The sequence below is a fragment of the Elephas maximus genome, chromosome 17, assembly GCF_024166365.1.
Source record: "Elephas maximus indicus isolate mEleMax1 chromosome 17, mEleMax1 primary haplotype, whole genome shotgun sequence".
Classification (NCBI taxonomy): Eukaryota; Metazoa; Chordata; class Mammalia; order Proboscidea; family Elephantidae; genus Elephas; species Elephas maximus.
Window position 1 is genome coordinate 66,263,226 of NC_064835.1, and position 144,179 is coordinate 66,407,404.

A 144,179-nucleotide genomic window follows, 5' to 3' on the forward strand; every position below is an offset into this window, starting at 1 on the left:
AAAACTTCCTGTCCTCAGCCACAGCAAATGAGGGATCCAGGTGCTTTGGTAGAACCTAGCTTTCTTCGATGTTGCTAAGAATTCACTATTTGGTGGGTTCAATATATAGCCTGTCCAGAGAGTTGGATCTTTGACTCACACATCTTAGAGGGGCTCAGCATGGTGCCACCACCTTCTGAAGAAAGTAGAAGAGCTAGGCCATGTTGCCAAAGTAGAACCATCCAAAAGATCCTTTTTCATAAGACAGGCAGGCTGAATGCCATCAGTTAACTCCCGAGGCACCATTAAAACCTTTCTAAAATGTTTGGTGATTTTTAGAATAAGAAGTCAACTGGTCACAGAAGAACTAGATGGTGCCTGGCTACAACTGATGACTGCAGGAACACAGCAGAGAACCCCTGAGGGAGCAGGAGAGCAGTGGGATGCAGACCCCAAATTCTCATAAGACCAGACTTAATGGTCTGAGACTGGAAGGACCCCGGTGGTCATGGCCCCCAGACCTTCTGTTGCCCCAGGACAGGAACCATTCCCGAAGCCAACTCTTCAGACATGGATTGGACTGGACAATGGGTTGGAGAGGGATGCTGGTGAGGAGTGAACTTCTTGGATCAGGTGGACACTTGAGACTATGTTGGCATCTCCTTCCTGGAGGGGAGATGAGAGGGTGGAGGGGGTTAGAAGCTGGCTAAAAGGACACGAAAAGAGAGAGTGGAGGGAGACAGCAGACTGTCTCATTATGGGGGAGAGTAATTGGGAGTGTGTAGCAAGGTGTATATGGGTTTTTGTGTGAGAGACTGACTTGATTTGTAAACTTTCACTTAAAGCACAGTAAGAATTATTTAAAGAAAAAAAAAAAAAGAAGTCACTGGCCAAGGAGAAAGACATTCTTTTCGTTCCTTTATGAGTCTACAGGAGTGCTCTCCTGGGGGAGCATGAACACAGGACTGTAAGGCAGGCAGGTTAGCAGCAGACACTGGGCTCAGCAAATGGGACAAGATGAGGAACTGAGCTCCAAAGTCAGAGTCCCGATAGACAGGCAGCTCCATAAGAGCAAGGATGTTTGTACGTTTTGTTTATTGCTGTGTCTTCAGCTCTAACACAGAGCCTGGCCCAGAGCAGGCGCCCAATCCATAGTTGCTAAATGAATGAATAGATGTCAATTAGCCAAAGGAATTAATATGTAGAACCAAAATTCTAAACCCATTTCCTTTCCTTCTCTCGGCGAATTGTGCAATACTCAGGTCTTTCATCATAAGGCCTTCTCCCTCCCCCAACACGCACACACCACACCGTAGGCTCCCAGCCTGAGGCCACACCCAGCCTCACGGAGCCCTTCCCTTTCCTGAAAATCTGCACGTTTCACTGGGTGTTCTCTTTTCCTGCAACGTTCCTTCCCCAGTAAACATTTACTCTTTCTCCTTGGCCCAGCTCAAACGCCACCCCCTCTATGATTTCTCATGGCACTTCCCCATGTGGCTTTATTCCACAATTGACTATACTGTGTTAAATTGTGTGTATGTGTGTACGTATCTCTATCTTTCCCATCAGACTATGGGCTGCTCGAAGGATGGGCACATCCTCTGGTCCCTGCAGTCTCAGCACAGTGCTTGCCTCGTGGGAAGCGTCTGTTTTAAGGAGGGAGCTAGCCCCAGAGCTGTGAATGAGCACGTGAAATGGGCCTGTGTGGTGACAAGGCTCTGGTGAGGATGGTACTCATGCTGACCAACAAATGGGCTCAACGTTCTATGTCATAGACTCCAAGGGCTGGAAACCTTTGGCCAGTGGCTTTTCCATGAAATGGAAAAAGAAACTCAATGAATTCAGCTCTGTATAAGTAAAGCCCATGACAGGTTAAACTAGGGGTACAAAGCCTCAGGAAAACAAAATTTCTTTCATAATGAAATAATTTATTATTTGTTAACGGTTGAACAATACAGAAGTTTACATATACACAGCAAAGGTTCTCGAAAACATGTCATTGCTAAAAATGCATCTGCTAACTGTAGCAAAAAGCACCATTCTCTATGGTCTTGACTCAGGATTTACAATGGCGGAGTATTTACATAAAGAAATAAACATCTGGAAACCGAACTTCATACCCTCTCATCTGCTGCTCCCATTTAGGCTGTGTTCACCATTAGGAAGCTGCCCCCCACTCCCCTAAATGGACGGTTGACAGTCATGTTCAAAAAGCACCAATTCTAGGGACATGGGGTAAAGGCAAGTTTGGTTCTTGGGAAAAAGCTAAAAGAAAGAACCCTCCCAGCCCCCAGTCAAATAAAAAAACCAAAATAAAAAGTCTGGATGTATCTTAGAATTGGGTGCCTTCCTAATTCTCATTTTATGATTTTCAGAAGACAAAGATCCTCGATTTCTTCAGCCATCCAACAATGTAATCTAGCAGTGCTGGTCAATTATTTCTTCTCTGGGAAGAATACAGTATAAGAAAATCACCCATGTCATAAATATTGATAATGAAAGAACCACGAAAAACCGCATTATTGTACCTTCCCTGGTATCTTTGAAAACAAAACATCCTATGGTCTACAGAGATCCGATCACACAGAATGAGAAAAAATTACCTCATCTAAAAGCGTCTCTGGGTCGCCTTCTCCCAGGAAGGATTTTTAAATCAGGAGTAGCCAGCTACCTAAACATGCTGCATAGTTAGACGCGGAAAAATAATAGACTGGCATGCAGGAAATTGCCTCTTAGCCTTTTACCACCTGGTGTTCAACACACAGGGAAGGTAAAGAGGGAAGACAAAGAAACTTGTGGAAATAAGCATAGAAAAGACTCAGATTCAGGGGAATAAATAGATTATAAAGCACAACGCAAGTAGAATTTTTACCAATACAGTATGGCATAAAAACCTAAATGTGTGTATATAGGAGAGGCAAGAAGGAAAAAAGCCCTGAGATACTGCTACATGGTTATGATGAGCATGGTAATTCTCCTTAGTTTATGGGGCCCAGGATTTGCTCTTGGCCACTTCAGAGATGGGAAGAGAGGCCCATTGGAAACCCAGGTCTGGACCCTTGGTTTCATTTGAAAAAAGTGAAGGTTAAAGGAAAATGCCCACCTTAAAAAACAACACAGCAATACTTGTGTGCTCAATTGCAGGATCAGGGCCTATGTAATGCTCAATTCTGAATTGACGGTGAAATGATTTTGGTTTTGGATTAGCGGAGAAAATCTGAGTTCTGCTCAAAAATCGCATGCTCTTTGAATTACTGAACTAGCACCAGATCTGTGCCTAGAGACAGGAGCCAGCAGTAGCTATTAGCACCTTGAAGAATCAAGATCTCTGCTTAGCAAAAGAAAACCAAAATAAGAATATCCTGGGCGCTAGCCCGGCGTTCAAAGCCAACACGGGATGGAAGGCTCTGTCTTCTGGGATGTGAAGAGAAGCAGCTCACATATATACCTTCTCATGACATGAAATTAAATTGGACTATGGATTCTATTTTCCCATTTGCATTGCAATGGTTTCAATAGGAGTGCCGTTCAGATTTCTTTTTAGTTATTTTAAAATCAACTTTCACAAAAAAATATGCACGTGCCTACATTTATACACATCTACATTTACGTACAATTGTCAAAGTCTTAAAGGCTGGGGTTTGTATCTTTGCCCATCCCCATCCCCTCCCCCCAGTAACCCTCATAGAAAGGTTTTTCATTTTGTTAAAAAACAAAACTGTATAGCTCTTAACAGTCAAGGCTGGTGCATCAGTGAATGAGAGGGGACAGCTTGGCAAATCCGGGCTGCTGAGCTGCCACTAAGGAAAGGGGATTAGCTGCCTTGGGCTGAGTCTGCTGGTCCTGAAGGTTACAGTTTTGGTTAGAGAAGCCTGCCTTGAATGCTGATGTGGGCTACCTCAAGCTTTGAAAGCAACTGTCTAACCCTGGTGTCAGTTTATCACAAGTGTATTAAAAATATAGAGATCTCTTATGTCCCACATTTATATGCAATCAAATTGAAAAGGATCAGACAAACAGTGCAGAGGTCAAATAATTACTGTTTTATATTGGGACAGTACATTTCATATTTCAACCAAAAGACAAAAATGCAGTTTAACTCAAAGGCACAACAATTAAAACACAGAAAATAATGGCATATCTCAGATGCCTTATTTCTAAATTAAACAAACAGGTACACAAATTTTGTTCCCTTCCCTCCCCTGATGCAAGCCCACACGCTTTTCCCAAAGTCTTGAGTTCTCGATACCGTACGGCATCCATGCCCATGGACTTGTGAGGCGCTTGAATGTAGCAATTAAACAAAATGCTTGAGAGGTCTGGCGAATGGCATTCGAAAGGGACCTCAAAGTGCAGGTATGTCTTTTTTCAAACATGTTACAGGCTGAGCTGGCTCTTTGAACACTATCACTCTGCTTAAATTCAGGAAGCAGGCTTCAAAAATGCAAAAGGCATACAAGTTGTATTTCAGTGCAAATCTTCAGCTGGTAATTGGAAAAGATTCCAGCAATAAAAAAAAAAAATCCTTTTTTTCTCACCTGCCCCTCCCCCCACCCACCCAAAGCTGAAATGAAAACAGAAGAATACAGATGACTTCGGAATCAGTTAGGAATCCACGACTTCCAATTAAAAAATTTTAAAACGTATTGAAGAATCATTAAAAAAAAAAAAAGTAACCTGGTTTTGTTTAGATTGCTCCTCATCTACAGAAGGAGCTTGAACTTTCGCTTTAGAGGCCTAGGAGGTCGAGGCGCTGGGTGAGGTGCAAGGCTGTGATGTGTGCGGACCAGCAGGGGAGCACACGGAGGCTGCCCACTACCGAGTCAGCTGTCGAGCCCTTAGACTGCGGTAAGTCTGTGGATTTCAGGAATGTTCCAATCGCTTTGTGACACACGCTGTTTCAGTGTCGCAGATTTTACAAATGGTCCAAATTCAGTGAAAAAGATTAGCCAGAGGCTGAAAACATCAAGACCTCAAAAGTACGAATGCAAAAATAGTTAAGGGGGGATGAAACAATTTTGTAGATACCTACATACAAAGTTTCTAGAACGTCTATAAAAGCACAAAGTCGTAAGAATTTATTTTCCATTACATTAGTTTATATAAAATGAATAAATAGTATTTATAGATTTCACGTGTCTTATGTACATATACATGTGCTCTGTTTTAGCTTAAATAAAAATGCTACAAAGTGGGAGACCACTGAAGGGAGAAATCATAACCAAAAGAAAAATCAGCCTGTTAAACTATGAACCCAAAAGCCTCCATGAAGAAGTTTCTGGGTATGTCCAAAAATGATCAACAAGGAGAGGATTCTAGTAACACTGTACCATCCTCCCCTGTTCACTGCAACACAGAGAGTAAAAATGTGGACTGTTCCTTTCACCCATGAGGGACACTAGCTCAGCTAGTGCCTAAGCTCAGTTATTGCTGCAAGTTAAACAGGAAAGACATTAGAATTGGACCGAATGTCACTCATTTGGGGGCGGGGAAAAGAGGCATAATCACTTTGCGTTAAGTGGAAAATGGAGATCTCATTTATCTCTGAGGTAGGAAAAAAAAAAAAAAGTTCCAGAGACAAGTAGCATCAACAAACTTTGAGGGGAAAATGTGTCTTGGGATAGCAGTCCACAGCAAGGTGCCAAGAACATTGTACAAAAATAGATTGTACCGTTTTGTTTGCGAGAATGAACAATATTAGAACTCGTATAAGCTGTGCAACCCTAAAGACATGCTATCAAGATGTCCACCCGAAGTGAGAAATACTGCTCCCCTCCACGCACAGGTTGGGGAATGAGCCGGGGCTGTGTGTGAAGGGTCTGTTTTCTGGAGGTATTCCTGGCTCCTCACTGGGGTCAGGGCCACGGTTAAGTGCTCTTCAATGCTGCTTTCAAAGCTGACTTTGGAGTTCTGAGATCAGGATCTCAACTTTAAAAGTTTGTTTCCTTCAAGTTTCCTAAACACAAGACACACTCGGACATTTTTGCTAGGCAAGTCACACAGTAAGCCAGAAAACTTTAAGAAAGGTCTGGTGGACTAGATGAGGGCAGGAAAGAAGAGGGGAAATGGTTGAGATGTGACGGTTGGTTATTCGGTCTAAGAACTCTTGGGTGCTTCAAATTGATTGGAATGTACAGTCTCTCAGAGACGAATTTTTACGGAGAGAAGGTGAAGCTAGTGGATGCATTCAGAAACCCACAATCCTAAGCACTTCCTTCAGACCTTTTACGAAGCAGGTTTTGGTAAAGGTGGTACACTGAAACTGATGTGCAAGGGGATTGTGGGAAGGTCCAATACACTACCTAATAAGATCCGACAGGGAGAACCATCAAGGAGGCAGCCACAGCAACCACCATCTCTTATAGACCGAGACACGTCTTGTGATCGTCCTGGAGCTTTATTCTCTTGATGCTGGAGCTGGAGTAGCCCTCATCACTGCCCAGGCTCTGCATGCTGCCCCGCTCATCAGAATCACTCACGCTGCTGCTGCTCCAGTCCAGGTCCCCGGTGAGATAGTCTGTGCTTTCAACGTCAACATCGATTTCTTCTGTGGGGAGGACAAGAAAGAGAGAAATTGGTGAAGGCCTTCTTAGGCTGCTTCCAGCTCCAGCTGGCCAGAAGACGAAGGCTGAAACTCAAGCCAACACAAATGGAACTCCTCTTTGGATGCTATTACCCTGAGCATAGGGTAATGTCACATGCAAGCAAAATTTTGCTGAAGATCATTCAAAAACGGCTGCAGCAGTACATCAACAGGGAACTGCCAGAAATTCAGGCTGGTTTCAGAAGAGGACGTGGAACCAGGGATATCACTGCTGATGTCAGATGGATCCTGGCTGAAAGCAGAGAATACCAGAAGGATGTTTACCTGTCTTTTATTGACTATGCAAAGGCATTCGACTGTGTGGGCCATAACAAACTATGGATAACACTGCGAAGAATGGGAATTCCAGAACACTTAATTGTGCTCATGAGGAACCTTTACAGAGATCAAGAGGCAGTTATTCGGACAGAACAAGGGGATACTGATTGGTTTAAAGTCAGGAAAGGTGTGTGTCAGGATTGTGTTCTTTCACCATACCTATTCAACCTGTATGCTTGAACAAATAATATGAGAAGCTGGACTACATGAAGAAGAATGGGGCATCAGAATTGGAGGAAGACTCATTAACAACCTGCATTATGCAGATGACACAACCTTGCTTGCTGAAAGTGAAAAGGACTTGAAGCACTTACTAATGAAGATCAAAGACCACAGCCTTCAGTATGGATTGCACCTCAACATAAAGAAAACAAAAATCCTCACAACTGGACCAATGAGCAACATCATGATAAACAGAGAAAAGATTGAAGTTGTCAAGGATTTCATTTTACTTGGATCCACAATCAACAGCCATGGAAGCAGCAGTCAAGAAATCAAAAGATGTGTTGCACTGGGTAAATCTGCTGCAAAGGACCTCTTCAAAGTGTTGAAGAACAAAGACGTCACCTTGAAGACTAAGGTGAGCCTGACCCAAGCCATGGTATTTTCAGTCACATCATATGCACGTGAAAGCTGGACAATGAATAAGGAAGACTGAAGAAGAACTGACGCCTTTGAATTGTGGCGTTCGCGAAGAACATTGAATATACCATGGACTGCCAAAAGAACGAACAAATCTGTCTTAGAAGAAGTACAAACAGAATGCTCCTCAGAAGCAAGAATGGTAAGACTACGTTTCACATACTTTGGACATGTTGTCAGGAGGGATCAGTCCCTGGAAAAGGACATCATACTTGGCAAAGTACAGGGTCAGCGGAAAAGAAGAAGACCCTCAACAAGGTGGATTGTTGACACAGTGGCTGCAACAATAAGCTCAAGCATAACAATGATTGTAAGGATGGCTCAGGACTGGGCACTGTTTCTTCTGTTGTCATAGGATCACTATGAGTCAGAACCGACTCGACAGCACCTAACAACAACAACAACAACCCTGAGCACAGGAAAGAGGGACTCATTCCTGGATATCCCACTACTCAAATTTTCTAAATCACAAGCAATTTCTTGTTTCCTTGTATGGTCTGCCTCCTGTGAGAAGCTGTGGCAGGTGGGAGAGGGAGGAGCCAAGGGAAGGAGGCTGGTGCAGGATGCAGGCAGAGGTCTTACCCCTGTCGGAGTCTGAGCGCTCTGAGGAGACCGTGGAGCCGATGCTGTCCATCCGTATCCTCTCAATGCCCAGCTTCTCCAGCTGCCTTTTCAGGTGCCGCTGCTCTCGCTGAAGCTGGTCTATTTGGTGAATGGCTTTTCTGTCACAATCTTCAAGTTTCTGCAAGTCAAAGAGGTAGTTGTTGGAGCCCACAGATGGACTTATAAATCAGCAATACCCCTGTATCTTCCTCTCTAGCAAGGAACTATGCCAGCTTTCCTCAGGAGCCATGGGGTGTGTCACTCACCGAGCTCCTGTCAGAGACAGGAGGTTTGCTGGCCAGTGAGCCTTGGTTTCATCTAGCTTCTTCAGCATCAAACACTGTGGGTACTTGTTTCATCACAGGACCCTGGGGGTGTGCTCTGACACTCTGGTGTTCTGGGACCCCCTCAGTTTTGATACCAAAGAGACTGCAGGCAGGAGTCCAGACCTGGCCCCCCTTGTCTGCAGTGATACCCTCAGAACCTAATCACTGAATAAGAAACCTGCATGTGATGGGAGCTTAAGAAAGACACTTCCATTTAAAATGACTTTCGTTCAAGTACATCAGCACTTTTTGGTGTCATGCCAAATCTCAATTAACTTCTGTTTGTTAGCAGGAAATAATAGTTCCTTTTCAAGTTGTGATTCCAAATTGTCCAACATAAGAGCTTAGAAAGCACATTTTCACAGAGCACATGTTTTTACAAATCTGTCCCCTGCTTCTCATATTCTTCAGATAATTAAGAAGATTGTTTAATTGTGGTTGTTTTGCTTTACACAGAGGTTCTTTTTCCCCAGAATTATCATGTATGTCGGCTACTAACCATAATTAAACCGGTATTTGTCCTGCCAAGATATGACTATGTAAACATTCTACACAGTGGCTTTGGTTGCAGCTCTCAGGACTTTGAATATACTTACTCTTTGCTACTCAAGCGACCCATTTGAGGCCCAAGTCTGTGCCAGACACCCTGTGAGGTACTGAGGATAAAAGATGTGCACAAAGACCCAGGCCCTTCCCTGACAGTGTCTACAGTCTAATGATGGAGACAACCAGTCACCAAACCATGTTCAGATTTCAACTGTGATAAGTGCTGAGAGGGAGATAGCCAATGTTAGGACCATCTGTTGCTGGAAGAAGGTGACCTAGTCAGGAAGGCAGGGAAAGCTTCCCTGAGCTAGTGCTACTTGCACAGAGATCTGGAGGATGAGTAGATGTTAACTAGGTGAAGAAGAGAGGGAAAAGCACACCAAGCCAAGGGAGCAATATGTACAAAGCCCGGTGTTAAGAGAGAATGTGACAAATGCAAGTGACTGGACGAAGGGCAGGAGCAGAGAAAGCAAGGGGAGCATCTGGTGCGTGATGACACTGTGGAGGTAGCTGAGGGCCAGGCCAGGCAGAGCCTTGGGCAGGCCTGGTCACAGAGCTTGTCCTGAGCCACAGAAGGGTATTAAGTAGGAGGACATGTTGATTTGAGCTTTGAAAGGATTGTTCTAGGGAAGCATGGAAAGAATATTGGAAGGGGGCCAGAGGGATACAGGGTGATCTCTCAGGAGTGCTGTGTAGATGGTAATGGGGTAAAGATGGAAGTAGGCAGTTTGTGAAATACTTAGGTCTTGGAGATGGCTTAGATACAGAGGGCGAAAGACCAGGAGCGGTCACAGGTGACTCCTGAGATTCTGGCTGTACAACTGGATGGGCAGTTGGATGGGACCATTTAACTCCTGGTGCTTGCAGGTGAGCAAGAATCAGTGGGGTTTTGGACATGCTGATTTTGAGGTGCCTGTGATTCATCTGTGAGTCCTGGTGGCACAGTGGTTAAGGGCTTAGCTGCTAACCAAAAGGCTGGCAGTGGGAATCCACCAGCCGCTCCTTGGAAACCCTATGGGGCAGTTCTACTCTGTCCTGTAGGGTCACTATGAGTCAGAACTGACTTGACGGCAATGGGTCAATGGGTGATTTGTCTAAAAGGCAGGTTGGAGGAGCTCAGAGGAGAGGTCTGTCCTGGAGACGTGCATTTGCTGTCCTTCCTAACAACAGACAAACCCTTCCTGGACAGGTAAAGATAGAAAGGCATCCCAAGGATGCACTTACCTTTATGTGCAATTTGGCTTTTGTTAATAAACTCAATGTAGTGTGTCGATTTGATTCCGGTCCAAGCGGTACCAGCCCCTTCAACTTCTCTAGGCACAAGCGAAGGTGGGCCCGTCTACAAAAAACAAAATCAGTAGCATTTGAGAATTTCACAGCGGGCTGGAAGGCAGCCCAGGAAGAACAAGTTCTAAGAGACTATGAAGTTGCTCAAGTCCAGTGATGGCAAGTGCCACCAAAGACCTCTTGCCAAATAAACATCTTTCGAAACCGACAACTCTGGTATAAGCCAATGAGAAGTGAAATCCAAGGTTTTATAATGTTAAGTCTAATCATAATACAGGTGTCTAACACAGGAACTAATATCTGCCATTACCGGCACATTTATTAGGTTACCTCCAGGTTTCTGGGTTATGATGTGACCCATAGAACATCCAAATTCAGAAAATAATGACCTGCCAGGGTGAGAATGCTTTTAACACATACTTCTCTTTCCCCATCCAGAACCACTAAATCACTGTAACTATTATCATTGTTGTATATAGTATCTGAACATGGGAATCACATATGTGTATGGTTATTTGTTACAGCATTAGCTAAAATAGCAAAGATTGAAACAACCAAATGACTATTGGTAGGGAATGGTTAAATAAATTATGGTACATCCATACCATGGAGTGCTATGCAGCTATCAAAAATATCAAAAAAGAAATGTAGACCTGCTCTATGTACAGTTAGGAAAGGTCTCCCAGACATATTGTTAAGAGAAGAAAGCAAAATAGCAAACTGTGTGCACATCATGCTATTGTGTGCATAAACATGTAGGGGAAATAAGAATCTCTATGCATGTTTTCCTGTATGTGCATACGGAAACTCTGGAATGGTACATAACAAACTAATAACAGTGGTTGGGTAGGGAGAAGGCAGGAATCAGTCCAGGACAAAAAAAAAAAAAAAAAAAGGAAGCATTTTTACTGAATAATTTTTTATACTTTTTGGTTTTTCAACCATGTAAACCTACTACTATTCAAAAAGTTAAATACTTAAAAAAAAAAAAGGAAAAAGTATGTCACTGGCATTGCTATACTAACAAGCACACTGAACAGCCGGGGGTAACTGCATCTTGGTCTCGGAGACCAGCGGAACATTGAGATGGAACAGAGGGAGGGGGGAAAGGCTCGGTGAGGGGAGCCACTTGACTTACTGAAGAGGGAGCCTTTAGTGACAAACTTGACCAGAGCACAAGATTCCTTAAATTTTTAGAAATGGATTAACACTTCATTGAAACTTTGGTTTGGGCTTTACTCTACGTAACTTTAAGCTAGAACCTAATCCTAGAAGATTCCATGAATATGAGAAATGGCCAAGATTCAGAGTTTTTGCTTAAGCCGACTATCTCCTTAAAGCCCTCTTAGGTCATTCCAGTCCGTAGTGATTTCTTCATCTTCTTTTTTTTTTTTTTTTTCTTAAAAGTATTTGTAAGGATTTTATTCCTTTTATTAATGGAATTTTTAAAAATTACACTTTAGATGAAGGTTTACAGAACAAACTAACTTCTCATTAAACAGTACACATATTGTTTTATGACACTGGTTAACAACCCCATGACATGTCAACACTCTCCCTTCTTGACCTTGGGTTCCCTATTACCAGCTTTCCTGTCCCCTCCTGCCTTCTTGTCCTCGCCCCTGGGCTGGTGTGTCCCTTTAGTCTTGTTTTGTTTTATGGGCCTGTCTGACCTTTGGCTGAAGGGTGAACCTCGGGAGTGACTTCATTACTGAGCTAAAAGGCCATACTCTCTGGGTTTCTCTAGTCTGTGTCAGGCCAGTAAGTATGGTCATTTTTTGAGTTAGAATTTTGTTCTACATTTTTCTCCAGCTCTGTCCGGGACCCTCTATTGTGATCCCTGTCAGAGCAGTCAGTGGTGGTAGCTGGGCACCATCTAGTTATACTGGACTCAGTCTGGTGGAGACTGTGGTAGTTGTGGTTCACTAGTCTTTTAAAGGACTCATCTTTCCCTTGTGTTTTTAGTTTTATTTATTCTCCCTTGCTCCTAAAGGGGTGAGACCAGTGGAGTATCTTAGTTGGCTGCTCACAGGCTTTTAAGACCCCAGACGCTACTCACCAAAGTAGAATGTAGAACATTTTCTTTAAAAACTATTTTATGCCAATTGAGCTAGATGTTCCCTAAGACCATGGTCCCCACAGCCCTCAGCCCAGCAATTCCTTCCCTCAGGGAGTTTGGATGTGTCTATGGAGCTTCCATGACCTTGCCCTGTTCAAGTTGTGCTGCCTTCCCCAGTATTGTGTACTGTCTTACCCTTCACCAAAGTCACCACTTATCTATTGTCTATTTAGTGTTTTTCCATCCCCACCCCACCCCTCCCTCGTAACCATCAAAGATTGTTTCCTTTTGTGTGTAAATCTTTTCAGGAGTTTTTACAGTAATGGTCTCACACGATAGTTGTCCTTTTGTGACTGACTTATTTCACTCAGCATAATGCTCTCCAGATTCATCCATTTTATGAGATGTTTCGCAGATTCATCCTTGCTCTTTATCATTGCATAATACTCCATTGTGTGTATGTACCATAGTTTATTTATCCATTCATCTGTTGACTGGCATCTAGGTTGTTTCCATCTTTTTGCTATTGTGAACAATGCTGCAGTGAGCATGGGTGTGCATGTCTATTCGTGTGACAGTTCTTATTTCTCTAGGATATATTCCTAGGAGTGGGATTCCTGGATCATACGGTATTTCTATTTCTAGTTTTCTAAGGAAGTGCCATATCATTTTCTAAAATGGTTGTACCATTTTGTATTCCCACCAGCAGTGCATAAGAGTTCCAATCTCCCCACAGCCTCTTCAACATTTGTTATTTTCATTTGTGCTGGTTAATGCCAGCGTGAGATGGTATCTCAACATGGTGGTTTTGATTTGTATTTCTCGAATGGCTAGTGATCTTAAGCACTTCCTCATTGTCTCTTAGCTGCTTGAATGTCTTCTTTGGTGAAGTGGCTATTCATTTCCTTTGCCCATTTTTTAATTGGATTGCTTGTTTGTTTTTTGTTGTAGAGGTGTTAGATTTTCCTGTAGATTTTAGAGATTAGACCTTTGTCAGATTTGTAATAGCCAAAATTTTTTTCCCAGTCCGTAGGTTCTCTTTTTACTCTTTTAGCGAAGTCTTTTGATGAGAGTAAGTGTTTAATTTTTAGAAGACCCCAGTTATCTAGCTTATCTTCTGGAGTTTGTGTGTTGTTAGTTATGGGTTGTATCCTGTTAACGCTGTGTATTAGGGCCTCTAGTATTAATCCTATTTTTTCTTCTATGATCTTTATAGTTCTTGGTTTTATGTTGAGGTCTTTGATCCATTTTGAATTAGATTTTCTGTATGGTGTGAGGTATGGGTCCTGTTTCAACTTTTTGCAGACAGATATTCAGTTTTACCAGCACTGTACGTTAAAAAGACTATCTTTTCCTCATTTGATGGACTTTGGGCCCTTGTTGGAGATCAGGCGACTGTAGGTGGATGGGTTTACATCTGGGTTCTCAATTCTGTTTGACTGATCAACGTATCTGTCGTACTAGTACCAGGCTGTTTTGACTATTGTAGCTGTGTAGTAGGTTCTGAGGTCAGGTGGTACAAGTCCTACTTTATTCTTCTTCTTCAATAGTGCTTTACTTATCCAGGGCCTCTTCCCTTTCCATATAAAGTTAAGGAATGATTCCCCCATTTTCTGAGTACCGATTTGTTTATACCATTCATTGGGATGGAATACTATACTGCTTGAATTGTTTGGTATTTGTTACCTATTCATTGCAAACTCCTCAGAAAGCTGGGGCTGCAGCTTAATCATTACTGTGTTCTCAGTGCTTTGCACATACAAATGCTTAATAAATATTTGCTGAATGGATTATGTCATCTATTCAATTAGACTTTAAGTTCGTAGAGGACAGAGTCCATCTCTATTACATCTTAGCATCTTTAGCAGGGTCTTGGGGTTTTCAACGAATGTTTACTACCCACACACAACTACCTGGAGTGGAACTTCCCTGAGCCAAGGAGGCTACCCTGCAGCTGAACTGTGGACAACTGCAATGCCTTAAAGCTTAGTGTGCCCTTTTTTCCTTTTAAGAATTTTAATGTCTTAGCAAAAGTTGGAAAAGCAGACCAAAAGAAGAAAGCTGCTTAGAAAGCTATAGGAGAGGCTCCCCCAGGCAGGTCTAATAAATTGATGCATTAGACATCCTTCTGAGCCCCCTTCCTTGCTTGGCTCATGAATGAATTATCCTACACTTTTCAAGGGCCCTCTAAGCCTTGACAAGCTGGAAGAGTATAGCATTCATTTCTGAGCTAGGAAGGTTTAATGGTACAAATGCCTTACTCTTTTAAAAGACTGCTACTTGCTCTGAAAACTTGTCCACAAGCAAAAACTCACAATAGAAGTTTGCTCCTCCCACTACAGCATGGAAAAAACAAAACAAAACACAACCTGTGTGTAAAATGTGCTTGCTTATCTTGGATAATAACCTTCTTCAAAAAGAACCATGAAAATAGACTGTGTTATCAGAAACACCATGAGGAAATACAACTAGTCACTTATACAGCTCTCTAACTTATTTCTCACTATGGAGTTTATAGAATAATTTTCAAATTAGGAAAAAATTTCAAAAAATTTAAATTAGATTTAAACATGTTCGGCCTGCTTGCTATTTGCAAAGACTGCATGATTCAGAACAGTGTCAAATTAGGCCTTTTCTGAAGTGGGTTTATATACAGATATGAGAATGTAAATTTTTTAGGAAGTTTGTCTACTGATAAAGGTGTAATAATAAAGTCATCTTTCTATGCATCGTCATTTCTTGTTTCACAAGGAGTCCAGTCCAGAAAGCACAACTTTCATTACCCAAATGTGGGTTTCCAAAGAGCACTTCCAGTTGTGAAACTAGAAACAGACCATCTGACCAATTCAAAGTGAGGGAAATAACATGTCCATTCCCGGTTCTGCCTTTGGTGTGCCTGTCTGGCCTTCCCCAGGGCTTCGCTGCTCCAGCCTGCTGGCTGCCCTGCCCACCTGACACCCTTCCCTCCTGCAGATACATCCCCATGCATGTGCCTGGGCCAACCACAACAGAGGGATGAAGTGTATTAAACAGGTTCAATTCCACCATACAGTAGTGAAATTCAATCTCTGAACCAGATAAAGAGGCAAACAGGTTCCTCTGTAACATCTGTAATAGCTTCCACCAAGGATCCACAATCCTGAGATGGATACACACACCACACCACCCCCCAACCTCACCCCCTCACCCCCCACTATGGGATCTGGATCCTTTACCTAGCCCTGAGCACCCATGTTGCTCCCAGATCTGAAACAGAACAAGCACTTCCTTTGCTCTCCTCCTCAGTCCTGACTATTAGCCTGCTAAGGACTCCGGTCCTTTAGAAGGGGCCTAGAGTCCCATTTTGAGCCAGCCCAAACTTCCTCTGGGGAACTAGCAGGGATTTTGCCACATTAGGCCAAGTTTCCTCAGCAGGAAGCCACCTGATAGCTCAGTCTGATGCCTGCTTGGATCTCCTCCCACCACATCTTCTTCACAGTCTTTCCTCTGTTACCAAGAGCTGCCTTCCAGTCCCCTACACACAGCAGAAAAGGGTTGTGCCAAGTCCTGGCTCCCTCCTGCCTCTGACTGCCTCTTCCTTTTGTACTGATCCCTGGATGAGCAAAAAGTTAAGTGCTCAGCCACTAGATGAAAGGCTGGTGGTTCAAACCCACCTAGAGGCACCTAGGAAGACAGTCCTGGTGATCTGCTTTGGAAAGATCACAGCCTTAAAAACCCTGTGGAACAGTTCTATTCTGCACACATGGGGTTGCCATGAGTCGGAATCAACAGCAAGCAGATAATTATATACTGTTTTGGACTTACGTCTTGAACTTTGACAAACTTCACTTGCTGACTCTTTCAGAAAGATTACTTTAATTATACTGAATAGACTGATATACTTTTGGTCTTGAGTAGCATAAAGAAACCAATCTTTGATCAAGCTATAATCAGTAAAGCTCAGAATCAATTGTGGCCTATACATAAACCAAAAACCCGTTGCCATTGAGTCGATTCCAACTCATAGCAACCCTATAGGGCAGAGTAGAACTGCCCCACAGGGTTTACAAACAGTGGCTGGTGGATTTGGACTGATGACTCTGGTGACTCTCGCCACCAGAGCTCCTGCCTATACACAGTGATAACCGATTCAGATACAACTATAGCCTTCCTTCAATAAGTTTTTTTAAGTATCCCAAAATTTATTTTTCATTTTCTTTTATGGTCTGAATCTCTCACTCGCCATACCACAAAATACTAGTGTAGTGATTAAGAGGAAAGGTTTGGAATCCTGGCTTTGCCACTTGCTCCCGTGTGACCTCAGGCAAACTACTTAACTGCGTGCAGCACCAGTTTCATCAGGAGAGTGCGGAGGACAAAGCCCATCTGGGCAGGCTGGTGTGAGCGTCAACAGAAACAACGCATGGGAGCCCCTGGCCCAGGCTCTGAGAGACACAGAGTGCTCCATGTATGGGAGCAATCAATTCTTTCAATCTAGCTTCCTCTGCAAAGGGATAATTACCGTGAGCAAACACAGATAATTATAGCACTGTAATACTCCTTTTAAAATCGATAGGCAACTTAAAAGTATCTCACTAGGCAAATAGAGGCTCTCGGGTAAAATCCAGTTTTCTAACCTCTTCTATAAAGAAAACAGACATCTTTTGACATTAAAAGAGTTGATGCAAAATTGAATCCATTTTCCATGGAAACACAGACCTTGTTCATGCTAACGGTCCTATTTTTCACATTTCAAGAAATTAGCAAGCATTTTACAAAGCTAATGTGTGCAAAAGAACAAATTCCTTGGTGGCCACCCGCATCATGTAGAAGGAGAAGGAGAGGTCGAGGGAATTCCAAGGTAGGAATTCCAAGGTGCCTCACTTCCACCTGCTCCAGAGGCAAGTGTTCTGTAGTGTGCCCGGGCCTCTCTTACATCTCTCCCGTGATGGCCAAAGGAAAATAAAACAGGAACAGAATCATACATTGACCTTGGAAATCCAAATACATCTCTGGATCCAGAGAACTTAAAATATCTCAAGTACAATAGCAAGAAACAGTATCATATATTTAGAGAAAGATCTATGGAAAGAAACTATAGAACTTTACAGAAAGACATAAGAAAACCTGGATAAATGGAAAGAAATAACACATTTCTGTACATGAACCCTCAAAGTAAAAAAATGAGTCCCCAAGACTGTCTATAAATTTAATATATTTCAAAAAAAAAAACCTGTCAATAATATTCTTTTTAATGTTGGAAAATTGGTCTAAAATTCACTTAGAAGAATAAATGTGTGAGGCACTACCAAAATTTTTGAAAAAGAAGAATAATGAAGAAGCACGTATTGTAACAGACATTACATTGTATTATAAAGCTTTAATCATTAAAAACGGTGTAGTACTAGTACAGGAAAACAGAAATATCAGGTAAACAGAATTAAAATCCCCAGAAACAAACCTCAGAATAGATAAAAATTTAGCATATAACAAAAGATAACACTGCAAACCCTTGGGGAAAGAATGGATTATTCTGAAAATGGCAGGGGAGTGGGGAGGTTAACGTCAAAATGAAGTCCAAATTGATTAAAGATTTAAATATAAAATACATTTAGATACCACATAGTTCTGTTGTTACTTTTGCTTAGTTCTTGGCAAACATGAATTATGGAAAACTAAACATCCAGGTGAAGGAAGTCATTAAGGAAGACAGCTCTGGGCTGTTTGAGGCATTATCCCCTACCAAGCTTTGGCACTGGCAGAAGGCACCTGGGTCAACCACAATGCCCTTGAACAACTCTGAATGAAGCTCTTATTTCTGCCTCCAGACTCAAGCTCCCTTAATTCTATCCGTGCTCACTCCCAGGCTGACGGAGTTGTAAAGTGGGGAACAGGTGTGATAGAAGAATGAGATTACAAGTAGACCATGCTACCTGCTGCAAGTAGCTTCTAAATTTACTAATTTACTAAATTTACAACCTTGAGTTCTTCCTGACTTGGATGCAGTTAAGACCAGGAGGGATTATCACACCAGGCATGCACGTGTGTGTGTGTGCGTGCGTGCGTGCATATGTGTGTTTTGAGGAAGGCTCCGTTATTGGAGGTTACTTTTCTTTATTGAAGGTGTAGCTGAAGTTACTTTTTCCTTCAGACTTTCAAAGTAAAGTGTATGACCCAAAACTTACAAGGCAAGGACACCCTGCAGGCAGAATGTACAGGATGGCAGCTAGTAAAGAGGGCAGCTATGTAATTAGGTTCATAGGTGGAAATCTTGAAACGTTTCATTCATTTCGTCCACTAGCACTTCTCAAAGGATTACTAAGCACTGCTATTTTCCTAGGTGCTGGGGATATAAAGTTGGGTAAGATTGAGTCTTTGAGGTGCTTAAAAATCAGTAGGAGTGATCAAATGTGTAAACAATGTATTGCAGAATGATTTTTCTGAGCCATCTTCCAACCATGACAAACATCAGCTCCTGCCTCAAGTTCTAGAACGGGCTCCCCTTTGCCCTCCACCAGACATGTTCTTCCTTTTCCCTCATCCACAAACATCTTTCACTTGACTTTTCCACAAAGCTTGTCAAGTTTTCATGCCTACCATAATTTTTTTTTCTTTTCCAAATAGATCACATTCATGTATTCATTCATTCACTCACTGACGACTGCCTATGTATCGAAGTAACTGTTTTATTTCTTTCATTACTAAAAAATGGAAGGAACCAATTCTTCCATTTTTTGTTAACCCACTGGGGCCTAGAAATAATAATGCACCTGTAGATACTGGTTTAAAAGTAGAATCTGATATCTTTGGTAATTTGTGTCCCTCCACTTTGAGGAAAACTCTACTTGAAGGACATGATTCACTAGACCTCACTGAGTACTAGTTTTTCATTAAAATCGGGCCTCAGATTATTAACCAAAGGTTGGGAGGAGGGAGTCACATAAAGAGTAGTCTATTCAACTCTGAGGCTTTAATCTTATCTCCTACCTTTGTACACAGACTTAGCCAATTAAGTAGCCTAAAAACTCCTATAAGATAACGGGACAATGAAAGAAGTATATAATAAAAATAATTTCAGATATAGGTATGTATGAGGTTTGTAAAAGGGGTATTTAATACACAGTAAAAAAAAAAAAAAAACCCAAATCTTATTAAGGGTCTAAAATTATTCCCTAAAAACGTTTATGGGTTGCAAAAGATCCTAGCCTTCTCCAGATTCGGGGTTGAGAACAAAGCTTTACTGGGTTAAACAAAAAAGTCCAGGTGAATACAGCAAGTCATGCTTTGAGAAAAATGAGTACTCTCTTCCTTTTTCTACAAAGATCCCTTTATATTCAATTGCCAAATGGATCATTATTACCAACTTAATTGGATCCCTGAAAGGTTTTGAAGATTTCTCATAATTGTGCTCTTAATCTTTGTAGAAAATACAAAGGTAGTAATATATACTATCTGTGGGATGATAAAAAAAGAAGATACGTCATTCAAATAATGAATGCATACGTAGCAATTCATGGTGGCTACATTTTGAAGGTATAAGATCTCTTCTTATTAAAAGTAAGAAATACATATGGATGCCTTATTAATGTTTTCTTTCCAGAGCCTATACACATATTTATATGTGTATTTTATATATAATGTAGGTAAGTGTATACATACGTACATATATCATAATTAGTACTTGCTGAATTATCTCACCGCTTAACTATTAATGTCTATGACAAAAAGTCAGAGTACCACCAGTGCTCCAAGTACGGGAGTGGAAACCAGCTGAATAACTAGCACATGCCTCTTCTCCAGGTTCTTCCAAGGGCAGATGCCATTTATCCAAGAGATTCAGTGCAGGAGAGATCCTAGTGGTACAAATCTGACATAGACCAAATCTGCACGCTGATCTCTACATCCCTCCTTCGTAATAACCAGACCATGCTCTTAGCCCTATGTGGCAACAAAGCAACGTGGATTCCTCTTACGAAATCCTAGAGTGAAATATGAATGTGGTCAAGGGAGTTCAGTAGCAGTAAGAGTGGTGCAATGCATATCACAACTCAGACATAATGCAAAAGTCAGGCCCCCACACCTGTTCCAATACAAGGAGCTTGGCCATTCAAATAAACCACAACTCAAGAGAAGCAACTATAAGGATCTGCAAACAATTAGAATATTCTGGAAGAGACCTGACTGGAATGGTTTCTCATGCCAGGTCAGATGCCACTGAAACACTGTTAGACTAAGTGAAAATAACCGCTTAGGTTAGCCTGCTGAGTCCTCCCCACAGAGCATACAAAAAATCTTTTATCATACGGTCAGAAGACTCTGGTAGAGGTAACCTCCCTAGGCCAGCTGCCTAATTCCAGCAAAGCCTGCATATGTACCATTCCAGAAAAATGGGTGTCTCTTATTAAAGGAGATGCCAGAGCCTTCTTTTGAAACAAAGTCCATTCTAGCACCTGACTCCTGACCAATCGGCTGAGCTTATGTGCACTTAGTCGCTCACTCTCCACTTGCTGAAGGGCTTACTGAAAGGCAGCTAAACCAGAGGAATTCCCAGCTAAGAGAAAAAACAACAGAATTATCATCAATAAAGGACATGCGACAGTAACAAAATTCAAATATTTCCTATATTCCAACCATAATTAGTAACTACAGTGGGAAGGAAACCACTAGCGATTAAAATAATATAAAAACCCAGAAATACCTTTTACAGGAAAAGTGCAAGATTGACATGGAAACACTACGAAGCCTGGTCAGAAACAGGAAAGAGATCTGAATAAATGAAGACACATAACAAATCCTGGATGGAAAGGTCTGATATGTAAACATAAACCTTTTCCGATCTATATATTAGAATTAAGCAGTTTTTCAGAAATCCCAAAAGAACTTGAGGGTGAGGCATTTACGAATGGATTATAAAATTCATATGGAAAAATAAATTGGTGAAAAACCTAAGGACATAGTAAAATTAAAAAAGAAGAATGAAAGGAAGGGGAAAGATTTGCTTTACCAGGTCCTGAAGTGCATGATGAAACTTCCAACGATTAAAACAATGTATACTTGCATAGAAGCCCTGGTGGCAGAGTGGTTAAGCACTTGGCTGCTAACTGAAAGGTCAGCAGTTCGAACCCACCAGCTGCTCCAAGGGAGAAAGATGTGGCAGTCTGCTTTCGTAAAGATTATGGCACTGGAAACCCTATGCGGCAGTTCTACTCTGTGCTATACGGTCATTATGAGTTGGAATTGACTAGATGGCAATGGATTTGTTTTGTTTTCTGGTTTATACTGGCACGGGAAGAGCAGACAGATCAATGGACTGGAAGAACAAATCCAGAAACAGACTTAGCCATAAACAAGAAGTATAGGATAAAGGCAACAAATTCAATCAGCGAGAGAAGATTGACTTCATAAAGATAAACGATAAACTTGAAAATTACCTGATAGACAAAGAAACAACATCTTTCATGTGTATCCTTTATATTACAGAGTCTTTTCAAAATAAAGTAAGAAAAAGAGAAACTCCTCAGTAGACAACTGGGCAAAGGTTGTTTAACAGACAATTCACATACACGTATACAAACTGTCAATAAAGATAGGAAAATTGTTCAGCTGTGCTAGTAATAAAAAATGCAAATAAAATAAGTTGCTTTTTTTTACTTATCAAATTCATAAAGGTCTTAAATTATACTATCAATTTATGAAGGTATAAAGGAGAATACTGCCTACGACCTGCCTGGTGGGCAATTCAGCAATCAACATAAAAAAACCCCACAAAAACGTGTATACCATTAATTCCACAGCTACAAACTTATCCTAAGGAAATAATCATGATGTTGGACAAGAGTTTATCTACAAAGTGGTTTAAGGAAGCACTGCTTATCTTAGCAAAACACTGGAAAGAACCTAACGTAGGGGATTAGTTAAATGAGCTATGATACATCCACATGATATAATACTGATCATTCACTAAAAAGAATGCTGGAGAAGGTGATTTAATGGCGTTGGCAAACGTTCATGACATAGATCCTAAAGAAGCAAGCTACAAATGATTTACTACATGATCTCATGGTGGTAAAAAAAAGTATGCGCAAGAGACTATATGGATATAGAATAAATGTTATTAGTCGTTGCCTCTGCAAGGTCTATTATAGGTGATTTTTATATTTTTTGTTCTTTTCTGAACTTTCAATTTTTCTACACTCAAGTGTATTTTTTATATTTAAAGTTATTTTCCAAAAACAACTGGGAAGATATATATCAGCGTTCCATTGGTTTTCTCTGGTTGCAGGAATTAGGAATTTTTTTTTTAGGCATGACTTTCTGTATTTTTCAAAATTTTCTACAAGATCAGTTTAAAAGCAAGAAAAAGAAAAATCAGACACTCGCCAAGTATGTTTCTCCTTTAGGAGGCTAGACCAACAAAATTAGTTAAAATTCAGAGAAGCACATGCCAAGTGCCAACTGAGAGACCACTCAGAGTGATATTAAACTGAGCTCCTCCTAGGCATGGGCTTGGTCTTTCTCTCTGTATTCCCAGCACCTAGTGCCTGGCATCTTAGGTGCTCAACAAATAAACTTCTCTAAATGGAAAACACCACCACCACCATCACTGACTCCTACCACTACTATCCTAGAAGTCTTTTCTTTCATCTTCCACCAATGCCAAGATAATTAAAAGTGGTAGTGTTGAATTTAATAGACTCATAGTGGACTCCCGATAAACTAGAGTAACACCAACTCTACTGTTTAAAAAAGCGAAACCAAATGTAAGCAATTCTGCAATATGAAAGAGAAAAAAAAACTTCCCATTGTTTAGATTTCCTAAATTGCCTCTTTGTTTTTTAAAGTGAGCCATGACAGTGTGTGTGTGTATGATGTTTTAAGGTAAAAATGGCTAGAGTGTATCAGCATTTAGCAAAACAGTATTCTTTTATAGGATTCAGCTACCAAAAACAGGGAGACTATAAGTGCAGCTGTTCACCTGACCCTCCAGCCCTAAGATTCTTAAGCATCCACACTAATGAGGGAGAAGAGCCCATAACTTTAGCCTCCTCCTCCTCTGAATTGCAGCAACCAATACTTGGATAAATTAAGTAAATTGAGTTCCTAATTCCTTCTCTTCTGTTTTGTACACTCAAGACTAGAGAAAGAATTATCAAGCCCTGAGAAGACCAAATTCCAAAAAAGAAAGAACAATAAGGAAACTAGATAAACCAGCCTCTCAACAAGTAAATGTTGACTTATCTGTGGAAGCCGGATGAATTAAAGAAGCTTGTTCAGAGGTGGTTTCCAATTCAGTTTTCTAGAGTCTTTGCTCCCATAGCATCCTGTATATAGCTCAATCTTCGCACTTAGCATATTAGCTGAAACGGTCTCTACATCTTTCTCATGAGACAAACTACACATTTCTATAGGACAGAAGCTGTGCTTACTTAAGAACCCAGTATTGAACTCATTAAATACCCCACCTCCTAGCACAAGTTCTTGGAACACAGCACGCAGAAAATAAACACCCCTAAACTGCTAAAATAAACTACAGAATTGGCATTCTGTGGCATTCCTGCAGAGGTGAAAGGCACACAGCTGTAGTAAGACTGAGAGCCTTTACCTGAAGGGATGAAATTTTAGTAATAGTAAAAATAAATGCCTAAGTAAATGATTAGAGGGGAGAAGGAGAACCAGAAGGCTTTTCAGTAGAGAAAGGCCCTGTTTACCCAGTTCACCTCAGAGGCAAGAAGATGGGGGGGAACCTAAACATAAGAAAGAGAAGTCACATCTGCCTACCCTTTCTACCTTAAGAAGAGATACATTTGAGTTTCTAGTTCATGATATATAAATTCCTGCAGCACAAAGGAGGCTCCAGCTCAAAACACAGTCACCCACAACATGGAGCAACTAAAAGGAAAGAAGGAAGGATGAGGAGAAGCACATGTACCCAGAGGTACACTCACCATCAAACACACGCACACACGCGTGCGCACACACACACACACACACGCACACGCACCCCACAGTGGAGAGAGCTAAATGTTCACCCTGTTTCACAATCTTCCTGCCTGATAAGAGTCTGGTCTGCGCTTTTACTGAAGAAACATAAACATTTAGATCCTGACTTTCAGAGTCGGACTATCTTTTCAAAATGAGTTTGCAAGAAACAACCACATGTATTTACAGAGCCATCATTACACATCATCGTCTTGTTCATGCAGGGCCCCGAGAAGCCACTCACTGCGGATGGTAAACTGGTATTTCAAACAGATGGGAGCACAGAGACCAGAATGAGCTTTGTTCATTGGTCCTAAGCCCTGGCTGCACGTGAGAATCACCTGGGGAGCTTTAAAAAAATTCGACTGCACAGGCTCAATCCAAGCCAATGAAATCAGAACAGCTGGGGGTGAGGTCTGGGTATTGTTTGTTTGTTTGTTTTTTATAGCTCCACAGAGAATTGCCATTAATTTTGTTCACTGTGGTTAAAAGCAAATTATGTTCTTTTATTGAAGTCTTCATCTACTAGAGATTGAAACAAAAGTATTTACAGATAAAATATCTGGAATTTGCTTTAAAAAATTTATATTTGTGTGGAAAGGAACGGTTTCAATTATACATGATTGGCAAAATGCTGGTAATTGTCGTAGTTGGGTGACAGAGACATAGGAGTTGACTATGTTATTCTCTCCATTTTTGTATGTTTGAACATTTCTATAATAAAAAAATTATTTTATAAAATCAGCAGAAATATTTGTTCTCTTCCCCCTCCAATATTTAATATATGTATGTGTGTGTGTGTGTGTGTATATATCTATAGCATTTAACGTAAAACATCTTAAGAAATATACCAAGATGAAGGCTCTGCAAGTGACTCTAATATACAACCAGTGCTGAGAACCACTAGACTGCATCATTGAAGGAGAAGCAGCTTGAGTTGGAAAACAGATTTAAATAAGCAGCAAGAGGCAACCCAGGTGAGGAAGAGCCAACTCAGGCTTGCAGCAAGATCCAAGCCAGTGAAGGTGGTGGGCCTCCTCCAGTTGGTCACCGTTTCCCGTTTCTGTCATACGTGCATTTGCTTGAATTCTGAGAACCTTCATTTACAAGTGAACTACAATCACACACACATATCTGTATCTATTTATATATCCAGGTCTATGTCTACGTGTTTGTGTGTATATATATATACACACACACACACACACATATACATATCTCTGTGTGTGTATGATTTAAGAGAACATTACCAATTATATTCAGTAGCATGTAATTTTTTTAAAAAATACTATTTTTGGAAACACTACCTATGATCGAAAATACTTTAGCCTGTGGAACAGACATATAGAAAAGCATTCCTCAGGAGGAGTGGGCTGGGGGATGACGGTTGAGGGTGTGGTCTTTGGAACTATGTGATTTGTGGACAGTGCCGCTTAGAGGGTTCTCTTAAATCAGGGGCTACTAATGGGAAGAGGAGCAACTTAACGAATAGAGGATGCATCAAAATTCCCCCCCATTCCACTGCCAAAATCTCCAACTCACCTATTCTTCTCCATTTCATTGTGAGTTGATCTGAAAGGCAACAATAAGAAAAAGTTATTCTTGTCTTAAAGGACTACTTCAACATCAACATGGTTATTTTAACTTCTTACTTTCCAAAGTTGGTATGAGAGAAGACAGGGAAAGGGAGACAAATTCACGGGGCTCTACTAAAGAAATCAGTCCATTTGGGAAGTTAGATAAATATAAATATCTAAAGTGGTATTCAAGGAGAATAACAAACTAAGAGGCATGCAGTCCCTAGAGGAAAAGGAATCCATTTTAAGACAGGAAATAAAAGGGGGTCTATTTATACAAAGAGAAAAACAGCTGCACTATGTGATGTGATTTTAGGTTACGTAACACCACAAAGCTGAGGGTAGAATAGTGGAGGTGGCACCCCTACTCTAGCTCTGCACTGTTTTCTAAAAAACCCAAAAACCCAAACCCGCTGCCGTCGAGTCGATTCCGACTCAGTATAGTATACCACAATTTTATGCTAAGTTGTTTAACTACAGGATACAGTTTAAAAGGGGTAAAATAACCTCTACCCCAATCTTTCTACTCCCTAAAGTAACTATTCTTCTCATGTACAATCTCCTGAAAGATGCTACTAGTGAGTAGGTACCAAATGACTTTAGAAAGGGGTTTCTAAAACTCAGCTCCACATAAAGACTAGTTGAAGCTGCAGTGAGGTTGAAATTTGAAGTCCAAGCTTAGTCACTGACGAATAATGTGGAAGGAATCAAACTCTTTATCATCCTGCCTTGGTGAAAGCCTCTGTAAGATGAGAATAAAAATATCGGTCAATTATCTACTGAACAAGCGTGGATCAACGAGGTAGCAACTGTAAAAGTGATTAGAGAGCCTTGGATGAAAGCTGTGGTGGATCTGAAATCATGTTATTAGTATGTTTATAGTTGACCTTGAATATAAGGTCTGGTCTAAGAACTCATGGGCAGGTTTCCACAAAAATCACAAGAAGTCAGTCAATGTAGCTACTTCAGTGTCCTTCCTCACACAACTCCTCCCTAACCAGTTACAAGTAAAATTGGGGAGCTTGAGGAGCCCCCCAGCATTATAAAGGAGTTCAATCTTGACCTTTCCTATAAACTTGGGGAGGGTGAAGAACCTCCCAGCATTATAATGGAACTGAATCTTGACCTTTTTTTATATAAGGAAATGTTTACTACTTGGCTCAGGTCATGAATTCTGTGGGACTATAATCTATACCTTACTGGTATAGAAGATAAATTCTCACAGCAATCATGGAGGAACATCACCTCGTGAATGCTCAGCCACTTACATCAGGGTGAGGGGGGCACCACCACCAAGTTCATTCACACCTGGGATTGGAGCAGTAGTGGTGGTGGGGAAATGGGAAATTTTCAAGTCTGCACTAAACTGTCTCTTCCACAGGCCCTTGGGATATCAATTTTTATTCAGGAGAGGGGAGAAACAAGAAAATAATGACAGCATTTTAAATTTTAGAATACTAGTTTTCTAGATAAAGGATTCGTGAACCTTAAAATTGGTTAACTTAAAAGCTTTAAATTGGTTCACTTGGTTACCCCTTCCTTCGTGTTCTTCAGTCACATTTTTCTAAAGGTTTACTTCCTACAATGGCCAGGATACCAGAGTAAACAAAAATCTGGTGTGCATTTTAGTTTTAACAGAGAATAACAAGTTCAAAGTTTGACAGATTTTTAAATGGATGAAAGTATATGACAACAGCTGGCCAAGACTTCCCTGTTGAATGAAGTGAGCAGAGGAAGAGAAGAGGGTACACAGGTTGAAAGGCACATGGTCTCTGGTAGCAGAAATAACACACGGGGTACTTTCACCAAAAATTGCTGAGTTCTTTGGAAAAAAAAAAATCTCTCTCTCCCCCTATTATTTAAATTATTCTAAATCCCTAAGATAAAACTTTCAACAAATTCCACACAGGGTACTCTTATGAAAAATTTCTGCGTCTTAAATTATTCTAAATCCCAAGATAAACTTTTAACAAATTCCATAGGAAGCACCACTCCTTCCAAGCTTTGAAAAGAGTTCTGGAAACTACAGCTGTTAATTGGTTACCAGGAGTGTTGAACATGTGGTGATTTTTAAGGGGGGGGGGCGGGTTTATGCTTAATGGACATTAATCAAGTGAATTTGGTTTATTGAAACTGCATCTTTAATAAAAAGCAGGCCTTTCAAAAATGGTCACTTCAGAGGCTGCCTGCCACCTCTGTTTGATAGGTAAACATTTATATTTTTAATTAAGGCATCAAAAGAACACAGAGACTGTGTGTCAAAACTACTTTCCATGTGATTATTGAAAATATTTGATAACTCTGGCATCACTGATAGAGGTCAAGTTTCACCATTTAAGAATATATTCTAACAAAAAGATAACTAAGCCAAACTACAGAGTTATCTGAGAAATGGGAGAAACCTTTGGGTTCAGAAAGACTCCCCATGTCAGGTCAGTGCTATAGCTCCTGTCTTATAAAAGAACTGGTAGTAAGTCTTGAACTTCCCCTTTCACATGAGTGCCAAAGCTTACTTTACTCATTTAGCAAAACACATTTGTAAAAGCTCTGGCTACCAACTCTAAATGATTAGTAACTGATTTTAAAAATCATTAGGAAAAAAAAAAAAAGACTGCATATGCCTGTATTCTAATAGTTCTCTGATGATTCCAAGACAATTAATATTCACAATTTTTTTATTATTTTTTAAATAAGCAACTAGAGAAACTCGATTAAGATCTGCATTTTTAATTGCAAGAAGTTTGCTATGTGGCTAAATCTTACATTTTACTGCCTAAGGAAAAATACTCCCCAGATTCTATAAGAATAAACAGTTATTCGATGGTTATGTAAACCAGCAGTCATCATTCCCTAGCCCTTATTCCAGTTCAAAACTCTGACCATACAGGGCCTTGGATATAAGTCTAATTGAAATCATGAGGTCAAACTGCATTTCCTGGTGAGATGTCTCACCACCCAGGTAAGGGTCATTCCAAACACGTCACAAAGGAAGTGATCGCATTCAAACAAAACCTGCTCTTGCTGCATTTGTTTGCTTGGGTGCCATCTCCAGGTTTAATCATGGTCTCTCCGAGATCCCTGCACCATTGAAGATGTTACACTAACTATTAGCCAAGACTATGGACAATTGTGATTGTTTCTGTAGAAACAATCTAACCACGGAAAGCAAAGCAAGTTCATTAGCAAAATAGAGCTTCTGCAAAAATCAGGAGTTATGGCCATTTTTCATAAATAAACAATAATGTTGATTACTGGGTGGAGAAAAAAAGAAGAGAAGGAAAGGAAAGAAAAGAAAAGGAGGAATCCACTGGCTTGAAATTCACAACTATCATTTCTCTTCTCGAATCACCCTCTGGAATCAAGACACTTGTCTTCAACTAAGAATTCTCACTCCCCGCCACAACCTTCCTGTGAAACTCAGGAAAAACAAAATGTTCAGGTATTAAACCTGGACTATTAACATGCATAACTTCTCCCCAATAAGTGGACAATAAATAAACTATACTTTTCCAGAAAAATAAGCCAAAGGCCTCAAAAAGTTCTTCCAAACAACATTTAAAAAATTAATACTGTAACAAAACGCAACAAACTTAATTGTTTTTACACCATTCCATAATACAAGTCAGTATTCACAGTTTTCTTAAAGGGCGTCAGTACCCATGCGCAGAACCAGTAGCTACCACCTTCAGGTAACGTTAAAGATGGGAGGGCAAGGAAAAACTATCAGGTAATTACCACGTTCATCCTTTCTGTACTTTCTTATTCAAGAGCACAGCACACGTGTGCTGCACGTATCCTGTGTTCCACTAACCACACAAGGACAATGGGGGTGAACTAAGGACAAACAGGCAGCAGGAACAAATGAGTTTTAGGTTGAAGTGGGGACTTTCTGGCTTTTAGGAGTCTGTATCACAGAGGCTACCCAAATACAGTTAGGGGGAATAGAGGAGGATGAAGTTCTAAAGCAAGGATGAAAAAGTAGATTTTAATTTACTGGCATGAAAGGAATAATTGAAAGGATGTAATAAAACAGATTTCCTAGCCAACTAAAAATTTCAGGGCAAAGAGAGAAAGAAAGGGCGTAGCACTGAGGAAATACTTCTATGTGTCAGGAACTATGCTTAGGACTTAAATATGTGATTTCTCTGACCATTAACCAAGTACTTTACGGTGAGATTCAGAGCTTCTAAGAAATTTAGGGCAATTTACAAGGCTAACATGAAAGGGTTGTGGCATATTAATATTTTAATATTATATGTTCCTCCAACACCAAACAGGTAGGTTTTAACCTCAATAATTCCTCGTTGCCGTTATAAATAGATGTAACCAATTAGATTAACCAGGAAAGCACTGAATTTAATTTACATGTCAAATATGAAATCCTACCACCTATGCCAAGTCAGAACTTTCAGTCTGCTTATAAATGTTCACTATGAGAAGTAAAAGGAATTGATAATGTCCAGCTTTTTCAGACATAGTAAGCTTGCCCTGAATCTACAACTTCTGAAGGCAAAATATTGTCACTGCTGCTCATCTCACTTAAAGCTTCCACAGATTTTTGTTCCAAAGGGAATAAAGGCAAAAGTAAAACAAAAACGAAACATACACACACACACACACACACACACACACAAAACCACTGCTCATAAAGAAATGGGAAACATTTCCATTTCTCTTTTATTTTCAGTCCCCTCAATCCAAATAGAAGGGCTGCTTCCTCCAATGGCTTAAGACCAAGTGTGCATTACTGAATTAGGATCACCACTGAATGTATGTACAAGGTTATAATCACAACAGTATGATCTAAAAGAGAAAGAGAAATATTTACCAAATTACCTGCTACTGCTGTTATTCTTCTTGGATTTGTTCCTCCGTTTTAAGGCATCTCTGTCCTTTTTATCGTACGGTAACATGGAGGCATAACCATGTTCAGCTTCTAGAAAACCGGAGGATCCAGTTAATGAATGAGCCCAGAGCATTCAATACTCTCTCCCCTCCAGTCTCTCCTTTTTTAAATCTATTTTTTCTTTAAGAGTATTGTGGAAATAATTAAACGCAGCAAGGTGGAATTCTGTGAACAATGACTTTTTTTTTCATTGTGTTGAATGCCCTCAGTTTGGAGGTGTACGGAGGGATTCCAGCTGCTCATTGTTGAGAGAGACACAGCAAGTCGCTCCGCTCACCGAGCCCGGGTTTCCCATTCGCAGCGTCCAGCAGGTTGGCGTGTGTTAAGCGGGACCTGCCTCAGGTGAAGCTGCGGGGCAAACACGGGGTGCCGGGGGCAGGGCAGGCGCCCCCCCTCCGGCCGGGAGACTGGGCGCCAGGCCCGCTTGGGGGCCGGCCGGGGCGAGCCCGGGTGAGGGAAGGCAGGAGGTCCGGCTGAGGGGGCCGGGGCACCCCACTCGCAAGCGGGCGGAGGCGGCGCTCGGGACGCCCGGGGGCGGCGGCCCCTTTCCACCTCCATTCATCGCTTTGGGGCAGCCGCAGCCTCCCTCGGACCGCGCGTGGAGAGAGCTGGAGGGGTTGGGAGCGCTCGCGGTCGCGCTCTCCGCGCCTCCAACAACCCCCGGAGCGGCCGGGAGCCCCGACCGCGGACCGGCCCCTCAGGGTCCCCGGCCCGGACTTGGCTGGACCCGTTCCCGTCCCCGTGCACCTCTCTCCCGCCGCTCCAGGTAGTCGGCAGCCTCCAGCAGCAACTGGATATTCATCCGAACCACCGCCGCCATTCCGCACCGGGGGCCGGAGCCACGGGACCAACCCCCACTGCCCACGGGCTCGCCGCCGCCGCCGCCGCCGGACACCCGCGCCCCGCTGTGTGCCCCGTGGAACAGGGCTGAGGGAGCCTCTCTGGCGACCACGCTCGCTGGGAGAGAGAGGAGGCCAGTGAGCTGGGCGCCGCCGACACCGTGACAGAACCCGAAGATAAGCAGCAGCCGCCACCGCCGCGGAGTGTTTATCCCCGACTCACCATCCCCCCGCCCCCAGCCCCTGCTCTTGACAGGCCCGCTTCGGCTGCGTTCCTCATTGGACAGTCCAAAGAATGCCCCGCCCCTAGCCTTGCCCTATTGGGGGAAGGCAGTACGGCCCAGCCCCCCAAAGTCCGCTTCTCTCGTTGATTGGGCACGCTTGACAAGGCCCGGGCTCCACCCCCTCCCTCCAATTGGTGACAGGATTCGCAACTCCGCCTAGTGCTCCTTCCCTGTTTTCCATTGGTTCTATACCAACAACCAAGCCCCCTTTTGCTTTGTTAGTATTGGCCGAGAGCTACTGAAGGCACGCTACTTCACCTATTTTCTATTGGTGGAGCCTTCCGAAACCGCCCAACTACGATGACGTCACCTTTCTCCAGGCCCGGCGAGCCCTGAGTGGCTGGAGGTGAGAGACCTCCCTGGGTCTGGCAATGGTTTGGAGGGGCGAACCCGGGCGCTGGGCGCCGCTGACTCACCAGGCTGGTGGAGTCGGGCTCCACCCGGCCCCGCCTCGAACCTGTTGCCGGGCCTCGTCCCCGGGGAAAACTTCCGGCAGCTTGTCTGGGGTTCCCCGAGTGGAAGGCGCAGTGCGAGGCGCCTGGGCTCACAGCCCGGCTCGGGCTCGGGGCCGGGGTGCTGGGTCTGGCGGCCGCGGCCATGGAGGTGGCGGTTTCCCGGGACTTAGGTGGCCGAGGACCCCGCTGCAAATCTTCCTGACGGGAGAGCGGCGCCGGCAGCCTGGCGAGCGGCCGGTGGGTCCCTGGCCCCCGCGGCGCCACGTGGCTGTGGAGTTTGAGGGAAAAAGCCTGGCTCGGGTTAAATGCTCGCCGCCCAGCTTTTTTCTCTCCTCACAAAGCTGCGGTACACAGCACCCAAGCCCTCTCCAAAGGCAATTTTTTTTTTCTTCCGGGAAGTGATGGTATAATTAATTACTCCCTCATGCAAGTTGGTTTTAAAAAGTTCTTGTACCTACAAAATAACGTTGAACCCCGAGATTCTTTTAAATCTCTTTTTGGGTCTTTCCCTCCCTATTAATTCTAGATGAAACACTGAAGGGAATACTCCCTTTTGTGTGTTTGTGTGTGGCAGGGGCCAAACCCCTTGCTGTCCAGTCGATTCCCACTCATAGCAACCCTATAGGACAGGAGAATTGACCCCACAGGGTTCCCAAGCGGTGGCTGAACTGCTGACCTTTTGGTTAGACTTAACCACTCTGCCACCAGGATACGAGGATGGCCAAGTGGTTAAGCATTGAACTTAACACTCAGCGGATCAATGGTGGTACCAATAATAGACACACTTAATAGGATGTTAAATCTACATAACTAAAAAGTACTATTTAAGGACTGTTCCCTAAGCTTACCAAGATTTCTAGGATGAAATCTATCTCTAGACCCAAGTTACCAGGTTAATATACTGACATCTCCAACTTAAAAAGTAGGAGTTTTTGGTAAGTTGAGAGTCCTGAAAACAGAAATCAGTAAAGCATGATCATATTTCAGAAAGCTTCTTAAAAAAGTTTATTATTGTTGCCAGTATATGATAATAGCTTACTATGTGTCAAGTGATTTACCTACTTTATTTCTAATACTCAATATAACCCTATGAGTAAGATTGTGTTAATTATGAGTAAATTGCAGCTCAGAGAGGTTAAGTGAATGCTAGCCCTCCAGCAGGGGCTTCAGATCATCAGTTCCTTCGTTCAAACGCCTCCTGATAATTTGCATTTCTAGCAAGTTCCCTGCTGAGAATTTGCATTCCCCCCCAGATATACTGAATCAGAATCTACCTTTTAACAAATCTCCCCCCCCCCCGGTGATTCTTATGTATAACTTCTGGGGAATTTGTTAGAAATGTTCATTCTGGTTCCAAGCCCTGCAACCAGTCAGCCCCAGGGGGAACTGAACCTAAATCCCTCTCGCCCAGAGCCCATGCAACTGGTTGTACTAAAGACAAGACAGTTAAGAAACAGACAACCTGACTGAGTCACAAAACACCAACACTCAAACACTAGAGAAAGAGGAAGAAAAAGGTGAAAAGGTAATTACGATGAGAAATTTTTAACTTGTCATTTTTAGTGGTTGACAAATCCATTACAGTTAAATAAACTCGACAGAATAAGTAGACAGATGTGTAGTAAATCACACCTCACAAAAGGGAAATACATTTTCTGGTTTTGATAGTTAACTGGATCTAAAAGCTGCCTTTTTTTTATGAAAACAGTAAATACGCATACTGAAGAAAAAAGGGTTTTCAAGAAAGCACGAAACAATGTTGGAAATGAGTGAGAATTGAACAGTTTAAAGAGTTGTTTAACTGCATGCTTAATTGTAAAATATATTTAAAAATCAAGATGAAATGAATGCAATTCTACTCAAGTTCCAAAACTGACACTCTGATTTTCTTAACATTTTGGATTTTCTATACTTTTATATTTTTTCCCAATTTTATTATGGTCATTCAGCACATCTTTATTCTTTCTCTCTTACTCTCAACTCTTGATCTTAACCCAAGTCCTATTTCAATATTACTACCCTTCCCCTAGGAACCCTGGTGGCCCAGTAGTTAAAGCACTCGGCTGCTAACCAAATGGTCAGTGGTTTCCAAACCACCAGCCGCTCTGTGGAAGAAAGATGTGGCAGACTGCTTCTGCAAAGATTACAGCCTTGGAAAGTACAGCCAGTTCTCTCTGCCCTGTAGGGTCACTATGAGTCAGGATTGACTCAATGGCAGTGGGTTACTCTTCCCCTATGAATCCGTGGGTGGCACCCCAAGCCCACCCACAGTTGCCTTGGAAGACAGACCTAACAATCTGCTTCTGAAGGTGACAGCCTTGAAAACCTTATGGAGCAGTTCTACGCTGCACACATGGCATCATCATGAGTTGGAATCAACTTGAAGGCAACTAACAACCAGGGCTTCGAACTAATTCTTCCCAGTTCAGTAATGGCTGAGGAAGCTAAACTGGAATAAAACCTAATTTTTACAATTTGGGTGATCCGGAGTGATAACTGGAATGAGGGGAAAAAATGGTGGAAGCCCTGGAATGGGAGACTCGGAAGAGGCGTAGTAAGCCCTTTCAGGAGCCTGGTGCTTGAGACTGGATTATTGGCAAGACTGTGGAGAGCAATGCGGCCAGCCACCATCTTTAAGCACCATCTCCGTTACCTGGTAGCAGAAGAAATGATCAACTAGCCACCAATGCCAACCAGGAATTAGTATCATGAACTTCAAAGGGTATTTGGTGCCATCTACTGGACGTGAAGCAATAAGTATAAAATATTTTAGGTTTTATACTTGAAAGATTTTAGGTTTTTTTCCCTAAAATTTTACACAAATGTATATATTACAGTGGGAGCCTGGGTAGCACAGCGGTTAAGCGTCTGGCTCCTGACCAAAAGATCAGCAGTTCGAATCCATCCTTGGAAACCCTATGGGGCAGTTCTACTCTGTCCTATAGAACTGCTATTAGTTGGAATCGACTTGACTGCAATGGATGTTTTTTTTTTTTTTGGTTATATATAAAATGACCAGTTGATTAAGAAAACCCAAAAGTACAAGTTTTGAAGAAAGAACTGAAGATCCTGAGAAATAAAAGTTATGACCTCCTAGCACTTAGTGCCTCAGAGGCATTACGTAAGCATTGACTGATGGGCACAACCCCCAAAATAAAAGTTGTGAATTCTAGAACATTTGAAACTGAATTTTATGACCAGAATTTTAAATAAAAAGCTGTATATATTGGCAGAAACATAGAAGATCCTGGATGGCACAAATGGCTAAGTGCTCAGCTACTAGCCAAAAAGGTCGGCTGCTTGAACACACCCAGAGACACCTCAAAAGACAGGCCTGGCGATCTGGTGTCCAAAAGTCAGCCTTGAAAACCCTAAGGAGCAGTTCTACTCTACTCTGCACACATGCGGTTATCACAGGTGGGAATATACTCAACAGCAACTAACAACAATAGCAGAAACATGGGCTGGCAATAGCTTGTATCTTCAAGCACACATCAAGATAAACTAGTAGACTTGAGCAATGCAGCGGAAAACGGGGAAGCACAAAGATATAAGATATTATGTTTGTCAGTTAATCTTCATTGCATCTCTCAGAAAGCTAAGACCCAGTTCCCTGCCTTTGAGGGGCAAAGGGTAGCATGCCAAAAGGTAAATGCCAAAGCTGAAATGAGCAGCATGTTCATTAAATGCTATGGAAATTGACAGAGATGCCTCTTCAGTGAGTACCTCAGATTGGCAGGGAAGAAAACTGTCGTATTATAATCCTTAAATGTCTAAAAAGTTAAAAAAAAAAAAAACCTATTAACTGATTTTTCACTTCCTGAGCACTATGACATTAAAATAAATTTTGTTTATAAGTTTTTGAGGAATTTATCTTGTTCCTCATAGTGTAAAAATCAGGACTGGAAGTTTCTGCTTCAATAACATCAGTAACCCTTCTGTGGCTACTTTGCAACACTCCAGTATCATTATATCTGATATCATATTAAGTTTTAAAAATGGTGCCTTGCAAGAATTGGTCACTCCACAAATATCTGTGACTTTAAAAATAAGGCAAAGGCTAAACAAACTATGATATATCCATTCCACCAAACAGTTAAATAAAAGGAGAGGTGGCTTTACATATACTGACATGGGAAGATCTCCAGAGCACAGTACTGGTAAATAAATTTGTAAAATGATTCCTAAAGTGCGATATTGTTGTTGTGTTGTTAAATGTCATCAAGTCAGTTCTGACTCATAGTGACCTTATGTGTAACAGAACCAAACATTGCCCAGTCCTGCACAATGATATCCCTTGTTCCATGGCCTCTCTGGAATCCAGTTTGAATTTCTGTCAGTTCCCTGTCAACATATGGCTGCAGCCATTTTTGACTTATCGTCAACAAAATTTTGCTTGCATGTGATATTGATATTATTCAATAATTTCTGCATACTTTTGAATCATCTTTCTTTGGAATGGGCACAAATATAGCTCTCTTCCAGTAGGTTGGCCAGGTAGTTGTCTTCCAGATTTCTTGGCATAGATGAGTTAAGTGCTTCCAGCATTGCATCTGTTTGCTGAAGCATCTCAATTAGTATTCTTTCAATTCCTGGAGCCTTGTTTTTTGCCAATGCCTTCAGTGCAGCTTGGACTTCTTCCTTCAATACCATCAGTTCTTAATCATATGCTACCTCCTGAAATGGATGAATGTTGACCAATTCTTTGTGGTACAGTAATTCTGTGTATTTCTTTCATCTTCTTTTGATGCTTCCCTGTCATTCAATTTTTTGGTTATAGAATCCTTCAATATTACAACTTGAAGCTTGAATTTTTTCTTCAATTCTTTCAGCTTGAGAAATGCTGAGCGTGTTCTTTGGATTTTCTAACTCCAGGTGTTTGTCTTGAGTCACACTTTGAAATCTTCAACTCTTTTACTTCATCATTTCTTCTGTTCACTTTTGCTACTCTACATTCAAGAGCAAGTTTCAGAGTCTCTTCTGACATCCACTTTGGTTTTTTCTTTCTTGTCTTTTTAATGACCTTTTGCTTCATGTATGATGTCCTTGATGTCATTCCACAACTGTTCTGGTCTTGGGTTATTAGTGTTCAATGAATGCATCAAATCTATTCTGAAGACAGCCTCTAAATTCAGGCAGGATATACTCAAGGTCGTATGGCTCTCGTGGACTTGTTTTAATTTTCTTCGGCTTCAGCTTGAACTTTCATATGAGCAATTGATAGTCTGTTCTGCAATCGGCCCCTGGCCTTGTTCTGACTGATGATATTGAGCTTCTCCATTGTCTCCTTCCACAGATGTAGTTGATTTGATTTCTGTGTATTCCATTTGGTTAGGTCCACATGCATAGCCATAATTTATGTTGAAAAAAGGTATTTCCAATGAATAAGTAGTTTGTCTTGCAAAATTCCATCATGTGATCTCTGGCATTGTTTCTATCACAAAGGCCATACTTCCCATACTGATCCTTCTTCTTTGTATTCCAATTTTTGCATTCCAGTCACCAATAATTATCAATGCATCTTGATTGCACGTTTGATCAGACTACATATATAAAAAGTATATTATTTGTGTAAAAAAAAACAGAAAATAAAACCCAAACTATGTGTTTTCCTCCTTTCCAATTGTGTTACATACAAACATGTATGGACAAAGGTCTGGAGGGGCACACTACAAAGTATTAACCTTGGAGAAGGGGCAATAGGACCAGAATTGTGGATGCTGGTCAAAGAGGACTTTTTGTTAGCAGCCTTTGAGTTGGCCTCCTATTTATGGTGACCCAATGCACAAAAGAACAGAATTCTGCGCAGTCCCATACCATCACCATGACTGGTTACAGATTGGACCATTTTGATGCAGAGGGTTTTCATTGGCTAATTTTCAAAAGTAGAGCGCCAAGCTTTTCTCGCTAGTCTGTCTGAGTCTGGAAGTTCCACTGAAATTTGTTTAGGATCACAGCAACACACAAGCGTCCATTGACGGACAGGTGGTGGCTATGCATGATGTGTACCGGCCGGGAATTATACCAGGGCCTCCCACATGGAAGGCAAGAATTGTTACCACTGAATCACCATTGCCCCCCACACTTAACCTTGTCATAATATATATATTTTTAATTTTACAGGAAAAATATATCCATTTTTTACTTGGTATGTAAAGGTTAAAATGAAAATTGAGGGAAATGGATGTGAAAAAAGGTTACAGAACTACATTCACGAATTCAACAGGTTTTTATTGAGTGTTTTCCTACATACCAGGCACTCTATGGTGGTGGGGCTACAGCTGTGAACAAAAGTCCCTGTCTCTCAGAGCTTCCTGTCTAGTGGAAGAGCCGGGCAGTAATAAATGAATATAGAGCACATCAGGCAATCTGAAGTGGTATGAAGAAAAGTAAAGCAGGGTTTGGCAAGATGTGGAGAAATTGGAACCCTCATACATTGCTGGTGGTTATGTAAAATGGTGCAGCCACTGTGGAGAACGGTTTGACGGTTCTCAAAAAGTTAAACAGTTACCATAAGATCCAATGATTCCACTCCTAGGTATATACCCAACAACCGAAATAAAAATGCAAAACCTGTATATGAATGTGCATAGCAACATTATTCATAATAGCCAAAAAGTGGAAACAACCCAAATGTCAACTGCTGAAATGGATTAAAAAAAAATGTGGTATATTCAACAACGGAATATTCTTTAGTATAAAATAAAGAGGTACTGATACGTGCTATGATGTGGCTGAATCTTGAAAACATTATACTAAGTAAAACAAACCAGATACAAAAAAAAGGCCACATATTATATGATTCCATGTATATGAAATGCATAGAACAGGCAAATCTACAGAGACAAAAAGTAGATTGGTGGTTGCCAGGGGCTGGAGGGAGGGAGGAATGGGGAGTGTCTGCTAATGGGCATGGGGTTTCTTTTGGGGGTGATGGAAATGTTCTAGAATTAGTGGCTTACATAGCTCTGTGAACATAGTAAAAACCACTGAATTGTATACTTTAAAAGCATGAATTTTACGTCTCTATTTAAAAACTGTAAAAAAATAAATAAATAAAACAGGGTAAAGGACAGAGCCCCCGCGCGTCTGTCAGTTTGTCTTACTGTGGGGGCTCACGTGTTGCTGTGATGCTGGAAGCTATTCCACTGGTATTCAGATACCAGCAGGGTCACCCATTGAGGACAGGTTTAGCTGAGCTTCCAGACTACGAACGACTAGGAAGAAGGACCCAGCAGTGTACTTCTGAAAAGCATTAGCCAGTGAAAACCTTATGAATAGCAGCGGAACACTGTCTGATATAGTGCTGGAAGATGAGCCCCTCAGGTTGGCAGGCACTCAAAAGATGACTGGGGAAGAGCTGCCTCCTCAAGGTAGAGTTCACCTTAATGATGTGGATGGAGTAAAGCTTTTGGGACCTTCATTTGCTGATGTGGCACAACTCAAAATGAGAAGAAACAGCTGCAAACATCCATTAATAATCGGAACCTGGAATGTACAAAGTATGAACCTAGGAAAATTGGAAATCATCAAACATGAAATGGAACACATAAACATCGATATCCTAGGCATTAGTGAGCTGAAATGGTCTGGTATTGGCCATTTTGAATCAGACAATCATATAGTCTACTATGCTCGGAGTGACAATTCGAAGAGGAATGGTGTTGCATTCATTGTCAAAAAGAACGTTTCAAGATCTATCCTGAAGTACAACGCTGTCAGTGATAGGATAATATCCATACGCCTACAAGGAAGACCAGTTAATACAACCATTATTCAAATTTACACACCAACCACTAGGGCCAAAGATGAAGAAATAGAAGATTTTTATCAGCTACTACAGTCTGAAATTGATCAAACATGCAATCAAGATGCACTGATAATTACTGGCAATTGGAATGTGAAAGTTGGAAACAAAGAAGAAGGGTCAGCAGTTGGAAAATATGGCCTTGGTGACAGAAACAATGCTGGAGATCGAATGACAGAATTTTGCAAGACCAACGACTTCTTCATTGTAAATACCTTTTTTCACCAACATAAACGGTGACTATACACATGAAACTCACCAGATGGAACACACAGGAATCAAACTGACTACATCTGTGGAAAGAAACGATAGAAAAGCTCAATATCATCAGTCAGAACAAGGCCAGGGGCCGACTGTGGAACAGACCATCAATTACTCACATGCAAGTTCAAGCTGAAACTGAAGAAAATCAGAGCAAGTCCACAAGAGCCAAAATATGACCTTGAATATATCCCACCTGAATTGAGAGACCATGCCAAGAATAGATTTGATGCATTGAACACCAGTGACTGAAGACCAGACGAGTTGTGGAATCACATCAAGGACATCATCCGTGAGGAAAGCAAGAGGTCATTGAAAAGACAGGAAAGAAAGAAAAGGCCAAGATGGATGTCAGAGGAGACTCTGAAACTTGCTCTTGACCGTTGAAGCTAAAGCAAAAGGAAGAATTGATGAAGTAAAAGAATTGAACAGAAGATTTCAAAGGGCATCTTGAGAAGACAAAGTAAAGTATTATAATGACATGTGCAAAGAGCTGGAGATAGAAAACCAAAAGGGAAGAACACGCTCGGCGTTTCTCAAGCTGAAAGAACTGAAGAAAAAATTCAAGCCTCATGTTGCAATAGTGAAGGATTCCATGGGGAAAATATTAAACGATGCAGGAAGCATCAAAAGAAGATGGAAGGAATACACAGAGTCATTATACCAAAAAGAACTAGTCGATGTTCAACCATTTCAAGAGGTGGCATATGATCAGGAACTGACAGTACTGAAAGAGGAAGTCCAAGCTGCTCCGAAAGCACTGGCGAAAACAAGCCTCCAGGAATTGATGGAATATCAATTGATGTTTCAACAAGCAGATACAGCACTGGAGGTGCTCACTCGTCTATGCCAAGAAATACGAAAGACAGCTTTCTGGCCAACTGACTGGAAGAGATCCATATTTATGCCTATTCCCAAGAAAGGTGATCCAACTGAATGTGGAAATGATAGAACAATATCATTAATATCACACACAAGCAAAATTTTGCTGAAGATCATTCAAAAACAGCTGCAGCAGTATATCAACAGGGAACTGCCAGAAATTCAGGCTGGTTTCAGAAGAGGACCTGGAACCAGGGATATCATTGCTGATGTCAGGTGGATCCTGGCTGAAAGCAGAGAATACCAGAAGGATGTTTACCTGTGTTTTATTGACTATGCAAAGCCATTTGACTGTGTGGATCATAACAAACTATGGATAACATTGCAAAGAACGGGAATTCCAGAACACTTAATTATGCTCATGAGGAACCTTTACATAGATCAAGAGGCAGTTGTTCAGACAGAACAAGGTGATACTGATTGGTGTGTGTCAGGGTTGTATTTTTTCACCATACCTATTCAATCTGCATGCTTGAACAAATAATACGAGAAGCTGGACTACATGAAGAAGAACGGGACATCAGGATTGGAGGAAGACTCATTAACAACCCACATTATGCAGATGAAACAACCTTGCTTGCTGAAAGTGCAGAGGACTTGAAGCACTTACTAGTGAAGATCAAAGACCACAGCCTTCAGTATGAATTGCACCTCAACATAAAGAAAACAAAAATCCTCACAACTGCACCAATGAGCAACATCATGATAAACAGAGAAAAGATTGAAGTTGTCAAGGATTTCATTTTACTTGGATCCACAATCAACAGCCATGGAAGCAGCAGTCAAGAAATCAAAAGACGCATTGCATTGGGTAAATCTGCTACAAAGGACCTCTTCAAAGTGTTGAAGAACGAAGATGTCACCTTGAAGACTAAGGTGAGCCTGACCCAAGCCATGGTATTTTCAATCACATCATATGCATGTGAAAGCTGGACGATGAATAAGGAAGACTGAAGAACTGACGCCTTTGAATGGTGGTGTTGGCGAAGAATATTACCATGGACTGCCAAAAGAACAAATCTGTCTTAGAAGAAGTACAACCAGAATGCTCCTTAGGGGCAAGAATGGCGAGACTGCATCTTAAATACTTTGGACTTGTTGTCAGCAGGAATCAGTCCCTGGAGAAGGACATCATGCTTGGCAGAGTACAGGGTCAGCGGAAAAGAGGAAGACCCTCAACGAGGTGGGCTGACACAATGTCTGGGAACAATGAGCTCAAGCATAACAACGATTGTAAGGATGGCTCAGGACTGGGCAGTGTTTTGTTCTGTTGTGCATAGGGTTGCTATGAGTTGGAACCGACTCGACGACACCTAACAACAACAACAACAACAAAGGACAGAGAGGAAAGGGGGTTTGCGCTTTTGGATAGTGTGGTCAGAATGGGCCTTGGTTTCAGTGGAGACCTGAACAAAGTAAAGGTGGTACCGTCTTTACTGTTCCTAAAGAGCAGCAAGGCGCTGGCCAGTTGGCTGAGTGCAGTGAGCAAGGGAGTGAGGCTATGGGAAGCTGGGGTCCAGACCATGTAGAGGCTTGTAGACCACAGTCAGGTCTGGACTTTGTTCTAACTCATGGACCACCACTGGAGCCAGGAGCAATGTGACCTGATGCACATTTCAAAAGGTTCACCTCTGCTGCTGGGTGGGAAATAAACCGAGCTAGCGAGAGTAGAAGGAGTGAGACCTATTAGGAGACTACAGCAACAGCTAAGGCAAGAGATGGTGGCTTAGATTAGGGTGGTAGTGGTAAAAGTAGTAGGATTCCAAATATACTTTGAGGTTAGAGCCAACAGGATTTGCAAATGAATCAGATGTGGGGCATAAGATAAAGAGAGGAGTCAAGGACGACTTTAAGGATTTTGGTCTGAACAAAGGAGTAGATGGGGAGGCCATTTATTGAGAAAGGAAAACCTCAGAGAAGACCAGGCAGGGAAACGAGTTCAATTAATCATAAATGTGAGGTATCTGTTAATCTCCCGAAAATCCTGGTGGCGTAGTGGGTAAGTGCTACAGTTGCTAACCAAAAGGTTGGCAGTTCAAATCCACCAGGCGCTCCTTGGGAACCCTATGGGGCAGTTCTACCCTGTCCTACAGGATCACTAAGAGTCAGAATGGACTTGACAGCAACGGGTAGTAGGTAGACAGTAGCTCATCTCCTACTGGCTGTTTTTGTCGTTGCCATTGATTCTGACTCACGGTCACCCCAGGTATGCAGAGTAAAACTACTCCACAGGGTTTTCAAGGCTGTGACCTTTCCAAAGCAGATCGCCAGAGCTGTCTTCTGAAGCACCTCTGGGTTAGAACCACTAACTTTTTGGATAGTAGTTGAGCACTTAACCATTTGCACCATCTAGGGACTCCTGGTGGATATACAAGCCTGGAGCTCAGTAAAATGGTCAGGCTGGGAGTATAAATTTGACAGGAATGGAGGAAGATGTTTAAAGCCTGAGGATTCATTCAAGGAGAGATGGGAGAGTCCAAGGACTGAGTCCTGGAGCACTCTAACATTTAGATACTTGAAAACAGAAGATTTGGCACAATTTATACACTCTGAGAGTGAGCAGCCTGTGAGAGCAAGAAGACAAGGATGCTTCATCTTTGTCATTCTTCCAGAATCAGAATCAGATGATCTGATGAACAGAAGTCCCTTCAAACCAAGACTTCTCTTAGGATCAGAGGTATCTTCTCTCTGGGTTTTCAAAGATTTCCTCTTCTTCTGTTTCCTCTGCTCATGGATGGTGAGCCTACTGACCTACCAGGAACTCTCATATTATTTATTTACAGAGTATGCTGCCTCCAGAGTCTCAAATAAACGCTTTACTAACACCGCACTGATAAAAAGATAAGGCAAAAACATATAATTTGGATTGGGATATATTATTTTATCCCAGATTTATCTTCCCTTTTAAAACAACAATTGGGTCTGCTGTTCTCAGGTATGCACAAATATTGTCAGACAGTCCTGGTCATGAAGAATTTACAGATACACAGCAATTTTTTGGCAAAGAATCCAAGCGAAATAATCAAAATGCTTGGAGTAGTGACACTTGTGCAATGGGTACTTCAAGTCATGCAACTGATGTAGAATATTCAGATATTTAAGCCCTGAGGGCAAGAGGCAGCATAAATGCAAATAGTTTCTACCTTTATGGTATAAATTTTGGCAACTTGCTTATCTCCTTTAAGCCTATTACCTCATCTGGGAAATGGTGATAATAGTACCCGCTCTATCTCATACAGATTATTTGAATCAAAGCGCTGTATACACTGAACCATGCAATGCAATCATATTACTGTTTGTTATTTTCTTTACAGGGAACTAACTTGCCAAGAAGTTTTTAAATACAATAATTAGCTAAATTTTAGATGCCCTAAGGATTTAAAAATCTAGCCTAAGACAGTTGTGAAATCATGTATGTACAAAGACAGTCGTTGCAGGGCTGTTTCAAAGATGAGAAACAATGTCCATCAACAGGGAATTATTTCAAGAAATTATGGTCCATCCTACATTCGATTATAATATAGCTGTTAAAAAAGTAAGGTAATTTTATACATACTGATAAAAAACAATCTTAATATGTACTAGTAAGTGAAAAAAGGTGGCTAGATGCAGAATAGTGTATACTCCCGTTTGAATCATAAGATATATATATGTTTATATATGAAGTATCTCTAAAAGGATAAAATGAACTTGTCACTGAATATCCTCTATACTGTTTGAATTGTGTTCCAGGTTTTAGCCCTTAAATAAAAAATTAAATCTAGCCATAAAAGCCTCAAATACCAGCAAAATATGAAACAGTATGGGTAATGATTATTATTGTCAATATAAAAAAAAGCTTCCTTCAAATAAAAAAAAAAAAAGCTTGAGGGGGCAGAGCCAAGATGACAAAGTAGTCAGATGCTTCCTGTGGTCCTTCTTATAACAAAGACCGGAAAAAACAAGTGAATCAATTATATATGATAATCTAGGAGCCCTGAACATCAAAGGCAAAGTTGAGGAATTGGACTGAGTGGCAGGGGGAAGGACAGATGGTCCAGAAGCAGCGAGGAATGGCCAGACCTGAGCTGGCGGGAACTCACACCCTGCAGGCCGGATCTGCTGGCACGAGTGTGATGAGGCAAGCAGTGGCATTCAGGATGCATTTTCCACATCAGGAGAGATCGAGCAGTGGAGAGTCTACTCACGCCTCCAGAACCAGTGAAAAGCGGTGTTCAATTGGTGAAAGATAAGTATATGAGTTTAACTTACCATGCGGATCAAAAAACACCCCTTTGGGAAAAACCTCTCTCCCATTTACCTGCCCTATTCCCGCTCTGCACTGGTCCAAGCTAGCTTCACAGATTGCCATGTCCCCTGGGCTGGAAATATGACCTGTCAAGTGCTCTAAGCCATTCTCCTGGCCTTGGAGAGAGAACAAATTAACAAACAGGAAAAAATAATCTGCCAGCTCCCCTAAGCCGGGAACTCAGGGCAGAAATAGCTCCTTTGCCTAGGCACAAGCATAAGGGCTCTAATGGACTTTGAATGCCTTTCACCCCTGCACAGATCTGTGTGGGCCCATGTCGACAGCAGAGGCCCTCATTAGCACAGTACAACGGTATATACCTGAAGTCAACCTCAACTGTGTCAGCTATATGGTGGAGTGGCAAGTTCGTGACATTTGACATCGCTCCACCTATTAAGCAGGGTCCTCACTTAACCACATCAGGGGCCTGAGGACTGGTGGCTCCACCCACACCACCTAGATACCAGCAACAAGGGTCCAGGAATAAGTGGTGCCTCCTAGTCCTTACGACAGCATTGGGTGCCCATTGTCTGGCTGCAAAACCCACCCACCTACGCGTCTAAGGAACAGGAACACGTTTTCCTCACAGACAGGGGCAGCTGTCAGCCCCCTGCCTTGCTCAGCACGTGACCCTCTACTACAACCAGATACCTGTGTCTACATCACTAAGGGAGAGAGCTTGCACCACACATGTGGTGACTGACTACCAGGACACCTGAGCTGAATCCATACAAGAAAAGTGAATGGACTCCTGGGCTCATATACCCAGTAACAGCTCTAAACACCTGGTGACAGGACGTTAGAGCTTCGAAGGTGCCAATAATCAAATAAGCTCACATGCGCAGCCTATTTGGGCATATCAACAAAAGAACTAGGACAGAGTAAGGAATCATAAAATAAATAAATACAAGAACTTACTGATGGCTCAGAGACAACAGTCAATATCAAATCACATAAAAAGGAAAAACCATGATGCCTTCAGCAAGCTCCCAAAACAAAAAATCAGGAAATCTTCTAGATGAAGAAAACTTCCTGGAATTACCAGAGGCAGAATACAAAAGATTAACACACAGAACTCTTCAAGCAATCAGGAAGGGGATCAGGCAAAATGCTGAACAACCCAAGGAGCACACAGACAAAGTAAAGGAGGAACTTAGGATGATTAGAGAAGAGCATAATGACAAATTTAACAGGCTGCAAGAATCCACAGAAAGACATCAAACAGAAATCCAGAAGAGTATAAAATTTCATAATGAGACAACTCAATAGAAAGCCACAGGAGCAGAATTGAGGCAATGGAAGTCAGATTTAGTGAGACTGAAGGTAAAGCATTTGACACCAACATATTTGAGGAATAATCAGATAAAAGAATTAAAAAAAGAAACCCTAAGAATTTTGTGGGATTCTATCAGGAGGAATAACCTATAAGTGACTGGAGTACCGGAACAGGGAGGGATAACTCATTTGTTGGTAGAAAACTTCCCTGATATTGAGAAAGATGAGAAGGTATCTATCCAAGATGCTCATCAAACTCCACACAAGGTAGATCCCAAAAGTCACCAAGACATTATAATTGAACTTGCCAAAACCAAAGGTAAAGAGAGAATTTTAAGAGCGGCTAAGGATAAATGACCAGTCATCTACAAAGGAGAGTCAATAAAACTAAGCTCGGACTACTCAGCAGAAACCATGCAGGCATGGCAATGGGATGACATATATAAAGCCTTGAAAGAAAAAAATTGCCAACCAGAATTACATACCCAGCAAAAATGTCTCTCAAGTAGATGGCGAAATTAAGATATTTCCAGATAGACAGAAGTTTAGGGAATTTGCAGAAACAAAACCTAAATCACAAGAAATACTAAAGGGAGTCCACCGGTGAGAAAATCAATAACATCCGATAATAGCCCAAGACTAGAACATAGGACAGAGCAACCAGATACCAACCCAGATAGAAAAATCACAAAAATAAATCGAAGCTAAAACACTGAAAACAGGGAAACAGAGATGTCATTAAGTAAAAGACGACAACATTAAAACAAAAAGGACGGCCTAAAAAATGTAGTCATAGATCTTTTATATGGAGAGGAAGTCAAGGTGATATAAAAAAATAAAAGATTGGTTTTAACTTAGAAAAATAAGAGTAAATAGCAAGGTAACCACAAAGGAAACTAACAATCCTACACTTCAAAATAAAAAACTAGAAAAACATGATGACTCAGGAAATATAAAATCAACAACAATGAAAAGGATGAAAAGAAAATACATAAAGAAAAATGACTCAGCACAGAAAATTCAGTGGAACAAAAACTGTGAACAAAAAAAAAGACATCGAAATGACTACACTAAACTCATACCTATCAATAATTATGCTGTATGTAAATGGACTAAATGCATTAATAAGGAGACAGAGTGGCAGAATGGATTAAAAAACATGATCTGTCTATATGCTGCCTACAAGAGACACATCTTAAAGACAAAAACAAAGATTCAAAGGATGGAAAAAAAATACATCACGCAAACAACAATCAAAAAAAGAGCAGGAGTGGCAATATTAATTTCTGACAAGACAGACTTTAAAGTAAAATCCACTACAAAAGACAAGGAAGGGCACTATATAATGATTAAAGGGTCAATACACCAGGAGGACATAACCATATTAAATACTTATACACCTGACGACAGGGCTCCAAAATACATAAAATCTAACAGCATTGAAAAGAAAGACAGGCAGCTCCACAATAATAGCAGGAGGCTTTAACACACCACTTTCGATGAAGGAGAGAACATCCAGAAAGAAGCTCAATAAAGACATGGAAGATCTAAATGCCACAATCAACCAACTTGACCTCACAGACATATACAGGACACACCACCCAACAGCAGCCAAGTATACTTTCTTTTCCAACGCACATGGAACACTCTCCAGAACAGACCACATATTAGGCCATAAAGCAAGCCTTAACAGAATCCAAAACATCTTTTCTGACAATAAAGCCATAAAAGTAGAAATCAATAACAGAAAAAGGAAAAAAAAACCATGGAAACTGAACACACCTTGTTCAAAAACTACTGAGTTGTAGAAGAAATTAAGGACAGAGTAAAGAAATTCACAGAATCAAATGAGAATGAAAACACATCCTACCAGAACTTTTGGGACACAGCGAAAGCAGGTCAATTGATAGCAATAAATGCCCACATCCAAAAAGAAGAAAGGGCCAAAATCAAAGCATTAACCCTACAACTTGAACAAATAGAAAGAGAGCAGCAAAAGAAACCCTCTGGCACCAGAGGAAAGCAAATGATAAAAATTAGAGCAGATAAAAGGACACAAACCACAATCAACAACACACAAATGCCAGAAGATAAGCTAGATAACTGGGATCTTCTAAAAATTGAACACTTATGCTCGTCAAAAGACTTCACCAAAAGAGGGAGAAGCTACAGACTGGGAAAAAATTTTTGGCTATTACGAATCAGACAAAGGTCTAATCTTTAAAATCTACAAGAAAATCTAACACTTCTACAACAAAAACCAAATAATTCAATTAAAAATGGGCAAAGGAAATGAACAGACACTTCACCAAAGAAGACATTCAAGCGGCCAACAGACGCATGAAGAAATGCTCTCGACCACTAGCCATTAAAGAAATGCAAAGCAAAACCATAATGAGATACCATCTTACCCCAGCATTGCTGGCACAAATCAGAAAAACAGGAAATAATAAATGTTGGAGAGGTTGTGGGGAGATTAGAACTCTTATGCACTGCTGGTGGGAATGCAAAATGATACAACCATTTCGGAAAACGATATGGCACTTCTTTAGAAAGCTAGAAATAGAAACACTGTATGATCCAGCAATCCCACTGCTAAGAATATATCCTAGAGAAATAAGAGTCGTCACATGAACAGACATATGCACACCCATGTTCACTGCAGCATTGTTCACAATAGTAAAAAGATGGAAACAACCTAGATGCCCATCAACAGATGAATGGATAAACAAACTAGTACATACACACAATGGAGTATTACGCAACAATAAAGGACAGCAATGAATCTGTGAAGCATCTCATAACATGGATGAATCTGAAGGGCATTATGCTGAGTGAAATAAGTCAATTACAAAAGGACAAATACTGTTTGAGACCACTACTGTAATGAAAAAGTTTATCCACAAAAAGAAACAACCTTTGATGGTTATGAGGGAGGGGAGGGTTAGGAAGGGAACCTAATAGGTAAGAGATAATAGGTAAGTGGTAACTCTGGCGAAGGGTAAGACAGTTCACAATACTGGGGAAGCCAGCACAACCTGTACAAGGCAAGGTCATGGATGCTCCACAGATACATCCAAACTCCCTGAGGGACGGGAGCTGCTGGGCTGAGGGCTGTGGGGACCATAGTCTCGGAGAACATCTAGCTCAACTGGCATTAACGGTTTATAAAGAAAATGTTCTACATTCTACTTTGGTGAGTAGCATGTGGGGTCTTAAAAGCCTATAAGTGGACATCTAGGATACTCCACTGGCCTCACCCGTTCGGGAGCAAGGAAGAATGAAGAAAACTAAAGATACAAGAGAAAGGTTAGTCCAAAGCACTAATGGACCAAATCTACCACGCCCTCCACGAGACTGAGTCCAGTATAACTAGATGGTGCCTGGCTACCATCAATGGCAGCCCTGACAGACAGTCCCTGATGGAGTAGAAGAAAAGCGGGGTGCAGAACTCAAATTCTAGCAAAAAGACCAGACTTGATGGTCTGAGACTGGAGGGACCCCAGCAGATATGGCCCCCGGACTCTGTCATCCCAGAACTAAAACCATTCCCGAAGCCAACTCTTCAGACAAAAACTAGACCGGACTATAAGACAAAATGATACTGCTGAAGAGTGTGCTTCTTGGCTCAAGTAGACACAGGAGACTAAATGGGCAGCTCCTGTTTGGAGGCAAGATGAGAAGGCAGAGGGGACAGGAGATGGCTGAATAGACACAGGAAATACAGGGTGGAGAGAAGGAGCGTGCTGTCACAGTGTAGAGAGAACAACTAGGGTCACATAAAAATGTGTATATAAGTTTTTGTATAAGAAACTGACTTGAACCGTAAACTTTCACTTAAAGCACAATTGAAAAAAAAAAAAAGCTTGCCAAAACACAAAGAGATCCAAGATTTGGACACAGCATTTCACAAAAGAAATACAAATGGCTAATACATTTTTTAAGTGTTCATCCTCCCAAGAAACTAAACAAATTAAAACCAGATACCATTATTTTAACCAGCAGATCAGAAAACTTTTTAAAAATCCTAACAGTAGTGGTGCATGTATATGAAATGAAAATGCTCATACTTTACTGGTGAGAGTCAGTTGCTACCTTTCGAGCCATATATACCAAAGCCATAAAGCACGCACCCATTTTATCTCACTCAGCAATGCCATAGCCAAGGATTGAGCCTAAGGAAATAATGAAACAACTACAAAAAGACATGACAGGGATGACCGTTACAGGTTTAACTGTAATAGCAAGCTGTGAAAGGCAGTCCGATGTTTACCAGTACGGGATTAGTCAGTAAATGACGGTAAAACCAGGTCCTACTAAAAGCGAAATTTCCAAAGAATATTTAAGGGTATAAAAAAAAAGTTCAAAAGGTGGAGTGGCAAAATGGTTAAAAAAAAAAAAAAAAAAGATCCAACTATATGCTGTTTACAAGACACTGAAAGTGAAAGGATGGAAAAAAATATTCCATGCAAATAATAACCAAAAGAGATCTGGGGTGGCAATCTTAATATCAGACAAAGTAGACTTCAAGACAAAATCTGTTAGAAGAGATAAAAATGGACATTATATAGTGATAAAAGGGTCAATTCATCGAGAAGATTTAACAATCATAAAAAGATATGTACCCAACGTCGGAGAACCTAAATATATAAAGCAAACACTGATAGAACTGAAGGGAAAACTACATAGCACTACGGTAAGAGCTTGCTACTTCAACGTACCATTTTCAGAATCGGACAGAACTTTGAACACTAGGCATGTATTGCTTTCATAATTGGGGGAAGACAACAAATTATATTTGGGGAGAGAAAAAAAAGCATAGAAGATTCAAAAATCCAAAGTTATATTTTTTCACTCTTTGTTTTCAAACTACTAAGAATCAAGATATTTAAATCTATTTATGAAAAAAGAAAATGTTTAGGGAGATTCTTTTACCTAGTAATAAAAATACATATCAAATACAAAAGGGTAGAAATATTGCTTTATTGGGGAAACTTACATCCAAATTATTTTTATGCTTTTTTAAAAAGTCCTACAAGTGTTCAAGGAGAAAACATATACAGCTTCCGCAGGAATAAGGAAACAAAATGGGGTTGATGACTGCCCCAAATGATATTTCCTAAAAGAAAAAAAATGTAGTATTTAACCTTTCTTTTTTGAGGCAGGGCAAATGAACTACACAATTTATAAATAAGGTTTTCTTACTCTATAAGGAAGAAGAACTGAGATCCTGTTTTTGATGCATATTAAATACAAAATACAAAATCCTCTCTTTTGACCAAGATGAGGAAAAAAATCCTTCTTCACCATGTCAGTTCTCATGCAATGAAGTCCAAAGGTCTGTTGAATCCACCTTTTCGATTCATGTACTGCCTATAATGAAAAGAGGAGATTTATTATTTTAAAAAATTCTGACAACTTAACAACAAACAACCCAATCAAAACAGGGGCAAAGAACTTTAATAAATATTTCACCAAAGAGGATATTCAAATAGCCAACAAGCACATGAAAAGATGCTCAACATCATTAGCCATTAAAAAAAAAAAAAAAAAAAAACCTAACCCACTGCTGTCAAGTCGATTCCAACTCATAGCGACCCTACAGGACAGAGTAGAACAGCCCCAGACAGTTTCCAAGGAGCAACTGGTGGATTCAGACTGCTGACCTTTTGCTTAGAAGCCACACTCTTGCCCAGTTTACCACCAGGGTCCCCTTTAGCCATTAGGGAGATTCAAAACAAAACCACAAGGAGATATCACTTACCACTATTAGAACGGCAATGATTTAAAAACCAAAACAAAACAAAACACCCAACTTGGGAAATAAGAAGTGTTGGTGAAATGTGGAGAACCTGGAACCTTCATCCACTGCTGGCTCAAATGTAAAATGGTATAGCCACTGTGGAAAATAGTCTGGCAATTCCCCAGTAAGTTGAACACAGAATTACCATATGACCCAGCAATCCCAATCCTAAGTATATACCCAGAAGGGAAGGCAGGAACGAAAACAGAAACCTGTTGGCCAATGTTCATTGCTGCACTTTTCACAATAGCCAAAAGGTGGACACAAACGAATGGACAAACAAAATGATACACACACACACAAATGGAATATTTTGTAGCTATAATAAGAAAGTTCTGATGCATGCCACAACACAGATGAACCCTGAAAACATGCTGAGCAAAACAGGTCAGTCACCGAAGGACAAATACTGTATGACCTCACTTAGATGAAATAAACAAATATATAGAAACCAAAGATCACTGACGGTTACTAGGGGTGGGAAGGAGGGAGAAAGGGGGAGTTGTTTGTTTTTTTCCTGGGGGGGGGTGCATATCAGGTGTATGTTGATGGTGGTGAATGTTGTGAGGGGAACAGCAATGATGGTGGCACAGCATGAAAAATGTAATCAATGTCGCCGAGCTGTAAATGTGGAAGTTGTGTTGGCAAATGTTTTAATGTCTGTATTTTCTCACACACACAAAATTCTCCATTTCTCTTGGGAGTGTGATTAAAAGATTAAACCTATAAACCATCTTCAAAATGTAAAGTCTAGGATTCCCTGGGTGACATAAACAGTTAAGCGCTGGACTACTAACCAAAAGGTTGGCGGTTCAAAGCCACCCAGAGGTGCCTCAGAAGTAAGGCTTGGACATCTGCTTCCGAAAGGTCGCAGCACTGAAAACACTATGAGATACAACTATTGATCTCTACTTCTCCAGAGCAAAAGTGAAAGAAGGAAACCGAAGACTCAAAGAAGAAATGAGTCTAAAGGACAAACAGACTACACGAACCACGGCCTTATCTACCCTGAGACCAGAACTACACGGTACCTGGCTACTGACCATTCTGATCAGACAGAATGGGAGAAACATGTTGAACAAAACCTAAAAAGGCCAGACTTACTGGACCAGTTGAGACTAAAGGAACCCCCAAGACTATCTCCCCGACATACCCTTTAAACTCTGAACTAACAACACTCATGACAACACTACAGGACAGTGTAGAACTGCCCCTTGAGTTTCCAAGGAGCGGCTGGTGGATTCAAACTGCTGACCTTAAACACTGTGCCACCAGGGCTCCAAAACCACTCCCAGAGGTCACCTTTCAGCTAAATAACAGATCAGCTTATAAAATAAACAATATCACCTGTGTGTACTGTGGTCCTTTAAAAAAAGCACCTATATGAAACCTAATGGTCAAGTTACCCTAAAGCAAAGAGGAGAAGGTTATGGGAGGCAGGGAAACTAGATTAATGGAAACAGACCAACCAGAGTGGAAATAATGAGAATGTTGACACATCATGAAAAATGTAACCAATTTCACTGAACAATATATACATAAACTGTTAGATGGAAATCTAATTTGCTGTGTAAACTTTCACCAAAAACACAATATCACTAAAAAAAAAAAAATTACCCTTATACCTACAAATATGACCCTGCTTAGAAGCAGGGGTCTCCTTGTCTTATGTTAATGAGGGCATACCAGTGAAGAGAGGCTCCTCAACCTAATCCCTTTTGAGCTATAAAATGAGCAGAAAAGACACAGAGACACACAGGGCGAAGGCACCATATAAAGACAGACACACAAGGCAGATGCTTCTACAAGCCCAGGGACTCCAAGGATTGCCAGCTACTAGAGACAGTGATGGTTCCCTGGTAGTATTCTCAACTTCCATGTAAGATAAGAGACCTGGGTTAAATTACCAGCCCACGCACCTCAAGCACGTCCATCAGTGGGGCTTTGGTTTTGTTATGATGCTGCATAGCTTCAGTGGAGCTAGCAGGCTAAGATAGATTAGAAAGACCTAACAATCTACTCAGGAAAATCAACCAAGAAAACCCTATGGATCACACGGTCTGACCCTGTTGTACATGGGGTCACAGGGCTGCTAACAACAAAAGAAGCTAAAATAGACAAGGACCTCCCCTAGAGCGACACCCTGAATTCAGACTTCTAAGCCTCCTGACCTGTGAGAAAATAAATTTCTGTTCTTTAAAAAAAAAGAAAACACTACACAGTGCAGTTCTATTGGCATACAAGGGGTCACCACGAGTCAGAATCGACTCAACTGCAACTAACAACAACAAAAGTAATAACTACTTACGGTTATTTAGTGCACACTAAAAAGAGACTATTTTGCTTTCAAAATAAGCCAAAGCCTCTCAGGTGTCTTTAAAACCCCAAAACACAAACAGCAGTAGGGACAGAAGTACACTTTTAAAATTGTTTGGAATGTAATTAATGTCACTAGATTGTAGACATGAAGATGGATGAAATGGCCAACGTTTTGTTATATGTATTTTACTACAATTGAAAAAAAAAAAACTTCAAAAACTATTTGGTGAATTGTACATGTAAAAACTGAATTGGTGTATGTTCCGATATGCACATTCTCAACAACAAAAAATAAATTGCAAAAAAAAAATGGGAAGGTTTTACAGATTTTTAAAGATTAAATTGAAAATCCATATTCATTTTGGGTAACACTAAATACCTAATTTAAGGAAATAGAAGCGTTCCAACATAGGCATATATCAAGCAAATTTGATTGCAAGGTGTAATGGTTCTTCCCAGAATACCTTATCTGAAGGTTATGTTACAAAGGACCATCGATAATTATTCTAATATCTTATCTCACTTCATTCTCAAATTACATTCTCTATATTCTAAATCAATTGGAATACTAATCTTTTATCAGTGATAAGGGTGGAAGTGCAATGTTTGAACACGTTTTCACTTTTCCACTCATTAGGAATTCGGTGGGATTTTAAGTATGAATTAGTCTGTTCCAAATCTTTGGTACTAATAAAGTATATCTACATTTAGTCTACTATGCTGGGAATGACAACTTGAAGAGGAATGGTGTTGCATTCATCGCCAAAAAGAACATTTCAAGATCTATCCTGAAGTACCATGCTGTCAGTGACAGGATAACATCCATACGCTTACAACGTAGACCAGTTAATACGACTATTATTAAAATTTACGCACCAACCACTAAGGCCGAAGATGAAGAAACTGAAGATTTTTATCAGCTTCTGCAGTCTGAAATTGATTGAACATGCAACCAGGATTCATTAATAATTACTGGTGATTGGAATGCACAAGTGGGAAACAAACAAGGATCAGTAGTTGGAAAATATGGCCTTGGTGACAGAAACAATGCCAGAAATCGAATGAGAGAATTTTGCAAGACCAATGACTTCTTCACTGCAAACGCATTTTTTCACCAACATAAACGGTGACTATACACACGGACCTCACCATATGGAACACACAGGAATCAAACTGACTATATCTGTGGAAAGAAACGATGGAAAAGCTCAATATGATCAGTCAGAACAAGGCCAGGGGCTGACTGTGGAACAGACCATCAATTGCTCATATGCAAGTTCAAGCTGAAACCAAAGAAAATCAGAGCAAGTCCATGAGAGCCAAAGTATGACCTTAAGTATATCCCACCTGAATTCAGAAACCACCTCAAGAATAGATTTGACATGTTGAGCACTAATAACCGAAGACCAGAGAAGTTGTGGAATGAAATCAAGGACATCATATGTGAAGAAAGGAAAAGGTCACTGAGAAGACAGGAAAGAAAGAAAAGACCAAGATGGATGTTAGAGGAGACTCTGAAACTTGCTCTCAAAAATCAAGCAGCTAAAGCAAAAGGAAGAAATGATGAAGTAAAAGAGCTGAACAGAAGATTTCAAAGGGCGGCTCAAGAAAACAAAGTAAAATATTATAATGACGTGCAAAGAGCTGGAGATGGAAAAACACACTCAGCATTTCTCAAGCTGAAAGAACTGAAGAAAAAATTCAAACCTAGAGTTGCAATAGTGAAGGATTCTATGGGGAAAATATTAAATGACACAGGAAGCATCAAAAGATGGAAGGAATACACAGAGTCATTACACCAAAAAGAATTAGTTGACGTTCGACCATTTCAAGATGTCACATACGATCAGGAACCGATGGTACTACATGAAGAAGTCCAAACTGCACTGAAAAAAAAAAAAAACACTAGCAAAAAACAAGGCTCCAGGAATTGATGGAGTATCAATTGAGATGTTTCAACAAAGGCATGCGGTACTGGAAGTGCTCATTCGTCTATGCCAAGAAATTTGGAAGACAGCTACCTGGCCAACTGACTGGAAGAGATTCATATTTATACCTATTCCCAAGAAAGGTGATCCAACTGAATGTGGAAATTATAGACAATATCATTAATATCACATGTAAGCAGAATTTTGCTAATGATCATTAAAAAGCAGCTGCAGCAGTATATCAACAGAAGACTGCCAGAAATTCAGGTCGATTTCTGAAGAGGATGTGGAACGAGGGATGTCACTGCTGATGTCAGATGGATCCTGGCTGAAAGCACAGAATACCAGAAGGATGTTTACCTGTCTTTTATTGACTATGCAAAACCATTCGACTGTGTGGATCGTAACAAATTATGGATAACACTGTGAAGACTGGGAATTCCAGAACGCTTAACTGTGCTCAGGAGGAACCTGTACACAGATCAAGAGGCAGGTGTTCAGACAGAACAAGGGGATACTGACTGGTTTAAAGTCAGGAAAGGTGTGCATCAAGGTTGTATCCGTTCACCGTACCTATTCAATCTGTATGCTGAGCAAATAATCTGAGAAGCTGGACTATATAAAGAAGAACGGGGCACAAGGATGGAGACAGGCTCATTAACAACCTGCGTTATGCAGATGACTCAACCTTGCTTGCTAAAAGGCAAGAGGACTTGAAGCACTTACTGATGAAGATCAAAGACCACAGCCTACAGTATGGATTAAACCTCAACAGAAAGAAAATAAAAATCCTCACAACTGGATCAATAAGCCACATCATGATAAACAGAAAAGATTGAAGTTGTCAAGGATTTTGTTTTACTTGGATCCACAATCAACATCCATGGAAGAAGTAGTCAAGAAATCAAAAGACGCATTGTACTGGGCAAATCTGCTGCAAAGGGCCTCTTTAAAGTGTTGAAACGCAAAGATGTCACCTTGATGACTAAGGTGTGCCTGACCGAAATCCATGGTATTTTCAACGGCATTATATGCATGTGAAAACTGGACAATGAATAAGGAAGACTGAAGAAGAACTGACACCTTTGAATTGTGGTGTTGGCGAAGAATACTGAATATACCATGGGCTGTCGAAAGAATGAACAACTCTGTCTTGGAAGATGTACAACCAGAATGCTCCTGGCGAGACTGCATCTTACATACTCTGGACAAGTTGTCAAGAGGGATCAGTCCCTGGAGAAGGACATCATGCTTGGTAAAGTAGAGGGTCAGCAAAAAGGAGGAAGACCCTCAATGAGATGGACTGACACAGCGGCTGCAACAATGGGCTCAAGTACAACAAAGATTATAAGGATAGCGCAGGACTGGGCAGTGTTTCGTTCTGTGGTACACAGGATCACTGAGTCGGAACTGACTCGGCGGCACCTAACAACAACACATTTAAAGAATGTTTATAGTTGAAATCCTTACATAATCATTCTAGGTAAATAATTCAGGAGGAATCGATTTTAAATCTACAGTTATAATAAATCAAAGCCTAAAGACTTGAGATTGTGCTGTTTTGAGGAAAGAACCATCTCATAACCCTAAAACATTTAAGTCAACTATTCTCTGTAACAGCTGAGTTCACATGTAACTTGGAAAGCAATTTTAACAGATCAGAATGCAAGCATGGAAGATAATCCTTCATTAAAATGAGAGACAGTGTGAAAACTGCTGTATTTCCTATAAACATGGTTATCCCATTATAAAATTCTTTCCCAAGTATGTAATTTATATCTTTAGTTCAAACATAATAAAGGGGGCTATGCATACCTGTACTTCCTCTTCTGAGACACATTTATGGCATAAGCATTTACAGAGCCATCCACCTTCTTCCCCTGGAGAAAAGCAATAATAAATATAAAAAACAGGAAGGATATTTTAAATAACTTAATCGGAGAGTTGGATCTTTGCAGACATGCTGCTAAATCCATTTAAGAATGAGGCTGCCCAATGAGGATGAAAGAATTTTCAAATTCCAATGATACCCAGAAACTCCCAAGTGTTAACAACTCTCTGCTCATACTTTTTTAAATTGTGATAAACACATATATAATAACACATTTGCCATGTCAATATTTTTTAGATGTACTAATTCAGGGACATGAATTACATCTATCATGTTGAGCAACCATCTCCACTTGCTCACATTTTTACAGTCACACATAAACAATTACAACATTCAAGCCAACAAACATCCGTGATCTATGTATTATGTACAAGGCATATCAGGGAGTAGGGTAACAGATGCTAACCTTTTTGCTCAAAATATTCTTTGAAATCAGATAAAAGGTATGGATATTATCTCCAGAAAAATTCACGTTCCAAAAATTTAACTTATGACCTGTCATGGTTTGAACTGTGTCCCCCCAAAATATGTATCAATTTGGCTAGGCCATGATTCCCAGTGTTGTGTGATCGTCCACCATTTTGTCATCTGATGTGATTTTCTTATGTGTTGTAAATCCTACCTCTATTTTTATGAGGTTAATGAGGTGGGATTAGCGGCAGTTATATTAACGAGGTAGGACTCAATCTACAAGATTAGACTGTGTCTTAAGCCAATCTCTTGAGATATAAAAGAGAGAAAAGAACAGAAAGACCAGGGGATCTAATACCCCCAAGAAAGCAGAGCCAGGAGTTTATGTCCTTTGGGCCCAGGGCCCCTGAGCTGAAAAGCTCCTAGTCCAGGGGAAGACTGATGACAAGGAACTTCCTCCAGAGCCGACAGAGCTCTGAATTTGGACTTCTAGCCTACTAGACTGTGAGACATTAAACTTCTCTTTGTTAAAGCCACCCACTGGTGGTATGTTTGTTATAGCAGCACTAGATAACTAAAACCCTACCTGAGCACACAGCATTTCTGAGTCACGGCTAGTACAGTTGCTGTTCATTTAAGTCCCATTTCTTGCATAGGCCTTACAATTTTGATTTTTAAACCAAGCATCCGAATATAGAATTACAGATGCTAATGGTGTCACTTAGGTATTGGCCTTTCTTAAAGTGGCTCTACCCCCTTTTCACTATTTCTCTCCTTTTTGACCCAGCCAAGTTGACTCACTATGCCTACTTGCCTCCATGTTGTTTCTCAGGCTTGAATTGCCTTTACCCCATCCAATCTTCAGCTATCTGGTTCTTATCCATCATTTAAGGCCCAATTCAAATTATCCTGCTGCCATGAAGCGCTCTCTTCTCTAATGTTCGTAGAATGTTCACTGTGCTTTCCTCACAGTATCCTCCATTTTCTCCCCTGTATTATCACAGTGTATATAAACCATACCCACTCTGGCTGAGTTGATTCTGACTTATAGCAGCTCTACAGGACAGAACAGAACTGCCTCATAGGGTTTTTAAGGCTGTAAATCTTTATGGAAGCGGACTGCCACATCTTTCTCCTGTGGAGAAGCTGGTGGGTTCAAACCGCCAACCTTTTGGTTAGCAGCCAAGCACTGTGCCACCAGAGCTCCTATAGTGTATACTATATTTTTATGCAAATAATATACGCCTTCTATATTTGTCTGCCAACCACTCCCTTCCCCGTGAGGTATTTTTGTAAGCACAGTTATGCCAATTTTATTTTACATGTTGCTGTAAAAAAAAAAAAATCAGCATAGTGCACTTAAAAAATACCTCACAGTGGGGGGGGGGGGGGGGTGGGGGGAGGCAGTATTTGGCAAATAAACACAGAAGGCAAGTGTTACTTGCATAAAAATATAGTATACATGTTATTTCCCCTGTAAGACTGCAAGCTCGATAATAGGTGTTTTGGATTAAATTGTGTCCCCGCTAAATATGTGCTGGAATCCTAACCACTATACCTGTGGGTATAAATCTGTTTGGAAACAAGGTTTTCTTTGTTATGTTAATTAGATGACACTCAGTAGAGTGGGTTCTAAATCTATTCACTTCTGAGTTTAAAAAGAGTGGATTAGACAGATACACACACGGGGGAAGAAAGATGCCAGTGAGGATCGACAAGGAACCAAGGAACAGAATGCCCAGGGCTACCTCAAAAAATGAATTGATATAGCTGACGCCCTGATTTGGACTTTTAGCTTCCAAAACTGTGAGAAAATAAATTTCAGTTCTTTAAAGCCAGGCATATGTCTGAGAGTCACCTTTATATTCTCACATCCTAGGATAGAGCAGTCATATGTGTTCAGAAAATGCTAAGTGTATGAACATCACCAGGTAACACCATGACACACACACATCTGTGGCCCCAACCTCCACTTCCCTCATTATTCATAGGGGTTTAAGGCCTAGGGCAGCACAGCCTATCTGTGCAGCGTATTTATTAGATAGCTGTGTCAGCGGACCAAAAGGATTCTGAACCACTGGCCTAAAGACATCCACAGGCAGCTACATATATGAAGTGGAACTAAAATAAATATATTTGGTCTCCTATTACGTTTCACATTTATCTTGAGGGGAAAATACTGGACAAATTACTTGAGATACATGATTTTGAACTCCCAGGGAAAAAGAGGAAGGCATGGCTTGGAAAGATTGGCTTTGGAAAAAAAGTAAATGATGTTTACCTTTTTACTAAGTCCAATTCCTAAAAGCTTACTGATCTTTGAAAACTATTTGCAGGGTTGAGTATTATTAATTCTACTCGCATTTACCTGCTGGAATGGAAAATTATCCATTCATAAACATAACCAAACTTTGAAATTTGTCTATACTCGTGTTAAAATGGAAGGTAAGATAAGCAACTATGCTGGCATATGAGAAGGTCCCACCATATACCGATGATGAAATATCATAGAACATATAGTACTGAAAAACACAAACGACCTGAGAGACTCTGTAACTGGTAGTATAGTCAAGAAGGTAACTGCGCTGGCTAAATTAACATCCTTGTAAATGTCATCAGAAAAACAAGTGACATCATCTGGTCTCACTAAACCCACTGCTGCTGAGCTGATTCCAAGTCAGTGACCCTGAGAAAGAGTGGAGCTGCCCCAAGAAAGAGCCGGGGGATCTGAACTGCTGACCTTTTGGTTAGCAGCCGAGCTCTTAGCCACTACGCTCACAGGGCTCCTTGGTCTCACTGGTACTCCATAATTTTGATAGGATCTATGAATTCTAATTTCTCCCTTATAAACAAACATATTCGGCATAGACTACATTAAAAATAAAGCTGTGCCCCCAAAACTACTGCTCTGAGATAATCTTTAAACCTTAAATCATAAATATCTCCTGAAGTCTTCTTAAAACCAAACAACCATTTTGCTTAATGAGTAAAATATGCCTGTCTTAAGCATTATGTTCTTTTAAGAACTATCCACATGGGATCAAATTGACAAGAGCAACTTGAAAGGTCAGACAGGAAGCTTAGAAGGCAGTGAGTTTATGTTAACAGGAGAGGAACAACTCAGAGAAGGCAGGTCAGAATGGCTGCACAACTGGAAGAATGTAACTGATGTTAATGAATTGTACATGAAGAAACTGTTGAACTGGTCTATGTTTTGCTATATATTCTCAACAACAACAAAGTAAATAAATAAAAAAGTAAGGCTGCGGCCTAAGCTTTACACTGGATTCTCAGGAACTTCAAACATAACATTAAGCAACAGTAAAACTAAAAAGGACCTCCTTAAAGTGTTGAAGAGCAAAGATGTCACCCTGAAGACTAAGGTGCACCTGATCCAAGCCACGGTATTTTCAATTGCATCATATGCATGTGAAAGCTGGACAATGAATAAGGAAAATCAAAGAAGAGTTGACGCCTTTGAATTGTGTTGGTGAAAAATATTGAATATACCATGGACTGCCAAAAGAACGAATAAATTTGTCTTGGAAGAAGTACAACTAGAGTGCTCTTTGGAAGAAAGGGTGGCGAGACTGCGTCTTACATACTTTGGACATGTTGTCAGGAGGGATCAGTGCCTGGAGAAGGATATCATGCTTGGCAGAGCACAGGGTCAGCGGAAAAGGGGAAGACCCTCAACAAGGTGGATTGACACAGTGGCTGCAACAATGAGCGCCAAGCATAACAACAATTATAAGGATCGCTCAGGACCGGGCAGTGTTTCGTTCTGTTGTGCATAGGGTCGCTACGAGTCAGAACTGACTCGACGGCACCTAACAACAACAAAACCAAAAAAAAAAACAAACCAAGAAAATAATTCCAGTAAGTTCCCTCCCTGTTCTTCTAAAAATAATAAAATTATAGTTGCTTTGTTTACTTTGGAGATATTTTTATTTACTCAACATATACATTAACAAACTTCACACTCTTCAGAAAAGCAAATAAATATTCAAGAAAAAAAAAAGCTGATATATAAACTGCAATAGATTCCAAAAAGAGGCTCACATAACCATTTGTGAGGACAAGAGCTCATTAATTTTCCCACCTCAAAACAATCATGCCTCAGTACTCCTCTAAGGTTACATACACACTGTCACTAAAAAAAAAAATATTGAGCCCTACACAATCACATTATTTCCAAAGAAACACAGCATGTGAGATCACCTCCACTCCATCAACAACTCAACAGAATACAAGATTAGGGAAAGTGGGTTATTTTTGACTGTGTTCTCAAATATCTCAACTTTCATCTGCAAAACTAAATGGAAAGGCTTAACGTGAGAAAAAGATTTTAAAAATATATTCTCTTTCTACACATACACACTCTCTCCTTCCGTTTCCTCTCTAAACCACCCTCTTCTTTCCTTCGTCTTTTTCTCCTCCTATCTCCCCTCCTCTCGCCTCCCTCCCTATAGCCCCTCTTCTCCATCCTCCTTTCTACAATCCCTCCTTCCTCTTCCCCCTCCCTATTCTCTCTAGTACTAGGATAGCCAGCCCTCACTCTCTAATCTACCTCTCTTCTGAGCTGAGACATGTAAGTAGCTGCCCAATGCAGTCTTTATCTTCCCTCTCACAGCAGTTCCCTGTTCTGTAATTGTAATCTCTTTCCTGATTAACTGTTATCACCCAGAGTCCCCAGCCTGACACTTCAAAGTCATCCCTGAAGGCTCACTCCCACTCCCACCCCCACCACTACTAACTCTGCCTCCTAAATGGTTCTCAATATTCTGGCTCCTCCTCTCCATGCCCACTGCCCATTTCAGGCCTTCACCATCTTCTGCTTGCCTGACCAGCAGATTTCCCTGCCTCCAATTTAACTCTCTTCCATCTGTCCTCCATGCTGCCCCAGAGCCATCTTTCTAAAACACACATATAATCATGCCGTTCCCTTGCTTAAAAATCATTGCTTGCTGTCCTCAACACCTAAAGAATCAACTGTAAATTCCTTGGCTCGCCATCAAAAGCTTGCTGTGATTTGGGTCCTATCTCGATTTCTAGTTTCATCCATAGTCATTAGCCCATCAGTACCCTTTTACCAGTCACTGAATTTGAAATTCCCACAATACACTATGCTGTTTCACACATAACACATGGCCTTCTTCCCTCTACTTTAAATATCTTCCTCCTCTTTGCCTAATCACCCTACTTACCACCCTTTAAGATCTAACTCAAATATTATCCCTGGGAAGCACTTCCTGAATTCCAAAGGCAGTTCACTGCTTCTTCCTCTTGTACTCTCAAAGTTCTTCACATAGGTTGTTACTGTTTTATGCCCAAATAAACTTGTATCAATAGAAAAACTACAAATGATGTTAAAAGAATATGGAAAAATAGGCAAGTCACATGGATTCCACCAACTTTCTGTCAGTTCGTCATATGGTGGTGGTTAGTATGTCACTGTGATGCTGGAAGCTATGCTACCAGTTTTTCAAATAAAAGCAGAGTCACCCGTGGTAGACAGGTTACATATGAGCTTCCATACTGAGACAGACTCGGAAGAAAGGCTTGGCAATCTACTTCTGGAAATTAGACAATAAAAATCCTATGGATTAAAATAGAATACTGTCCGATATAGTGTTGAAAGATGAGTCTCCTAGGTTGAAAGGCACTGAAAATACACAGTGGCCGCAATAACAGATTCCAGCATACCAAGGATTCCGAACCGGACATTTCATTCTGTTGTACATGGGGTTGCCATGTGTCATGGATTGAATTGTGTCCCCCCAAAAATATGTATCAACTTGGTTAGGGCATGATTCCCAGTATTTTGTGGTTGTCCTCCACTTTGTAATTTTAATTTTATGTTGAGAGGATTAGGGTGGGATTGTAACACCACCCTTACTCAGGTCACCTCCCTGATCCAAGGTAAAGGGAGTTTTTCTGGGGTGTGGCCTGCACCACCTTTTCTCTCTCACGAGATAAAAGGAAAAGGACAAGCAGAGAGTTGGGGACCTCATGCCACCAAGAAAGTAGCACCAGGAGCAGAGCATGTCCTTTGGACACGAGGTCCCTGCACCTGAGAAGCTCCTTGACCATGAGAAGATTGTGGACAAGGACCTTCCTCCAGAGCCAACAGAGAGAAGGCCTTCCCCTAGTGCCGATGCCCTGAATTTGGACTTGTAACCTACTAGACTGTGAGGAAATAAATTTGTCTTTGTTAAAGCCATCCATTTGTGGTATTTCTGTTATGGCAGCACTAGATGACTAAGACACCATGAGTCAGAGCTGACTTGATAGCAACTAACAACAACAACATATGGATTAATTCAAATTGGAATGTTTAATTGGTTGTGTGTTTTACTTACTTACCTTTGTGGAATCAAAGGAGGCAAACCCCATTAACTTCATCATTTCTATTTCTTCCTCTGTTTTGCCCTCTAAGTCCTCCTCTGCAAAATGTAAGTGATAATTAAAAAAAAAAAAACTCTCCTGTTATTTTATACATGAAAGGTAGTAACAGATGAACAGAGGAAAAAAAACCAATTAGCTAAAGACTTGAGTCTAATGAAAAAATTCCTCTTCAACTTAAACAGACTGCGACAATATCTAGTTATGAAGATGCTTCCAAAATAGGATATCGTCTTCCATGTTTTTAACTGTCCTTCCTATATTATATCAGGAGTACCACGGATAACCAGCAATCTGCTAAGGTGCAAATCTCAAAACCATACGCAATGAATACTATAAAAATCTTAATATTTAAATTACACTTTTATAATTTTATCACCTGACTGAAACTATCTAAGCAAGACTGTACTTTTCCAACAGTTACACATCTAACAACATTACCAGTAATCTGACGTTCTTTGCTCTTTGTTTCTTTTGTTTCTTTCTTTTCCTCATCTCTTCTTTCTTTCAGTCGAGAAGGCGAAGGGGATGTAGATCTATGTCGTCTTGGTGATCTAATATTTAATAACCAAAGATGTTAGAGAGAAAGATATACATGGCAGTTCTGTGCAGATCAGCAGAGATCAGCACATCAGTGGCTGAAAATAAAGGCTAAACAAAAGCTAGGCTCCAGAGAGCCAGGAGTCCATTCTCTACAGCAAAGGGAGGAGGGAGGTTCTGCCTAGGCCCTACTAATTAATAAAAATTAGAAAATACCATTTACTGCTTATTGTCACTTTCATTTGGTATAGTAAGAACTAAAAACAAAATTTTGGTTAGGCAGAAAAGGGAAACTAAAAAGTTTTTAACGATTACATATGAACACACAAAAAGCTGGCTAAATCATTATCACCAAAAATTAAAAAAACTTACTATTTCTTACTATTGACTGGCTTTACATGTATTATTTCTCACTTACTTCTCAAGACAACTCTATGATATACAGAGTGTTATCAACCCCATCTTATGAAAGGGAATGTGAAGTTTAGAATAACGTGAGGTTAAGTTTCTCTCATTTCATGAAATTCAAAATTCCCTTATGAGTGGTAAAAACAAACTCAAGGGCACTGACAAGTTTCACTGGGACTTGGAGTAAAGCTTCTGGCTGATTTTCTGCAGTTACCTGGAGCGTCTTCTGTGTGGCGATCGAGAGCGGCTCCTCCTTCGATCTCTCTCCCGGGACCTAGACCTTTCTCGGCGTCTGCGTTCCCTCTCCCGGGATGTGGACCGGGACCGCCTTCGCTCTAATACGAACACATAAAGTTGCAGAGAGGAAAATCACCTCAAATATCTAGAGCTGCACCTATTCAGCAGAAATACAATGCGAGCCATTTCTAGTAATCACTTTAGGAAAGAAAAAAAAAAAGTGTAATTAATTTAACAATATATGTTATTTGACCCACTATGTCCATTTCAAGGAGCCCTGGTGGCATGGTAGCACAGTCGTTAACTACTCAGCTGCTAACCCAAAGGTTGGCAGTTCGAACCCACCAGTTGTTCCACTGGGAGATGTGGCAGTTTGCTTCCTTAAAGATTACACCCTGGGAAACCCTATGGGGCGGTTCTATTCATACTATAAGGTGGCTATGAGTCAGAACTGACTTCATGGCAATGGGTTTGGGTTTTTTATATTCATTTCAGGAGTACCAGGGTAGTGAAAATGGTTATATGCTCCACTACTAGTCAAAAGGCTGGTGGATGGAATACAACCAAAACACCTTGAAAGAATGGTCTGGCAATCCACTTCGAAAAGGTCACATAGCCTTAAAAACCCTAGGGAGCAGTTATACTCTGTACACGTGGGTCGCTATGAGTCCTGGACGGCAACTACCACCACCATTCAACATAACAATAAGATTTCAACATATTAACAGTTAAGATTAAATACATTTTAACATATCAATAATTAAGATTAAATACATTTCAGATGCTCAATAGCCACGTGTGGCTGGCAGCCTCATTTGACCTTTAAGAAAACCTTTATGAACTTATGGGGCTAGTCGAAGGTGTCAAAAACTAACCAGAGGCAGAACTGAGGGTGTAAATTAGATCTCCAGGATTCTTTACACTGCACTGCCTTATTTGTGGGGGAAGGGGCCAGATGGCTTTAAGAGGTGAGCACCCTGGACACAAAATTCTAGATACTGATGCCCCTGTTATAAACGAGGAAGAAAACACTAACCAAGCATCAAAGATGGCAGGCGCTACCACATACTGTTATGGAATATGACATTAATTCTCACATCAGATTTTTAAGATAGGTAGCCAAGAAACGGCATCGATTCCACGGCAACTGTTTCTTGTTTTGTTTTGTTTTGAATATTTCCCCAATGTCTACTAGCGGAATTCGAACTCATAAAGATTGGGTGACCTGCCCACAGTCACTCAGAAATTAAGTGAAGGAATCGTGGTCTGACTCTAAATGCCTCAACCACCAATATAATAAGTTACTGTATGAGGCCGACAGAGCCAGCGAAATCCTATCTCAGAACGGAAAACGCCTTCCAACTGGAGGGTCCGGGCTAAGAGTCTAGGGCCCAGGACTTCGTTTCACCATCTAGCCTCAGTTTTTCACCTTCTTAGGAGAAAAGGGTTCGCCTCTCCGCTGCCTAATACTAAAAAAAGAAAAGACACGCACTTCTGACCGACCCTCCAAATTACTTCTGGCCTCACCTCTACGCGGCGAACGGCTCCGGCTGCGACCCATTCGGAATCCTCCTACTTACACCGCCCCGGAAACTACTGTGCAAGAGCTTCCGGGTGCGCGGAAACCTCAGCTTTCTTGCGGCCGGCTGGAAAATGTAGAAATGACTCTCAAGGGTTCCGGATTTTAAAGAAGGGAAGATGTGTCTTGAGCCCGCTCAGAATTACTCGGCACCACTTTTTTTACTTGCCAGATGCCAGCACCTCCCAGCTCAGGAATTTGGGTGAGAATCAGGTCTTTGAACCGGCTCGTTCCGGTTTGAACCCTTACTAAGAATTTGCATTCTAACAAGGTCCCTGCAAAAGATATGCATTTCCACCCCCTACATATACCAAATCAGAATCCGTAGTTTAACAAGATCCTCAGGTGATTCTTATGTATAACTTCCCGGGAACTTGTTAGAAATGTAAAGACTTGAGTCTAACGAAAAAAGAATAGAGGTGTGATCTCCTTACCTCTGGCCCTCTTTCACAGTAGCTTCCTAAGTAATCTTCTGTCTCCACCGTGGCCCTTAAAATACGCCATTTGATGTTACTATGAGAAAACCCAGCCTATACCCTCCACCCTAACACAGTTCTCATTAGTTTTTTTTCTCCATTTTTCTTTCCAGTCTTAGTCTATATGTATGTTGTTGTCGTTGTTGTTAGGTGCCGTCCAGTCGCTTCCGACTCATAGCGACCCCATACACAACAGAACGAAACACTGCCCGGTCCTGCGCCAATCTTAACAGTCGTTTTTATGCTTGAGCTCATTGTTGCAGCCACTGTGTCAGGCCACCTCGTTGAGGGTCTTCCTCTTTTCCGCTGTCCCTGTACTCTGCTAAGCATGATGTCCTTCTCCAGGGATTCATCCCTTCTGACAACATGTCCAAAGTATGTAAGACACAGTCTTGCCATCCTTGCTTCTAAGGAGCATTCTGGTTGTACTTCTTCTAAGACAGATTTCTTCGTTCTTTTGGCAGTCGTGGTATATTCAATGTTCTTCACGAACACCACAGTTCAAAGGCGTCAGTTCTTCTTCAGTCTTCCTTACTCATTGTCCAGCTTTCACATGCATGTGATGCGATTGAAAATACCATGGCTTGGGTCAGGCTCACCTTAGTCTTCAAGGTGACATCTTTGTTCTTCAACACTTTGAAGAGGTCCTTTGCAGCAGATTTACCCAGTGCAACACATCTTTTGATTTCTTGACTGCTGCTTCCATGGCTGTTGATTGTGGATCCAAGTAAAACGAAATCCTTGACAACTTCAATCTTTTCTCCGTTTATCATGATGTTGCTCATTGGTCCAGTTATGAGGATTTTTGTTTTCTTTATGTTGAGGTGTAACCCATACTGAAGGCTGTGGTCTTTGATCTTCGTTAGTAAGTGCTTCAAGTCCTCTTCACTTTCAGCAAGCAAGGTTGTGTCATCTGCATAACACAGGTTGTTAATGAGTCTTCCTCCAATCTTGATGCCCTGTTCTTCTTCATATAGTCCAGCTTCTCATATTTGTTCAGCATACAGATTAAATGGGCATGGTGAAAGCATACAACCCTGACACACACCTTTCCTGACTTTAAACCAATCAGTATCTCCTTGTTCTGTCCGAACAACTGCCTCTTGATCTATGTAAAGGTTCCTCATGAGCACAATTAAGTGTTCTGGAATTCTCATTCTTCACAGTGTTATCCATAGTTTGTTATGATCCACACAGTCGAATGGTTTTGCATAGTCAATAAAAGACAGGTAAACATCCTTCTGGTATTCTCTGCTTTCAGCCAGGATCCATCTGACATCAGCAATGATATCCCTGGTTCCGTATCCTCTTCTGAAACCAGCCTGAATTTCTGGCAGTTCCGTGTTGATATGCTGCTGCAGCCGCTTTTGAATGATCTTCAGCAGAATTTTGCTTGTGTGTGATATTAATGATATTGTTCTATAATTTCCACATTTGGTTGGATCACCTTTCTTGGAAATAGGCATAAATATGGATCTCTTCCAATCAGTTGGCCAGGAAGCTGTCTTCCCTATTTCTTGGCATAGATGAGTGAGCACCTCCACTGCTGCATCTGTTTGTTGAAACATCTCAGTTGATATTCCATCAATTCCTGGAGCCTTGTTTTTCGCCAGTGCCTTCAGAGTAGCTTGGACTTCTTCCCTCAGTACCATCGGTTCCTGATCATATGCCACCTCTTGAAATGGTTGAATATTGACTAATTCTTTTTGGTATAATGACTCTATGTTTTCCTTCCATCTTCTTTTGATGCTTCCTGCATCATTTAATATTTTCCCCCATGGAATCCTTCACTATTGTAACTCGAGGCTTGGATTTTTTCTTCAGTTCTTTCACCTTGAGAAACGCCGAGCGTGTTCTTCCCTTTTGGTTTTCCATCTCCAGCTCTTTGCACGTGTCATTATAATACTTTATTTTGTCTTCTCAAGATGCCCTTTGAAATCTCTGTTCAGTTCTTTTACTTCATCAATTCTTCCTTTTGCTTTAGCTGCTCGACGCTCAAGAGCAAGTTTCACAGTCTCCTCTGACATCCACCTTGGTGTTTTCTTTCTTTCCTGTCTTTTCAGTGACCTCTTGCTTTCTTCATGGATGATGTCCTTGATGTCATTCTACAACTCGCCTGGTCTTTGGTCACTAGTGTTCAATGCGTCAAATCCATTCTTGACATGGTCTCTAAATTCAGGTGGGGTGTACTCAAGGTCATATTTTGGCTCTCGTGGACTTGCTCTGATTTTCTTCAGTTTCAGCTTGAACTTGCACATGAGTAATTGATGGTCTGTTCCACAGTCAGCCCCTGGCCTTGTTCTGACTGATGATATTGAGCTTTTCTATCATTTCTTTCCACAGATGTAGTCAATTTGATTTCTGTGTGTTCCATCTGGTAAGGTTCATGTGTATAGTCACCGTTTATGTTGGTGAGAGAAGGTATTTGCAAGGAAGAAGTCGTTGGTCTTGCAAAATTCTATCATTCGATCTCCAGCATTGTTTCTATCACCAAGGCCATATTTTCCAACTGCTGATCCTTTTTCTTTGTTTCCAACTTTCGCATTCCAATCACCAGTAATTATCAATGCATCTTGATTGCATGTTTGATCAATTTCAGACTGTAGCAGCTGATAAAAATCTTCTATTTCTTCATCTTTGGCCCTAGTGGTTGGTGCGTAAATTTGAGTAATGGTTGTATTAACTGGTTTTCCTTGTAGGCGTATGGATATTATCCTATCACTGACAGCGGTGTACTTCAGGATAGATCTTGAAACATTCTTTTTGGTGATGAATGCAACACCATTCCTCTTCAAGTTGTCATTCCCAGCATAGTAGACTGTATGATTGTCTGATTCAAAATGGCCAATACCAGACCATTTCAGCTCACTAATGCCTAGGAGGATATCAGTGTTTATGCGTTCCATCTCATTTTTGATGATTTCCAGTTTTCCTAGGTTCATACTTTGTACATTCCAGGTTCCGATTATGAATGGATGTTTGCAGCTGTTTCTTCTCGTTTTGAGTTGTGCCACATCAACAAATGAAGGTCCCGAAAGCTTTACTCCATCCACGTCATTAAGGTGAACTCTACTTTGAGGAGGCAGCTCTTCCCCAGTCATCTTTTGAGTACTTTCCAACCTGGGGGGCTCATCTTCCATCACTATATCAGACAATGTTCCACAGCTATTCATAAGGTTTTCACTGGCTAATGCTTTTCAGAAGTAGACTGCCGGGTCCTTCTTCCTAGTCGTTTGTAGTCTGGAAGCTCAGCTGAAACCTGTCCTCCATGGGTGACCCTGCTGGTATCTGAATACCGGTGGCATAGCTTCCAGCATCACAGCAACACACAAGCCCCCACAGTACGACAAACTGACAGACATGTGGGGGGTCTATATGTATATGGTATTATGCATCAAACAAATTTTAAGTACAGCACATGCAGTTTGTATATTTTGACCTTTTCACGTAACGTTCTCTCCCCTGTGAACAAGCTTTATGATGCTGCCCAGCTACTACCACTGACTGCTCTGACAGGGATCACAATAGACGGTCCCAGACAGAGCTGGAGAAAAATGTAGAACAAAATTCTAACTCACGCACACACAAAAAAGACCACACTTACTGGCCTGACAGAGACTGAAGAAACCTGGGAGTATTGACCCTGGACACCCTTATAGCTCAGTAATGAAGTCACTCCTGAAGTTTACCCTTCATCCAAAGATTAGATAGGCCCGTAAAACAAAAGAAGACTAAAAGGACACACCAGCCCAGCGGCAAGGACTAAAAGGCAGGAGGGGAGAGGAAAGCTGATAATAGGGAACCCAATGTCAAGAAGGGAGAGTGTTGACATGTTGTGGGGTTGTTAACCAATGTCATAAAAAAATATGTGTGCTGTTTAATGAGAAGTTAGTTCTGTAAAACTTCATTTAAAGTACAATTAAAAAAGGCATGGTATTTTCAATAACCTCATATGCATGTGAGAGATGAAGAATGAATAAGGAAGACTGAAGAAGAATTGATGCTTTGAATTATGATGTTGGCAAAGAATATTGAATATACCATGGGTTGCCAGAAGAATGAACAAATCTGTCTTGGAAGAAGTAGTCAGAGCACTCCTTAGAAGTGAGGACGGCAAGACTACGTTTCATGTACTTTGGACATGTTATCAGCAGGGTCCAGTATCTGGAGAAGGACATGATTGTTGGTAAAGTAGAGGGTTGGAGAAAAAGAGGAAGATCCTCTATGAGATAGATTGACACAGTGGGTACAACAATGGGTTCGAGCATAACAGAGATTGTGAAGATAGCACAGGACCAGGCAGTGTTTCATTCTGCTGTACATAGGGCCACCATAAGTCGGAACCAACTCTATGGCAGTGGATTTTTTGTTTTTTTGTAGAACACCTTAACTTGATCACTTGCCTCCCAATTTATCTGCCATTGTGGTTGTACATTTTAGTCCTATTTGTTTTTTATTTTTAAAAATTTTTATTGTGTGAAATACATATAACAAAATATTTGGCATTTCAAAAAATTTTATGCATACAATTCAGTGACATCAATCACATTCACCGTGTTGTGCAACGATCATCACTATCCGTTTCCAAATTTTTTCCATTACCCTTAAAAAACACTCTGTACCACTTAAGCAATATCTCCATTTCCCCCTCCCACCCCTCCCTGGTAACCACTAATAAACTGTGATTTCTATGAATTTGCCTATTCTGAGTATTTCACATAAGTGGGATCATGGAATATTTGTCCTTTTGTATCTGCCTTATTTCACTCAACATAATGTTTTCAAGGTTCATCCATTTCACAGGATGTATCAAAACTTCACTTTTTTTATGAATAATATTCCATTGTATTCTACATTTGTTTATCCATTCATCTCCTCCCCTCCCCTCCTCTCCTTTCCTTTTCCCTCCATCTCCTTTCTACTCTCCCGTCCCTTCCCTTTCCCTCCCCTCCCCTCCCCTGTCCTCTCCTCCTATAACTCCAGTGAGAGCATGGGTAGAAATTTTTAATTCTATCCTGCAAGTTTCTAAACTTTTCTGGATTCCATCTGTCAGTGTCTGTGAAGAAAGCTGGTCATTTGTTTATCCTTACTCCTGTGATATAGCCCTTTCGGGTTCCAACACAAAGTTGGGAAGGTTAATCAGTGTTTACCTTCACTGGCAGTCTGTTGAACTAGATTTTTGTTCTCTTATCCCCATGTGTCAATAAAAAGCTGTGTTTTGCTTCTCAGGCACCCCTCCTGGAATCAAAGGATGCCTCTATATGAAAAACAATGACACATGCTGACTTATCTGTCTGGATTTTCTTCCCCCAGATCTGGGCCCTGTAATTCACTGCCTTTGTGGTAGTTCAATGCCTTCATACATAAGCTTTTAAAAAATATTTTGTCCAGCTTTTCTCAGTGGGAGGGTTGGTCAGAATTAGTTCATCATTACTGGAAGAGGACCTCCCCTGTCCAGTGACTTTTTAATTCTGAGTTCCTATTTCTTGAAACTTTATCCATGGAAAATCAGATTGAGATTTGAATTAAAGGGTTCCTGAAGAGAGGATATATGGTGAATTAGTGGCAGAATTCTCACCTTCCATGCAGGAGATCTGGGTTTTATTCCCTGCCAATGCACCTTACGCACAGCCACCACCCATTTGTCAGTGGAGGCTTGCATGTTGCTATGATACTGAACAGGTTTCAGCAGAGCTTCCATACTAAGACAGGCTAGGAAGAAAAGCCTGGCAATCCACTTCTGAAAATCAGCCAATGAAAACCCTGTGGATCACAGTGGTCCGATCTGTTGTAAATGGAGTCACCATGAATTGGAGACTGACTCAGCAGCGGCTACCAACGGTAACAAAGAGGATATGTATTTGGTTCTGCCAGGAGCGTGGTATACCAGCAATCTGGAACACTTAATGCTTCTTGAAGTTTTTGTATCATCTGTGGTACTGGTTTTTTTTGTTTTTTTAGGTAGAGTTAACTAGACCTACAAATCCAAGTGAGGATGACTTGTGGGTACGAAGTCTCGGTGGAGATTTTCCCCTCCACCCAGCGCCAAGGAATTTTCCTTGCAGTTTCAGGAAGCTGGGTTTACTTCTATTTCGCCATTTCATTGAGGCTGTAGCTCTTGGATCTCTAACTGTTGCGGGTGAGATGAGAACTCCTATTAGATTGCTTATGCATGTTTCCTTTCCTATTTGCCATATCCAGTTTAGCTGTGAAATTAGAAGCTCAAGTTCACCAGACAAAACCTGCTGCTATCCCTCTGGTATCTCAGTTTCACTTAAGTTTTTGGCCTCTAAGTATTCCTTTCTTTCTTGCCGACTCACTGATCCATGATTTCGGTTGTATTTGATGAGAGGGCAGGACAATATATTCACTGACATTTGGCCAGAAATGCAAATTTGCTTCCATCTAAATGTTTTTTTTTTTTTTAACTTTATTTAAAGACCTCTTCTTAGCTTTAGCCTGGAGAGCAAATGCTGACCGAGTGTTTGTTCTGGTTCTTCCTTACAAACTTGGCATTTGTTGAAACAGATTATTATTTAGTCCAATTTTTATCTGTCTCATAATCAGTGTCACTTCCTTCTTAGTAGGCTACCATTTTATGTTTTCAGTGCTGTAATTCCTGAATTTTCTCTATGTTTTCACAGACATTTAATGAAAAGTTAGGAGAGGCTACACTAGTTACCTTTGATTGGGATGGACATGAAGCTTGCTGTATATGCTTCGATCTGCTTCCTGATTTCACCCCAGGCCTGTGCCTGTTGCCTACTCTGCTGAGTCTTACTTGGAGTTCCTCCAGGAACCCGTTGGGAATTACGATTGTAACAGCAACAGCTCTTTCTGTCTTCTGCCTCAGATTGTGCTTTATTTTGGGAGGACATACTTCTCAGTTTATACTTTACCAGTAATTTTGCCCCTAATAGCAGCAGTTACTTTCAGGTGCTGCCTGGGTGGAGGAAGATGAGGTAAGAGTGGGATTGTCCACCTCATGGAGCAGCACTCAAGAGAGAGAAAAGAATAGCTGCCTAATTCTTAGGTAGCTACTGACCTACATTGTTTAGTGAGATGGTCACTACCAAATGTGGTTCTCAAGCGCTTGCAATGTGGCTAGTTCAAAGGAGATGTGTTGTAAGAGTAAATTTGAAACTAGACTTTTTTTCTCAGTTCATTTTTTTTTTTTTACATTGAATTTTTAAGATTTAGTATGAAACACTTAACCACTGGTGGTACAGTAGTTAAGTGTTTGGCTGCTAACCAAAAAGTCAGTAGTTCGAATTCACCTGCTGCTTCCTGGAAACCCTATGGGGCAATTCTACTCTGTCCTGTAGAGTCACTGTGAGTCGCATCGGCTTGAAAGCAATGGGTTTGGTTTTTTTTTTTTTTTGGTTTTTAGTATGAAAGAAAAGATTATAAAATACCTCTTTAATTTTAAATATTGATTATACTTTGAAATGATAATATTTTGGAAATATTGAGTTAAGTAAATATATAATTAAAATTAATTTTACTTGTTTCTTTTTACCTTTGCAAATATGGCTACTACAGAATTTTAAATTATTTATGTAGCTTCCATTATATTTCTATTGAAGCATTATAGCAACAGTGTGACAGGGAAGGTACAAAATGCCATTTGTTTTAGAACTTTCTAATGAGACAAACCTGGCATATGTTGAAAACAGGTAGATTATTATTTAGTCCAGTTTTTATCAGCCTTACAATCAGTATTACTTCCTCCTTACTAGGCTACCATTTTACGTTTTCAGTTCAGTAATTCTTGAGTTTTATCTCTGTTTTCACGGACATTTAATGAAAAGTTGGGAGAATTACACTAGTTAACTTTGATTTGGGATGGATATGAAACTTCTTTTATGTGTTTTGATCTGTAGTAGTCAATGCATAGTGGTCATTGTGTCTTCCCTATGAGTGAATATATAATACCAATGTAAATGGTTGAATGCTCTGGTCAACACATTTTGCTGTAGGATTTAGCAATGAGCTCTATGTTGACCCAGGGCTTTTTAGTGGAGTTGAGGAGTGATGGTTTTTGAAGTGGAGACAGAATTTGGAGCACTTTTTTTTTTTTTTTTAAGTTTCTCAAAAATCTATACACAAATGATTTTGTGACATTGGTTGCAATTCTTGCAATGTGTCAGCACTCTCCCCCTTTCCCTTTCCACCCCAGTTCCATGTCCATTCATCCAGTTATCCTGTCCCTTCCTGCCTTTTCGTCTTTGCTTTTGGTCAGGTGTTACCCATTTGGTCTCTTAGACTTGCTAGAACTAAGAAGCACGTTCCTCACATGTGTATTGTTTGGTCTGTAGGCCTGTCTTATCTGTGTCTGAAATGTGGACTTCGGGAATGGCTTCCTGTTCTGAGTTAAAAGGTTGCCTAGGGGCCATAGTCTTGAGGGCTTCTCCAGTCTCTGTCAGAGCAGTAATAAGCTTGTTCTTTTTTTGTGAATTTGAATTTTGTTCTATGTTTTTCTCTCGCTGCGTCTGGGAGCCTCTATTGTGATCCCTGTCAAAGTGGTTGGTGGTGGTAGCCAGGCACCATCTAGTTTTTCTTGGCTCAGGCTGGTGGAGGCTGTGGTTCATGTGGTCCATTAGTCCTTTGGACAATTTTCCTCGTGTCTTTGATTTTCTTCATTCTCCTTTGCTCTGGATGGGATGGGACGAATAGATGTATCTTAGATGTTTGCTCACAAGCTTTTTTTTTTTTTTTTAATGAATGTTTATTGTGCTTTAAGTGAAAGTTTATAAATCAGGTCAGTCTCTCATACAAAAATTTACATACACCTTGCTATACACTTCTAATTGCTCTCCCTCTGATAAGATAGCATAGTACTTCTCGCTACTGTCTCTCCTCGTGTACATTTGGGTAGCTTCTGGCCACCTCTGCCCTCTCTTCTCCCCTCCAGACAGGAGATGCCAACATAGCCTCATGTGTCAATTTGATCCAAGAAGCTTGTTCTTCACCAGTCTCATTTTCCATCCCCTATTCCAGTCCAATCCCTGTCTGAAGAGTTGGCTTTGGGAATGGTTCCTGCCCTGGGGTAACAGAAGGTCTGGGGTCCATGGCCTCAGGGGTTCCTCCACTCCCAGCCTGACCATTAAGTCTGGCCTTTGCTCACAAACTTTTAAAACCCCAGATGCTACTCACCAAACTAGGATGTAGAACATTTTCTTTGTGGAATGAGCTATGTCAGTTGACCTAGATGTCCCCTGACACCATGGTCCCTAGCCCTCAGCCCCAATAACTTGGTCCCTCAAGGTGTTTGATTGTGTCTAGGAAGCTTCTGTGACTTTGCCTTGGTCAAGTTGTGCTGACTTCCCCTATATTGTGTATTGTCTTTTCTGTCACCAAAGTTAACTTGTTTACTATCTAGTTAGTGATTTCCCTTCTGTTATGGATTGAATTATGTCTTCCCAAAGATGTATGTGTCAATTTGGCTGGGCTGTGATTCCCAGTATTGTGTGGTTGTCCTCTATTTTGTGATTGTAATTTTATGTTAGAGAGGATTAGGGTGGAATCATAATTTTATGTTAAAAAGGATTAGGGTAGGATTGTAACACCTTTACCAGGTCACATCCCTCATCCAATGTAAAGGGAGTTTCCCTGGGGTGTGGCCTGCACCACCTTTTATCTGTCTCTCACGGAATTAAAGGAAAGGGAAGCTAGCAGAGAATGGGGACTTCATATCACCAAGAAAGAAGTGCCAGGAGCAGAGCTAGTCCTTTGGATCTGAGGTTCCTGCACTGAGATGCTCCCAGACCAGGGGCAGACTGATAAATCAGCAAGGACCTTCCTTCAGAGTGGACAGAGGAAAAGCCTTCCCCTGGAGCCGGTGCCCTGAATTTGGACTTCTAGCCTACTGGACTGTGAGAGGATAAACTTCTCTTTGTTAAAGTCATCCACTTGTGATATTTCTGTTATAGCAGCACTAGATGACTAAGACACCCTCCCTACTCTTCCCCTCCCTTGTAACCATCAAAGATTGTTTTATCCTGTGTGTAAACCTTTTCTTGGGTTTTTATAATAGTGTTTTCATACAATGTTTGTCCTTTTGTCATTTACTTATTTCACTCAGCATAATGCCATCCAGATTCATCCATGTTTTGAGATGTTTCACAGATTTGTAATTGCTCTTTATTGTTGCATAGTATTCCATTGTGTATATGTACCATAATTTGTTTATCCATTCATCTATTGATGGACACTTAACGTTGTTTCCAACTTTTTGCTGTTGTGAATAATGCTGCAATGAACATGAGTGTGCCTATGTCTATTTGTGTGATGGCTCTTATTTCTCTAGGGTATATTCTTAGTGGTGGGACTGCTGGATCATATGGCATTTCTAGCTTTTTAAGGTGGCATAATATCATTTTTCATAGAGGTTGTACCATTTTACATTCCTACCAGCAGTGCAGAAGCATTTCAGTCTCATTGCAACCTCTCCACTATTTGTTAGTTTTTTTTATTAGTACTAGTATTGTTGGGGTGAGATAGTATCTCATTGTAGTTTTGATTTGCATTTCTCTACTGGTTCATGATCCTGAGCATTTCCTCATGTGTCTGTTACTGTCTGACTGTTTTCTTTGGTGAAGTGCCTGTTCATATCTTTTGTCCATTTTTAATTGGATTATCTGTCTTTTTGTTGTTGAGGTATGGAAGTATTTTATAGATTTCAGAAATTAGACCCTCATTGAATATGTCGTAGCCAAAAATTTTTTCACAGTTCGTAGGTTCTCTTTTTACTCTTTTGGTGAAGTCTTTTCATGAGCATAAGTGTTTAATTTTTAGCAACTCCCAGTTATTATCTAGTTTATCTTCTGGTGTTTATGTATCATTAGTTATGGCTTGTATTCTATTTTTGCCATGTATTAGGGCTCCTAGCATTGTCCCTATTTTTTCTTGCATGGTCTTTATTGTTTTAGGTTTTATATTTAGATCTCTGATCCATTTCGAGTTAGTTTTTGTGTGTGGTGTGAAGTGTGGTTACTGTTTCGTTTTTTTTACAGATGGACATTCAGTTTTGCCAGCACCATTTCTTAAAAAAGACTGTCTTTTCCCCACTTAATGGACTTTGGTCCTTTGTCAAATATCAGCAGACCATAGGTGGATAGATTTACATCTGGGTTCTCAATTCTGTTCCAGCGGTCTATGTATCTGTTGTTGTACCAGTACCAGGCTCTTTTGACTACTGTGGCTATATAGTAGGTGCTGAGATAGGTAGTGTGAGGCCTCTTTGTTCTTTTTCTTCAATAATATTTCACTTATCTGGGGCCTATTTCTTTTCCATATAAAATCAGTGATTAATTTTTCCATCTCATTAAAGAATGCTGTTGGTATTTGGATTGGAATTGCATTATATCTGTAGATGGGTTTGAGCAGAATTGACATTTTCACACTGTTGAGTCTTCCTGACCATGAGCATGGTATGTTTTTGCATTTATGTAGATCTCTTTTGTCTTCTTATAGTAATGTTTTGTAGTATTCTTTGTATAGGACTTTTACATCCCTGGTTAGATTTATTCCTAAGTATTTTTTCTTCTTTAGGGGCTATTAAAAATGACTCATTGCCGTCGAGTTGATTCCTACTCATAGCAACGCTGGTGGCATAGGTGGTTAAGTGCTACAGCAGCTACCAAAAGGTCGGCAGTTCATATCCACCAGGTGCTCCTTAGAAACCCTGTGGGACAGTTCTGCTCTGTCTTGTAGGATTGCTATGAGTCAGAACTGACTTGTCGACAATGGGTTTTTGTAGTGGTTAAGTGCTACGGCTGTTAACCAAAAGATCGGTAGTTTGAATCCACCAGAAGCTCCTTGGAAACTTTATGGGGCAATTCTACTCTGTCCTATAGGGTCGCTATGAGTTGGAATCGACTTGACAGCAACAGTTTTTTTTTTTTTTTTTGGTTTATTATAAATTATATTGTTTTCTTGATTTCCTTTTCGAAGTTCTCTTTGTTAGTGTAGGGGAATCCAACTGATTTTTGTATGTTAATCTTATATCTTGCTACTCTGCTGAATATTTCTATTAGTTTCGGTAATTTTCTAGTGGAATCTTTGAAGTTCTCTGTATAGTATAAGAGCCCTTGTGGCACAGTGGTTAAGAGCTTGGCTGCTAACCAAAAGGTCACAGTTTTTGAATCCACTGGCTGCTCCTTGGGAACCCTATGGGGCAATTCTGTTCTGTCCCATAGGGTTACTATGAGTTGGAATTGACTCCACGGCAGGGGGTTTGGTTTTTTTTATTTTGGTTTATGTATAGTATCATATCATCTGTGAATAAGGATAGTTTTACTTCTTCCTTTTCAATTTAGATGCCTTTTATTTCTTTTTCTTGCCTTATTGCTCTAGCTAGGACTTCCAGCACAATGTTAAGTAGGAGTGGTGATAAAGTACACCTTGTCCTGTTCTTGTTCTTAGGGGCAATGCTTTCAGCCTCTCACCATTGAGAATGATGTTGGCTGTTGGTTTTGTATAGATCCCCTTTATTATGTCGAGGAATTTCTCTTCTATTCCAGTTTTATTGAGAGTTTTTATCAGGAATGCGTGTTAGACTTTATCATATGCCTTTTCTGTGCCAATTGAGATGATTATGTGATTCTTTACTTTTTTAAAATTTATATTGTAGATTGCACTGATTGATTTTCTAATGTAGAACCATCCTTCTATACCTCGTATGAATCCCACTTGGTGTGGTATATTATTTTTTTGATATGATGCTGAATTCTATTGGCTAGAATTTTTGCATCTCTATTCATGAGAGATTTGGTGTGTAGTTTTCTTTTTTTGTGGAGTCTTCGTCTGGGTTATGCTAGCTTTATAGAATGAATTTGTGAGCATTTCTTCCTTTTCTGTACTCTGAAATGGTTTAGTAATACTGGTGTGAGCTCTTCTCTGAATGTTTGGTAGAATTCTCCAGTGAAGCCGTCGGGGCCAGGGCTTTTTGTTGTTGACCTTGGGTATTTTTTAAATCACCTCTTCAATCTCTTCTCTTGTTATGGGCCTGTTCAGATTTTCTATCTTAGTTTTTGTTAGTTTAGGTAGGTAGTGTGTTTCTAGAAATTTGTCCATTTCCTCTAAGTTCTCAAATTTGTTGAAGTACAGTTTTTCATAGTGTCCTGTTATGATCATTTTTATTTCAATTAGGTCTGTTGTAATGACCCCCACATCATTTCTTGTTTGGGTTATTTGCTTCCTCTCCTGTTTTTCTTTTGCCGGTTTGGCCAATGATTTGTCGATTTTGTTGATCTTTTCAAAGAAACAACTTTTGTTCTTGTTGATTGTTTCTATTGTTTTTCTATTCTCTATTAGATTTGTTTCTGCTCTAATCTTTATTATTTCCTTTCTTCTAGTGCATACAGACTTCTTTTGCTTCTATTTTTCTGTTTATTCAAGCTGTAGGGCTAATGTTTTGATTTTGGCCTGTTCTTTTTTGATGTGTGCGTTTTTTGCTATAAATTGACTACTGAGCACTGCCTTTGCTGTGTCCCAAACGTTTTGGTATAGTGTGTTTTCATTCTCATTTGATTCTAGGAATTTTTTTATTCCTTCTTTGATTTCTTCTATTACTCAGTGGTTTTCCAGCAAGATGTTATTCAGTTTCTGTGTATTTGATTTTTTTCCTTGCTCTTCCTGTTACTGATTTCTACTTTTATGGCATTGTGATTGGAAAGAATGCTCTGTATTATTTCAGTGTTTTGGATTTTATTAAGTGTTGCTTTGTGACCTAAAATGTGGTCTGTTCTGGAGTGTGTTCCATGTGTGTTGGAAAAGAATGTGTATTTTGCTGCTGTTGGGTAGAGTGTTCTATATATGTTTATGAGGTCAAGTTCGCTGATTGTGGCCTTTAGATCTTCTATATCTTTGTTGCATTTCATTCTAAATGTTCTGTCCTTTATCGAGAGTGGTGTGTTGAAGTCTCCTACTATTATTGTGGAACAGTCTATTTCTCTTTTCAGTGCTGTTAGTGTTTGTTTTATGTATTTTGGAGCCCTGTCGTTGGGTGTATAGATATTTATTAGGGTTATGTTTTCTTGGTAGATTGCCCCTTTAATCATTATATAATGTCCTCTCTTGTCTTTTATGGTTGGTTTTGCCTTAAAGTCTATCTTATCTAAGATTATTATTGCCACCTTTGCTCTTTTTTTGGTTACTCTTTGCTTGATATATATTTTTCCATCCTTTGATTTTTAATATATTTTTGTGTTTGTGTCTAAGGGGTATCTCTTAAGACAGTATATTGATGGGTCATTTTTTTTTAATCCATTCTGCCACTCTCTGTCTTTTTGCGGGTGCATTTAAACCATTTACATACAGTGTGATTATCAATAGGTATGAGTTTATTGCTGTCATATTTTTGTGCTTTTTGTTGGTGGTGCTGACGTTTTCTTTGTTCCTCTTACTTTCCTGTGCTGAGTTCTTTTTGTTTGTGGGTTTTCTTCTTATTGTTATAGATTTTGTGTTTACTGAATCTTTATGTTTTTCTTCTTTTGTATTTTGATGAGTAGGTTTGTCGACTTTTTTTTGTGGTTACCGTGAAATTTACCCATGCCTTCCAAATTTTGAACCAGTCTTTTATTTTGAAAGTTCTATACCAACACTGTTTATTCCCCTTTTTGCTGTTTTAATGTCATCATTTACAGATTGTCATCTCCATTTTTCCTGTTTTAGGCTTTTAGCTTTGTTTTATTATTGAGACTTCTTTATCTAGGTTGATGTCTGTCTGATGCTGTCTTGTGTCCTAGATTCAGGTTGTTGTCTGATGTTCTTGGTTCTCTAGCCCAAGGACTCCCTTTAATATTTCTTGTAAGTTTGGTTCAGTTTTTACTAATTCCTTTAATTTCTGTTTATCTGGAAATGCCCTAATTTTGCCATTGTATTTGAGAGAGAGTTTTGTAGGGTACATTATTCTTGGTTGTCAGTTTCTTTCTTTCAAGGTTTTATGTATGTAATCCTACTGCCTTCTACAACCTTGTTTTTCGCTAGTGCCTTCAGTGCAGCTTAGCCCTCTTCCTTCAGCACCATTGGTTCCTGATCATATGCTACCTCTTGAAATGGTTGAATGTCGACTAATTCTTTTTGGTCTAATGACTGTGTATTCCTTCATTTTCTTTTGATGCTTCCTGCATTGTTTAATATTTTCCCCATGGAATCCTTCACTATTGCAACTCGAGGCTTGAATTTTTTCTTCAGTTCTTTCACCTTGAGAAATGCCGAGCGTGTTCTTCCCTTTTGGTTTTCTATCTCCAGCTCTTTGCACATGTCATTATAATACTTTACTTTGTCTTCTCAAGATGCTCTTTGAAATCTTCTGTTTAATTCTTTTACTTCATCAATTCTTCCTTTTGCTTTAGTTTCAACGGTCAAGAGCAAGTTTCAGAGTCTCCTCTGACATCCATCTTGGCCTTTTCTTTCTTTCTTTCCTGTCTTTTCAATGACCTCTTGCTTTCTTCATGTATGATGTCCTTGATGTCATTCCACAGCTCATCTCGTCTTCAGTCACTTGTGCTCAACGCGTCAAATCTATTCTTCAGGTGGTCTCTAAATTCAGGTGGGATATACTCAAGGTCGTATTTTGGCTCTCGTGGACTTGCTCTGACTTTCTTGAGTTTCAGCCTGAACTTGTATATGAGCAATTGATGGCCTGTTCCACAGTTGGCCCCTGGCCTTGTTCTGACTGATGATATTGAGCTTTTCCATCGTCTCTTTCCACAGATGTAGTTGATTTGATTTCTGTGTGTTCAGTCTGGTGAGGTCCATGTGTATAGCCATAGTTTATGCTGGTGAAAGAAGGTATTTGCAATGAAGGAGTCGTTGGTCTTGCAAAATTCTATCATTGGATCTCCAGCATTGTTTCTATCACCAAGGCCATATTTTCCAACTACCGATCCTTCTTTGCTTCCAACTTTCACATTCCAATTGCCAGTAATTATCAATGCATCCCGATTGCATGTTCGATCAATTTCTGACTGCAGCAGGTGATAAAAATCTTGAATTTCGTCATATTTGGCCCTAGTGGTTGGTGCGTAAATTTGAATAATAGTTGTATTAACTGGTCTTCCTTGTAGGTGTATGGATATTATCCTATCATTGACAGTGTTGTACTTCAGGATAGATCTTGCAATGTTTCAACAAATGGATGCAGCCCTGGAGCTGGTTGCTCGTCTATGCCAAGAAATATGAATACAGCTTCCTGGCCAAGTGACTGGAAGAGATCTATCTATATTTATGCCTATTCCCAAGAAAGGTGATCCAACTGAATGCAGAAAATATAGAACAATATCATTAATATCATACGCAAGCAAAATTTTGTTGAAGATCCTTCAAAAATGGCTGCAGCAGTATATCAACAGGGAACTGCCAGAAATTCAGGCTGGTTTCAGAAGAGGACGTGGAACCAGGGATATCATTGCTGATGTCAGATGGATCCTGGCTGAAAGCAGAGAATACCAGAATGATGTTTACCGGTGTTTTATTGACTATGCAAAGGCATTTGACTGTGTGGATCATAACAAATTATGGATAACATTGAGTTGAATGAGAATTCCAGAACACTTAATTGTGCTCATGAGGAACCTTTACATAGATCAAGAGGCAGTTGTTCGGACAGAACAAGGGGATACTGAGTGGCTTAAAGTCAGGAAACGTGTGTGTCAGGGTTGTATTCTTTCACCATAGCTATTCAATCTGTATGCTGAGCAAATTATCCCAGAAGCTGGACATCAGGATTGGAGGAAGGCTCATTAACAACCTGCATTATGCAGATGACACAACCTTAACTGCTCAAAGTGAAAAGGACTTGAAGCACTTACTAATGAAGATCAAAGACCACAGCCTTCAGTATGGATTACACCTCAACATAAAGAAAACAAAAATCCTCACAACTGGACCAATGAGCAACATCATGATAAACACAGAAAAGACTGAAGTTGTCAAGGATTTCATTTTACTTGGATCCACAATCATCAGTCATGGAAGCAGCAGTCAAGAAATCGAATGATGCATTACATTGGGCAAATCTGCTGCAAAAGACCTCTTTAAAGTGTTGAAAAGTAAAGATGTCACCTTGAAGACTAAGGTAGACCTGACCCAAGCCATGGTATTTTCAGTTGCATCATATGTATGTGAAAGCTGGACCATGAATAAGGAAGACCGAAGAAGAATTGACACCTTTGAATTGTGGTGTTGGCGAAGAATATTGAATATACCATGGACTGCCGAAAGAATGAACAAATCTGTCTTAGAAGAAGTACAACCAGAATGCTCCTTAGAAGCAAGGATGGTGAGACTGTGTCTAATATACTTTGGACATGTTGTCAGGAGGGATCAGTCCCTGCAGAAGGACATCATGACTAGTAAAGTACAGGGTCAGTGGAAAAGAGGAAGACTCTCAGCAAGGTGGATCGACACAGTGGCTGTAGCAATGAGCTCAGGCATAACAACGATTGTAAGGATGGCGCAGGACTGGGCAGTATTTAGTTTTTTTGTGCGTAGGGTCGCTATAAGTCGGAACCAACTTGACAGCACCTAACAACAACATTGCCTTTGTGCCTGCATGGTTTCTGCCAAGTGATCAGAGCTTATTGTTTCCCCTTCATGTGTGACTTTTCAATTTTCTAAAGCTGTTCCCAGGATTCCTTGTCTTTGGTTTTGGAATGTGTAATTATGATATATCTTGGTGACTTTTTTTGTGTGTCTATCCTACATGGGGTTTTTTGAGCTTCTTTGATGGTCAGCTTTTTGTCTTTCATGATATTTGGGAAGTTTTCTGCCAGCAAATCTTCAGCAATCTTTTCTGTGTTTTCCATCTTTCTCCCCGTTTTGGAACTCAGATCATGTGCAGATTTTTGCTCTTGATTGTGTTCACACAATTCTTAGGTTTTCTTCATTTTTTTTTCTCTGATTTTTCCTCAAAGTGGCATCCATGGGTTTGTCTTCAGTCTCACTGATTCTGTCTTCCATTGTTTCTGTTTTTTTCCTATTGAGTTGTCCTTTTCTGAAATTTTATTATCTTTTGCGCTTCCAGTTGCTGTTTTTGTATGGTTTCTAATTATTGTGATGTTTTGTTCTTGTATTATTTTCCTGAATTTTTCTATTACTTGTCTGTGTTTTCTTTGCTTTTTGCTGTTTTTTTGTTGGTTTTGCCTGTGTTTTCCTAGATCTCTTTCCTAAGCTCTTGGAGAGCTCTAAATATTATTCCTTTGAATTTCATATGAGGTAGCTCCACTGCCTTGACTTCTAATGGAAGGTTATCTGATTCTTTATTTTTGTCATCTTGTTCTGCTTTTTTATGTGTTGATATTGTCTGCTCTCTCCAAGACATTATTATTTATTTATCGATTGTATGCTCATTTGTTTCATCCTGCTTTTTTGTTTTGTTTTGATATGTCAGAGTGGGAGGGCTGGGTGTGCTTTGCTGCTTGCTTATCTGTGGCACGGAGCTCTCACCACCTTGTCCGGGTGGGCAGGGCAGCAGCAGGCAGGGCAAGCGCTCTTTGCTGTACACTGGCTTGGCAAGGTGGCTGAGGGTGGACTGGGCAGGTGCTATCTGCCTCCTGATGTTGGTCGAGTGGTGTTGGAGCATTCACAGTCCCTTGTCAGATGGTCAGGAGTGTCGGACAGGGAATGATATGAGCTTACTTCCCACCGTTCAACAGCTGGTCAAATGGCAAGAGGGGTGAGGTGGTGAGAGCCTGGTGTGTGGCAGGCTGGAGCACCAGGGATGTTCTAGCCATGGTGGCATGGCGGGGACCAGCAGGAACAAGGGGAAGGTCAGGTGTGGGGCAGAAGGGTGAGGGGTGGGAAAGTGTGTTTCTTTGGTTACTGGACTTTCTGTCTCCTTTGGGAACTCTGTGAAGTTGCCTTCCCATACTCGCTGTCCAGGGTCATTGCCAGCTATGTTCCAAGATGGTGACACTGTGCCATGTTGGTGTCCTCCACTCCGTATATCTCCTTGTTCTGTTTTCTGTGCGTTTCTTCTTCCATTTGGTATTTAATCTAGCTCTTTATCCCTTCATTTGATGCTTAGTATTCAGGATTGATGTTTGTATCTGTTCTACTTGGTTTTTTGTCTTTGCTGCAGAAGGACGGTATGGTGCATCTGTCTAGGCCAACATGTTGGCTCTGCCTCCTGGAATACCTTTTTGAGATGCTTGGCTGATGCAGGGCAAGCTCTGCAGTGGATGGATGTAAATAGGTGACTGAAGGTTTTTTAAACATGGGAGAAACTTAAGTACATCTAAATACTGGTGGGAATGAGTCAGTATAGAGAAAAAAAGATTAAGATACAGACGCAATGGAAAATCCAAAGAAATAAATTCCCTAAAGGAACAGCCCAAATGGCTACTATTTCCATTGTCACTGAAGGGAAGTGGGAAAGGCTATGATAAAATCTGTTGCCGTCAGGTTGATTCTGACTTATAGCCACCCTATAGGATGGAGTAGAACTGCCCCATAGGGTTTCCAGGGAGTGGCTGGTGGATTCAAACTGCTGACCTTTTAGTTAGCAGCCAAACACTTAACCACTGTGCCACCATAGGATGAAACTGAGAGCCCTATAGTATGATAGCTATTTTATAAGTAAAAAAAAAAAAGGGTGAAATAATCACTGACAATCAGGTAGACGTGGTGGGATTAGAGGCTTGGGTGCTACAGAAATGTTTGATAAAGCTCCTATGAAGAACGGGACAGAATGGACTAGGGAAACATAGGATTGCTGAGAAGGGCCAACCCAGTTGTGGCTGGAGACGATGAATTTATCTGACACCAGCCTGCACTGATGAGACATTTTCTCCTTCAGAACTCAGACAACTAGCTGTGGGCATGGTGAATGCAGGCATCTGTACTGATCCAGTGTTAGGGTTTTTCCAGGTGTACTGGATTGAATAGTGTCCCTCCAAAATTCATGTCATCCCTGGAATCTCAGAATATGACCTTACTTGGAAATAGGGTCTTTGCCGAGAAAGGCAAGGAAAGATTCTTCCCTAGAGCCTTCAGAAAGAGCATGGCTCTGCAGACACCTTGATTTTGGACTTCTGACCTCCAGAACTGTGAATCAATTTCTTTTGTTTTAAACTACCCAGTTGTGATTTGTTACAGTGGCCCTAGGAAACACACCAGGTTAGTGCAGCAGATGAGATAGCAGAACAAGGGAAGTGAAAGTAATGGCAAAAAATGATTGAAGTATGAACCACATGCATTATTCTGGACAGCAGGAACTGGGGGAGGGACACAGGTAGGGGAAGGCAGAGGAATCAAGGGATTGTCAAAGAACAGGTCTAACTAGTGGTCAGAGGGTGGAGATGTCAGAGAAAGAATGCTTCCAGATGAGGGCAGTAGCTTCAATGAGACCCCTTGAGCACAGGCTGAAGACAGCAGAGTGAAGGTGGCTGATGTGGAGGAGCCTAGGGAGTTAGATAGGTTGCCCAGGTGCTGAACATCACCCAGTGCCATAGATGTCAAAAATGAGAAATGACACAGGGGAAACGTGGCCCATAAAGCCCTTATTTCTGCTGTGGGGTTGCTAAACCCCGCAGCAAACTTGGGAGCCTCCACACAGCTGAGCCTAACTGTTGTGGTTGTCCTTTTCCTAAGCAAAATCTGAGGTCTTCTAATGACTCTGGTGGGATCCCAATGGTGTTCGTCCTCATTTAAGATGTGGGATAGAAATTGGATTCTGTCAAGTGGCTCTTGGTAGATCATCCTGTATCTTCAGCACTCTTTATATGGAAGAAAATCCTCTATGCTTCTGAGGATGGCTTAAGGCTCCCTCATTTTGAAGTCCATTTTAAAGAACTTGGGGTGGTGTGGGGTGTGGCTAACACTTTTGCTCACACTTTCTTCTAATTTCCTCCCCAACCACAGAGAAATTTTCCAATATGGCATAGTGGTTAAGAGCTATGGCTGCTAACCAAAAGGTCAGCAGTTCGAATCCACCAGGCACTCCTTGGAAACCCAATGGGTTAGTCCTACTCTGTCCTGTAGGGTTGCTGTAAGTTGAAATTGACTCCATGGCAATGGTTTTTTTTTTTTTTTTTGTATTTAAAACATACAGTGAAACCTGTAAGAACTGGAACTCAACGGGGCTGCCTTGTTTTTTGGGGTCTCACAAGTTTTCTGCCTTTGACAGGACCACTTTTCTCTCTCTCCTTTAGTGGAAAACATTTGAGTTTCCTTCTCTGACAGTTTTCCCACCTTATGCAGGTTCTGGTTTTGTGGGTTTTACCATATATATCTTACACAAGACCAACATTAACCATCTGTGATTCTCTTCAGGGAAATGTACTATTTCTAGCCTTAGATTTTATCTTTGCTTGTCCTATTTCATATAAAATCACCAATCTTTGGTTTCAGAAGTATTCTACTTTATCATTACAGATGGATGCATACTGTTGGGTTGGTTGTCTCCCTAATTCGATGTAGTCAGTCATTAATTAACAGTGATTGATGCTAGTTGAGGCTTTCTGTGCTTTGTACCCCTCTACCTTGGGAAAAACATTCTCAGGTTGGGGAGGGAACTGTTCTATGCCCTCCTCCCCTGTTTTCAATGCCTCTGTTTTTAAGCAGCTGGTGATTGGGTCCATGTTGCATGAAATTATCACTCAGGCTTATCCTTTCAGATTGGTTGACAAGTCACCTGTGCTTGCCATTTGCACAAGTGACTGTTATCTTTTCTGTTTTTCACATGGGTTCATATTTAAGGGAATGTAACTTTTGACATAGTTTCAATATTAACAGTCCAATGATCTAGACCAACGCTGTCCGATAGAACTTTCTGCAATGATGGAAATATTTTATATCTGCAGTGTTCAATATGGTAGCACTTAAAATGTGGCTAGTGCAGGCTGAGGGAAGTGAATTTTCATTTATTTTTAATAGCCACAGTGACTCTTGGTAACCCTATTTTTGCATTTGATGTTGAAAACTGTTCATATGATGGTAACCTCACTGAAAAACTTGAAATGTGATAAGATGTTAGCTGCTAAACATTAGATTAAAAAAAGCTAGTGGTTACTACTATTAATTTAATCTTACGTTTCAAGCCAAATCCATTTAAAAAAAAAAAAAAGGTACATTCATCTCTCTTAATAATTTAGTATGACTTGTGATGGTTGTGTGTCAACATGGCTGGGCCATGATTCTCAGTGGTTTGGCAGTTTTATAATGATGTAATCACCTATAAGATGAGATCTGATAAAATTTAATTACCTCTATGACGAGATCTGTTATGGGCAGCGAATCAGTGGAAAGGGAGTTTCCTTGGGGATATGGCCTGTATCCAGTATATATGAACTTTCTGGCAAAGCTCGCTGGTTTTTGCTCTGCTGTGGACTCTGCCTTCGGCTCCACATCATCTGACCTCCAGTTCTTGGATTCATCAGCCTCCACAGCCCGTAAGCCAGCAGCCATCTGACCTGCTTGATCTTGGGTTCATCAGCCCCTGCAGCTACACGAGTCAGAAGTCTTCAGCCTGATGCCTGACCCACAGACTTGGAACTTTCCAGCCTCTACAACCATCCATTGTGAGCCATTTCCTTGATATAAATCTGTGTGTGTGTACGTGTACATACACGCATGCACGCATGTGCACGCGCACCACTGGTTTTGCTTCTCTAGAGAACCCAGCCTGAGGCAAGACTCTGGACCTCTTCTTTACTAATAGAAAAACAAAAATAATTTTTAATGGGGAAATACTGTTTTCTAGTCCTAGCAGTTAAAAATAAAAAGACCAAGAGAGGATATAAGTTAAGAGCTGTGCAAAAACAAAAGCTTTCATATTTGAGAGCTTGTATAATGATACTTCAAGCGGGTAATATTTAAAGTGAAAATATTCCTACGGAAAAAAGCCAAAAGTTTGCAAATACATAAAGTATTTGGTAAGAAAACAAAAGCACGTTTCTCCTATAATTGGAAATGCTAAATGACAATTATCCATTTCTCAGATGAGAACATCCCTGTTTGTGAGTTAAGAAAATAATTATCCTGTCTATGGATGACATAATCAACTTGGCCACGAAAGAACCAGTGGATAGGAACCATATGTAATTCCAATTAGGTTAGTTAATTTATATAAGTGAAATCAAATAGTTTAACTCATTCAAACCCACTGCTGTCAGTTCCGACTCATAGCGATCCTGTAGGACAGAGCAGAACTGCCCCATAGGGTTTCAAAGAGTGGCTGGTAGATTTGAACTACTGACTTTTGGTTAACAGCCAAATGCTTAACCACTGTACTACCAAGGCCCAACTTATTAATACAGCCCTATTTTATCTTTACTCCCAATATTTGTAAAAATTATTCAAATAATTCAATTTACCATAAGTTTGGTATTTATATACAGGTTTATATATATAAGGTAAAGAACCTCTGATGCTGTGATGATAGACAATGACAGCATCTCATGAGAGATCTAACTGTAGTCAAATATAAAAATAAGAAAGCCTCTTGGTACAGCCATATCATTTTATTAGAAACATTTAAATTACAGGTCTATGGGGTAAAGTTGGAAGAGGCATTTGAAAGGTTCCTTTAACTTAATCTAAGAGGGTGAATTTGGAAAGGACAGAAGTAATTTATGGGCCTGTGGATATATTACTGGAGGAGGAAAACTATCCACAAATTCCAAAAGTTTAATTGGAAAAAAAAAATCTAACTAGAAAGAAAAAAATTCTAATAATCTATTCCTCTGCGATTTTTTTGTCCATTTTGAGTTTATTTTTTCCAAAGTCTTATTTGTACAGATATATAAAAATGATTCGCATTTCTCTTCAACATACTAAAAATACACATTAGCCACAAAAAGTACTTATCCTGACTGAAAGGAAAACGAGCATGACTATTTTCAGAACAGCAGTAAACACAAGCCAACATATATAAATCATGACACGTGTGCATCTCATTTTTGAATAGAATAAGTTGTTTTTTACATTAATGCCTTATTACCCAGCTTCTATATTAGACCCTCCAACCTTATTTACATTTACTGTGAAATTTCTATCAGAATGTGTAACTCAAAAGGCACTCAATTCAGAGGTTAGAAAGTCCTGAGGTGAAGTAGGAAATAGGATTCTCAAATAAAATCTGAACATAAATAATTCTAAAGATCAGAGAATATGAAAATATTTAAAGTGTTTTAATATCTGGTACATAAATAATTCATGACCTAATAAAATTGTACAGAACATCAATGTACAAATTGAAAGAACATCTGTAATTGGCCATTCAAATGATTCCTTTAACATTCTTTGAGCCAAATAAAAATAAATTTATAGATGGATAACTGAGGTTCACTAACATTAGGTAAGGGTCAAAGTTTAAGCTAAAAATTAAGTTTGTATTTGGTTGCAGAGAAATGTGGAATTATAACAATTTTCTACTGATGCTAAATCAAAAATATGAGTCAACATCTTCATAACAAATGGTTTGAAAGATATTTTCTTGGCTTTAAAATTTTTTTTGTATGTGCGTAGAAATGTAATGAGGGTAAGAATAGTCTTCTGTACTATCTGTTACAGTTCATAAGGCCTTTGTCATCATTAGTCTCCATAGATGTGATTATCAGTACAACCATTAAATTAAAGCTGGCCTCAAAAGTTTTCAAAGTGCTACTGGTTCCAACCGATGACATCCTTAGTGTTCTGCATTTTCTGCGTGACGATTATTTTCAGTTCTCTTTTCTGGTGATATATACAGGAAGTTGCAGCAGATATATAAAGGAAAGATCAGAAGTCTGCTGTCCAAGTTCATCACCACTTGTTCCTATAAAACAAATTCGTAGCTTTAATGCCAAGAGAACTAGATAGTAATATTTGAAAAATAAAATAAACCAAATTGTTGAACTGAGTGAACTGAAGGTGACAGATGTAATTAAGAGCTTGCATTCTGGAGTCTGAGAGCCACGGTTCAAGTCTCAAAACTCTCGCCCATAGCAATGCGACCTTGGGCAAGTCACTGACCTTGTGAACTACAGCTTCCACACTGCGAAATGGGACAAGGAAGAGTACCCACGTAATAGGATTACAGTGAAGATGAAAACAGACAACACTCATAGAGGGCTGAGCACAGCCAGCAATATATTATGTACTCAATAATGGCAGTTATTTTTGTTACTGCAAACTTTCTGTCAATTACCTACACATCTATGAACAGATACAGTCTTCAGAAATATACACACTTCTTGGCTGGCTTCAAGTTCTAATGGCCCTCAGGCATACCAAATGATTGGGATGCAGGTGGGGAGTCATTATTACCACTGACGAGCTGGTTCCAACTTTTGTCCTAAGATTTCCCACTGTCCCTATGACCAATATTTTATTTCTTGGAATATAAGATACATTATCACATGAAAGCACTTCCAGGTTTGGTTATGTCAACACAGACAGACAGAAACCGATACTACAAGCGTTACCGTCACTCATGCAAACAACCCCGTTCCCATAACCTCACATCCCCTTTACTAGCATTTGGTGAATAGAGGAGATCCCCCAGGATAAGAGAAGTAGCACTGAAATTCACATTCCTACTTTCTGAATACCTGGATACACTGTCTGCAAAGATATGTATTAGATTCACTTTATTATATACATTTTGGAGAATATACTACTAATCATTGTTTAACCCTAGAGTTTAGACTTTACTGAGGCATGTGCTCCTGCAGTGAAGTGGGACTAAAACTAGCATATCTGAGTGACTGAGGTAGGCTCAAGTGCACACAGCTTCTGGGTTGGGGACGTAGCAAGATAAACTGGGATAAAGAAGGGAGGGAATACAAATGACACACACAGACACGAAATCTCCATACAACCCCCAACAAGGAACCAAAACCCGTTGCTGTCGAATCGATTCCAACTCATAGCGACCCTACAGGACAGTGTAGAACTGCCCTATAGAGTTTCCAGGGAGCACCTGGTGGATTCGAACTGCCGACCTTTTGGTTAGCAGCTGCAGCACTTAACCACTATGCCACCAGGGTTTCCAAACAGGGAAAGCAGTGAACAAGGTGGATAAGATGATGGATCAGGCCAGGTGATCACCTAGGCTGATAAGCCATTAACAGAGAGGAATGATGTTGAAGGAAGCATAATTGGTCTTCAGATGTTTGGGTCGCCCTGGCCTAGTAACGTCTGTATCAATAAGCTGGGTGAAGGCATGTTTACTAAATTTATTGAGGATAAATGATTTGACAATACATATATCTTAAGACAAAAATCAACATTCAGTACCTGAACAAAAAAACACTCTTAGGACAATTAGTTAGTGCGAGACATTCTGGTATTTGAGTATAGTTAAGGTTGGGGTGGAGGAGGGTGACTCAGCCGGCTTTGGGAAAAGAAGCGAGCCATGTGCACATTGCTTGGGGGTGACTGGACACACCAATTCCCGAAATATTAAATTGCATTAAGCCCCACTCCCCACGCCCAAATTAAGCAGATCTAATCCTACCTTCATCAAACCTTTAACTCCCCGAGGGATCGACTTACATCTATATTTGCACTGAGTCATCTTTAGAGCAAAGCTTCACTTTCCTTATTTCACTAGGAAGTGGCAACTGTGTAGCCCATATGCATTGGCCTCAGAGAGCAACAGCACCTTCCTAGGCCTTCATTCTTTACCTTCAGACCATTATTTCTCCATCTTCATGTACAAATTCCTGACATTTATTCTATACTATACCTCTGTTGGAAACCCTGGTGATGTAGTGGTTAAGAGCTACGGCTGCTAACCAAAAGGTCAGCAGTTCGAATCCCCCAAGTGCTCCTTGGAAACCCTACAGGGCAGTTCTACTCTGTCCTATAAGGTTGCTATGAGTTGGAATCGACTCGATGGCAAGGGGTTTGGTTTTTTGGTTTATACCTCTGTTACTTCTCCACATTCTTATAGGTCTAAATTCCGGGATTCATAAATCCAACTCCCTACTAGAAATCTTCAATTCAAATTCAAACTCCCAGCTACTGGTTACTACCTATTCCTGCCTTCTGTGCCATTTACACTTTCACTCTTGTGATTTGGCTTTGACTTTTGGGGATCTGCTAGCTCCCTGTCATTAAGAAGCTCCAACAGTGGCTGAAGGACCCTTTGTAGGAATGCTGCAAAAGGGATTCTCATACAGGGTATGTGAGGTTAGAGCATATCACTTCTAAGTTCCCCTGTAATGGTAAATTCTGAGGGGTATATTTAGTCTCTTCAGTCTGAGGAAAACTGCTAATTTCCTCTAATATTTACGTGAACGGGGGCACTGGTGGTTCAGTGGTAGAATTCTCAACTTCCACGTGGGAGACCTAGGTTCGATTCCCTCAGGCGCACCTACCACCTGTCATTGGAGGCTCATGTGTTGCTGTGATGCTGAACAGGTTTCAGTGGAACTTCCAGATGAAGACAGACTGGGAAGAAAGGCCTAGTGATCTACTACTGAAAATCATCCAGCGAAAACCCTATGGATCACAACGGTCCAATCCGCAACTGATCAGGGGGATGGTGCAGGACCCGGCAGTGTTTTGTTCCATCGTGTGTATGGTCACTGCCATGAGTCAGAAGCTTTCCTCTGCACCTCAGTCAAACTATGTTTTCTTTCTCTTTTGTCATAGTCAGTTGCTAGCGGGATGGGGTGAACGTAGTATTTTCATCATTACCTTCAAAAAAATCCTCAAACCAACCTTTAAATCAAAATATCATTAATGTTAATTCTACTTAAGAATTTTCAAAAGAGGATTCAAAAGACAAATACTACAGTGGAGCAATTAACAGAAAAGTAATCAAACATACCTGGTCCTTCTCAAGTGTAAGTATTTGATATCCAGTTGTTCTACTACATATTAGTTTTCCACTACTATCAAAAGAGGCCAAACGCAATCTAGGATTAAAAAACAAAACAAAACTCAAATAAAAAATAAACATGTGAGTTTTAAACCACAGATTAATTCAAATAAGCCTTCTCTCACTTTAATAATTACTTTTTTTATCTTCCAGATTCTCTGTAAGTCTTTAAAACATCTTTCCAAGCTACAAACTAATTCTATTCGGATTTACAAGCCTGTGCTATTATAGATGCCTGAGATATAAACTTAATTTACAAATATATGACTTTTAAACAATCTGTGAAGTCCCTGGGTGGTGGAAGCAGTTAATGAACTTGGCTGTTAACGGTTGGAAGTTTGGGTCCACCCAGAGGTGCCTTGGAAGAATGGCCTGGTAATCTACTTCCAAAAAATCAGCCACTGAAAATCCCAGGGAGCAGTTTTACTCTGACACACATGGGGTTGCCAGGAATCGACATAATGGTACTTGGTTTAAATAATCTGTTCAATAAAATATCCTGCAAATTATCAGCTTACAGCATCCTCTCCAGAAAAAGACTGCCAGCTGAACTATCAGGCCAAGCTGGACATACCAAATCCTGTAGAAAGCTAAGAGTAACACCAGACACGTTCTCCTGGAAAAATACCTTGCCCTATTTCTACTCTGGACCTTTTATTTGCTAGAAATAGCAGAGGTGATAGCGTCAAGCCTAGTATCAATCCTGTAGCATTCATATCCTAGCCTAGTCTTTCTGCCTGACATACTAGATCTTACGACTTTGATTGTTAATATATTCCATATGAAGAGACCTTACTATTTCCTAGCACCTTCATGTACACTGTATCTTACCAAAGTTCTACTAGGGTTGGTGTAAATTATCAAGATTTCATTTTGTTTTGTTTTTCTTCCCTCTGGAGTGAGAAGGAGTGGGGTGGGGGAAATCTCATCCTACCTAAATGCTATGCTCCTTCGAGGCTGTAAACTGACAGATCCGCTACATGGCTGATTCAGTGTGTTGCGTTTGAAAATGATGTATCGATTGGTGTAAGTTACAAGTAGGTCAAAGCCAAAGTTAAAACCTGTCCACCGCCAGCAGTACTAAGAAATACAAAAGAAAAAAAAAAGATTTAGTCTATATTAGCAAGTCAAATGTAAAAAGTTCATCTGAACAGTCTGTGTTTTCTTTAACTCATTCCACATAGTTCTCTCCTGGATCCCTCCTTTTTGTCAATGCCTTTCCCTTCAGACTGACCATACGGAATTATACGTCCAAGCCAGAAAAGCAGTCTTTCCGGTTATCCCTTTAGCTTCTTTCCCAGTAACACCTCTTCATCTTCCTAGTCTGTGTCGTTATCTCCCCACATTGTAATCCCATCGGATATAATATGGCTGTTCACTGCAACTCTAAGTAGGTATAGCTTAGGGAAGCAGGAGTCTAGGTGGAGGTGATAAGAGCCTATTAAAATCTACCTTGCTTTCAAAATACTCTAAAATAGTTTAAGTAATTAACCAACAGACACACAACTGGGTTATTTTAAATACTATCATATGGTTTATAAGTTTGTTTGTTTGTTTGTTTATTCTATCACCTAATAGTTACTGAGTGACTATTAGGTAAGGTGATGTACTGAAGTAAAGTTAGGACTTCAACTGTTTGGTTGACACCCTGAGTTACAACATTAATTCAACATTTAATGGATATTTATTGAGCATACATTTTGTGCCTGGCACTGCTCTAGACACTGGAGACACAGCACCAAACAAAACAATGTTTCTGCCCTCACAGGGTTTATATTCTAGCATGTGTATATGTCTGTCCGGTAGGAGAGGAGATGAGTGGTACACATGAGATGGGACGGAATAGAACAGCATAGAATGTTAGGAGAGAGCAACAGGTTAGAGGTGGGAGGCTTGCAGTTGGGGAGCCTGCTTGTTTAGATAGGTGGTCAGGGCAGGTCTCTCTGAGGAGATACTCTGAGTAGAGACCTGAGTGGACTGAAGAGGTAGAACAGGCAGCTGTCTAGGGAAAGAGTGTTTTTGACGCAGAGAACAAGTACAAAGGGCAGAAGGTAAACATATTTGAGGAAGAGCAAGAAGGGTTACGTGGCTGGGGCAGTGACAGGGGGAACAGGGGTTAGAGATGAGTTTGGAAAGGCAGTTGGGGCCCAGATAATATAGGGCCCTGTAGTCCACGGTAAGGAAGAGTTTGGACTTTAACTGTGATGGGACGCTAACAGAGGGTCTCAGGGAAGGAAGTGACATGATCCAACTTGCATTTTAAAAAGATCACTTTGGCTGATGTGTGGCAAACAGAATGCAGAGGAGCAGGAGTGAAAATAGGAAGAGCAGTAAGGAGGCTACTGCAATGGCTCAGGCAAGAGATAATGTAGCATGGACTTGGGTGGTAGGGTAGACATGCTAAGAATATACTTCGAAGAGCCTCGGGGAATTTCTTATGGACAGGAGTGGTATGAAAGGAAAGAGAGTCCAAAGTGAATCCAGAGCTTGAAGTCTATGCAGTGGATGAAAAGAGAGGCCATTTATAGATTTAAGAATACAGGGAAGGAGGAGCTTTGGGAATGAAAATCAAGAATTCAGCTTGGGACTTAAATTTGAGATGCCAAGGTTGGGGCCCTCATGGTGCTGTATTTAGGAGCTTGGCTGCTAACCAAAAGGTCTGCAGTTCAAATCTACCAGGGGTACCTTGGAAACCCTATGAGGTAGTTCTATTCTGTCCTATAGGGTCGCTGTGAGTTGGAATCAACTCAATGGCGACGGGTTTGTTTTTTTTTTGTGAGTCAGAACCAACTTGACAGCAACTGGCTTATTTTACTTTATTGGTAGCCAAGTGAAGATGCCAAGTGAGCAGCAGGATATATGAATGTGAAGCTCAGAAGAGGAACCAGAAGTGCAGATATAAATGTGGGAGTCATCAGTGTATAGATGGTATGGAAAGTCATGAGGCTACATGAGATCATTTAGGAGTGAGCATAGATAAGGAAGAAGTCCAAGAACTGAGCTCCTAGTCACACCAAACATTTATTGAGAAAGATGAGCAGGATCTAGCAAAGATTTAGGAGGAACAGCCAAGGAGGCAGAAAAAAACAGCAGAGCATGCTGTCCTGGAAGTGGAGAAGATCTCTCAAGAAGGAGTTGAGTGAACAAATGTTTCACTATTGCCAACAATTTCCAGAAGAAGACTGAGCCCTGATGACTTGATTTGGCAGTGTGGAAGTCACCAGTGACAATGACACGACAGTTTCAGCAGAGTTGTGTAAGTGCTGGAGAAGATTCAAGAGAGCATCAGAAAAGAGGAAGTACAGGCAACAGATACAGACAACTCTTTTCAATGAGTTTTGCTCAAAAGAAGGATAGAGAAATGGAGTGGTAGCTAGAGGGGGATATGGGATCAAGGTATGGTTTAAGATGGGTGATGCTGCAGCATGTACACACTAAATGAGAATGACCCAGCAGAAGAGAAAAACTGATGATGCAGGAAACGGAGGGATTAACTGTCAGAGCAAGGCGTTTCAACAGGTGAGAAGGGATGGGGTCCAGTACCAGGGGAGAGGAGGAATTAGGGTGGAAGCAGACAGCTGGTTCATTCTAACAGGAGGAAAGGCACTACACGGGGTACAGATGCAGGCAGACTGGGAGAACTGTTGGTAGGAGGATGTGCATGTTCTCCTCCTACTGCTTTTATTTTCCTAATGAAGTAGGAAGCAAGGCCACCAGGTAAGGCCTTTTGAGGAAAGAGGATATGAGGGTCACCTCAGATAACAGGAGGATAAATTCACCAGGGAGATGCAGGAGCATGACCACGCAGCACTAAAGACCTGCTGGAAGTTTTTAGTTACAACATTCAAGAGAAACCCATTGGGGTATGGTGGTTTTCTTTAGTTGCATTTACCTGTTTAGATGCAGGCATGGAGAACATGACACAGGAACTGTGTCAACAAGCTCTTTGAGGTGTGACAGGTGCTGTGATGGTTACTAGAAGTCCATTATGGGCAGACAATTTACAACAATTAGTAAGAGAATATCAAGAGTCACAACTCATACTTACTTCACCATCTTTGGCAAGCTTTCTTCCACACCTCATGCTATGTCCCTCTAGTTCTTCTTTATTGATTTCTTGAGGCCTAAAAACATGCATAAGACATGAAACCTCGTGGAAAATAAGGCAATTAGTCATTGAAAGAGAATTTTGAGTTAAAAACAGAAAAACTTGTTACTAGATTTGAAATAATTTTTTGGGGGGGGGTGTAGATAAAAATTAAGAATGTCCGTTGCCTTTGCTAAACAAAAAAGATTTGAAGTCTTCCATGTTTGACCTATTGCCCCAATTTCTAGAATGCTTTTAATAGGGCTCAGCCAAACCAGAGAAGAGGGAAAAACAAAAACAATCCACACAAAAGGCTGCTCACTGGCAAAATAAAACACTCAAAAGTCTAATTGCTAAGTAAAATACATTAAAATGTTTTATTTCTATCAGGTGTATACCACCTACCATTGGTATCACCCACCATTTCATATTACTGTTTCACTGCAAGCCACTTTTCATGTGGTATAACTATAATGAAATCAATATTTAAGACAAAAGAGCTGTCAATTTTTGTCAATTAAACTTTACTTGGCCCCTTAATTTAAAAACCTTAATCAGATAAGAGAAACAGCTATTTCAAGTTGTAATAATAAAATGACATCATCATCAGCTTGGTAATTACAAATTTGAAAGTAATGCAATGCATTCATTCCTGTATTAGTTCATTTACAGCATTTAGTAAGTGCTAATGGGACAAGTACAACAAATAGAGAAACAAGCACAGTAAATAAAAGTACATGCAAATAAAACTAATAAAACCACGTCCTTGCCTTCCAAGAGCTCAGTCTAACAGGGAACTAGACATAAGCGATAATTACAACAATGTAGAGAGGGTTGTGATGTTAAGAACATGAAGAAAAGACACATTTACTGCTTGGCGCTAGAGAGGGATCATCACAGAGGGAGTAACATTTCAGCATGAATGGGGTTTGTTGGCGTGGGGCCGGGACTGAACTCTGTGCAGGGGGAAAGGTATTCCAGGCAGCAGGAACAGTAGGGAAAAAGGACGGAAGCACACAAGAATATCAAATGTACTAAGAGTTTTGTGCAGGTGGAGCATAAGATAAGCATGACAGGAGACAAAGCTGAAGGCATTTGGGGACAGACTGCTGAAGGGCCCTGTAGGCCATGCTAATAGAATGTTGCCAGGCATTTATTCTGTTACTCCTAAACTTTTCATTATGAAAATTTCCAAACATGTAGAAGTAGGGAGCCTAGTATGAGCCAAATTTTCTCACCATCTAGTTTCAATAACCTTGTTTTAGTTTTATTACCTCCACTTCTCTCCCTGCTCATTATTCTGAGGTGAATCCCAGACAGCACATCCTTTATAAATAGTTCAGTATGTATTTCTTAAAGACAGGGACTTTAAAAAAATCTTATCACGATATATATCCCACCTAAAAATAGTAAGAATTCCTTAATTATCATCAGAGATCCCTGGACATATTTAAGAGAGAAGTGACAATTATATTTCTGTTTTAGGAAGATGACGCTGTTGCCAGTGTGAAGAACCCTGAAGAAGGGACAGTATAGGACTATAAGCCAGTATCCAGGGGACAGACTGTCCTCCTCACTTTAGCAGCCCTGCAGCAGTGAGCAGATGCCCAGTGTTTGTGGAACAGACATTTCATCAGGGACAACAGAGTCATATACTCCTGAAGGCAAGGAAACCAGACACTTAATCCCAGCTCTCTCTCTCATTAACCTCAATAAGGACACTAGCCTTTATAGGTGAGGAAAATCGTGACTAATACAGAATGACATGAAAAAACCAAATATACAAAAGAGGCAAATTAGTAGGATGATTTATAGAATACTTTGTACATTATAGAAACCCTGGTGGCGTAGTGGTTAAGTGCTAAAGCTGCTAACCAAGAGGTCGGCAGTTCAAATCCACCAGGCGCTCCTTGGAAACTCTGTGGGGCAGTTCTACTCTGTCCTATAGGGTCGCCATGAGTCAGAATCTACTCGACGGCAGTGGGTTTTTTTTTGTTGTTGTTGTTGGGTTGTACATTATAAAATGCTTCAAATCTGAATTCCATTAAATATTTTTGGTTTTTGATTTATTATTTCTATTTTAATAGTCTTACTGTATTTGTGCTGGATCAGTATGCTATGAACCCTTTTTGAAAAAAGATGGGGTATGAATTATAAATAAAGTAGAAACTAAAAACCTGAATAATAATTTCATAATCACTGTCATGAATTTATGTAGCACTTTCATATACTCACTGGATAAAAACTTATAACTAAGCATTATTTTTGGAAGTACTCTGGTGAATAAAAATGGGTTAAAAGAGACTGAGGGCAAAAAAATTAAACTTCTTACAGCTTCTTCCATATACTCACAATTGGATTTGTCTCTTCACCCTGCCTATTTCAAGGAGCGATTGTAAGGATAAATAAATGTGAAAATACTTCCGTAAATGCCAAAGTACTACATATACACTGAATGGCAAGATAATTTTCTTTTGCTTAAAATGGAGAAAGTACATAAATATTTTATAGGGGGTTATGTACTTTTGGGGGAAGCATCTGTAAGCAGATGACTTTAAATTCATTTCAGACTCCAAGATCTTGAAAACCTCTTTATAACATTAATTAGAACCTGAAAATATTACCACAAATAAGAAAATTAGCTTTACTTATACATGAGTATGAAAATCATGATTTATGAAACAATATTCCACGTAATATTTAAATATGTTCAAAGAAAAATCATAACATGAGGTGAAATATAGTGTATAAATTATTCAATTTTACTAATATAGTCAATGATAACCCAAAAATGCCATTATAAGATTAAAAGTTGATTACATGATCATTTCTCTACTTCAACGGCATTTGCGTTTTCAATACTGTTACTGATTTTTTAATCTAATAAATGCATTTCAGAATTCATAACAAAAAGTTTACTTAAAATAAACAACACACGATGGGATATACTTACCCCACCTCACTGTCCTGCTCTGCCCGGAGCATCGCAAACCATTGCTGTTTATACACAGAAGACAGCCATTCTAAAATTTAAAAAACAAGTAAGTTAACAACATAAAGGATTTAAACATTTAAAGGTGATGGTAAAACTGTTACATTTTAAACTCAATATAGCCATAAATAAAGCAGATAGCTTATATTTGACAAATATGCTATAACAATACGGCTCAATGATTTTTCAAGTGGTAGAAGTTATCTTGCTTTAATGCAAAGAGACCAAAGTTTCTTAGGGGTTACCAGGAGTGGGTGACAGGGAAACGGAGAGTTACTGCTTAAAGGGTACTGGGTTTCTGTTAAGAGTGAAGAAAAAAAAAATTAGAAATGGATAATGGTGATGGTTGCACAATATGGGGGATATAATTAATTTCCCTGAACTGTATACATAACAATGATTGAAATGGCAAAAAAAAATTTTTTTTTTAATTGTAATTGAGATGGTTTACAGAACAGGCTAGCGTCTCATTAAATAGTACACATATTGTTTTATGACACTGGTTAACAACCCCACAACATGTCAACACTTTCCCTTCTTGACCTCGGGTTCCCCATTATCAGCTTTCCTGTCCCCTCCTGCCTTCTCGTCCTTGCCCCTGGGCTAGTGTGCCCATTTAGTCTCATTTTGTTTTATGGGCCTGTCTAATCTTTAGGTGAAGGGTGAGCCTCAGGAGTGACATCATTACTGAGCTAAAACGGTATCCGGGGGCCATACTCTCGGGGTTTCTCCAGTCTCTGTCAGGCTAATAAATCTGGTCTTTTTTTGTGAGTTTGAATTTGTTCTACATTTTTCTCCTGCTCTGTCCAGGGCCCTCTATTGTGGTCCCTGTCAGAGCAGTCAGTGGTGGTAGCCAGGCACCATCTAGTTGTACTGGATTCTAAAATTTAAAAAACAAATAAGTTAACAACATAAAGGATTTAAACATTTAAAGGTGGTGGTAAAACTGTTACATTTTAAACTCAATATAGCCATAAATAAATCAGGTAGTCTAGTGGAGACTGAGATTGTTGTGGTCCATTAGTCCTTTAGACTTATCTTTCCCTTGTGTCTTTAGTTTTCTTCATTCTCCCTTGCTCCCAAAGAGGTGAGACCAGTGGAGTATCTTAGATGGCCGCTCACAGGCTTTTCAGCCCCAGACACTACTCACTCACCAAAGTAGAATGTAGAACATTTTCTTTATAAACCGTTACGTGAAATGGCAAATGTTTTGGTAAATATATTTTACTACAATTTTTTTTTTTTAAAAAGCTATCTTGCTTTGCCTTAAGCTGCATTTTATTTAGATTATATATATTTAAGTCATTAGTTACAATTATATTCTTGCTTTTAATAGTTTCCTTTTCACAGCTCAAATTAATTTTCATTTGTGAGAATCACACCTGAAGCAATAATATTTTCAGTTTTTAAAAAAGTTTTACCATACAACTGAATAATGGGTTGTTACTTTATTAAATTATCGAAAAATAATTAGTGTTTTGGGAAATAAAATCATCTCTAAATTTGCAGGCGAATCATGCATGCTCAAGAAATAATTTGTACACATTAGATTCTGATAACTATTATTAAAGAAATAAAGGATTTTAATTTAAATTATTCTAAATTAAATACAAATTTTACATTATAGATATTTTTCCTTTAATAATAAGCATTTTTTTCCACAAGTCTGTGTTAACTGGAATTTTAAATATTTCAGATGAAAGTACAGTTTTATCAAATATAAAAGTAGAATGAACTACTTTCCCCCATTAGCATAGGGCTAATTAATTTTTTTGCTCATTTATTCCCAACTAGAAAGGGCAGTGTCTCTATTTTTAAGTTCTTAAATGATTTTTCAAAGGTACTTAGCGATCTTTCTATACTTAAAAAATCAAAAAGCCAAACCCGTTGCCACTGAGTGGAATTCCAACACATAGTGACCTTACAGGACAGAGTAGAACTTCCCCATAGGGTTTCCAAGGCTGTAAATCTTTATGGAAGCAGATTGCCGCATTTTTCTCTCACATGGAGCAGCTGGTGGGTTTGAACCACTGACCTTTTTGTTAGCAGCTGAGTGCTTAACCACTGTACCACCAGTGCTCCTTCTCTACCTAAGGAGGGGTGAAAACCCTGAAAATCTGGGTTTTCACTTGATAAGTTTCTACTTAAGAGTATCCAGATGACTTACACTAATTTATGGTATCTTTAGAACTCTTTATAAAAATAGTTTGAGCATTTCTTTCAGAATTCCCCCCAAAATAATATTCTTGTTATTACATCTGCTAAATGTCTAGGCCACAGGCAATTTATCTTCAACAGGTAAAGACTAGTAGCAAATTTTACATATGACTCAGTACACATACACATGCTATAGATCTTATTTCCGTTCTTATTTTCTTTTAAAAGCTAATCCCCACGCATTAAACTGATGTCTCAACCCACCACTGGGTTATATCCATAGCTTGAAAATTCACTGATCTAGAGGTAGGACATGACTTTTATGACTCATTTATAAAACTGGAATAAAAGGGTTACACATACATATTCTCAAATACCATTCTGACTCACAGCACGCTACAGGACAGAGTAGAACTGCCCCACAGGGTTTGCAAGGCTATAAGTCTTTATGGAAGTGGACTGCCACATCTCTCTCCCACAGAGCAGCTGTTGGGTTCGAACCACTGACCTTTTGGTTAGCATCTGAGTGCTTTAACCACTGTGCCACAGGGCTCCTTCTCATGTAAGCTATCCCATGTTTTAAAATGACTTAAAAGTTTATTAAGTTTCAACAACCTTTGTATAATCTCCTTTAAAACAAAAAGCATTTTAACACATTAAAGTAATGAGTATGTATTTTTCTCTCTCCTGTCTTGCCTTAATCTACAAGAGTAAAAAGTGGAACTAGAAATCTTTTTGGTCAGTGATAGCTCAGATTCTAGAATCTACACCTCAGAAGAAGCACCTCAAAACTAAGTCAACTGAACACTAACTCAAATGCAATGTTGATAGCTGTTACAGGTGCGGGGAGGAATCTGTGGTAAAATGTTTGGAAAATATGGTATAAAAATAAGTGCAACAGGTTCTTTTTAATATAAAGTTTTTAATATGTTTATGTACAGTCATATCTCTAAAAGGCAGATATACTAGGTAGAGTTTGCCAGAATCCTTCTTGGCATAGAGGTAGTGTTCTGCAGAAAAACTCTGAAAAGGTGCCTTCGAGAAATTTCCACTGAGTGAAAATAAGTTTAAGCACTTATTTTAAATTTTATAAGAACGAAGTCCATAATAAAGACCGAAAATGGGCACTTCAAGGTGGTAGTTGTTAGTGCCACAGACCAGCAGCTGTACATCTAGTCTACAGCCGAACTGAACATAAACATATTTTCCCAAATCCTATATGGCAGAAAACACCGAGCATTTCTGAGCAGAATAACTAAGATGAGTTAAAAGAAATTTAATTATTGCCCTTGTCTTATACAAAGGATATAAGGAAGCAGACCTACAAATTCATACCATTTGCGAATCTATGTCTTAGATTTACAAACTAAAAACAGAAAGATACTTTCTTAACTTGCCAAGTATTTTACTGTTTAAGTGAAAGGAAAAGTTATCTTCAGGTATACACATAAAAACAAATCCATATACAGCCACAAAAGCCTGTAGCAAAAAATTAAGACTATAAATTGGACTGTCATATGAAACACTTAAGGAGCCCTGGTGGCGCAACAGTTAAGGGCTTGGCTGCTAACGGAAAGGTTGGCAGTTCCAACTCACCCAACGGCTCTGCAGGAGAAAGACCTGGCGATCTGTTGCCATAAAGACTACAGCCTAGAAAGTGCTATGGGGCAGCTCTACTCTGTTATATGGGGTCACTGTGAGTCGGAATTGATTCGGTGGCACTAAACAACAACATGAAACACATAAGATGTAAATCATGAAAGTGAAGAACAAAAAGTCTATATTCAAAAATTCTTATGTGAATAAATGAGTATTTTGAACTGGGCATCCAGATATAAATCATTAATAAAAATTATGGATAAGTTTGACTCCAAGATACTCATGTTTAACAACCTAAGAGTCTAGTTCCTAAAGACAATTTTATTACACAGGTAGTCCCCGACTTACACAACAGGGTTCTGTTCTGACTATTCTGTTTTAATGTAAGTTGTATATCTCTTTTTAGGGTTCATTATTATTGTCTTTTATTATCAGTATCTTTATAAATCATAACACTGAGTATCTGTGAGTGAACATCTGAGAATAACAGCGAATTACGTACAGCCACACTACGTGTAGTATATATTACCAACAATAAGATGCACCAAAAAGAAAAAAACCCGGACAGTCCTAAGTGTGGTTCATCATAACTCGAATATGTAGTGAGTCGGAGACTACCTGTATTGAGCGATTTAAAGCTATTTTCTGAATAAAATTAATTACAGGGCTTTATATACTTCTTCATTTTAGGCAACTGATTTACAAAACTCAAACTGCTTTAACAATTATCTCACCTCAATTTACAAAACAACACGCATAAGGTTTCCCCTTTATTACTACAACAGTAATTTCTGATATAAAATTTCAAGAACACCCATTTTCTTGGCCACAATGCAAACGAAGGGATAATACACCTACTGTACTTCCCTGTTCTCAAAAGTCAAAAAATTAAGCATATTCAAGAATGTTGACTAAAAAGTTATTGTTGAGTTTCTACAATTGGGTATTTAAACTTGAAGAGATTAAATACAGTGGAATTCTTTTAAGTAACCAGTAGGATGTAGTGAAAATATGGTACAACTTGGGGTTGCACCTGTGCTCTGCTTCTCACTAGCTGTGTGGCCCGGGGCCAAGTTATACTTCATAGAAATGGGGACAATTTGCCTTATAAACTCTTCTATAATACTACATAACAGATGTTAAATGGATAATCTGGCATATTACCTGGGCGACTGTGAAGAATCTACACGTATTTTTTACTTTTCCCTCCCTTTAAAGTTTTTATTTTAGAGGCTAGAACCAAAACTTATCTGATAAGAGTAAAAGCACTATTAGGCTCTATGTAGTTGATATGCGTTGGAATACAATTTCAGTTCACATAAACATTTGCTGAGTGTCTACAACTTATCAAGGTCTATCGTATGTACTGGAGGTAAAAAGATGAAAAATATATGACCCTGGCTCCTAAGAAGCTCACGGTCCAACAAGGGTCACAGATATATTCTGTACTAAAATAATCTAGCAAGAGATGGCAATGTCTTAAACAAGGAAGTGGTAGTGGGCAGGGGAAGGAGGTAATTTTGAGAATCATCTATATATATATATAAAAAAAAAAAAACCCAAAAATACAGGACTTAATGACTGAATATGGAGGTAAAGATTTATGAGGGGTGTAAGATGATTTCCAGGATTTTGCAGTGTGAGGCTGGGATATTAATGATGTTGATGACTGATGTAGGGAAGACAGGAAGAAAAGCTGGCAGGATTTAGGGTAGAGGGGAAATGTAAGTATTGTTTTGAACAGGTGAACTGAAGCAATTTGTAGATGGCTAGCCAGCAGATGGACAGCCAAGCATGAAACAGAGGAGCGGTCAGAACTGGCATCTTTTAATAAATCTTATGAATGCAGGAGATCTCTGGGACGTTATATAGAATGAAAAGATCAATGGAGCCTAGAGCACCCTTAGGAAGTAAAGAAGAGGCCAGAGTAAGAGGAACTTATGAAAGAAAAAGAGAAAGAATGGTCAGAGATAGGAAAAGAACCAGGAGAGCGTAGCATTCCTAGACTGAAGTAGTACAGAAGAGAACTTCAAGGAAAAACTAACAGACCATGATATAAAATGCTAGAGAAGTTGAAGGAAGGCTAAGATGAGGTCACTGCATTTTACAAACAGGACAATTCTACCTTCTGCTACAGTAGTTTCAGTGAAATACTAGGGGCAAAAGAAAGACTGAAATAGGTAGAGAAATGACTGAAAAGTAAGGAGACAGAGACAGCATCTGTAGATGACTCTCCAAGGAAGGCGTCTCAGAAGGGAAAGAACAGTTACTATGGAGGAGTCAGGGTCAAGGGAGGGCTATTTGTTATTTATTTATTTATTTATTTTTAACAGAATAACAGTTTTATTGTACTTGTGTCTTTACAATTTTTATTTTTATTGTGCTTTAGATGAAGGTTTACAGAGCAAATTAGTTTCTTGTTAAACGACACACGTGTCTTGTGATACTGGTTGCCAACCCCACAACATGTCAACACTCTCACCTTCTTAACCTGGGGTTCCCCATTTCCATTTGTCCAGCCTTCCTGTCCCCTCCTGCCTGCTTGTCCTTGCCCCTGGGCTGGTGTGCCCATTTAGTCGTGTACACATGGTTGAGATACGTGTATTATTGTTTGTTTTATGGGCCTATCTAATTTTGGCTGAAGGGTGAACCTCAGGAGTGACTTCAGTACTGAGTTAAAAGGGTGTCCGAGGGCCATACTCTCGAGGTTTCTCCAGTCTCTGTCAGACGGGTAAGCCTTTTTTTTGGTGAGTTTGAAGTTTGTTCTATCTTTTTCTCCAACTCTGTCTGGGACTCTTTATTGTGATCCCTCTCAGTGCAGTCGGTGGTGGCTGCAGGGCACCATCTAGTTGTTGTAGACTCAGTCTGTCTGCTGGAGGCTGTGGTAGTTGTGGTCTGTCAGTCCTTTGGACAAATCCTGCCCTTGTGTCTTTGGTTTTCCTCATTCTCCCTTGCTCCAGATGGGGCGGGACAAGCGGATTATTTTTGATGCCCACTCATAAGCTTTTAAGACCCCAGAAGCTACTCACCAAAGCAGGATGTAGAACATTTTCTTTACAGACTATTTTATGCCAGCTGAGCTAGATGGCCCCCAAGACATGGTCCCCAGCCCTCTGCCCAGTAATTTGGTCCCTGAGGGAGTTTGGATGTGTCTATGAAGCTTCTATGACCTTGCCTTGGTCAGGCTGTGCTGACTTCCCCAGTACTGTGTACTGGCTTACCCTTCACCAAAGTTACTACTTATCTATTGTCCAGTTTGTTTTTATTTTTTTAATAAGAGAGATCTGGCTATATTTATAGGTCAAGAGGGAAAAGGCTAAAGATATAGAAGAGATACAGATTAAATGATAAAGTAAAATTCCAGAACAAACAAGAAGTGATATGATTATGAACACAGTAGAGGGCTGGCCTTGAACAGGGAAGGAGCATCTCAACTTTATGGGCAGGAGAGGAAGGACAGACAGGTGAGGAAGACTGAGAATCTGGACAGATTATTGTCTGACTACTTCACATTTATATATAAAACAGGAACAGAGTTCCCATGCTGACAGTAAGATGATTGAGTAGGAGGCTTGAACACAGCGGCAGAGGTTTGATATAATTGCTGGAGCAAATGAAAAAAGAAGAGTAACCAAGCAAAAGTACTGTAGGCAGTGTCAAGATCCAAGCTTAGTGTTGCAATGTAAACTTGCAGTGGCACCAATACAAAAGCTGCAGAAGGCTCTGCACCAGTACTCAGCACGCCAGTGGATATAGAAACAAAGAAGGCTTTGTGAGACTGATTCAATTTTAGGATTTTGCTAAGTTTCAGGATTTTGCAAAGAGTTGAAGGCATTAGTCAGAAAGAGTGGTTCAGATGATCAGTCATGAAATCTAGGCCGGGCAAGGTAGAAAAAGTTTGAAATACTGACAGGAAATGCAGGGCTTAAATGGATTAAAAATCAAGTAATGGGAATGTAAAGGAATGAGGATATGAACATGCTATAAGGTTACATATAGCCCTAACAAGGGGTTACAACAAGGTTCGTGGTGTGTCCACAGGTGGCAAGTACCTCATGTTCAGCAAAGAAAAATGTTACTGGAGTTGAGGTCAAATAACTAAGAGGCTAGGGTATTAACTAGATTGTTTATATGGACACATTATATGACTGGACAGGGTGGAGAGGTAGATTGTAAATTAAGTGTCCAAGTCTTAAATGAATGTGGAGGAATGACTGGGGAATCAAGACAAAAAGGAGCCCCATCACAGGTAACCATGGTTTGGAAAGGACACTGAGGGGCTAGGACCATGACTCTCTGGCCTCCTAGCCCTATGTAAGCAGGGTGTGAGAGAAAAAAAGTCCTTACAGAAGGAAAATATCTCCTGGGAGAGCTAAATAAATCGAAGGAAGAAGTGGAAGATATGAATGTGTTGATCCTGATTTCAGAGCACATTAACAAAGGTTTGAGAGAAGTGCTAACAAGAGAGGTCAGAGGGTGAGGGGCATCTGGGGTCTTAAAAACTTGTCAGCGGCCATCAAGATACTCCACTGGTCCCACCCCATCTAGGGCAAGGGAGAATGAAGAAAACAAAGACACAAGGCAGAGATTAGTCCAAAGGACTAATGGGCCACAATGACCACAAGCCTCCACCAGGCTGAGCCTGGATGGTGCCTGGCTACCACCACAGACTGCTCTGACAGGGATCACAATAGAGGGTCCCAAACAGAGCCAGAGAAAAAGATAGAACAAAATTCAAATTCACCAAAAAAAAAAAGACCAGACTTACTGGTCTGACAGAAAATGGAGAAACCCCCAGAGTATGGCCCCCAGACACCCTCTTAACTCAGTACTGAAGTCACTCCTGAGGTTCACCTTTTAGCTAAAGATTAGACAGGCCTATAAAACAAACAATAATATCTGTAGCTCAACCACGTCCACAAGACTAAATGGGCACACCAGCCCAAGGTCAGGGATCAGAGGGCAGGAGGGAAAGGAAAGCTGGATAAATGGAAATGGGGAACCCAAGGTTGAGAAGGAAAGTGTTTGACATGTTGTGGGGTTGGCAATCAATGTCACAAAATAGTATGGGTATTAACTGTTTAATGAGAAACTAATGTGCTCTGTAAACCTTCATCTCAAGCACAATAAGAAAAAGAAAAGATGGTATCAAAGTAGAAGGAAGTATGACGAGAGTATGGAGTTAAGACAGATTTAACGATCTGACCTAAGAGACATCTGAATCAATCACATAATAATGGGATTCAACACACAGTTGAATCCTAAAATACCAAGCTTCTGATTGGAATTAAAAATGTTTTTAAAACTTTTTACCTAAAGAATGTAAATGGATGTACTAAAACTCCCCAGACTGCTGAATGTACAACTTTGATAAGCGCTAATGACACATTTGGTACGATTTCTCAATGATGATCAATGACTTTTAGGTAAGTAATCAAAATTATTTTATTTCAAACCTAAGGCATCTTCCTACTGAGAGTATATACCAACCTAGCTCAAAAATTTGAGCTATGTGGCCCCCTTTCACCCCCTCACAAAAGGTGGAGGATGTAATTTTAATTTATACTCTGCTTTTGAAACTGTAACTTTTATTTGAATTTAAAGGAAAACCTTTTTATCCACTGATATCTTCAAGATGGTGTATTCTAAAATGACAGTGCACTAGTGTTATTTTAAGTCAGAAAAAAATAGCTGAAATCTGGCCAGAAATACAGGATCTACTTTTTCTTTTTTACACTGAATAAAATATTTCAGATACTTCAGTACTTGTACCCATTTTGCCTTCGAAATATATAAAGTTATTTGTATCACAAAACCAAAGAAACCCTTTGCTTTCGAGCTGATTTGGACTCATAGTGACTCCATAGGACAGGGTGGAACTGCCCCATCGGGTTTCTAACGAGCGGCTGGTGGATTTGAATTGCCGACGTTTTGGTTAGCAGCTGAGCTCTTAACCACTGCGCCACCAGGGCACATCTAAATTAAACTACTTTAGAAAAGACTTTTTTTTTTCAACCTCTTTCAAAATTCCTCTTTAAAGGGCCTTGAAAGGAAGTATGATGGGAATGGATATATGTAATTGGCCTTGGCATTTAATACCACACATGGCTAGGGCCTTGTGTATAAGACATACTTAAACTATTACAGAACTGCCATATTATTGGAAATATAATCTTCAGAAAAATTGTGATTAAAAAAACCCACCCAAATATAACACGCACCCTCTCATCTTAGATAGTTCTCTAAAATTTATGCTATAAAAATGATTTATACAAAATTAATGAAAAAAATTGTCTATAAACCTACTAAAAGTGATTTTATAAAAATGCGTTACCTTCAAATATACGAGAAATGTTAAGTCTAAGTTTGCTTTCCAGTCAATACTTCTCAAAATAAAGATTTCAAGAACAATTTTAATCTCTAAACACATAAGCCTATATCAAAATTGAGGTGTCGAGAATTACAACTTTTCAGACAAATTCTCCTACTATAAATGCTTATAAATTTACAAATAAATCTTTAAACAGAAATACTATTTTCCATTTCTTATATGCATATATAGTACTAAACTGAACCGTATCCAAACACGAGATTTAATTTAGAAAATTAATTCAGTAATTGTTTCAAAAATTTAAATTATAATTAACAAAGATATTATATTTATTTCCACACAGTTTAAGACTTTAGAATGAATAAAAAAACAGACAACAAGCAAATTTAAGAAGTACTAATAGAAAAAGCAGTTATGACCTTTAAATAGTATGTCAAAAATCACTTTAAAATGTCTGGTCCAAAGTGGGATAGTGATTAATCAAATTAAAGAACATCCACACTATAGAATACCATATAGCCATAACATCCACATTATAGAATACCATATAGCTACTTAAATATTCTAGACACTATTTAATGATATGGGGAAATACCTACAGTATGTAATGTAAGCACAGAAAATAATCTATGTAGTATGATTCCACTTTGGTATGAAAACATATACCTTTTTGGGATTGAGTATAATTTTTATTTTCTTTATTATTCTTTTCTATTATATATATTATTGTTATCATCAGAAAAATATTACTTAAAGTCATAATTTCTTCGTGTTCTCTTACCTGAAGGTACTAGAGCATCTTGTTCAATAATTCTTGCGGAGGCCAGATCACTAATAATATACTGTAACCTTAAATGTCTGAATACTGACACAAATGGTTTCCCTTGCTCAGTTTCAAGGAAGGCTATACCTTCAAAATCTATAAAAAATAGTTAAAAAGTCATTCTTTTCAAATGTATTATTTTATTCCAAACATTTTTTTTATGGACACACACACATACACTATGTTTATAATAATACAAATAAGCTGGTTTTAAAGTTTTCAAGGATTTAATAAACCTTAGGTTTGTGAAGGAAAACTTACGGAGATTTAGAAAAAGGCCCCAGGAAAGCACCCTCGGTCTCATTACACCATTGCACTGGGAATTTCATTCTGAGCCTTTCTGGGGTTGGGAGCTTACAGTGAAGCAAGATGGGAAAGGAAGGCTTAAGAATGGTAGTTAGGGTTATATGGATCTCTCCAGAATTTCTTCTCCTACGAACTGAATGCTCCAGTGGAACTGTAGGGCCCAAAAGCCTCACTTCCAGGTCTTCACAAGACAGACCCTGAACATCTGACATTCCTCTAACTTATACTGTTTTTTTTTTTACTGTAGCTCCACATGATGAACACTAGTTAATATATTAATTCTATATTAAAACACAAAATAGGATATGAAGACATTGTAGCCACAGGTTTGCAAAGTAAAAATCTACTGCCCGCTCGACCTCTGCCCATATAAAGCCTGCAGCAGTTGATCTCAACCGATTTTAGATCAATCTCCACTGAGAACCTGATGAAAGGTATGGAAGCTCTCCCCTTGAAAAACGCACACATACATATCACATTTGCAGTCCACTTTCAGGGGGTTATTACGCAAAAGCCTGTCCACTGGCCTCCAGCCTCCATGCTAAGAGCCGTTGCCTGACAGACAGACAGCTTGTTAGGGAAAATGCAATGCTGTCAAACGAAAGACAAATTCAATCACCAATTTCTCTTGGTGAGAAAATGGGAAAACAATAGCTTGGAATCAGAGTATGGTCTCAGTTCAAAGAATAACAACAGTAGGCAAGGCATCTTTGTTATCTGGCCTCTACTTTCTCAGTGCAAATGAGGGGCTGAGTTAGATAACTGCTAAAGTTCTCTCCAGCTCTAAAATTCTCTAAGTCTATGAACAAGTCAGGACCTGAGTTAAATATATTTCATAAAATGAGAAAAAAGTTCTTACTAAAAGTTTCAGGCATACCTTTTCTCCGCTTAGAAAGCCACACATCTGTTTCAGTCAAAAGCTGTTTTAAAGATCCATTCCAAGAAGGCACAAGTTGAAGGAACATCCACTAGGTTAAAATTAAATAAGAAAAAAAAAAAATTACAAGATTTCCTCATTTTATGATTTTACATTTTCAAATTGCTTCTATCTTAAAACATAATACCCAAAAGAAATAATTCCCATTTTACAAACAACTAAAAGAAAGAATGTTACATGGCTTTAAATTCATCATGGCACTAATCGTGGTCTAATAATTAGAACTTCACAAATGTGTGCTAAGGAATAAGCTCATCTCTGAAATGCACTGGTAGTGTCAAACACACTGTAGATTATATTAATAAACGGTAAAGGTTTAATATATACATTTCATTAGAAATATAAACTAACTTTATTCTGCTCACCAAATAACTCAATTTTACTATATACTTACGAGATTATACAAGTAAGAAATTTAACTTGAGACAAAGGAGTTACATTGTCTTACTGCTGTTGAGACAGTATGCAGAGCACCTAAGAGCATGGACTTTTAAATCCTAGCCCGGCCACATACTAGTTGGGCAAATTACTTTATCTCTCTGGGCCTTCATTTTTTCATTCGTAAAATAAGCTTGGTAATATGTCCACCTCATAGGACAGTGGGAAATTTAACATGTGTAACATGCTCGGAATGAGGGTGGGTACACAGTAACCACCCTATTAACATTTACCATTACAGGAATAAAAGCAGCTACAATAGGGAAGAACGAATGCTACCAGTGGCTCAGAGATGGAAATGGGCACTCTCCCATTCCTTTAATGATTGGCTAACCCAAACAGTAAGCTGCCTTGAAGAAAAACAATGGAATCTCATCTTTACCATAAAAATAAACAAACAATCCCAATATAAACCTAGGAGTTAAGTGTCTTGCTCCGAGGTTTCACAACCGTGTTAAATGCAGACTCCATGCTGCCGACAATAAGCTAAAGGCAAAATTATGCAGTTAAGGAGCATCAGACTGGGACTCATAAAAACCTGGGTTCTGCCTCAAGCCTGCCACTTAGTAAGTTTAAGAATTGTGACTCTTATCATCTACAGACCAAGAGTAATAGCTGACTTGTCTCTTCAGAGAGTTGTAAAAAAATCAATTATGAAATGTTGAAACCCTTCAAAGGGGTGAAGTGAAACATGCCTGAAGTGCAAAAATGGTCTTTAAAACAAGAATACTAACATTTTCTAGAAAAAGCATGTATGAGAATTTTATCATAAAATCAGTAATTCTACTAAGACTCGACTTTGAAAGCATTTCTGAAAACCATATAAAACATTTAAACTGTGTAAGACTATACTTTTCACATAAAACATTTTCTGATGATGTAAACGACGTAACAATAACATGGTTATTGTTAGAAAAAAAGTCTTGAAAAAAAAAAGTATTCCTAGGATGGAAAAGTATAAAGAACAGAACTAAAATCATTCATGATATCTAATCCTAAAGATAAAAACTTTTTAACATTAGCATATTTCCTTTTATTTCTTTTAGGTTTGTAACCATTCCTCTACCACTCACTGGCCATCACCTGTTTCCCATTTTTCAGCATTATTAGCAACGCGGAGTTAATGTCTGTGCATACATCATACCGCATCAATGTGGAGTTAATGTCCGTGCATAGATCATATTACATCAATACCTTTTTAAGAGCTGTATATACATCCATCTCCACTTGCATCACAAATAAGTTAGATGAACCGATGAGCTGTTTCATGACGTTTATACTAGAAAAGATAAAGCAACATAAAAACATGATATAAATGAACATTCAAAAACTTTAAAGGAGCAATGATACAATAATTTTACTTCCTGTTTCTGACTATTACAACAATGGATATTTTAAAAGAAACATTAAACATTTTTATATACAGACTCAGTTTTCTGCTCTGCTTTTCTTCTCATTTCAAACAGCCAACAGTGCCCTATGTTGCTATCATCTCCATTTGTTGGACAGTTAATTTTACTGCTAATTAACACTTCAGCAAACATCTAAAGGCAGTTTTTTTCCCCCCATTGAGATTAATAACCCATGGTCCTTTCACAGGCATAAATGGTCACGCGATTTATGACAGAAGCTCCACTGCAATTCAATGGGGGGAAGGATAGTCTTTTCGTTAAGTAGTGCTTAATCAGGTAGGTATGCACACAGGAAAAGGGAACAGCTTGAACCGTACCCTAACCCTATCACACAAATTAATTTGAGATGGATCAGAAACTAAATACAAAAGGTAAAATAAAAAAGATTCCAGGAAAAAAAAAACAAACATGGGAGCTTGCAAGTCTTTTGGGATATACCGAGTGGAATCGCTGGGTCATATCATAGTTCTATTTTTAGTTTTTTGAGGGACCGCCACACTGTGTGCCACAATGGCTGTACCATTTTGCATGTCCACCAGCAATGGATAAGGGTTCTAATTTCCCCACATCCTTGCCAACATTTTTTTTTTTTTTTTTTATCTTACCCATCCTAATAGAACAAACAAAAAAATATTACCATCAAGTTGATTCTGACTCATAGTGGCCCTATGGGACAGAGTAGAGCCGCCCAATACAATTTCTAAGGAGCACCTGGTGGATTCAAACTGCCAATCTTTTGGTTAGCAGCTGTAACTCTTAACCACTAAGCCACCAAGGATAGCCATCACCTAGTGGGAGTGAAATGGTATCTCATCAGGGTTTTGATTTGCATCTCTCTGATGGCTAATGACATTGAGCATCTTTTCATGTGTTTGGTGGCCATTTAAATGTCCTCGTTGGTGAAATGTCTATTCAAGTCTCTTGAACATTTTATGACTGGGTTATTTGTTTTTTGTTGTTAAGTTGTTGAAGCTTTATATATATATTGTGGCTATCAGATTCTTGTCACGATCAATGTTCATGGAAGCAGCAGTCAAGAAATCAAATGATGTATTAGGCAAATCTGCTCTGAAAGACCTATTTTAAGTGTTAAAAAGCAAAGATGTCACTTTGAGTACTAAGGTACACCTGACCCAGGCCATAGTATTCTCAATCGCCTCATAAGCATGTGAAAGCTGGACAATGAATAAGGAAGACCAAAGAAGAATTGATGTCTTTGAATTATGGTGTTGGCAAAGAATACTGAATATACCACAGACTGGCAGAAAAACAAACAAATCTGTCTTGGAAGTACAGCCAGAAAGCTTCTTAGAAGGAGACTTGGTCTTACATACTTTGGACATGTTATTAGGAGGGCCCAGTCCTTGGAGGACATCATGCTTGGTAAAGTAGAGGGCCAGCAAAAAAGAGGAAGATGCTCAATGAGATTGACACACTGGCTGCAACAACAGGCTCAAACATAGCACTGACTGCGAGGATGGTGTAGGACCAAGCAGTGCTTTGTTCTGTTGTACACAGAGTTGCTGTGAGTGGGAACTAATTTGACAGCACCTAGAAGTCCAAATTCAGGGTCCTAGCTCCAAGGGAAGGCTTTCTCTCTCTGTTGGTTCTGGGGGAAGATCCTTGTCATTAATCTTTGCTTGGTCTAGGAGCTTCTCAGCACAGGGATCCCAAGCTAAGGGACACGCTCTGCTCCTGGCTCTTCTTTCTTGGTGGTGATCAGATCCCTCTCTCTCTGCTCGCTTCTCTCTCTTTTTATCTCTTCATGTTCCTAGGTATTTTATTCTCTTAGATGTGATTGTAAATGGAATTGTTTCCCCAATTTCCCCTTTTAGATTTCTTATTGCTGGTGTATAGATACCCAACTAATTTTTGTTTGTTAACACCGTACCCTGCAACTTTGCTAAATTCCTCTATTAGCACTGGAAATTTTCTATGGACTCTTTGAAAGCAGAGATTCAAAAAGATACTTGTACACCACTGTTCACTGCAGCACTACTCATGATAGCTAAAAGGTGGAAACAACCTAAAAGCCCACTGACAGAAGAATGAATAAACAAAATCTGATACATACATACAATGGAATACCACTCAAGCCAGTAGAAGAAATGAAGTTTTGGTACATGCTACTGTATGGATGGAGCTTGAACACATGCTGAGAAAAATAAGCCAATTACAAAAGGATAAATATTGTATGACCTCACTTACATAAAAAGAAAAAAAAAAAGGCAAATGTATAGAGACAAAGTTTATTAGTGGTTACCAGGGGCAGGTTGTTGTTGTTAGGTGCTGTCGAGTAGATTCCGACTCATAGCGATCCCATGTACGACAGAACGGAACACTACCTGGTCCTGCACCATCCTCACAATCACTGTTATGTTCAAGCCCATTGTTGCAGCCACTGTGTCAATTTCATTTTCCTTGTACTCAAGTAAAATGAAATTCTTGATAACGTCAATATTTTCTCCATTTATCATGATGTTCCTTATTGGTCCAGCTGTGAGAATTTTTGTTTTCTTTATGTTGAGGTGCAAGCAATACTGAAGGCTATAGTCTTTGATCTTCATTAGTAAGTACCTCAAGTTCTCTTCACTTTCAGCAAGCCAGGTTGGTTCATCTGCATATCGAAGGTTGTTGATGAGTCTCCCTCCAAATCTGATGCCTCATTCTTCTTCAAGTCCAGCTTCTCAGAGTATTTGCTCAGCATATGGACTGAATAAGTATGACGAAAAGATATACACACTTTTCCTGACTTTAAACTAGAGTACCTTCTTATTCTGTTCAGACGACTGCCTCTTGGTCTAAGTACAGGTTCCATGTGAGCACAATTAAGTGTTCTGGAATTCCCATTCTTCGCAGTGTTATCTGTAATTTATCATGACCCACACAATTTAACGCTTTTGCATAGTCAATAAAACACAGGTAAACATCTTTCTGGTATTCTCTACTTTCAGCCAAGATCCATCTGACATCAGTAATGATACCTTCTTCTGAATTTGGCTTGACCTTCTGGCAGTTCCCTGTCCATATACTGCTGCAACCACTTTTGAATGATCTTCACCCAAATTTTACCTGTGTATGATATTAATGATATTGTTCGATATTTCTGCACTCTGTTGGGTCACCTTTCTTTGGAATGGGTACAAATATGGATCTAACCAGGTGGTTGGCCAGGAAGCTGTCTTCCAAATTTCTTGACATAGATGAGTGAACACTGCATCCATTTGTTGAAATATCTCAATTGGTATTCCGTCAATTCCTACAGCCTTGTTTTTTCACCATTCTCTTCAATGAAGCTTGGACTTCTTTCTTCAGTATCATCAGTTCTTGATCATATGCTACCTCCTAAAATGGCTGAATGTTGATCAATTCTTTTTGGTACAGTGACTCTGTGCATCTCCGTCCACCATCTTTTGATGCTTCCTGCATCATTCAATATTTTCCCGGTAGAATCCTTCAATATTGCAACTCAAAGTTTGAATTTTTTCTCCAGTTCTCTCAGCTTGAGAAATGACGAGCGTGTTCTTCCCTTTTGGTTTTCTAACTCCAGGTCTTTGTACATTTCATTATAATACTTTATTTTGTCTTCTTGAGCCGCCCTTTGAAATCTTCTGTTCAGCTCTTTTACCTCCTTATCTCCTCAGTTCACTTCACCTACTTGATGTTCAGCAGCAAGTTTCAGAGTCTCTTCTGACATCCATTCTGGTCTTTTAGGGCAGGAGGGATGGGTAAAAGAAGGGTTAACGGTGGTGGAAAAATTGCATTGATTAAGGGTAGGGTTGCACAGCTGATTATTGTAAGTAATGTCAATTGTACACTTGTAGAAAGTTGAATTGGCAATGGCTAAGTGACAGATGTATTTATAACAATGACAAAAAAAAAAAAAAGAGCAGTTGAGACTGCTAATGTACAACCAAATATCTCATGGGATCTGGTTCCTTGCTTCTGAACCTTCTATAAATAAAACCATAATATTCTTGGTCTTCCATTATTTGCTTCTTTCACTCAACAGTTTTCTCTCATCCACAATGATGCCTATAGCTGTAGGATATAGTCAGGGACTGGAACACTACAAAGCAATGAAAATGAATACGTCCACATTTTGTCTCGTCTACTGTTTATGGACATTAGGGTTATTACCAGATTTTGCCATTCCAAAAAAAAAAAAAAAATTGCTGTCACCATGTGCATAAATCCTCTAGGGCAACAGTTCGTGAACTTCTGAATCTCAGTACCCCTTTATACTTTTAAAAATTATTGAGGACCCCAAAGAGCTTTTGTTTATGTGGATTATATCCATCAGTATGTATCACAGTAGAAAAGCTATCACAGGGCTTTGTTTATGGAAAAATTCCGAATAAGTGATTACATTTCTTTATTGATTATAAGATTACTATTCAGATTTGGTTTCTTACAGAACTAGTTTAAGTTGTAAGGGTATTTTTAAAGGAATTTACCCATTTCACTTATGTTTTCTAATTTACTGGTGTATTTAACACTATCTTATCTGTTTAATCTCTACTTCTACATTCCCTCCTTTATTCTGAATTGTGCTTATTTATGCCTTCCCTCTTTTTTCTTAGTATTACCAGAGGAGTTTTTTTTTTTTAAGTCTTTTTAAAGGATCACCTTATGGCTTTACCGATCCTTTGTATTGTAAATTCTATTTAACTAATTCCTCATGTTTATTATTTTCTGAATCCAGCCCAAACTCTAGGCTTTTTGATTAAGTGAGCCAGTAAATTTCCCTTTGCTTAAACTACTTTGAGTAAGGTTTCTGTCACATGAGACATAAAAAGCCCTACTTTACTGAAGTTATCAGGTGAACCTTTTAAGAAAATGAATAGGCAACCAAACACTAAAACCAAAAGGATAGTTAAGTAAACTTTTAAAAGTTATATTTAAATGATTAAAAGAGAAAAAGTTATTACGTAAGATGCTGTTTCACATTCTAAAGTAGAAGAAATTTGCAAAAATACTAAATGGCACACAACACTTGAAGAAGAATGACAAGATAATTTCAAAACTTCACCCGTATTTAAAAAAATCAGACTACAAATTTGCAACCACTAAAAAAATGCCCCTTTCTATCACAAGTGAATTTCCATTATCAGCTTAACAGAAAACAAAATCTACTATGTACATCACACTTCAGAAAGAAGTTTCCAGAGTAGGAAATCTGATTTAATTCTTAAAGATTAATTCTGCTTTTCTTATGAGTGTGTCATTTATTTTAAAAGTACCCTCTATTTTTCCGTTCATCATTCATTCTAACTCCTTAAAATCTGATTTCTGCCCCAGTATTTCACTGAGACTTTTCTTGGAGATCCACTATTTAGTTAAAAATACATACATATATACACATATATAAAATAATGACAGTAGTAGCAGTTGCCTTAAATTAACTGAGTGCTTACTATGTTCCCAGAACCGTGTTAACTGCTTCACAGATATGATTTAATCGAATCCTCTAACACACTGAATTATTATTCCTTTCTTAATAGGAATCCTTGGGTCGTATGGAAACCCCAGTGGCATAGTGGTTAAGTGCTACAGCTGCTAACCAAAAGGTGGCAGTTCAAATCCACCAGGCGCTCCTTGGAAATTCTATGGGGCAGGTCTACTCTGTCCTGTAGGGTCACTATGAGTTGGAATCGACTCAACAGCAATGGATTTGGGTTTTTTGGGTGGTGCAAACAGTTACGTGCTTAACTATTAACTGGAAGGTTGGCTGTTCGAACTCACCCAGAGGTGCCGAGGAAGACAGCTCTGTGACATTTCCGAAAGATCACAGCCTTGAAAACCCCGTGGGGTGGTTCTACTCTGTACATATGGGATTGCGCTAAGTCAAAAACTGGACAGCAACTAACAACATCCCTTTTATAGATAAGGAAACAGTCTCAGGGCAGTTAAGTACCTTGATTAGCAGTACTCATCAGGCTAGATGAACACTGACAGAATTATTACCAACTATCGCCTTTGTCTCCTTTGTATACAGTCTTCCCTGGACTACTGTGACAAAGCACTCACGATGTTTTCTACTCTCATCTGCCTCTTCTTCCCACCAGCTCTCCAGAAGCAGGAGAGCTCAAGGTTCTGGTCTAGCCTTCTTTTTTTCCCCTTCCCCCTCAGCAATTTTAAGGGTTCTAACACCACCTTCATGAAGATGATGCCCAAATTTTCTACTCCTACCCTGAGATAAACCAAACGAACTAACACATACACTCCATCCACACTCCAACTACCTCGATGTAGTTCCTATACCAGAAATGCTTCCAGCCCTTCCTTTCTACCTCAGTCAACATCTCTAAACTCTTGCCACCTGATGTGACACCTCCCTGAACCAAAAACAAAAACCAAACTTAATGCCGTTGAGTCGATTCCAACTCATAGCGACCCTATAGGACAGAGTAGAACTGCCCCACAGGGTTTCCAAGGAGTGTCTGGTGGATTTAAACTGCTGACCTTTTGGTTAGTAGTCATACCAGTTAACCACTACGCCACCAGGGTTTCCAAATCTGTCTCTGCTCTGAAATCCTGCCTTGTCTCATAAGATTTCAAGCTCTGAGGTAAGATAGACTGTCTTTGGAAGTAGTGAGCTTATCTTTACACATAGGCTAAAAGAGCCTCAAGGAAATGAATGCTTTAAAACTTTCTTATTGAAAGAAAGTGTGGAATAAAAAAAAAAAATCTAATTTTTCCCAAGATAAAAAATCTCAGACTGGAAGCAATCTATCAGAAGCCAAGAATGCTTTTAATTCAGATAGTGTGCTGTGAAAGGCCCCTTTTTGTGCTGCTAAGGAAACAAATACGGAGCTTTAATCTGCTTATTAATCAAGTTAAAGCAAGATCCTAAATACGATAACTTTTAGCATGCCCTGATAAAGCGGCAGCCTTCCTCTTCTGCCTTTTTTCCTTTCAAAGTAAAAAAAAAAAAGACACTTATTAACATACTAAAATAGCTGTATCGTCAATGTAATCTTTAGTCTCCAAGCTTAAGAGAATTGCTTAGTCATAAAACATGTTATTACCATTAAAGAGAGTTACATCAAGAGATAAACGTTATTTTTCTTTCCTTCCTTAAAGACGTATAAAGCCAGAAAAGCTGGGGTTTTAAGATGACCACTGTGATTCATCCCCTTTTGAAAACGCTCAATGAGAAATTATAAAAAAAGAAATTAAAGTGTTTCTCATGATTTCCAAACCAAACATACTGCAGAGCTTTATTTATGACTTGACATCAGTAGGTAATGACTTTTTGTAGAAAACTGTTTCTCAAAGTTTTCTACCAAAATACCCCTCCTAAGAGCAAAGCAAAGAAAAGAGATCTAGGAGGTGGTCTAGCCATAAGTACAACAATTCTAGAAATTCTTGTGTATCATCTTAAGAATCCAAAGAAATTTGAATTCCCTCTATTTTATATGCATCCAAACATAAAAATGTTTCTCTCCTACCCACCCCCACCAAAATAAAAAACTGCAATGTTAATTCTTCGTTTTTTAACGTTCCCAGCAGAATGCCACATACCTTTGAGGACATTTATACCCTTGTCTGAGAAGCACCACTGCCAAGGAAATACAAGCCTAAAAATGACTGTAAAGCCAACTGGTTTTTAACAGTTCATTCCACCCTAGATTTCTCAGGCGCCTCCCTCACAGTTGTCTTGGACACATTACTACAAATAAGATCCTTGAGAACAGAGACCATGACATAAGCATCTCTGCATCCTTCATGGTCCCTAACAGAGGACCTATTTATACACAGTTGACATTTAGTAAGCATTTGATGAAGGAAGGAATGAATGAGTAAACACCAAAAACCAAACCTACTGCTGTTGAGTAGATTCCGACTCAAAGTGACCCTATAGGACAGAGTAGAAATGCCCCACAAGGTTTCCAAGGCTGTAATCTTTTTTTTTTTTTTAATAATTTTTATTGTGCTTTAAGTGAAAGTTTACAAATCAAGTCAGTCTCTCACATATAAACTTATATACACCTTACTACATACTCCCAATTACTCTCCCCCTAATGAGTCAACCCGTTCACTCCTTCCAGTCTCTCCTTTCGTGATCATTTTGCTGGTTTCTAACCCCCTTTACCCTCCCACCTCCCCTCCAGGCAGGAGATGCCAACATAGTTTCGAGTGTCCACATGGTGCAAGTAGCTCACTCCTCATCAGCAACTCTCTCCAACCCATTGTCCAGTCCAATCCATGTCTGACGAGTTGGCTTCGGGAATGGTTCCTGTCCGGGGCCAACAGAAGGTTTGGGGACTCTGACCGCTGGGGTCCTTCTAGTCTCAGTCAGACCATTAAGTCTAGTCCATTTATGAGAATTTGGGGTCTGCATCCCACTGTTCTCCTGCTCCCTCAGGGGTTCTCTGTTGTGTTCCCTGTCAGGGCAGTCATCGGTTGTAGCCAGGTACCATCTAGTTCTTCTGGTCTCAGGACGATGTAGTCTCTAGTTCATGTAACCCTTTCTGTCTCCTGGGCTCATAATTACCTTGTGAGCTTGGTGTTCTTCATTCTCCTTTGATCCAGGTGGGCTGAGACTCATTGATGCATCTTAGATGGCTGCTTGCTAACGTTTAAGACCCCAGACACCACACTTCAAAGTCCCACGTCTTTCTTTACCCCTTCTTGTTTGCATCTTTCTCCTCTGGTCACATTCTAGGTTTTTCACTTTTCTTCCTAAAACGGGCTGCTTAGAGCACAGGGCCCCTGGAATGGGTTTCTTCCTTATTCTGGACATTATGTTTCTCGAATATCATATACATCTTTACATTTCAAGGCTATAATCTTTATGGAAGCAGACTGCCACATCTTTCTCTCATAGAGCAGCTGGTTGGTTTGAACTGCTGACCTTTGGGTTAGCAGCTGAACACTTAACCACTGCGACACCAGGGCTTCTTGAATGACTAATATATGGACCTAATTAAAAGGTCAACTGAATTATGAGTTTGATTTTGCTAAGCTTAGTGGAAAAAGCCCTGGTGGAGAAGTGGTTAAGAGCGCAGGCTGCTAGGACTAATGGACCACACCTACCACAGCCTTCACCAGACTGAGTTCAGTACACCGAGATGGTGCCCAGCTACCACCACTAATTGCTCCAACAGGTCTCAAAAGAGGGTCCTGGACAGAGCTGGAGAAAAATGTAGACCAAAATTCTAACTCAAAGACCAGACTTGCTGGCCTGACAGAGACTGGAGAAACCCTGAAAGCATGGACCCCGGAATTTCAGCTCAGTAATGAAGTCACTCCTGAGGTTCACCCTTCAGCCGAAGATTCGACAGGCTCATAAAACAAAACAAGACTAAAGGGGAACACCAGCCTTGGGGCAAGAACTAGAAGGCAGAAGGGGACAGGAAAGCTGGTAATAAGAAACCCAAAGTTGAGAAGGGAGAATGTTGACATGTCTTAGGGTTGTTAACCAATGTCATAAAACAGTATGTGTACTAACTGTTTAATGAGAAATTAGTCTGCTCTGTAAAACTTCATCTAAAGTACAATGAAAAAAAAAAAAAGAGTACATGCTGCTAACCAAAAAGTTGGCAGTTCAAATTCACCAGCAGCTCCTTGGAAACCCTCTGGGGCAGTTCTACTCTGTCCTATAGGGTCACTATGAGTCAGAATCGACTCAGTAGCACACAAAAGCCTTGGCAAAAAGTTTAATACAATTTCTTCAAACTTCGTTTCTCAGTGATAATGGAGGGTTTTTTAAATATAGCTTTTAGATTCTCTTAGTGCTCAGCAGAAGTGAGGTAACATTTAGGACTTTCCTATAGTCTCAAAACAGAAATGTCCTTTTCTATTAAAATTGGTTAAAACAGTACACATACTTTATATCAGTTACAACAGACATGTAGCATTTTTTCAGTTCAGTTCATAAATGAAGTCAAGATACCTTTCATTAAATTGCTCGCTTTTTCATAAGTAATACATTTTTGTGTTCTATAAAAATATCTTACAAATGCCAGGTAATATATGAAAACACAATATTTATAATACCTGAGTTCTCTAAGAAGTTCAACATTCTGGTGAGTCATCAAGTTGTTTAGAAGCCATTCAAGGCACCTGAAATTAAAACATATAATTATTACATTATATATCATATATTTACAATTTATTAAATAGGACTTACGGTTAAAATAAAAACAGAATATTAATCTTGCGAGAACATGCTGAAAATTTTTAGTTTAATAACTGGAAATTTAGTATGTTTTTGTCAGCAGTTATTAAGGGACTATTCCCTTCACGTTAACAGCAGTTCTAATTAGCAAAATCTTAGTTCACATTTGTGTTAAATGGTTTATGAAGAGACTTGCATATTTCCATTACCTTCTTTAAAATCTGAATCTGAAAATGGGTACTATAATTCTTAAGAGTTAAAGAGCAAATATTGCCAGTAGTTGCACTGATACAGTGTATATCATGCCTAACCAAAAAAAAAAAAAAACCAAACCCGTTGCCGTTGAGTTGATTGCGACTCATGATGACCCTAGAGGACAGAGTAGAACTGCCCCATAAGGTTTCTAAGGAGCGGCTGGTGGATTTGAACTGCCAAACTTCTGGTCAGTAGCCATAGCTCTTAACCACTGTGCCACCAGGGCTCCATATTATGCCTACTCTTTAAAAAACTTTCAATAGAAAATGTACAGTAAAGAGTGATCATAGTTTTTATAAGCATGTATAACCCACTCACGGTCATTACATCAAAGACAACAGTTTTGAGGAAGTTACTAATTAGTCCAAACTAAAAAGAAGCTTTTCATAGTCTCTGATCTTTTTTTTTAATTCTCTCTTTAACTATACGTTTTCTTAAGAAACCAAAGAGCCACAGTCCCAAAGGTGGGATGGGAGGGAAATCAAGGAAGGCAACTCACTTTTTCTTTACAGAATCTAATCCATAGGTCCCTGCTGATGTGTAATAGCCACATACAGTTTTCACATTAATTGTTTCCTTCATTGTCTCACCACACTGCTGTATTAAACCATCCTGTAAATATAAATAAGCACTGGAAAGGCCCATTTCACATGGGAAAAATTAGCTCTGAGTATGTGCTTTTACATATTTAAAAAGTGAAAAAAAAAAAAAAAAGGAAAAAGGAAAAAAAAAGGAAGAAAAGAAAGAAAACTCATTAAGTGATAGCAAGCCTAAATTTTTTATAAGTCCAGTAAAAACACTGAAAAAAATCCAGCAAATATTCAACTAAATACTTGGAACTAGAAAATGGGAGTGGAGGAAGTTAGTGGCAATGCCTATTGCTCCTCTGACTCTTTTCTGTTCTTCCCCTCTCTGGACCTTTGCACATTTCTTTAGCAGCACTCTGTCTTGCCTGTTTCTTTTTAAATTAAGAACTCTTTGCCATGGTCAGCTGACCATGTGATGGGGTAGGCAGATAAACTATATGAATCATCAGGGGTGTTTACTAAAGTTTAAAGCACCTATCAATATCTAAGAAATATACCTAAAACAAATATCTTGTTGTTTTAAACAACTTACATTAAAATTTTAATCTAAAATATTTATATAAAAGGTTTCAAATGAAATATATGGAAAGAAGGTTGTCACTTTTCACTCAAATTTCTGAAATAATATTCATCATGCAAGTATATTATTAAGTTACATAGTTAGTAAGTCATACAAATAATGCAGAAAGTAAATTTAAAACAAAATTAAAAGAACCATGGTTAGAAAATAAGGCATACTTATTGGAAATAAGTATGGAAGGGATCAAAACATTTTTAAAAATAAAGTGATCTTAGTCAAATATATTCAGCAAGCTATTACTAATACTTCAAATATATGCGTACACGAACACCACATAAATGATAGAAATAGAGCACTGATTCCATTAGCATTGTAAATTTATCTGAAAGTCACTCTAGACTCCTCTCTTTTCCTCTTAATTAACATTTGTTGTCACCAAATTTGATGGACTGTCTCTACTTAAAATCTCCGGTGACTGGGCAGTGTTTCGTTCTGCTGTACAGAGGGTCACTATGAGTTGGAGCCAACCTGACAGCACCAAACAGCGATGACATCTCTGATATCCTTTTTTTTCCTCTCCATGCTTTGTGCTACTCCCTAATTTAGACCTTCACTCGGACTACTTTGCAATAGGTTTTTGCCTCTAGTGTTATACTTACCTTTCCTTCAAGCCATCCCTCACGTTGTTCCCAGAGTATTCTGTCTAAAACATAATTCTGACTATCCCTTGATTAAAACCTTCCAAAGGTGCTTATAAGTAAAGTCGAAAGTTCTTAGCAAGATACAGAGGGACTTCCATGATTTGGCCTCTGCCTCTCTCTCTCCAATCCTTCTTATATTCTGTGCTAGAGCCATGTTCTGCTTAGATTCTCTCATCATCCGTGGTTTCACATGTCTAGGTCTTAGTGTACTGTTCCTTCTGTCTGAAATGCTCTCCCCTCACTGCTCTTCTTCTGTTGTAAGATAAATACATTTTCAACTTTCATGACTCAACCTCAAACATCACCTTCTTTCATGACACCACCAAGTTGAACTGACCACTCCCTTCTTTGTATATTCACCATATCCTACAGGATGTTTATTTTTGTATCTACAATATTGGGCAGCTCATATTTTAATTTTGGGGCACTATATTGTGTCCACACACACTATATTGTAAGGTCTTTGAAGGCAGGGACAATACCTTAATTTACCTTTGTATTTCTATGCCTTTGTTCAATAAACTTCTGTTGAACAAATCTATCATTCTACCAGTAGAATAAAATACACATATGTAGTTAATTAAGAAAAAGTTAACATAGTAGGCACTCAATGTTTTATGAATCAATGAACTAAATAAATTAGTAATCATAACCCATCTGCTTAATAATAGTTAAGTCATTAATAGAAATCTGTAAATGGACTTAGACAAATAAAGTTTTTCCACATTATAATAATACTAAGACACGGACACAGAAATAGCTTGCATTTATGCTAGACAGGCATCGTGATCCCTCAGTTGTAATAAGTTGCTTTTGGTTAAGTATTTTAAATGATTTCTAACAAATGGCATATTTATACATTTAATATTTATTTTAAAAATTGTAAAAAGTTATTTATTTTTGTTTTTAGAATACTTTGAAACAAAGATACGACTGTGAACCTTCCTTTCAATAAGGCATGTACTTACCAACTGCAGCATACAAGCTGCTGCCAAAATGGCAATAACTCGACTGGGCTTTATTAAGACGTCATCTCGATACAGTGAACCAAATGCAACCTGCAGAGCTGAAAGCAAAAGCTCTTATGTAGAATGAAATAACCATTATAAACATATGGTAAAACAAAACTAACAACGACTATCATCACACAGAAAGACAACATTTGTCTAAATCTGGTATGTCCATAAAAAGATAAAAGAAGTATCACTAATTAAAATGATTATAATGGTTACTACTGATTGATGGTGCTAATTTAACAATGTTACACATTTCTGTTTATTCTACCAAGTCTAGCTGGATTCTTCTAGCATCTAAATCTTAGTTAGTGGTCAGAGTTAAGATACCCGTGGAAAACTTTTATAATGATACCCTTGAGTAGATCAATCATTAAAGCACAAAGACCCAATGATAACCTTAGCTGTGCTGCTTCACTACTGGAGAGTGTGGTATAGCTCCTGGTTTGTCCATGCCACACAAGCCCCAGTGGTGACTCATTGAATACACAGCTCACATGTGGGCTGTGAGTAGATTCTGACTCATAGAGACCCTATATGACAGAAAAGAACTGCCCCATAGGGTTTCCTAGGCTGTCATCTTTACTGGAGCAGATCACCAGGTCTTTTCTCCCTAAAAATGGCTGGTAGGTTCAAACTGCCAACCTTTCAGTTAGCAGCCGAGCTCCTTAACTCTCTAACATAGTTGTCTACACCACCCCTAGCAATGATCACAGTGAACAAATGAGATATTTACCATTCCAAATCCAGTGCATCAAATTCAAACTCTTGGTGAAGCCTCTATCACTTCTCACTGACCTGATCCTCATTACCTCTCTGATTTTAGTGCTCACTTCCATCTCCCTCTTAGGTAACTGCTGTGGTAGCCAATTTCATCTGTCACCAACACACCCACCAAGTACATTCTACCTCTGTGTCTCTACTAGACTGGCTGAACTCTCCACCTGGAATGACCTCAGACATTTATGCCCTGCCCCCACAGCCATCTAAACCTGTCCATTCTTCTCTCCACTGCCACTCTCATGCATGTTTCATGTGGTTTGCTTTGTAAATATTTTAAATTTGCTCTTTTTCTATGTGACGGGTACTAGGCTACCAATGAGAGGAACAGGAGGAGCGCTCAAATAGGAGTTAAAAGAGCTATAGTATATTCTAGAGTCACTAAACTGCTCAGAAAGCCAATGTAAGTCTCTTAAATCCTGTGGACCTCAGCCTCCTTACCTCAGCACCTTATAGCTGTAAAACAACGTGTTTACATGATTCATACATGTATTGTTTTCAGAAAAGATATTCATATATAGGGAACAGTCAGTGAATAATTACTTACCAACCTTTCTATGTAACTAAAAAAAAGTCACACTTTTCTTCCCTCCCTCTACTATGTCCTCCATATTCCAGATATATTTACAAAGATAAATAAACAGGCTGATTAAGGCCCATATGACTAGATTAGGGATAGGTGGAACAAATGATGGAATAAATCAATATAAAACTATCTGCTTGGGATGTTTCAATGGAGCTTTTCTTAGCCTACAAAGTAAGAAGAAACTAAAAGAATAAAGAGGTTATGTTTTTATGATTTTTGCATTATTGTAATTATGGTGTTGGTTACCTTCTATATCAATATTCTGGTCAGGAATCTCCAGTTCAATAATATTCATGCTGGATTCTTTCCAAGAACCACTGAACATACTAGAAAAGTAGCCAGACTTCAAAAAAAAAAGAAAAAGTTAATGATTATGTAGTACCTTCTTTGTCTTCCAAATTATTTTCCCATTTCTAACTTTGTGCAACTATTCTATCAAAACTTATCCATTATATTATTTCAAGAGAAAAAGAATTGCCAAATATGTCTACCCAGAAAAACCCAGTGCCGTCAAGTCGATTCCGACTCATAGCAACCCTATAGGACAGAGTAGAACTGCCCCACAGTTTCTAAGGAGTGCCTGGCAGATTCGAACTGCCAACCCTTTGCTTAGCAGCCATAGCACTTAACCACTACACCACCAGGGTTTCCAATATGTCTACAGAAGAAAAAAAAATTAAGGTAAGGTCACTATCAATTATTATCAAATATACTTAATCCTATCAGTTTAGTACCAACAAAGACTAAACCAATTTCTTATATTACTATCTAAACTGAATTCCTACATTATTATTTGAACCTCCTTAGCTTTTTACCTAGTTAAGACACAGATGGCAATTAAGTAAGCTTGGTTATTGCTTCCTTTAACCAGACAATTTCTAAGCCGAAGTAAAAATTTTCGTTAACAGTGTTCATCATTTCTAATACAACAGACTTTTTATCAGATTAGAGGACTTAAACAACTACTATCCATGCAAAAGATTACTGCAAAACGCGAGAAAGTACATGACTTAAAAGAGTTGAAGAGTTTTTTTTTTTTTTTTTTAACATGGCTAATTCTGGTTACTCAAAAGGAAAAAACAAAACACTTACTTGACATAAATATATTTTGTGTAAGCTCCATTCTTCTCCTAGAGCACAAATCTTAATGTCACTATTTTCACCATTCAAAAACAAGGTCTGATAAATATATTTGGATGTACTTTTTAATTTTTTCCTGTTAAAAGAAATACAAGTTCCACACATGTAAAACAGTGTTTTACTGATTTTCCCATATAACTCAAAATACTCTTAATTTCTATTAGAGTCAACATATGCATTGTATAAAAGGGCGGGGTGGGGGCAGATATTTGTATTTGCTCATACATGTTAGAACAAAGGAGGAACTATTACGAGTGCTCACCTCTGGGTTGTCTAGTCACAGGAGGGCTGACAGTGGATAAATGGGGCAGCATGGGAGGGAGACCTTTCACTAAACAACTTTTTGCAATCTTTCATTTTTAATTAAGTGAATTACCTATTCGAGAACTAAAACAATGAGTCACAGTGTGGTGGCTTTTGCTTACTTCCTAATAAGGAGAGCAGCACTCCAGAGGATCTCACTACAACTGCGATAATATGCTAAACCAAAAACCCCAAACCCACTGCCATCGATTCCGACTCAATGCAGCTAAAATACGGAAAACGAGTGAAAATTTCACCTACACAAGTAATTTTTTTTTTAATTTACATTTCACCTTATTTTGGTGGCAAACCATTCTTAAAGTAGTTAAAACGTTATTTTTCATTGGACAAATGGTATGCAGTATTAGCTCTAAGGTTTCACATTTATGCTCAAGGGGGAAAGTGTCTCAAGGACCCAGCAGAATTGAGTGGTGGGACTCTGGGCATTCCACTCAGCTTCAACTAGAGCAGCACCACCTACTGGACTGCTGCTTAAGAGTTAAAGAAAGAGTTGTATTATTTTCTTTCCATGTTTGAAAATCATTGCTCAAGATGATCCAGTAAATGTGGAAAGATCCCAGGCAGAAGCTGATCAGCATCTTTTGAATTCCTGGCTAGCTCGGTCCTACTTGTTAAAAACTTTAAATCTCTCTTTAAAAATGAAATTACTGTTTCAGATGGTGTCTTGAACACCTCTTGCCAAGAGACAATAAAAATAGTCCATTCTCTGGTAGAGGACAGACTTGTGTTTGAGCCCCAACTCTACCACAGCTCAGTTACCTCATCTGAAAAAGAGAATATTAATAGTGTCTACGTTGGGTTATTGTGAGAAATGAAAACAATGTAGCTTCTAGTTCACGATAGCCTAAGGAGGACATGTTTGCTTCCCATCTCTGCCCAAATTACACTAAAAGATCAAAAGTACAAAAAGGAATAAACCCACAGCAGGAAAAAAGGTGGGCTTATCACCTGATAAGAGACTTTTATTGATCTAGAATTTAGAAAATAAATCGGAATGAAAAAGAACAGAGAAACCCATAGCCCAGAATATAATACGAAGGGCTGTGATGGAGGCTGGAGCCTATCTGCCCTTCGGAACCTTGAGGTGTGAATGGGGAAGAGGGAGAACTCAGGGACACAAAAGGCAGAAATGAGAACTGGGGCAGAAAACAGGAACTTGTTCCCCTAAAGGCTTCCTCCACTCTCTAAGACAGCCAGAGTACAGATAACCCAGGCAAAAAGATTCCAAGGCTCTTCTAGAAAGAAACAGAACTTGCCAGAAAGATCTATGGCTTTAGCATAGGTGTTGTTGCCCCAGATAAGAAGCAATCTTCATTCTGGTATTTGAGTAGTCTGTAGCCTGTCAGCTCCCAACCAATTCAACCTAAGTCGTGGTTCTCAAACTGTATGCTGAGGCTTTGAGGAGCACCACAGCCAACTCAGAGAGGCATGCGGAAAATTTTAAACGTAAAGGAAGCACAGCAATATCTTTCAGGTACCATGCAGTTTACTACTATTGAGTTGTTTGGACCTAACTATGAAATTTCTTTTGGACCTGAAGGGCCATGAAAAATATTACTAAGACGCTAAAGTTTGGGAAGCTCCGCACTAAAGCAAAGCATGCACCACACATACCTAATGAGCTAGTAGTCAGTCTTGCTACTCAAAGGAAGGCCTACTGAAATACATCTATTTATGCAATTAAACACACACACACACACACACACACACACAAATCAGCTACCCATTCCTAAATATAAATAGACAATCAAGGATCACCCAATGTGAGGAAAATTAGCAGCACTAAAGACCATAAAAAAGAGAAAAACCGGCCCCAGAGAAAACACATAACTCAGGGAAAAGAGAATTTAAAAAGAAAAAACCATCTGATCAGAACACTCAAATATCTGAGATTATTGCATTTATAAGATAAGAACAGGATGCTATGATAAAGGACTACTCAGAACAAGGATGAAAGTGCTCTTAGAGAGCAAAAACATGGTTGCTAAATTAAAAAGTTGAAAGAGGGGATGAATGAAAGTTAAGGGAATTTTCCAGAACATAAAGCAAAAAAAGAAAAGTTACAGGTGCAATCCAAGAAATCCAAAATCCAATTCAGAGACGTTCTATAAAGAGAAACCGAAGAAAACTGGGAAAAGGAAATTACGGAGAACATTTCCTAAAACTAAAGTAGTACATGAGTCTCCAGATTGTAAAGATCCACCCCAAGTGACAAGGCCACTAAAAGACTCACATTTAAGGATATTCTAGTTAAATTCTAAGATGCCAAAGAAAAACAGTCACCTAAAAAGAAAAGATAATTAGACCAGCATCAAATTTCTCATCAGCACTGTGGACTAGAAAGCAATGAAGTAATATCATCAAAGATATTTTAGATTAGATTTCTACACCCAGTCAAAGGATTGATAAAGTCACAGGCTACATTTATATTTAGATAGGCACAAATTACCTCCTTTTGTACCTTTTCTTGTGAAAATGCTTGAGGTTGTAGCTCCCTAAAATGAGTGAGAAAGAAGAAAGCTATAGGCTACAGAAAACAGTGGATTCAATCCCAGGGAATGGTGAAAGTAAGTTGTAGGATAAGAGCAGACCTAGAGAACAATGAATGGATCTAGATTGGAGGATGGAGGGACCAAGGAAGGAGGCCTGGCTTAGAGGAGAAGGACTCCATGGAAGTGTGTCTGAAAAGACAGAAAAACCTGAAAGCATAACACACACCACACACTCTCAATAAAAATGCATAACAAAACAAACAGTGCTCATAACATTTATAGTCCTCACTTCTGCAACTGGTCACATGGTCACAGCTGATTATTACTACCATCTTCTATTACCCATTCCATATTCCTTTTGCCCTCAGAAAGCACCTCAGCTGGTTGTGGTTCTTTGCCTGGTAGGGTGGCCTAAACCTTCATTTCTGAAGGGTCTGGGCCATTAGCAGTCCTGCCTGAATTGAGGTGTTGTAATTTTCTATTGACTTCAATCACAAGGCATGGAAGTACTAAGAGAGGCCTTAAGGGATCTCCTGTATTCCACACATACTCTTCCTTATCTCCACTATGTGTAGCAGCAGTCCGATTTTTCCCTGGTAATCAGGATCAATCACCCAGTCAGTACAAAAACTTCCTTCATTGACTGCTGAGTTAGAGGCATGAGGAGTCCAAAGTGGGCAAGTGGGAATCTTGAACTTTTAGTTCAATGAAATCATTGTTGTGTCTCCGGGTGGACATTCTTCCCTTTGGAACTAAGACCTCTAGACCAGTAGAGCATAAAGTCACAGGGACAGGAAGGAAAAATTTTGCGAGTGGGTCACATGGGGTAACAGTGAATAGTGCTACTCCCATTTCCATCTCTTGATTCCTGGACCCACAAATCCTAGCTATGTGAGAAAGAGCACCATATTAGATGCTGATTTAGAGCATATCGAGTCTCCTGGAGAACACTGCCCCAGCCTTGTAAGGTATGCCACCTAGATGGTGACATAACTGCATCTTCAAAAGACCATTCCAACCGTTCTATTGAGCCAGCTGCTTCAGGACAATGAGGAAATGGTAAGACCAGTGAATTTCATGAGCATGGGCCCACTGTTGCACTTCAATTGTTGTGAATGCTTGTGATCAGAAGCAATGCTGTGTGGGATACCACAATGGTGGATAAATTACTGGTGGTAATTTTGGCAGACATACTGCATTCAGGGGAGCCTTGGTGGTGCAGTGGTTAAGAGCTATGGCTACTAATCAAAAGGTTGGCAGTTCAAATCCACTAGCTGCTCCTTGGAAACCCTATGGGGCAGTTCCACCCTGTGTATAGGGTTACTATGAATCAGAATCAACTCAACGGCAACAGGTTTGGTTTTTTGGTTTTGGTTACTGCATTCAGGAAAGGTAAATCTTATTCAGAGTAAGGTTACTCTGAAAAATGCTGCCGCTTCCATGATGGTTAAGTGTTCAATGTAATAAATCTGCCACCAGGTAGCTGGCTGACAACTCAAGGAAATGGTGCCATATGGGGTTTCAGTGTTGGTGTCCGCTGCTGGTGGATAGGGCACTCAGCAGTGGCTGCAGTCAAGTTGGCCGTGATGAGTGGAAGTCCATGTTGCTGAGTCCATGCATAATCTCCATCCCTATCACCACGATCACTTTGTTCAAGAATCCATTTGGCAATACCTGGAGTGGAAGCACACTCATTCATGGAGAATGAAGCTTATTGGTATCCACAAAACAGGTCATCAGATCCACTTGATTATTTAAATTCTCTGCTGAGGTAAACACGTGGCAAGCATTCACATGAGACACAAATATCTTCATGTTTATTGCCCATTCAGAGAGCTCTATCCTCATACCTTTCCCAAACTTCCTTGTCACCAATTTTCCAATCATGTTCTGTTTTCTGCCCCTAAAAGAAAATTTGGCAGAACTCGCCTGCTTGCTCTGGATCCTGCACCTGGCTCATTATCACCTGGTCTCCAGCCCACCATATCACCTGCTGATCTTGTCTCAGTTCACAGCCCATGAGCCAGTGGCATACCACCATCTGACCTGGCAGTCTTGGTTTCTTCAGCCTCTGCAGCTACTGAGTTAGGAGAAGCCTCCAGCCTTACGTTTGAACCACAGACTTGAGACTTGCCAGCCTCTACAACCACGTGAGACATTTCCTTCAGATAGATCTCTCTCTCCATGCGTGCGCGCGCACACACACACACACACTTCATCGGTTTTGAATCTCTCGGACACCCAGCCTAAGACATCATGTACCGAGTGATTTTAGAGAAACAAAATCGTAAGAATGAGTTTTTAAAACTGGTTGTCATGTCTGACTAGTCTTAAGGCAATGATGACTCTGCCTCCAGTAGTAAAGAGGATGCTGCTAGGGGCAATATTAATACACGAAATATCACTACCAATAGATCAAGTGTTGAGGAGATGTAATGAGGCTCTGGGAAATTTCATGTTTGACACTTCCTAGTATTTCGTCAGAATCAGAAGTATAGGAAAGCTGGTTGGTTCGTCCTACTTTCGCTATGCAAAGTGGTGAAAGAAAGATGAGCTCAGGGTTTTAAGAATCATGGCACAAGCGAAGCATAAAAGACCTCAAAGTTGCCACCTGTGCACTAAAAGAAAGCCTTATTTCTTAAAGTAACAGAACTGATATTGCCAAAAACCAAACCCAGAGTCTTGTAAGAGTGGCTGAATTACAAGGCCAACTGAATTCCCAAACCTCAAATGGTATCTGAAGTTAAAGTGAGGCTAATGATTGGGAAGAAGTAGGGTCCTGAAACTTAGGATGGGGTCATATGGACAGATACTCAGGAAGCTTGGGACACTGAGCCCCTAAGTTCCACTGCCAACAGAACCAGCCCTCCCATCTGAAAAGATTACTCCATCTTTGTTTGCTAAACCACCATCCCTTGGAAAACCATTATCCTTTCCACCCTCATCTGATGAGATTAACCCAGCTGTGCCTGAAAACTCTTAAGATACAGCACCTACAGTGCCTACAGTGTTGCCTGGAGCATTGCTTCAGGTAGATACCTTACAAGACATTGCTGAATGTTCCCAGGAACTATCCACAGCACCCATTTTTGCTTCTAGCGCTCTAACTAGACTTAAGTCCCATCAAGCCTAAAAAGGTGAAATACAAATTGTGGACCAGGAGGAGGTATGCTATACTTCAAAAGAACTGCCTTACTTTTATAATACGTACAAATAGAAACCTTGGGAATATGTGTGGGAATGGCTATTAAGGGTATGGGATAATGGTGCAAGGAACATAAAGTTGGATCAGTCTGAGTTTATAGATACAGGTTCACTAAGTATAGATCCCTCATTCAATGTTTCAGCTTGAGAGGGCAGAAGAGGGCCTAATAGTTTATTTAGTTGGGTCACTGAAGCATGGATTAAGTGGTGGCCTACATTAAATCAAGTTAAAGTGTCAGACCTACCTTAGTATATGGTAGAAGAAGGTATCCAAAGGCTTTGGGAAACTGGCATGTTTGAGTGGATTTATCAGGTTAGACCCACAGACCCACACATGGAGTGCCCAGAGGACATATCTTTTACCACAACAGTGAGGAACAATTTGTGAAGAAAGCTCCAGTATTCTCAAAGACTTCTGTGATTGCTATTTTACGTAAGTCAGATTTGACAATGGGACCTACCCTAACTGAATTAAGACACCTAACTACAATGGGGCTGACTGGACCCTGTGGTGATAGGGGTCAAGTGGAGGTACTTAACAATGAAAAGGTGGGCATGGTTATTACAATGGACAACAGAGTTAAGCAGTAATCAGAACAGTCTGATTTGTATGAACTTATGGTGTTGGCTACTTAGTCATGGTGTCCCTAGGAGGGAAACAGATGGGAAATCTACTAAATATTTCCTTGATCTGTACAAGTGGAAGAATTCTAGGTCAACTGAATGGCAGCCTAACTTGAATCACCAGAATACAGTCATGATCCCTCAAATAATTCCCAGACTTGAGTCAGTTTACGGACCCACAACGCTTTGAATGATGGGGAGGCCAGGTCCCCTTGAAAAATGACGCCACTGCCCTGCCAAAAATTTATACTATTGATCCTTCTCTCAGCCTTCCTCAAAGGGATCTACAACCTTTTACAAGACTGACTGTTCACTGGGGAAAAGGAAATAATCACACTTTCCAGGGACTGCTGAACCCTGGCTCGAGACTGACACTTATTCCAGGAGACCCAAAACGTCACTGTGGCTCACCAGTCAGAGTGGGGGTGTATGGAGGTCAGGTTATTAATGGAGCCTTTGCGAGGTCCATCTCACAGTGGGTTCAATGTGTCCCTGAACCCATCCTGAAGTGATTTCCCCAGTTCCAGGATGTGTAATTGGAACAGACGTACTCAGGAACTGGCAGAACCCTTACACTGCATCCGTGACAAGTGGAATAAGAGCTATTATGTCAGGAAAAGCCAAGTGGAAGCCATCAGAACTGCCTCTACCTAGAAAATAGTAAACAAAACCAATACCACATTTCTGGAGGAATTACTGCCACCACCAAGGACTTGAAGGATGCAGAGATAGTGAGTTCCACCACATCCCCATTCAACTCACCTATCTGCCGGTGCAAAGAACAGATGGGTCTTGGAGAATGACTGTGGATTACAGAAACTTAACCAGACGGTGACCCCCATTACAGCCGCAGTTTCATTGCTTGAACAAATTAATACATCTCCTAAACTTGGTATGCAGCTACTGATCTGACCAGTGCCTTTTTCTCGATTCTGATTTTGAAGGATCTCCAGCAGCAGTATGCCCTCAGTTGGCAAGGCCAGCAATACACCTTCACTGTCCTACCTCAGAGCTATATCAATTCTCCAAGCCTATGTCATCATTTAGTCTGCAAGGAACTTGATTGCCTTTCACTTCCACAAGACATCATACTGGTCCATAACATTGATGACATTTTGCTAATTGGACCTAGTAAGGAAGAAGTATCAATGACTCCAGACTTAATGGCAAGACATTTGCGTGCTAGAGGATGGGAAACTAACCCAACAAAAATTCAGGTGCCTTCCACCTCAGCGAAGTTTCTAGGGGTCCAGTGGTGTGGGGCATGTCAAGATACTCCTTCTAAAGTGAAGAAGAAGTTATCGCATCTGGCCCTTCCTGCAACTAAAATGGATGCACAACGTCTGGTGGGTCTCTCTGGATTATGGAGGCAACACATCCCTCATTTGAGTGTGCTACTCCGGCCTATTAAGTGACTTGAAAAGCTGCTAGTTTTGAGCGGGGTCCACAACAAGAGAAGGCTCTGCCAACAAGTTCAGGCTGCCATGCAAGCTGCTCTGCCACTTGGGCCACATGATCCAGCTGATCCAGTGGTACTTGAAGTGTCAGTGGCAGATAGAGATGCTGTTTGCAATCTTCGGCAGGCCCCTACTGGTGAATCACGGCACAGACCCTTAGGATTTTGGAGCAAAGCCCTGCTATTTTCTCCTCTTGAGAAACAGCTCTTGGCTTGTTTAACTGAATTAGTAGAAACTGAATGCCTAACCATGGGCCACCAAGTAATCATGCAGCCTGAACTGCCTATCATGAACTGGGTGTTGTCTGACCCACAGCGTCATAAAGTCGGACACAAACAGCAGCACTCCATCATTATATGGGAGTGGTTATGCAAGGTCAGGTTCGAGCAGGACCTGAAGGTACAAGCAAGTTGCATGAGTAAGTGCCTCAAATGCCCATGGTCTCCACTCCTGTAACATCACCTTCCCTCTTCCAGTCTGCACCTATGGATGGCTCCATGTGGAGTTCTTTTACGACCAATTGACTGAGGAAGAGAAAACACTGGATTGCAGATGGTTCTGCATGATACGCAGGTACCACTCAAAAATTGACGGCAACAGCACTGCAGCCCCTTTCTGGGACCTCCCTGAAGGACAGTGGTGAATGAAAACCCTCCCAATAGGCAGAACTTCAAGCAGTGCACCTAGCTGTTTACTTTGCTTGGAAGGAGAAATGGCCAGATGTGCAATTGTACGCTGATTCATGGGCTGTGGCCAATGGTTTGCCTGGACGGTCAGGGACTTGACTGGAAAATTGGTGACAAGGAAGCATGTGGACAGACCTCTCTGAATGGGCCAAAGAAGTAAAGATATTTGAGTCTCATGTGAGTGTACGCCAACAGTAATCTTGGCAGAGGGACTTTAACAATTAAGTGCACAGGATGATGCCTTCTGTGGAAACCAGTCATTCTCCTTCCCCAGCCACTTGTGTCATCACCCAATGGGCTCATGAACACACTGGTCATGGTGGCAGGGATGGAGGTTATGCGTGGGCTCAGCAACACGGACTTCCACTCACTAAGGCCCACTTGGCTAGAGCCACTGTTGAGTCCCCAATCTGACAGCAACAGATACCAACACTGAGTCCCCAGCCTGGCACCATTCCTCGAGGCAATCGGCCAGCAACCTGGTGGCAGGCTGATTACACTGGCCACTTCCATCATGGAAAGGGCAGTGTTTCATTCTTATTGGGACAGACATTTACTCTGGATGTGGATTTGCCTTCTCTGCACATAATGTTTCTGACACTACTACTACCTGGGGACTGACAGAATGCCTTATCCACCATCATGGTATCTCACACAGCACTGCCTCTAATCAAGGGACTCTCTACACAGGAAGTGAACTGTAGCAATGGGCCCATGCTCATTGAATTCACTGGTCCTACCATGTTCCCCATCATCCTGAAGCAGCTAGCTTGATATAACAATGGAACGACCTTCTAAAGACACAATCATAGTGTTAGCTAAGAGGCAATACTTTACAGGGTTGGGGTAGTATTCTCCAGGAGGCTGTATATGCACTAAACCAGTGCCCATATATGGTACTGATTCTCCCAACCCCAGGATTGACACGTTCAGGAACCAAAGGGTGGAAATAGAAGTGGCATCACTCACTATTACCCCTAGTGACCCACTCGCAAAATTTTTGCTTCCTGTCCCTACAACTCTATGTTCTGTGGGTCTAGAGGTCTTAGTTCCAAAGGGACGACTGCTCCCACGTGGGAACACCACACTGATTCCATTGAACTGGAAGTTAAGAACGCCACCTGACCACTTTGGGCTCCTCATGCCTCTGGATCAACAGGCAAAGAAGGGAGTTACCATACTGGCTGGTGTACGTGATCCTGATTATCGAAGGGAAATCAGATTGATATTACAGAATAGAGGTAAAGAAGAATATGTCTGGAATACAGGAAATCCTTTAGGGTGTCTCTTAGTACTACTATGCCCCGTGATTAAAGCCAATGGAAAACAAAGCAACCCAATTCTGACATGACTACTAATGCCCCAAACCCTTTAGGAATGAAGGTTTGGGTCACCCTATCAGGCAAGGAGCCACAACCAGCTGAGGTACTTGCTGAGGGTAAAGGAAATACAGAATGGGTGGTGGAAGAAGATAGTTCTAAATATCAGTTACAACCATGAGACCAGCTGCAGAAATGAGGACTGTAATTGTTATGCGTATTTATTATACATGTATGTGTGTGTGTATACATATAGCAAATCTTTTTGTTTTCTTCCCTCCTTTATCCCGCCACTTATAAACTATAAGATGTAAACGAGGCTAGTGCGTTTTCGGTTGTATGCATATTAGCCATGTTAGGCTCAAGTGTGATTTTATAATTGTCTTTATTTAGAGATTATGCATGGTTTAAGACGATGTATAAACGTGCGAAGGTGACAAGGGGTAGACTACGATGGTTAATATTACTTGTCAATTTGGCTAGGCCACGATTCTCAGTATTATGTAATTATCCTCCAATTCTGTGATATGACATAATCACCTCATCAGTTGTAAAGGAAGTTTCCCTGGGGGT

The 144,179-nt window shown here is 40.0% G+C and overlaps 3 protein-coding genes across 5 annotated transcripts in view; all 3 read right to left on the reverse strand.

The window, feature by feature from the left end:
* Positions 1–1,886: 1,886 nt before the first annotated feature.
* Positions 1,887–31,869, reverse strand: MXD1 (MAX dimerization protein 1). Its single transcript, XM_049856681.1, has 6 exons — positions 31,553–31,869; positions 30,736–30,835; positions 25,865–25,894; positions 10,243–10,357; positions 8,126–8,285; positions 1,887–6,526 (listed from the first exon to the last, which is right to left on the reverse strand). Exons 1-6 carry the CDS (start codon positions 31,623–31,625, stop codon positions 6,339–6,341), a joined length of 666 nt encoding a protein of 221 aa, XP_049712638.1. The 5' UTR covers positions 31,626–31,869; the 3' UTR covers positions 1,887–6,338.
* A 19,996-nt stretch (positions 31,870–51,865) lies between these two features.
* SNRNP27 (small nuclear ribonucleoprotein U4/U6.U5 subunit 27) lies at positions 51,866–68,428 on the reverse strand. Of its 2 annotated transcripts, XR_007513603.1 has the most exons (7): positions 68,366–68,428; positions 66,816–66,936; positions 66,095–66,207; positions 65,615–65,694; positions 58,762–58,826; positions 52,102–52,269; positions 51,866–52,015 (listed from the first exon to the last, which is right to left on the reverse strand). XR_007513603.1 is itself a non-coding variant. In XM_049856682.1 (6 exons), the coding sequence occupies exons 1-6, from the start codon at positions 68,397–68,399 to the stop codon at positions 52,215–52,217; spliced, it is 468 nt and encodes a 155-aa protein (XP_049712639.1). In that variant the 5' UTR covers positions 68,400–68,428; the 3' UTR covers positions 51,866–52,214. The 2 variants fall into 2 exon arrangements, 1 of the variants encoding a protein (XP_049712639.1); XM_049856682.1 differs by having other exon boundaries at positions 51,866–52,269.
* Positions 68,429–92,358: 23,930 nt separating this feature from the next.
* GMCL1 (germ cell-less 1, spermatogenesis associated) overlaps positions 92,359–144,179 on the reverse strand; it is a 57,287-nt gene continuing 5,466 nt past the window's right edge. Inside the window, exons 2-14 of one of the 2 annotated variants that reach the window (XM_049856781.1) lie at positions 133,453–133,576; positions 132,607–132,703; positions 130,950–131,047; positions 128,673–128,785; positions 127,798–127,863; positions 117,575–117,659; positions 115,883–115,973; positions 114,658–114,795; positions 103,751–103,820; positions 100,759–100,834; positions 97,645–97,790; positions 96,660–96,747; positions 92,361–93,656 (exon numbers count right to left, since the gene is read on the reverse strand). In XM_049856781.1, coding sequence (XP_049712738.1) covers positions 93,528–93,656; positions 96,660–96,747; positions 97,645–97,790; positions 100,759–100,834; positions 103,751–103,820; positions 114,658–114,795; positions 115,883–115,973; positions 117,575–117,659; positions 127,798–127,863; positions 128,673–128,785; positions 130,950–131,047; positions 132,607–132,703; positions 133,453–133,576 — 1,321 coding nt within the window. In that variant the 3' untranslated portion in view covers positions 92,361–93,527. Of the gene's footprint in view, positions 93,657–96,659; positions 96,748–97,644; positions 97,791–100,758; positions 100,835–103,750; positions 103,821–114,657; positions 114,796–115,882; positions 115,974–117,574; positions 117,660–127,797; positions 127,864–128,672; positions 128,786–130,949; positions 131,048–132,606; positions 132,704–133,452; positions 133,577–144,179 lie in introns of both variants that reach the window. The other variant, XM_049856782.1, reaches the window with a different exon arrangement.

Bases quoted from the DNA above. Each gene is read 5' to 3' on its own strand.
- SNRNP27 (XM_049856682.1), bottom strand. From the start codon at position 68,399: ATGGGTCGCAGCCGGAGCCGTTCGCCGCGTAGAG. The intron at 65,695-66,094 runs GTAATGTTGTTA...TACATTTTGCAG, and splicing joins CAAAGAACGTCAGATTACTG to AGGAGGACTTAGAGGGCAAA. The intron at 58,827-65,614 runs GTAAGTAAGTAA...GCTTTTCTCCAG, and splicing joins CCTCCTTTGATTCCACAAAG to GGGAAGAAGGTGGATGGCTC.
- MXD1 (XM_049856681.1), bottom strand. From the start codon at position 31,625: ATGGCGGCGGTGGTTCGGATGAATATCCAGTTGCTGCTGGAGGCTGCC. The intron at 30,836-31,552 runs GTGCACGGGGAC...CCGGTTTTCTAG, and splicing joins CCTGGAGCGGCGGGAGAGAG to AAGCTGAACATGGTTATGCC. The intron at 8,286-10,242 runs GTAAGTGCATCC...TTTGACTTGCAG, and splicing joins AAGCCAAATTGCACATAAAG to AAACTTGAAGATTGTGACAG.